The 144,179-nt window shown below is 37.5% G+C and overlaps 1 long non-coding RNA gene and 1 pseudogene across 1 annotated transcript; both read left to right on the top strand.

Moving 5' to 3' along the window:
• Positions 1 to 1,492: 1,492 nt before the first annotated feature.
• LOC743947 (suppressor of cytokine signaling 5-like) lies at positions 1,493 to 3,402 on the top strand (annotated as a pseudogene).
• A 2,378-nt stretch (positions 3,403 to 5,780) lies between these two features.
• On the top strand, positions 5,781 to 98,525 carry LOC134810351 (uncharacterized). The gene is made up of 4 exons (XR_010158144.1): positions 5,781 to 5,915; positions 8,128 to 8,163; positions 82,427 to 82,539; positions 98,085 to 98,525. It is a non-coding gene; the product is annotated as an uncharacterized LOC134810351 (long non-coding RNA).
• Positions 98,526 to 144,179: the final 45,654 nt, after the last annotated feature.

Below are 144,179 nucleotides of genomic sequence, written 5' to 3' on the forward strand. Positions count from 1 at the left end.
ATAAAATATATTCCTGCTACACAAAAGAAACTTGTTGACCTTAGGAAAAACAATTTTATGAAATTTCAAGTAAACTAAATTTCCATGACCATAGTACAAAATCTAGCCACAACTTCTAAATAAAATTACAAATAAAAGTCTTCATAGGAAATAGACACACGTGCACACACACACACCACATCAGTTTTATTTTATCTTTTAATGAAATTAATAAAAGATGTTGTTACTGTATTTATTCTTTCCAGCACCTCTAATCTTGAGTAATCTACAATGGCACAGAAAGTATTTTGGGACAGATATGAATGTAATCATGGTGTACAATGGTTATGTACCACAGTTGTTACTGTCTGTAAGATGCAAAGCAGATCGAAAGCACCTGAGGTTTGTGGAAATTGTTAAGTAGGAATCAGATGATTATCTGACAGGAGGCAAGTCCAGCTTGAGGAGCCATGGAAACCATCCATAGTCACTTTAAAAAAATTTTTAAAAACTCAGTCCTTGAGTCTTAATTTTCATAATGCCAACATAATTTAGTTCAATTCACCGGAGAGAATTCTTCTTCTAAACTCTTAAATTCTGCTATATTCCTTTCAAAATTTCTATAACAGAAATAGCTCATCTTGTATTAACTGAAGGAAATCATCTTCAAAACAGAACTTCCTTTGGTAAGTTCATTTTCCAATTTTTCCAAAATTTGGATGCCATTTGCAGTTAATCAAAACCTTTGCATCTTGTTCCTTTATTAGCATGTTCAGAAAAATAAATGCTATAGGCAGACGTTATGACTCAGTGATGCTGTCTAAATGCTAAGTTCTCAAAGGCATTCTGCATTGCAACCACTGTTGCTCTCCCTCAGCAAAGCCCCAGAATCAGGGAAAACAGCCCATGAAACCTGTGAATAGCTATCTTTGACTTTTGGCAAAATCAGCGTTAAAAGACTAATAAATAAATAGAAACAGTCTAAACATTCCCTTGTTTGAATAGTTACACATGTAAATGTTGTTAGTCTTTGGTGAAATTGCCAAATCAAACTTTGCTTTATCAACTAATTTAGGGGTTTTTATCCAAAATGACTCCTCTGGGGAGTATAAAAGATAATTTTCCATTCAGCAGATAGCCTGTAATCTGGTACAAGTCGGGAGGAGAGGAGACGTGACCTGATAAACTGTCCTTACAGTCAGTTTGCAGAAATTACTGTTAGCAGGGGAGGGGAAAGGGGAAGCAAGTGAAGAGCAGGAAGAGGTGGGGGAAGTGGGTGGGGCCTGGCGGGGGTATCCTGCGGAGCTGGAGTCCCCGGGCTCCGGCCAGAGGAAGTGAGGCTGGTGAGGCTGGTGAGGCTGGTGAAGCTGCGCTCGCTGGGCAGTCAGAGGGGACGGGAAGCACCAGAGGGGAAGCCGACTCGACCTGCTGGTGACTGCGCCATCCGGGACCGTCTTGCCTGGCCGCAGGTGCCCTGGATGAGGCCGCCTGCGCGCCCCCGAACGATTTTATAATCGATGGATAAAGTGGGAAAAATGTGGAATAACTTCAAATACAGGTTTCAGAATCTCTTTGGTCATGAGGGAGGAAGCCGTAGTGAAAATGTGGACATGAACTCCAATAGATGTTTGTCTGTCAAAGAGACGAACATCAGCGTAGGAGACTCAACTCCTCAGCAACAAAGCAGTCCCTTAAGAGAAAATGTTGCCTTACAACCGGGATTAAGCCCTTCAGAGAATTCTTCAGGGAGAAATCAAAATCGTGCCACCGAAATCCCTCAAACTGTTGAAATAAGCATTGAAAAGGATAATGAGTCCGGTGTTACCCCAGGAAAAAGGCTTGCACGAAGAGATTCCTACTCTCGACATGCTCCATGGGGTGGGAAGAAAAAACATTCCTGTTCTACAAAGACCCAGAGTTCATTGGATACTGATAAAAAGTTTGGTGGAACTCGAAGTGGACTTCAAAGGAGAGAGTGGCGCTACGGCGTAAGTTCTGTACACGACATGGACAGTGCTTCCAGCAGAACTGTAGGAAGTCGCTCTCTGAGACAGAGGTTGTGGGCTTGTGTTTTCCCATGAGAGCTTACCGCAAGCACTCAAAGCCTCTCCTTTCCAATGAAACAAAAATTCAGGCCGGGCACGGTGGTTCACGCCTGTAATCCCAGGCTTGATCACTTGAAGCGGGTGGATCACTTGAGGTCAGTAGTTCGAGACCAGACTGGCCAACATGGTGAAACCCCGTCTCTGTGGTGAAACCCCTGTCTCTATTAAAAATAGAAAAATTAGCTGGGCGTGGTGGCGCATGCCTGTAATCCCAGCTACTCGGCAGGCTGAGGCAGGAAAATGGCTTAAACCCAGGAGGCGGAGGTTGCAGTGGGCCGAGATCACGCCATTGCACTCCAGCCTGGGCAACAAGAGTGAAATTCGTCTCAAAAAAGAAAAAAAATTTCATCTTTTTGAATTAATGCTTGAGAAATGCCCCTTTCCTGCTGGCTCAGATTTAGCCCCAAAATGGCATTTGATTAAACAGCATACAGTTCCTATATTCAACATTTTTTGATACATTTGATCCATCTTTAGTTTCTAGAAGATGAAGATAGGCTTAGAGAGAGAAGGCGGCTTAGTACTGAAGAAGGGGTTGATCCCCTCGCAATGCGCAAATACATACGTTTGAAGCTACTGCACAGGTTAATCCATTATGTAAACTGAGACCAAAGTTAGCTCCTGGAATGACTGAAATAACTGGGGACAGTTCTGCAATTCCACAAGCTAAATATGACTCGGAAGAGGATACAACCACCCTGTGTTTGCAGTCACGGAAGCAGAAGAATCGTTAGGTATCTCGAGACAGCCATGCTCGTGTTAGCAGACAGAGAGCTTGGAAAGTCCACACACAGACTGATTACATACACTGTCTAGCGCCTGATTTGCTTCAAATTACAGGGAATCCCTATTATTGGGGAGTGATGGACCGTTATGAAGCAGAAGGCCTTCTTGAAGTGAAACCTGAGGCCTGAAAGCGCGTTTTTGCTCAGGGACGCTGCGCAAGAGGACTACCTCTTCTCTGTGAGCTTAGCGAGGCAACAGATCCCTGCATGCCCGAATTGAGCAGTGAAATCACAACTTTAGTTTTGATGCCCATGATTCGTGTGTATTTCACTCCTCCACTGTAAGAGGACTTTTAGAATATTATAAAGATCTCAGTTAGTGCATGTTTTTTGAACCATTGCTTACTATATCACTCAATGGGACTTTTAGCCTGAAGTATATCGGTGGCGCGGAAATCTACAGGTGCACTAAGTATGATGTGATTGATGGGCTCCCTTTACCCTCCATGTTACAGGATTTTTTAAAAGAGTATCATTATATACAAAAAGTTAGAGTTCGCTGGTTAGAATGAGAACCATTCAAGGCAAAGTAAACATAAACTCTCCTGTCCCAAAGGGTGTTAACTAGGTCCGCTTTCATGTGCATCAGACGATACACCTATAGCAAGCACACACAGCAGTGCTAGGCTTTTTCATACAGTATGTTAGCATAGTGTTAGCATCTGTCAGATGCGACCTGCTGTTACTTATTCAGATAAACATGGTGCCTACTGGAACAACAGAGGATAGAGCTACAGGTGTTCAGTAAGATTGCAAGAACATTTTGCTGATTTAGCTAACAGTTTGGTTTTTAATGGCTGCAGTATTTGAGTGAGGCAATTCTGAGGCATTTGCTATGAAGAACAAATTATTAATATTGGATGAGTATTTCAACAGTGTGACTAATGTTTGAAATTATTTTTTCTAAGAGTTTTTCTATAAACTTCCAAAAGTAATGATGTTTGTAGTTACTATAAATCAAGCTTTGAAAGAGTCTAAAAAAAAAAAAAAAGAGTGTCTTCTTTTTATAAAAAAAATGCAATTTTCTGGCCACAAGGGCATAGCACAGTTCACTTAGGTGTTAATGTAGCTTATAATCAGGCTCCTCTTCTCTTCTGCAAAAGGTACTGTTAGGTAATACAGATTTTCTAAGTCATTCATAAATTTCAGACTTAGCAACTTAGTAGTAGAATTTTATTGAAAGGCCCTAGGTATTAATTTTTTTAATGAGTGCTTTAACTTAAAACAGGTATTTGGAATAACTGCTGCAATGTAGTCTTGCATGTGATTATTTTTAAAAGTTGATGTGCAGTCTAATTGTTGTTACATGAAAGTTGGATCTTTTCCTATGCCCAGAAAGATTTTGTGAACCATAAAGTATATGAGATTAGAAGATGCCCAAACAAGTCAGATAATAGTAACTACAGTGGTTGCTGATGTGGAGATTATTGTTGAACTGTAATTAATAATTCAGATGGCAATATTTATCTCTTTTTTATAAATGCTTATAGCTGAATTGCTTAAGTAAAATATATAGAATTTCAGTGCAGTTAATTCTTAATGGAAAATCTGAAACCTAAATTGCAGATTTAAAAGGTACTGTACAACCATTATATCTGTAAATAACTTTACTTAGCACCTTTTTATCACTTAAAATAATATGTACTATTACTTGAGTGAGCTCTTCTGGAAGTCATATCAAGTTCTAGTGTTCACTTCTTAGTAACTGAACTGAATTTACAGTTCTGTTCTAGACATTTTGCACTAAAGTAGCTGAATTCATTCTTGTGTCTTTTTGTTAAGGTGCTCCGTACCACTGGTGAGTGCTCCATAGTTTCCTTACCTACTGCTACAGAATGTTATTTTACATCCTATGGCTATTGCCAAGGCTACAAAAAAGAAAACCTATATTTTTATGGAACACTAATCCTTTGACTGCTTATATATGTTTCTACTTGTTGCATCTTGTTATGGCTGCTTTTTTGTTCTAATAAAGTATGTTTTGTGCTCTCCTTGTACATCTGCTGTTTTATACATTTGCAACACTTTGTCTTGTAAATGGAATGGTTTGGGGTTTTTAAATAAGCATTAACTTACAACCTTTCTATAGTTAATGCAGCTGTACAGTCTAATATTGACTTATCAGAATAAGCTAACTCTAAATTTAATGCTCTATATCTTATCAATCAATCACATACACTGTGGAACAATGTCTACAGTTACTGCAAATTACTGTACAGTTTAGGTTATAACAGAAAACTGACAGAGAAATAATAAATCTGTTGATTTCTCTGCTTATAAGTGAAAGATTGAAACTATCCAATGACATATTATAGTAAGTGAGTATCTGTAACCTCCCACTACAACAGAGGTAGAGTAAATGAGTATCTGTAACCTCCCTCTACATCAGAGGTAGAGTAAATGAAGTCTTGTAAACTAGTAATATATCAGTACCATTAATTGGTTTGGGGACCATCTTAACCAAAAATAAATGCCCAAAATGTAGAACTTTAACCAAGGACTTGTCCATTTTAAAGCAATAATTTCTATTGTTTCTAATTAAAGTCCCTGAAGATCATATACCAAAGTATTTGAGAACTTCATCCAAACAGACTTTAAAACATTATGTGCAATTAAGTTATTATGACATAATTACATTGTTGAGTCTGTTTTCTTGAGCTTATAATGTATCTGGAAAATAAACCTCTTGAGAAAAACAAAAGAAATTACTGTTAACAGCTAGTTTGAAACAAATATTATATTGACCTAAACATTCAAGATAAGATGGCCAACTTACATGGGCTCTGCTAAGTCAGTTCTTAGAATTGTGCTGAGGGTGAGAATCAATAAAATATATATATATATTTCTAATGAAAAGGACTTCTATGAGGTGTTGACAAGATTTCCCAGGACACAGACATTTGACCTTATAGAAGCTGCAACCAAAATTTTCTTTCAAGATTACCATTGAGAGGAGGAGCCAAGATGGCCGAATAGGAACAGCTCCGGTCTACAGCTCCCAGCGTAGAAGACGCAGAAGACGGTGATTTCTGCATTTCCATCTGAGGTACGGGGTTCATCTCACTAGGGAGTGCCAGACAGTGGGCGCAGGTCAGTGGGTGCGCGCACCCTGCGCGAGCTGAAGCAGGGCGAGGCATTGCCTCACTTGGGAAGCGCAAGGGGTCAGGGAGTTCCCTTTCTGAGTCAAAGAAAGAGGTGACGGACGGCACCTGGAAAACCGGGTCACTCCCACCCGAATACGGCGCTTTTCCGACGGGCTTAAGAAACGGCCCACCGCGAGATTATATCCCACACCTGGCTCTGAGGGTCCTACGCCCACGGAGTCTCGCTGATTGCTAGCACAGCAGTCTGAGATCAAACTGCAAGGCGGCAGCAAGGCTGGGGGAGGGGCGCCCGCCATTGCCCAGGCTTGCTTAGGTAAACAAAGCAGCCGGGAAGCTCGAACTGGGTGGAGCCCACCACAGCTCAAGGAGGCCTGCCTGCCTCTGTAGGCTCCACCTCTGGGGGCAGGGCACAGACAAACAAAAAGACAGCAGTAACCTCTGCAGACTTAAATATCCCTGTCTGACAGCTTTGAAGAGAGCAGTGGTTCTCCCAGCATGCAGCTGGAGATTTGAGAATGGGCAGACTGCCTCCTCAAGTGGGTCCCTGACCCCTGACCCCCGAGCAGCCTAACTGGGAGGCACCCCCCAGCAGGGGCACACTGACACCTCACAGGGCAGGGTATTCCAACAGACCTGCAGCTGAGGGTCCTCTCTGTTAGAAGGAAAACTAACAAACAGAAAGGACATCCACACCAAAAACCCATCTGTGCATCACCATCATCAAAGACCAAAAGTAGATAAAACCACAAAGATGGGGAAAAAACAGAACAGAAAAACTGGAAACTCTAAAAAGCAGAGCTCCTCCCCTCCTCCAAAGGAACGCAGTTCCTCACCAGCAACGGAACAAAGCTGGATGGAAAATGACTTTGACGAGCTGAGAGAAGGCTTCAGACGATCAAATTATTCTAAGCTACGGCAGGACATTCAAACCAAAGGCAAAGAAGTTGAAAACTTTGAAAAAAATTTAGAAGAATGTATAACTAGAATAACCAATACAGAGAAGTGCTTAAAGGAGCTGATGGAGCTGAAAACCAAGGCTCGAGAACTACGTGAAGAATGCAGAAGCCTCAGGAGCCGATGTGATCAACTGGAAGAAAGGGTATCAGCAATGGAAGATGAAATGAATGAAAGGAAGCAAGAAGGGAAGTTTAGAGAAAAAAGAATAAAAAGAAATGAGCAAAGCCTCCAAGAAATATGGGACTATGTGAAAAGACCAAATCTACGTCTGAGTGATGGGGAGAATGGAACCAAGTTGGAAAACACTCTGCAGGATATTATCCAGGAGAACTTCCCCAATCTAGCAAGGCAGGCCAACGTTCAGATTCAGGAAATACAGAGAACGCCACAAAGATACAGTTGTAGTTTTGCCATCTCCTAATTATTTTTACTATCAAAACAAAGTATATATGCAAGAAATTTATGGTTAAACGTGTGGCTATTAAATCAGTATTTTTAGTCTTGATCTATTTCCTGGTATTTAAAAACATGGTTTCCAATTTTTTTAATGATTTGTATGATCCATTGATAAACTAAGAAATTCCCTTGTTTTCCTTTTGACTTTGTATTAGTGTTAATTATACACCATCATTTTTTTTTTTCATCCAGGATTAAAACTTTGGTCATGGTCTTTTTGGTCTCAGAGCATTTGTTCAGGCTGTGATGTGTCTATAGAATGTCCTTCCACTTTAATGCACCTATCAAAATTCCACCATCTTTCAAGTCTCAATCCCTTCTGTCACATGTGACCTCATTTTCCTTGGAATCTCCATCATAGTTGCTTATCCCTCTCTTACAGCAGCATAGATCAGAAGTTATGAGAATGAATTCCAGAGGGGAAATACTGCTTGGGTTTATATTCTGGCTCTACCACTTACTAATCCGTGTGACATTGAGCAAGTTAATTTATCTTTGAGTCTAATTTCTCATACATAAAAAGGGAAACCTATAGTATGTATTTCATGGGAAAATTTGGATAGCTAAATTAATGAAGGTAATCCTTATAAAGTTTTTAGTACATACTAAGTGCTCCATAAAAGGTTTTATTATTCTTATTAGATTAACATTGTCATCACCATCCTTGAAACTGTGATATGGCTTATCATATGCCATTCAAAGTTCCTAGCCCACCTAAGAACATTTCCTTTTCATTTTCAGCAATCAGTTTCATGACAGAATTGCATTTGATGTTGGGTAAGTAGATATGACTGATCAGCCATAACAGAGTAAGTAACCCTAACAGTAGATATGAAAGTCAAATTATCTTTAGATATTCCCTGAATAATGTTAGCTTCCAGGAACAGTAATACAAAATATATTTTTCACAGACATGGCTATCTAATTCCTTCGTCATCCTTGTATTACCTTGCACAGTCTTTGGTATGTAGTTGGTCTCAACATATTGAATATGTTGTATACTCAATGCAACATGAGTAAGCATAGCAAAGTATGTCAGAAACATGACATAGTGTCATCCCAAAAGCCATAGCATGGAATACATTTTGGTTCATGACCTAAGTCTATATTACCTTTCTACTTGTCCCTGGGTCTATTAATGCAAGAAACTATTAAACTCCTCTAATTTTTCATTTTCATTTTTATTCTTTTGCTCCCTCATTTAACTAGTATATATTGAGCATGGGCTGTGTATTAGAGGTTGTTTCCTTAGGACCCTAAAAATATAGATGAAGTCATTGTCTGGAGCCTTTCCACCCAAAGTTTATCTACAGCATGAGTAACACCTGGGAGTCTGTTAAAAATGCAGACTTTCAGGCCCTAACCAAGGCCCTGAGCCAGGCCTCTCAAATCAGAGACTGTATTTTTACAAGATCACCAGGTGTTTCATGTACACATTCAATGAAGCACTGGGCGGCACATAAGAATCACTTGTGTTTATAAAGATACGAACACCTACAATCAAGGTGGAGGGCCAAGTATATTGAGAGCTTAGCCAATTAAACAATTGCCTGATAATTCAAGAAGGTTTTTTAAATATATAGATGAACTTTTGTGGAAGTATCTTTTAACTTTGCTACACAATAAATTTTAATAATTTGAAAACTATAATTCCATATCACACCCTGCTGTGATAAACAAAGGTACTTAGATTATATGCAGTTGTTTGCTTTGGGCCCACTGTTAATATATTCTGGGGAGGTTATATCAACAAATGCTGTTTTGTTTTAAAATAAATTTCCATGAATTTTAATGGTGATAAATTCTAGATGAAAGGAAAAAAAGATTTTTGCCAGAACCAAATATATTAAATCTCCCTCCATCTCAAATGATTAAATCAGTGTTGTACTTCCATCAGGAGACAGACATTTCTGTCACTTGGAAGAAAGTAGCAGGAAGCAGAAAGGATTGTTTTTGTTTTTGAGACAGGGTCTTGCTCTGTTACCCAGGCTGGAGTGCAGTGGCACTATTTCAGCTCACTGCAACCTCTGCCTTCCAGGCTCAAGCGATCCTCCCACTTCAGCCTCCCAAGTAGCTGGGACCTCAGGGGCATGCCACCACACCCAGCTAATTTTTGTATTTTTTTGTAGAGATGGGGTTTTGCCATGTTGCCCAAGCTGGTCTTGAACTCCTGGGCTCAGGTGATCCACCTGCCTCGGCCTCCCAAAGCACTGGGATTACAGGCATGAGCCACCACAGTTGACCCAGTAGAGAGTTTTATACAAAGGTGCAGCCAAGAGCCCCAGCTCACCAGGTAAGCCACGCTGGGACCAAAAGCAGGTAACCTGGAATCTATAGATTCAAAATGAAAGCCAAGGAGTTAAGAGGGAAGTTGAATCATGACTAGGCCTGCGTTCAGTAAGAAACCAAGAGGCACCCACCTAAAAGGAACCTCTAAGTGGAAATGAACCTTAGTCAGGGTGCCCAAAGACAGAAACAGAACAGGTTGAAACAGTACCAAGTGTCAAAGACACCAGAGGCAATTTGACCTTCGTGTGCTAACCAAAAAGTCCATCTGAGGAAGGAACCTGGGACATCCCATCTGGTCCTATGGAACCAGCATTTGCTTCTAATACAGCTAAGGAATTGCTGCGGCACATTATATTAATGACAAGTATATTATAATGTGTTCCAATCAAATCTTGTTCTGATTGTTGTAATCAGTACCGTTGAAGGAAAATGTTTTCTCCTATGCCTTCTCAAGGTTTAATGATGCTCCATGACCTGCCCTGGAACAAGCTTTCCAAGGCACTTCGGTGCCCAGAGATGACCATATTTTTGTGTACTTAAAATTTATGATAGGAAAGTTTCCTCAGTGTGTTTCTTATGTGGCATTTCCTGGATTAAGGGTCATGAAATAAAATCACCAATAAATTAGGGAAAACATAAAACACCATTGGGTACTGTGAAAATGGCCTGGGTCCAAGAACAGCATGCTAAAAAGCAAGCACTTTGCACTCCTTAAACCCTCCTAAGTTTTCAACACTTTTTTTTCTGTACTTCTTTAAGGTGAACCTTTAGATATACATCATGGCAAAAACTTTCTGTCCCCTTGGGTCGCTTGATTTCCTTATTTATATACAGATTTAAGAGCTGGCCGAAATGGGCTGACTACATGACAGGTAGAGCGCCTTTTCAACAAACTTAACAAGGACCAACACTCCTACATTATACCCACATTACATTCAGATCGAAGCCTGTTACCCATGTGAACAGATGAGGTGTAAATGGCTTATAAAAATCTTTTTACAGACTTCATTTTTGTGAAAGAACAAGTGTGGAATTGTGTATCAGCATTCCGTGTTAAGAAGATAAACATTGCTATTCCTAGATTTACACCTTCAGCTGAAACAGTTTAGCCAGTCTATTCTTTGTGCCCCAGACATGCTTTTCTCTACCGCTTTGGCTTTTTTATGGCTTTCTCTCCATATCCAAATTGTAACTATTTGTCAAGGTCAAAGGCAAGTCCCTCTTCCTTGGGGAAGCCTTCCCAGACCACTCCCTCAATTGGAATCAATCTCTTTCTCTTTCAACATAGATAGCCTCATATACCTCATAAAGACATCAAGAGAAGTTTACCTATTATATTTACATCCATCATATTTTGTGTGGTAAATGGGATTTATAACCAGTCCCACCTAGCCCTGATAAAGTGCCTGCTCTGTGAGATAAGTTACATAGCTCTACCTATCAGAATTCAATAGAGAACATGCCCATTCCCTCTTCCTTTACCCCATCCTGCCACTACTCATGGTCACACTTAGCACTAAATAGGTATTTAATTAATACTAGAAAAATAATGAAATGGGTCAACTAATGAATTGTAAATAATATATAAGTATACTGTATCAAAAGAAAAATTTCTAAATAAAGACATGGAAAAATGTGGTTAGTAGAAGTCCATGTTCAGAAGGAACCTTTCATTATGAGATTATCTCTACACTAGCGCTCTTGGTTCTCTCCCTAAATAATCTACAGGAGCAGAGATGCTCCAAACCAGTGCAAGTGAGGATCATGGAGGCTGGGTTGGGTGGGGGGCAGGGATGGTTAAAAGTGCGTTTGGGTCCCAGACCACAGTCTTGTTATATTAGAATATCCAGGGGTATAGGGGGAAATTGGGAGGGTCGGAGTGAGTATTTTATCATGGACCTAAATTATATCACCAGGATCCATATATAGGTTCTGCTTCCTCTTGGGTGATTGCAAATAGCTCCTGGCTCTCTCTTTGTGGCTGTGGCTGCACCAACAAGCCTCTCATCCTTATAGCATTAATCCTAGCACAAAGAATCTACTTTCGACATTCAGAGTATGTCTGAGATTCACTCTGATTAGCCTTGATATGGTTACCAAATCCTTTCTCCTAAAACCAAACTTTAGACCTGTGATAAACCTAAGCCAATTATAAAAATTAATGGGGGCATTAATTTCACTCAAACCCATTCACTGGGAAATTCAGAACCATGTTATGAAAGGACAAGGAGAAATGAATGCTGGGGAGACAATTAGGAGATATCCACTTGACATGATTGTTATTTTCCTACCAGAAGGTAGGGCAGTGATGTGTTACAATCATCCATCTAAGTGGTGACTTAGGGTTCTTTATTTATAAAATGATGATACAAGGATACTTATAAAGATGATTTAAAAATCAGCCCAGCCTCTTTACAATCATAATAACTTAAAATTAGTTAGACTATTCTATTGACTTTGGAAAAAAATGTAAAGCTATTTACGTGCCTTATCACAGTTGCTTCTCACTATCTATTAGGAAATGAAAAAATTATTTGCCTCATTTGGTAATGAGGAAACTGAGGTCTAAAAAGGTTAAATATTTGCCTAAGTTTACACCTGTGTTTGAGCCAGGATTACAATCCCAGTCTTCTAACTCCTACTCTAGCGAACTCCTACTTCCCGCCTTATTTTTTTGACTGTTCACATTAGAAAAAAAAATAAAACCTTTCAATCATACAATGGTATTTTTATATAAAACTGGTTTCTGTAATGGCTAAGGCAAAGTAGAATATTATCTAGTGTCTACATTTCCGAGAGCTTTGTGTAGCTTGAATTAATCCTTCTGCTTGTATCTGAAGTGAATAGCCAGTTTAGAAAGTAAAATTTAAAAGACGGTAACTGGTCTGAATCCACACTCTAGTTTTTAATCTCCATGTCTCTGTTGACATGTTAAAGCTATGCCAGAGAATCATATGGTGCCTTTTAGATGTCAGACAGAACCAGAGCATCATGATTCACAGCTGGCCAAGGGAAAGCTAGTAGAGGCAACAAGCTAATCATTCAGTAAAATTTGTCTTCTCTTTCCCACCTGACCCTTTCCTCTTATCTCTGACCCAGTATCCAGACTTTGTATTCCTACAGTATTGGCAATAACTTCTGCTGCTCTCTGAGGAAAGCTGGTACTGACCCTGCTCCTTATTCTTTATTCTTCCCTCCCCGATGCCATGTAGTTTTACCTCTCCTCCAGGGCCTTGGAAACAACCTAACTCCTGGCCTCACATTCCTATTACCGACCTGTCATGGCTGCCCCCTAGATTTGGTATCTGACTAGCCCTCTTGTGCCAGTGCCTGGCAAAAGCTATTATTGACTGAGTTTTAATTTGGAAAATGCATATATGCCTCATGTTCGTTTGTTTGAGACAACAGGAAACCTGCGCAGAACTCCTGAGACAAAGAAGAAAATCTAATTTTCATGCCAAGGCACTTGCAAATATCTAGAGATACCTTTCTTGATGCTGTCTTCATAGCTTGTAAACCTCTAGTGGCAATACTTGCTCAGAAACAATAATGCATACACTCAAAGGCCTCACACTGTAGAAGCTTCTGTGCTCATTCCAGCAGAGCTTTGTTATTTCATCTATGATCCAGGATATTATGAAGCAGCTGCATGGGAGCTGTGCTTTTCATACAATAATAATACAAAAACACTAAAAAATAAAAATAATAAAAAAAACATTTACAGCCACTACATTTGCAGAGAGCTAAACTAGTGTCAGTGCTCAGACCAGCAATCATTCCCCTGCTGTGGCTTGTACCATCATCACAAGCATCTTGGTGCTATACTCCCAATGCTGTCAGAGGACGGTGGAGGCCTTACTGCATGGGTTTTAGTTGTTTCCTTCAACCAAGTCCTATGTGTTTCCAAATGTGAGATTGGAGTTATTCTCTTTTCAGTGTCCGGTCAACCACTAGACAGCAAAGTTACAGTCAGTGAGTGAGAGAGAGTCAAAGTTAGAATGAGACAAAAAGTTAGGGAGAGAGAGAAGAAGGAAAGAGAGAATGAAGGTCAAGAGGAGGGGTGTAGAGAATGCATTGATTTCTTGTGTTTTACAAAATAGTCTGTCTTAAGCCTCCTTCAAACCACAATCTAAAAGATGGCAGCTTATCCAATTGAAATCACAAAATGACTGTGAGGAAGAGGAAATTTGCAGGACTAGATGAGGAACTTGTTCCTTCCATGTTGTACTATGTCTATTACTGCTTGTTCCACTATAGAATCTATTAAGAGAAATTTGCCATCTGGAGGATTTAACTATATTTTTGGAAGGTCAGGAGTCTTATTGCCAGAATAGATCAGTTTTAAATTTTATGAAATCTGATGACTGTCATTAACAGTTTTATTCCTTCTTTGAAATATGCTAAAGTTAAGTCAAGGCTAAGAGGTACTCCTCTGTGGGGATTGATTTTCATTCCTTTTTGGGAGGACTAGCTTCATTCTAGGATTGAATAAGGAAGACTGTTCAGGCCTCCTGTGGCATCAAATGCTTGGTACCCAGCAAGCAGAGAAGCCCTATCCTGGGACATAAATATAGGAAGTGAAGTACCCTGACCAATGGGCTCTGACCCCTTCTCTTCACACTGGCTACTTGTTTTCAAACCTTGTTGCATTTTAAAATTATATGGGAGCTCATTAAAAAATATATATGCCAGGTTGCCTCCCAGGAGTGAGCCTGACTGAATAAGCCTGAGAAGGTCTTAGCATCTATATTTTAACAAGCTCACCGATAATTCTGATACACGCTAAAGTTAGAGCCACTGCTCTAGGCTCACACTTCTCCCAATTCCGTTAAGTGGGTATGCTATACAATGTCCCTTCATCAGATTGCTTTTCTCTGTAAATTGGTGTTTACTTGAAATAATCATGAGAAACTGATTGAAGATGAACAAGCCTTCAAATAAAGCTGTTTATGAGATACGAATTCTGTTCCAGGTGAACTCTGTTCCAGGTAAACTCAGCCTTTAATCATTGCAGCAGCTAACAACTGCAAGAACACAAAGGGGGACAAAATACTAAATAGAACTCTGAAAACCCAACACAAATACTGAATTACATTGGCCACATCTCTCAAACCCTTAGTCCGAAACAAAAATGTCATTTATTGAGGCTGTTTTTGTATTTTCCCATTGACCATAGAAATATCACGTAAGCCTATTGCAACATTTGCCCTAGCAGGGGAGAAAAGTCTATTTTCTTCATTTTTGTCACTCTGAAGGGTATTTATATGCAACCAAAATTGTTGCTACTGAATAGCTTTAGAGTAGTTGCTGCTTTTAAACTGCTGTTGTCAAAATTTCCCACAAAGAAATCTATTTTAGTTGATTTTTATGGTAACACTATGCTTTTTTGTCTTTAACCTGTGACATTATAAGTATCTTTCTAGGGTGAAGCACGTGTTTTTTGTAATCAGGGGAGTGAACTTTTGTTTCCATAGCTTTGTGTTTTAAGTATTAAATTGTCCTGTATTGGGTGATATAAAGTGTTAGTTTCAGTTTAACCAATAGTTAGCCCTGTGCTGATGAAATACATTTGTCTGGGTTCTTTGGTATGTAAACTAGGATATAAGTTTCTAGAATACCTCCAGTGCAATAGGATAGTTCCTAGATGACATGTGACCTTTTGAGTGGGAGGAAGTTTCCAGGGAATTAAAAATATATCGTACCAACTGCTTTTGAATATCTTATGATCTACTTTAACATTGCTAGGTTAACTTGATAAAATTAAACTTACTTGACAGTTGGCCTCTGAGTAAAATATGGCTTTATCGGCTCTGGGCAAACCAAATCATCACATAATAATCTCTGCCAAAATGCATGCCCTTATTTGTAATCAAATGGCTTATCAACTGATAAATGTCTTTCAGATGACATGTATATTGCTTATTTTTCTGGGCAAAAGTAACATGTCTGTTCATATTGTATTGTTTACTATGGCTCATGAATGCTGTCACTGTAAGACAGTTAAAATCAAGCATTATTGGTAATACCTGAAATGGTAAAGATTATTTTATTTGATGCTGTGTTCCCCTCCAGTTTCTTCAAACCTTTTTCTTTCTATGACAAAGTAATGGGAATTGACCTTCTTTCTTTGAAGACCAATATAACTCTCTTATTTTCCTTAATTATATTTTCAATTATAATTTCCTCACTCCCTCCTGGAAGCCTTAGTCTGTGGATGCTTCTTTTGACTCCTGGTATTGCCTTGGTGTCACTACCATTGTCCTTTATATTCCAAGATCATAAATAACTGCCTCCTGTTGGATTTTTTTAAAAAGGAAACTTGCTGTTACTTCCCAAATTATTTTTCCTGGAATAAACACTAATGTTCTATAATGCTTTTCACATCAAATTAAGTAGTGATTATTCGAAGGCGAGAGTTATTTATTGCTGCATATCAAATTATTCTAAAACAGAGCAGTTTAAAACAAGATACGCTTATTACCTCATTCAGTTTTTGTGGGGCTGCAATCTGACAGCAGCTTATCTGAGTGATTCTGGATCAGAGTCTCATGATGTCACAGTCAAGATGTCAACTGGAGCTGCATTACCTAATGGCTTGATGGGAACTGGAGGACTTACTTCCTGCATGGTTCACTCATGTGGCTGGCAGGTTAATACTGGCTATGGGCAGGAGGCCTCAGTTCCTTACTACATGAACTTCCCTATACAGCTACTTGAGCAGCCTCATCATGCAGTGACTGGCTTCACTTAGAACAAGTGTTATAAGACAGAGTAAGGTGGAAGCCACATGTCTTTTATAACCTAGCTTGGAAGTCACACATCATATATCTTTATTTCTGCAATATCTTATTTGTTATACAAGTCAGCTCTTCTTAATATGAAAAATGAGTAAAGAAAGGTATGAATACCAAGAAGTGAGATTCACTGGATTCATTGAAACAGTAAAATTCATTGTTCATCTTGGAAGCTAGCTACTATAAGACTTCCTAACTCAATTTGTTTTTTCTTCCTTTAAGAACCTGAGAAAGATACTTTCGAGTTTTGAGGATGAGAGAATGTTTGAATGGCACAAAATTGTATTTTCAAGCAATTAAGGTGTTACTTAGGAAGAAACACAAGTTTATGAAAGCTTTTCTTTAGTAGGTTTACCTTCATGTTCACCCAGAGCACAAAACAGGAGGCTAGATACTCACTTGCTGCTGCTACCTACAACCTAGTGCTCTTTCCCTGAATCTGCTGAACTGTTTCCCTTTGAAATAAAGGTATTGGGATTTGGGTAAGATGGCTAACTAGATGCAGCCAGGTGAAACAGCCGCCACAGAGGGACCAGGATGACTGGCGAACTCCTAACTGATCTTCAGAGGGAAGGCACTGAGAGTGGACAGAGGGAAGACACAGAAGCTGGGCTGAAGTGGGAAGAACCAGAGAACCCTGCACATTGCTACAATAGACTGGGATTCATTCCTGGCCCCCAGTGACGCCAGGGAAATGGTTAAGTTTAGCTGGCAAAGAGCAAACCACTCTCACCATGGGCCTCTGGAATCCCAGCAGGAGGAGACCCCTTGACCAGCATGGGCACTGGAGTTGTCAAGGAGAACTGCTTAGAGAAGTGCTAGGGGCAGTGCACCAGACAAAGCAGAGCCCATAGGGTTTGGAGCTGAAGGGTCTGTAGCAAAGCATGGTCAGGGATGCCCATCTCCCCAGGTTTGACTTCCTCCCATAGGAGACTTCAACCCTAGAGAAACTCAGACCTGAACTCTGCAGGGAAGTATGGCCCATCTGACAAGACTGGTCTAACCTGAGCGCCCCTTGGTCTTCCAGCCTCTCCAGGGGCCCCAGCCTGGCCATGCCTGCTTGCAGCGCAGTCTCGGGTGCCCTGGGGGCCTGCATCATAGCTCCTGCACTTGTGGACTATGCCTGACCAATGGAGAGCTCCAGGGGGGCAGCCCCCATGACCACACACCAGCCAGCCTGCTGTCTCCCCAAACTGCTGCTTCCTCTGGGCCCACAGCCACCCCCAACATTGATTTGCCAGTGCATGTGTGCATAGGAGATCTTGCCTTCCCTGCTCTGCCAGTGTGTGTGTGTATGTGCATCCTGCCCTGCCTCTGCGGTCCAGGGGAGTGCACTTTGCCTCCCCTTCTCTGTGATACCATCATTGTAGTCAGAGCCTTGGGGGGCACCAGAGCCTGTAAGCATTGCCCTTGCCAGTGCCCCACCCCTGTGCCAACACTGCTGCCAGAGTGAAACTAGGCAGAGAGAATAGTGGACCCTCCCCCACCCTGAGCAGCCACAGGGCACACACAGACTTGAGCCTGCCAGCATCTTGCCCCCATGCTAATACCACCACCAGCGCGACTGTGTGCACAGTCGCCAGTGGGCCCCCACCCCAAGTTGTGCTTCCTCCACTGCTGCTGTGAATGCATGGAGGCAGGCACCCGACACCTGCTGCAGCCAATGAGCATGCACCCCACCATGATGTTGCTGCAGTTGGCACATGTGAACAAGGATAGGTCCTACTGCCACTGCCCTAGGAAACATTTTGGCTAACACCACCTATCAAAGTGTAGTTATCAGTGGTCAGGGAGCACCTCAGTCCCACCAGCACCAGTGGGTTCTTAACCTCAAGGAGCCAGAGAACAAAGTTGGTCCTGATACAAGTCCCCCAGAGTTACAGCATGCAATCTAGGAGTTGGGAGCTGAGCCTTAGCTCCCTAAAATCTTCCAGAAACAAAACCAGTTGACTGAATCCATCTTATACCACAATCAAACCCTCAAGGTCATCAAATAGGATAAAAGAAAAAAAAAAAACACCCAAAGGACGGCAACTTCAAAGATTGAGGAACACCAGCCTACCAAGATGAGAAAGAACTAGTTAAGAACTCTGACAACTCAAAAAGCCAGAGTGCCTTCTTTCCTCCAAATGAGCACACTACCTCTCCAGCAAGGTTTCTGAACAACGTTGAGATGGCTGAAATGTCAGAAATAGAATTCAGAATATGGATAGGAATGAAGATCATTGAGATGAAGGAGTATATTGAAACCCAATTCAAGGAAGGTAAGAATCAAAATAAATTGATACAGGAGGTGACAGACAAAATAGCCAGTATAGAAAAGAATATAATCAACTTGATAGAGGTGAAAAACACTCTACAAGAATTTCATAATGCAATCACAAGTATTAATAGCAGACTAGACCAAGTTAAGGAGAAAATCTCAGAGTTTAAAGACTGGCTTTCTGAAATAAGACAGTCAGACAAGAATAGAGAAAAAATAACGAAAAGGAATAAACAAGACCTCTGAGAAATATGGAATTATGTAAAGAGATCAAATCTATGACTCATTGGTGTCCCTGAAAGAGATGGAGAGAATGGAAGCAACTTGGAAAATGTATTTCAGGATATCATCTATGAGAACTTCTCCAACTTAGCTAGAGAGGCCAACATTCAAATTCAGGAAACACAGAGAACTCCAGTAAGATACTTCACAAGAAGATTATCCCCAAGACACATAATCATCAATTCTCCAAGGTCAAAATGAAAAAAAAAAAAAGTTAAAGGCAGCTAGAAATGTCAAGTCACCCACAAAGGGAAGCCCATCAGACCAACAGTGCACCTCTCAGAAGAAACCCTACAAGACAAAAGAGGTTGGAGTCCAATATTCAGTATTCTTGAGGAAAAGAAATTCCAACCAAAAGTTTCATATCTGGCCAAACTAAACTCTATAAGCGAAGGAGAAAAACAAGCAAATGCTGAAGGAATTTGTTACCACCAGACCTGCCTTACAAGGGCTCCTGGAGGAAGCACTAAATACATAAAGGAAGATCATTACTAGCCACTACAAAACACAATGAAGTACACAGGCCAGTGACACTATAAAGCAATAACACAAACATCTGCACAATAACCAGCTAACATCTGCAAAATAACCAGCTAACATCATGATGACAGAATCAGACCCACACGTATCAATATTAACCTTGAATGTAACTGGACTAAATGCCCCCAATTAAAAGATATAGAGTGGCAAGCTGAATAATGAACCAAGACCAAATGGTATGGTGTCTTCAAGACACCCATCTCACACGTAATGACACTCGTAGGCTCAAAATAAAGGGATAGAGGAAAATCTATCAAGCAAATAAAAAAACAAAAAAAGTCAGGGATTACAATCCTAATTTCAGATAAAACAGATTTAAAACCAGCAAACATCAAAAAAGACAAAGAAGGGTCTTACATAATAGTAAAGGTTTCAATTCAACAAGAAGACTTAACTATCCTAAGTATATATGCACCCAACACATAGAGACCTACAAAGAGACATAGACTCCACATAATAACAGTGAAAGACTTTAACACCACACTGACAGTATGAGACAGGTCAACAAGGCAGAAAATTAACACAGATATTTGGGACCCAAACTGCACAATGGACCAAATGGACCTGATAGACCTTTACAGAACTCTCTACATAAAAACACAGAATATGCATTCTTCCCATTGCCACATGGCACATACTCTAAAATCCACCACACAATCAGACATTAAACAGTCCTCAGCAAATGCAAAAGAACTGAAATGATAACAGTCAGTCTCTCAAACCACAGTGCAGTAAAAGTATAAATAAAGACTAACAAAATTGCTCAAAGCCAAACAAGTACATGGAAATTGAATAACCTGCTCCTGAATAACTTTTGGGTAAATATTGAAATTAAGGGAGAAAATAAAAGTTCTTTGAAACTAATGAGACCAAAGACACAACATGTCATAATCTCTGTGACATAGCCAAGTCAATGTTAAGAGGGAAATTTATAGCACTAAATGCTCACACAAAGAAAGTTAGAAAGATCTCAATTTAACAAACTAACATCACAGCTGAAATGAATAGAGAAGCAAGAGCAAACCAACCCCAAAGCTAGCAAAAGACAAGAAACAAGCAAAATCAGAGCAGAACTAAAGGAGATTGAGACATGGAAAACCATTCAAAAAATCAATGAATCTAAGAGTTTGTTTTTTAAGAAAATTAATAATATACGCCACTAGCTAGATTAATAAAGAAGAAAAGAGAAAAATTCCAAATAAACACAGTTAGAAATGACAAAGAAGATATTACCACTGACCCCACAGAAATACGAATAACCATCAGAGAATATTATAAAAATAAGCTAGAAACTCTAGAAGAAAGAGATAAATTATTGGACATTATACACTCTTCCCAGGGCTGAACCTGGAAGAAACTGAATGCCTGAACAGACTAATAACAAGCTTCAAAATTGAATCAACGAAAAGAAGCCCAGGACTATATGGAGCCACAGCCTATTCTACCAGATGTACAAAGAAAAGCTGGAACCACTCCTACTGAAACTATTCCAAAAAATTGAGGAGGAGGGACACCTCCATAACTGATTCTATGAGGCCAGAATCATTCTGACACCAAAACCTTGGAAAGACACAACAACAACAAAAAGAAAACTTCAGGCCAATATCCTTGATGAACACTGATGCAAAAATCCTCAACAAAATATTTGCAAACTGAACCCAGCAGCACATTGAAAAGCTAATCCACCATGATCAAGTAGGCTTTATCCTTGGGATGCAAGGTCAGTTCAACATACACAAATCAATAAGTGTGAATCATCACATCAACAGAATCAATACACAAACTCCATTATCTCAATAGATTCAGAAAAGGCTTCCAATAAAATTTAACATTCCTTCATGTTAAAAACTTTCAATAAATACTAGACATTGAAGGAACATACCTCAAAATAATAAGAGCAGTATATGACAAACCTACAGCCAACATAATACTGAATGGGCAAAAGCTGGAAGCATTCTTCCTAAAAACCAGCACAAGAGAAGGATGCCCTCTCTTACCACTTCTTTTCAACATAGTATTGGAAGTCCCGGACAGAGTAATCAGGCAAAAGAAAGAAATAAAGGGCATCCACATAGGAAGAGAAAAGTCAAACTATCCCTGTTTACAAACATGATTCTGTATCTAGAAAACCATATAGTCACAGCCCAAAAGCTCCTTAAGATAATAAACAACTTCATTGCAGCCTCAGGATACAAAATGAATGTACAAAAATCACTAGCATTTCTAGACACCAACAACCATCAAGCTGAGAACCATATCAGGAATGCAATCCCCTTCACAACTGCCACAAAAACAATAAAATACCTAGGAATAGAGCTAACCAGGGAGTTGAAAGATCTCTACAATAAGAACTACAAAACAACACACAAATAAATCACAGATGACACAAAAAAATGGACAAACATTCCATGCTCATGGATAGAAAGAATCAATATTATTAAAATGGCCAACTGCCCCAAGCAATTTATAGATTCAATGCTATTTCTATCAAACTACCAGTAACATTCTTCATGGGACTAGAAAAAGATATTTTTAAAATTTATATGAAACCAGAAAGAACCTAAATAGCCAAGGCAAACCTAAGAAAAATAACAAAGCTGGAAGCATCATGCTACCTGACTTCAAACTATACTACAGAGATACAGTAAACAAAATAGCATGGTACTGGTACAAAAACAGACACATAGACCAATGGAACAGATTAGAGAGCCTTTAAATAAGGCCACACTCCTGCAACTGTCTGATCTTTGACAAAGCTGACAAAAACAAGCAATGGGGAAAGGCCTTCCTATTCAATAGATGATGCTGGGATAACTGGCTAGCCATGTGCAAAAGATTGAAACTCGACTGCTTCCTATACCATGTACAAAAATGAACTCAAGATAGACTTAAGGCTTAAATGTAAAACCCAAAACTATAAAAACCCTGGAAGATAACTTTGGCAATACCATTCTGGACATATGAATGGGCAAAGATTTCTTGACAAAGATGCCAAAAATAATTGCAACAAAAGCAAAAATTGACAAATGAGATCTAATTAAACCAAAGAGCTTCTGCACACCAAAAGAAATTATCAACAGAGTAAACAGATGATCTACAGAATGGGAGAAAATTTTTGCAAACTATGCATCTGGCAAAGATCTTATATCCAGCGTCTATAAGGAATTTAAACAAATTTACAAACAACCCCATTAAAAAGTGGACAAAAGATATGGACACACGCTTTTCAAAAGAAGACATACATGCAGCCAACAAACATACGAAAGAAAGCTCAACATCACTGATTATTAGAGAAATGCAAATCAAAACCGTAATGAGATACTATCATGTTTCACATCAGTCAGAATGGCTATTACTAAAACATCAGAAAATAACAGATACTGGTGAGGTTATGAAGAACAAGGAATGTATATACACTGTTGGTGGGAGTGTAAATTAATTAGACTATTGTGGAACACAGTATGGCAATTCCTCAAAGACCTAAACACAGAACTACCATTTGACCCAGCAATTCCATTACTGGGCATATACCCAAAGGAATATACATTTTTAATGTAAATTATTCTATCATAAAGATGCATGCCCATGTATGTTTATTGCAGCACTATTCACACTAACAAAGACATGGAATCAACCTAAGTGCCCATCAATGGTAGACTGGGTAAAGAAAATGCGGTATGTATATACCATGAAATACTATGCAGCCATGAAAAAGAACAAGATCATGTCTTTTGAAGGAACATGGATAAAGCTGAAGGCCATTATTCTCAGCAAACTAATGCAGGAACAGGAAACCATGTAACACATGTTCTTATTTATAAGTGTGAGCCAAATGATGAGAACACATGGACACATAATGGGAAACAACAGATGCTGGGGCCTACTGGAGGTTGAAGGGTGGGAGGAAGGAGAGGATTCGAAAAATATAACTTTTGATACTAGGCTTAATACCTGGGTGACAAAATAATCTGTACAACACACCCCCATGACACAAGTTTACCTGTAAAACAAACTTGCACATGTACCCCTGAACTTAAAATTTTTTTTAAGATAGAAAGGCATTGAGTCCTATTCAAAACACAAGTTGGCTGGGCACAGTGACTTATTTCCTGTAATCCCAACACTTTGAGATGCTGTGGCAGGAGGATTGCTTAAGTCAAGAAGGTTGACAATGCAGTAAGCCATGATTATGCCACTGCACTCCAGCCTGGATGACACAGCAAGACTCTGTTTCAGAAAAATAAATAAACAACAACAATAAAAAAAAAACAGAAGTCCTAGCAATCTACCCTACTTTCCATGAATATTCAGATCTGAACCCATCTGTTAGTCTCTTTCTGTTGAAAAAGATAAAGTTGTTTATATTATCACTAACATTCCTTAACTCTTGAAACATCAGAGTAACTTAAATGTGTGTCAGTCAAATAGGTGAATAAGAATTACAGTGAAATGCTATGGGTATTCAGGTAACATACGGTTTGGGTATTGGACCATGGCTCAGTTTGTGTCCCTGTGGACAAAGAAAGGAAAAAAAGATTAAGGACAGTCAAAGGATATCAATGGTGAAATACTAAAAGCAATTCCATTTTAGTTTGGGTACAGGAAAAGAATATCTGCTATTGTCGCTTCTGTTCAAATTGTACTGGGGAAACTAGCCAGTCCAATAAGGCAAGACAAAGAAAGAAAAAATGTAAGATTGGAAAGCAAAGAAAGAAATTGTTCAATATTTGCATGAAACAATACTACACAGCTACAAAACCAAAGAATTTATAGACCATTAGTGTTAATGAGCTGGATACAAGGCTATATAAAAAATAATTAAGTATACCTCTATATATTAGAAACAAAACATAGAATATGCAATTTAAAAGTAACACAATTTATAATATAATTAAAGTCACCAACAATCTATAAATGCAATGAAATCCCAATAAAATCATGGCAGTTGTATTTGTGTAAATTGACAAATGCAAAGGGCCAAGAATGGCCACCAAGTAATCTTGAAGGAAAAGAACAAGGCTGGAAGATTTACACTCCCAGATTAAAAGTCTGTTATAAAGCTGTAGTAATTGAAACAGGGTAACATTAGTACAAGAATAAACAATTGATCTCGGAAAAGAAAAAAAGAGTCCGGAAACAGACCCATATATATATATGGTCACCTTAGTTTTGATAAGAGCAGCTTTCCAGTGCAGTGGGAAAAGAATGATTCTTTTAATAAATGAGAAAAATATCTGGATCCCTACCTCAGACCTTATACAAAAATCAATTTTGGGGTATTCTAGATATAAAAGCAAAATAGCAAAGCTTTTAAATGATCTTGAAGGAAAAATTTCTTTACTATAACACACAAAGCAGTACCTGTACATAAAACAATAAAATTTGGACTATGCTAAAATATAAAACTTTTGTATTTCAAAAGACACCATTAAGGGAATGAAAAAGCAACCCCCAAATTTTCTAAAGATAACTGCAAGAGGTATATCCAACTACAACACAAAGAAACACTCTATTCACAATATGTTTAAAAAATTAGTTTTTAAAAAAACCACTACAAATCAATAAGAAATGAAAGAAAGCCCAACAGAAATAAAAGACAATATACTTCACATAAAGAGTATCAAATGTGCAATAACCATATGAAAAGAAATATCCCTGCTGGTCATCAAGGAAATTAAAATTCAAATCAAAATGTGATACCACTACACACACCAAAATGACTAGAATGAAAAATTTAGAAAACACCAAGTTTTGGCAAGTATTTGAAGTAACCAGAGTCCCATACCTGCTGGAGGGAATATAAAACAGAAAAACTAATTTGGAAAATTCTTTGGCAGACTGTACTAAAACTGAGCATGTGTATACCAATGACTCTGAATACCATTTCTAGGGATATGTCCAACTCAGACACCTGCATAGGTTTACCAAAAGACATGTAGTGAATATTAATGACAGCACCATTCATAAAAGCCAGAAATTGAAAATTACTCATACACCCATCAACAGTATAAAAGATATATAATTTGTGGTACATTCACATAATGAAACACTGTACATAACTGAGAATAAACATGCAACTACCCTCACCAATATAATTTAATAGCATGCCAGAGCTGACTTACCCCCACTAGCAAGAACTGTTAGCATCTCTTCCTAATCTGCGTTCAATGATGTCAAGTTGGCATCTTGAAATCAGCCATGGTGGGTGTATTTGTGCCACAGAAACCAGCAAATGCTACAAAGTAGGCGTTTTCTTCCCCCAAAGAGCTGGTTTACCAGCATACCACTGGTGCATTTCACAAGCATAATGAGAGTTAAAGAGGCTATTCACCAACAAAGCACATACTATGAAATTCAAAATAGAATTATAAAGTATTGATAGAAATCAATGTTAGAAATCAGGACAGTGGGTATCCTTGGGGAGAGTAGTAACTGGAAGGTAGCACAAAAAGTCTTCTAGAGCGTTGGCAGTGACCTGGTTTTTATTGTAACCTGGGGATCTAGTTAAACAGGTATGTAAAATTCAATCATTTTGTTTATGATATGTGCACTCTTATGTATATATATTACACTTCAATAAAAATATGGCATTGTTCAATCAATGGAATACCTGCCGATTTCAAAACTGTTGACCATTAGTCAACAAACTTTTTCTCTAAGTGATCAAATAGTGAATATTTTAGGCTTTGTGGGAGATGCAGTTACAGTCACAGCTACTCAATACTGCTATTGTAGCAAAAGCAGCCACAACCAATATGTAAACTAATGAGCGTTACTGTGTTCCAATAAAACTTTATTTAGATTTTACTTGCAGGCCTTAGTTAGCCAATCCTTGTGCTAGTTGATATCTAATTAAATTTGGCATACCCAGTTAGAAAACGTCCTCACAATGATCTAATTCAACCTCTTTAATTTATGGAAAAAGGCAACAGATCCTCAGAGAGCACAAGTGAGCTGCCTACATCACAGCTACCTGGGTGAGACTTCTGACTTCTCAGACAACAGCTTCTCCAGATTTCCAGACCTTTCATTTGCACTTTTCTAATAGTCTATATTTTATACATCAAGGATCAATAAACCTTTTATATTTGTAGGGAAAATTTTAAAGTGGTTCTAAGTATTTTCCTGTTTGTCTGGCACCAGGTAAAATATGAATTACAAAATTGCATATGCTAAACTTAGGTATTTTGTCCCTGTGCCAATGTTGTGAAAGAATAGGTATGTTTTACAAGAACAAGGAAAAGAAGCATCATTCCCAGAGATACTGTTTTCATAGCCACCCACTACCTAGAAGTTATTCATGTCCAAAATTAGGAAGAGAAAATTAAAGTCCTTTCCTTTAATCCTTTTTGGCTGACACCAAAAAGAAATGGTGAGAACTATTGGGTTCCAGCTGTCCTAACTGACCAGAACGTTGTGACCATCAAAGGGTCCCCACAGGTAGGTAGAGCAAATGGTCATTGCAGTAGATTTCAGCAAGTTGGGAAAGAGAGGAGGCATCGACGATTACAGACCTTGTGGTCATACCATCTAAAGGGGCTTTCTTGAGTAGACTTCCAGGAAAAGTTAAGATGCAAAGAGCAGCACAAGATGAAAGCCCAGTAGTTTAGTGTCACTTAAGAAAACCGATCCTAGCAAAGATTAATGCAGAGTTCTAAGTGAATGCATGAAAGATTTTTACGGGTATATGGAGAGGAATGTCTCCCATTCAGAAGCCTAATGCAAAGCACAAGAGTGCAAATGTGGAGAGACAAAGAGATGAAATTCAAATGAATTTCAGAAAGAGTAAAAGCAGATGCTGTTCTTAAGTTATGCAGCTTAATACACTGGGAACTAGACTTCAGGAAGTGCAAAGGCATCCGGAGGCCTGGAACCATTAAGTTTAAATGAACTATTGTAGTAGAAGATGCCTTGTTTGTTCATTCATTGCATTGAGCACCACTGCATACTAGGCATGTGAAAAAAAAAAGTATGATCTGCATGGAAAGGACCACATTAACAAAATGAGAACTTGGTTCAGCACTGCCCCTGCTTCTAGTCACAAACAGTAGAAAAATACACCTATCACTTGTTAAAAGTGGAGAACAAATAAGAATTTCATCTGTGTGTCCCACATTTTTGCCATGTTATTTAAGTGCCCATGCTCAATGTGTGGGGAAAACACCACAGATTTACTTCATCATAATGCCAAGGGCAAGGGAAATGTTTATTTATTTTGTCTATTACTGCTCTGATTTTCCTTAGGCATTCCCACTGTCTAGGAGGCAGGGGATAAGATAACAAACGTCCAACTAGTTTATAAACTAGAGTGATAAAATTAAACAGTCCCTTTAGGTCATGATTAGTTTGGAGGAATACTGCTCAGTCTCTTAGTTCTGTACTCTTCTCTTTAAGATGGAGTTAGGGATATGTAAGGAAGGGGTTGGTGTGATCCTGTGGGTAGAGGGAAGACTCAGCTGATTCATGCAGCATCACCTGGGTTTTGGATGGCTCTGGCTGCAGTGTTTGGTCTGTATCCCTGAGTGTGCATTCTGCACCTCTGTGGGTAATGTCTACTTCCTTTCGTCTGGGATCTACTCTTTCTCAGCTCAATGGCCTCACTCCGTGGGCTCAGTCTCCCCTTCCTGCTGAGTCTCTGCTGTATGTGCCAGTTGGCCTGGTTGCTCTCAAGCCAACTTCTGAAGCAGAGGGTCACCTTGCTCTTGCTCCAGCAGAGCCCGTGGTGGGTTTTCTGGCTCTCAACATAATGCCCTGTGTGACTGGCACGTCGGACACACTGGTCTCACAGGAGGTTAATTCATGGGAAGAAACTTGATGCTCTTTATTAAAGGTTGAATTTTCTTTCTTCCTCCAGTTTGGGCCTATGGCAATTGGCTGGACTCCTGAGGAGAATGATATGGTTTGGCTGTGTCCCCATCCAAATCTCATCTTGAATTGTAGCTTCTATAATTCCCACATGTTGTGGGAGGGACCCGGTGGGAAATAATTGAATCATGGAGGCAGTTTGCCCCATACTGGTCTCATGGTAGTGAATAAATCTCACAAGATCTAATGGTTTTATAAGGGGAAGCCACTTTCACTTGGTTCTCTGTCTTTCTTGTCTGCCACCATGTAAGACATGACTTTCACCTGTGGCCATGATTATGAGGCCTCTCCAGCCACATGGAACTGTGATTCCTTTTAACCTCTTTTTCTTTATAAATTACTCAGTCTCAGGTATGTCTATCAGCACCATGAAAACAGACTAATACAGAGAGAAGCAGTGTGTGATTGGTTGCCTCCTTTATTCCCTCTCTTAGGCTTCTTCTTCTTCCTTCCATCCACTGGGCTGTGGAATAAAGAAGAGGAAGAAAAGGAAGGGCAGATGCATCTTTTTTGGCTGGCACTGATGTCATCTGGCACTAGTTTTCTCTGGCCGCAGCAGATGTTTTAGCCTCTTATGGGCACTTCTGTCCTCCTAATTCTTCAGCTGGTCCCTATGAGTGCAGCCCTTCCACTCAGGTAGGGCCCCTGCCTTGCTGCTTCCTTGGCTTCTTATACATCAGCACATCTTTAGTTCTTCCTGCCACAGATGTCTTGCCCCATGGAAGAGGCCCTCCTGAGCTTTATCCCTTTTAAAATAGCCCCTGGCCAATGTTTCTACTGCAAGACCCACATCTGGTTTTAACGAATCAGAGCCCTTGATCATCTCTCAGTGAGGGTACAGTTGGCTCCCCAGAGCAGCCCTATCTACTTATTGGCCTCTTCAGGCAGCTGCTTAGCATTTTTCAAGCTTGAAACAGAAGTCTACTGTGTCCCCCAAACTCTCTGGGGAAAGTTTAAACTGAATTTAGCCACTTTATTGTTGACATTATCATTTTTTATTTTGAAACTATGTAAAACCAAACCAGCTCTAACTGAGCCTCAATGTTTCCTTCCCTTGAAGCATCCCACCGGATACTCAGCTGAGGGAAGCCTCCTTCCTGGATGTGGTGGCTGAGAGATAGTTCCCCCAGCTGGAGTATGTTTGTTGGTTCTTTGATACTCGTGTTGTAGCCCTCATCATGTTATATAATTGTCTATGTGTGTGTCTGTCTACCCCACTAAACTCTCAGTACCCAGAGGACACAGACTTCATCAGCAGATGAAATGATTCACCATCATTTCCAGAAAATAGCATATGTATCCTCAATGGAGGTAATATCACCTCCAAAGGGGGTAAAGAAACTTTGACAATACAACAGCTTATAACCTTCCAAAAGATCCAAATCTATATACAGATACACAGTATATCTGTGGTCCTAAAATTTCATGGGAAAGGAGAACAATCAGGAAGATAATGTTGATAATGAAAAAAGGTTGACGAACACTGACCTATCACAATATAGACAACAATAAATACGCGTTTTTAAGTGCATAAATGAATGAATGAACCTAGCCCTGATCACAGTAATTTTTCCTTTTAGTGCTTTCTGGTGGTTTTTCATGGGTCCAATGGTTCATTCTCTAAAGCTATCTCCTACTCCTGTACACAACCACGAATTTGGTGTGTATTACTGCAAAAGCATCAAGCCAAGATGAAACAGCCTTTTGATTTATTAGTCTAGGTGGAGCCCATGACATCTCTTTTATGAATACCTCCTATTTAGTGTCTTTGTTCTCAAGAGTGTAAAGGCATCCAACCATGTTGGCTTATAGTTATAATGTAGTTTGCTATAACCTGTGCCACCCTCTGAAAAGTTTCACTAGTAGCATTGACAATTCAGATATGAGTGTGATTTTTTTCTTTTAATTTTTCAGTATTGCCAAATTAATTCTTTTCAAAAGGGAAAGTGTTTGAGCAATGTCTATGTATGTGAATATATGTTTTATATGCATAGGCACTTGTAAACATTTATGTATATAAACTCTAGGTAAACTTTGACCTAATATTACCCATAGACATATACAATCATTAAAAATAAATAACAGTCACAAAGTAGTACATTGATAATATTATAATTCTTATAAATAATAAATATTTAGAAAACAAAATGATCAATAATTTCCTGAGATGATATTATGTAGAGATCAGTAGATCATATATTAGAAGACAAATTGGAACCAAGTTTAATATCAGTTAAGAAATTATTGAACACATTTTATTTCAGAAACAAAGAAAAAAGAGTAATGATACTTAAACTATGAATGACTTTGTTCAGTTTGAGACACCACAGCTATTGTATAAAAATGATATTAGCCTAGTTTTATAAGTTGATAAATTAAGGTTCTGAAAAAATTAAGTGATTTTCCTAAGGTCCCAGTATGAGGGAATAGCAAAAAAGTAGATTAAAATTTAGGGACCTGTGCTTTTCTGTCTCAGAAGTGAATTTTCCAATCTTTTATGTAGATTTATTCCAAACTAAAACTTAAGGAAAGTGCAGTTATTGTAACAATCTGGAGGAATTACATTAAAATTTGTAACTGAGATTGACCTTGATTCATTCACATATGTCCACTCCACATTCAGGTAGCAGCATTCATTGTCTGAAGAAAGGAGTGATGCAGCAGAATATGGAAACCAAATCTTGACTTAAAAATTTTAAAATAATTTAGTGCATAGAAAAAGTTTTAATGAATGAAGAATATGAGCAATCTCATTTCTGGGTATATATCCAAAAGAAAATAAATTGTTTACCAAAAAGACACTTGCACTTTTGTATGTTCATTGCAGCAATATTCACAATAGCAGACATGGAATCAACCCAGATACCTATCCATGGTGGACTGGATAAATAAATAAATAAATAAATAATAAAACCTGTTACATATGCTGCATGGAATATTATGCAGCCATAAACAAGAATAAAATGATGTTCTTTGCAGGAAAATGGATGGAGCTAGAGGCCATTGTCCTTAGTGAATTAACACAGGAACAGAAAAATCAAATACCACATGTTCTCACTTATAAGTGGGAGCTAAACATTGGGTATTCATGGGCATGGGCATAAAGATGGCAACAATAAACACTGGAAATTACCAGAGAGGGTAGGAAGGGAAGGGGGCATGGGCTTGAAAAACTAACTATTGGGTACCATGTTCAATATCTGGGTGACGAGATCATTCATACCAAAACCTCAGCATCACACAATATACCCATGTAACAAACCTGTACATCCACCTCCTGAACCAAAATTAAAGTCAAAATTACGAAAAAAAATGTAAAAAGTAAAATAAAGACTGAAGAATGTTAATTAGAAAATATTTTTCTTCCTATCAACCTTTCCCCGCCCCAGATTATATAGATTCTAGAGTCATACTATCCAATATCGTAGCCATTAGCCACTAGTAGTTATTTGAATTTAAATTAATTAAAACATATAAAACACACAATTCAGTTCTTCAGCCTCACTAGTGACATTTCAAGTGCTCAATAGCCACCTGTGGCTAGTGGCTACCATGTTGGATTGCACAAATATAGAACATTTCCATCATCACAATCCTACTGGACAACACCTCTCTAGCAACTGAAGTGAAGTTGAGGAAGAGGGAAGAGGATTAGAAATTAAATGATGGGTGAGGCATTAGTTTGTGTCCCTGAGAAAATGTTGAGTCATTTCACCCACGCATCAACATAGGAGTAGATGTTTGAACTGACATCTGAGGGTCCCATATTTGACACAGGTAGTGTCTAAGAAAACAGCAAAATTCCAGAATTCTCCATGCCCCAGTGCTGAGACCAGTTCAGTCATCAAGACCCTAACCCAGTGGCGCTAGTGGAATTAAAGACACACACACAGAAATATAGAGTGTGGAGTGGGAAATCAGGGGTCTCACAGCCTACAGAGCTGAGAGCCTCAAACAGAGATTTATACACATATTTATTGAGAGTAAGCAAGTGATAAGCCTTGTTTCTGTAGATTATAGATTAACTAAAAGTATTCCTTAAGGGAAACAAAGGGATGGGCCGAAATAAAGGGATGGGCTTTGGGTAGTTATCTGCAACAGGAGCATGTTCTTAAGGCACAGATTGCTCATGCTATTGTTTGTGGTTTAAGAATGCCTTTAAGCAGTTTTCCACCCTGTGTGGGCCAGGTTTTCCTCACCCTCATTCCGGTAAACCCACAACCTTCTAGCATGGGCATCATGGCCATCACGAACATGTCACAGTGTTGCAGAGATTTTGTTTATGGCCAGTTTTGGGGCCAGTTTATGGCCAGATTTGGGGGGCCTACTCCTAACATATCCCCCTTCTTCGATCTGCAAAACGATAAAAGCAAATACAGCTTTGTCACAGTGAGCTACTTCTTGCAGGAGTCAAGTTCCACATCTGCAGACTATACAAAGACAAACAACACAGATTAAAAGTACAATCATCATTGAAGTCACAGAGCTTCCAAGTGTTTTTATCCACTTTAATGGGTCACTAGCTGCTAATCTGTCTGCACCTCCTTCAAGCACTCCAGTTTCTGGCATTAAGGTCAGGTGTGCCTGAGATGCTTTAAATATTTGTTCTCAAATTTTGATCTTATTAAGAGTCATTAATAGTTTTCACAAATCCTTACGTTTAGCTCCTACAACAGGCTATATCATTTGAGGTTGAGGTGCCACTATACCGCCATGGTTCCAAATAATAGGAACTCTTGCCATACTTCCTACCATTTCTACCATCTGACCATTTTGTTCAGACCAGCTGAACATAGTACGACCATGGCACTCCGACTAAGAGGTGCAATTCAAGCTAAACATCCCCTTAGGGGACCAATCAATAATGATTCCACAGGAGTTGTTGTGCAGCACCTCTGCCTGTTCTGCAATGCAATCTTCCTAAAGAAGTACGTTCATTTTTTCTGGCCAAGTTCAATTTTGTTTATAAACAGGTTTTTGAGGGTGGTATGCCTCAATTATAGGAGCAGATTTATTATGGTAAATACTGAGATCAGAAAGCATGTGTAACTGTGTCATACAGTGATTACATCCAGGCATTATTGCCAGCCAAGATTGATAAATATGCCCAATAAGTATAACTGTTCTCTGTGTCAGCCCTTGTTGAAGGAATACTCATGGCAATGGTGATCACCACTATCATATCTATCATTAAATTACTCACTGTGACTGGTTGTCCTGCTTTCCTCAGGTTTTCTTCCACCATCTGTGACAGCTTCTTGATCTGTCCGCACATGGGTGGCTGTGTTTGACTGGTGTTGCTCATGACAGTTGGGGTCCTCCTCAGCATCAGTCTCGACATGGCTGCAATCAGGGGGTCCTCAGGATCCTCCTGGAATCTCTTCCTCAACATCTGGCTCATGATAAGGTTTCAGGTGTCTTGATGGTATCCAAATTGGCTGTTGATTCGGTCCTGGAGAAACACAAGCATAACCTCTACCCTAAGTTATTATTTTACCTATTTCCCAACTTGTTGTTATCCAAAGTGGGAAAAGGTGACCACACACACATAACAATAAGCTAGTCTCCCAAATGAGGCAACATGTGTGACATCCATTTGCCAAAGAGAATTAGGTTCCAATCCTCAAGGATTAACTCCTCCTGTAAAAGATGAGGAATGTACCATTTGGCAAGCTGGGCATCGCTGGATAATAGCTTTAGTTTCTTTCCAGGTAATCCTGTATCTGCATTTGAGACCAGAGGCATTAACATGGGTTAAATTGTGAAAATGTCTAGCCTTAGATATTGCATTAGCAACTAGGTGATCAGCCATTTGATTCCCCTCAGTCAAGGGTCCTGGAAGAGGTGTATGAGCCCTAATGTGAGTGATGTAAAAAGGGTGCATTCAGGCCAGGTGCGCTGGCTCATGCCTGTAATCCCAGCACTTTGGGAGGCCGAGGCGGGTGGATCACAAGCTCGGGAGATCGAGACCAACCTGACTAACACAGTGAAACCCAGTCTCTACTAAAAATACAAAAAAAAAAAAAAAAATTAGCCAGGCATAGTGGTGGGCACCTGTGGTCCCAGCTACTTGGGAGGCTGAGGCAGGAGAATGGTGTGAACCCGGGAGGCGGAGCTTGCAGTGAGCTGAGATTGCACCAGTGCACTCCAGCCTGGGCCACTGAGCAAGACTCTGTCAAAAAAACAAAAAGGGTGCATTCTACTCCTAACTGCTGTTTGCAATTGGGTAAATAAAGTCATCAGTTGTTCATCTGTATGAAATCATAACAGCATTTTCAATTAACTGTGTGGAATGAATCACATATGAAGAATCAGAAATCATATTAATAGGCATATCAAAAGCGGTCAATACCTAAATTACAGCTACAAGCTCTGCTTTTTGAGCTGAAGTATAGGGCATCTGAAAAACTTTACCTTTTGATCCAGAATAAGAAACTTTACCATTACTAGACCCATCTGTAAAACAATGAAAATGCTTAGCAGGCTGCAGGTTGTTCGCTGCAGGAATTGTAAATGTAAACTGTTCACAGTCTTGCTCAGCTAAGGGGCTAGTAAAGAAACAGCCTTTTAAATCTATGACTATTAAAAGCCAATTTTTTGTAATTATAGCAGGAGGAGGCAATCTCGGCTGTAATGCTCCCATAGGTTGTAAAACTGAATTGTTGGCTCTTAAGTCAGTTAACATTCTCCATTTACCTGATTTTTTCTTAATTTCAAAAACTGAAGAATTCCAAGGGGAAAATGTTGGAGCTATGTGCCCATTATCTAATTGTTCAGTAACTAATTCCTCTAAAGCCTCCAGTTTCTCTTTACTTAGTGGCCATTGTTCAATCCAAATTGGCTTATCTGTTAACCATTTTAAAGGTATAGGTTTTGGAGGCTTAAAAACGGCCACCATCAAAAATGATATCCTAAACGTTGGTGGGAACTTTGTCTTTCCTCTTGAAGCCGTTCTTTCAAACCTTGCAAATTTTTTCCTAGTACCATACCAGGGACATACCCCATTTCATGCATCATATGTTGACTTTGAAGGCTATATAATTGTTCCAGAATTAGAAGTTGTGCTCCCTATTGCTGTAATAAATCTCTCCCCTATAAATTTATAGGTACAGAAGTTATAAGTGGTTGAATAGTCCCAGGTTGTCCATCGGGCCCTTCACAATGCAAAATATAACCACTTTGATATACTTTGGGGGCGTTACCAACTCCAACTATGTTATATTGAGTGGGTTGAATTGGCCACGTTGATGGCCAGTGCTGTAGAGAAATGATTGAAATGTCTGCTCCTGTATTTACCAAGCCTTTAAATTTCTTTCCCTGAATAGTTATTTCACAGGTAGGACATTTATCAGTAATTTGATTCACCCAATAAGCTGCTTTGCCTTGTTTATTCATGCTTCCAAATCCTCCTGTTCATTTAATTTCACTTTTCCCCCTTTCCACATATGGCACAATCAGGAGCTGTGCTATGCGCTCTCCTGGCTCTGCTTTCCAGGGAACAAAAGTAGATATAACAATTTGAATTTCCATATTGTAATCTGAATCAATGACTCCTGTTTGTACTTGTACCCCTTTTAAATTTAAACTAGACTTTCCTAAAAGTAATTTTATCATCCCCACTGGCAAGTGTCCATGGACCACTGTTGGGACCTTTTGCAGGGATTCCCCAGGCAGAAGGCTCACAGCTTTTGTGCAGCATAAATCTACTGCGGCACTACTGGCTGTGGTCGGGGACAAACCTTGTACAGGGGTGAGGGAATGGCCTGAGCCGAAAATGGCCCATTTTGGAACAAGGCCAGGGATGGGCCCCTCATGGCGTTTCCCAAATTTAAAAGGAAAAGGCTCAAATGTAGCTATAATATTTCCCTGTTGATCTGGGGGGTGTATTCTAACAGGGAACTGCCAAGCCTCTAAATCACCCTCTCATCTAGCTTGCTGAATTCCTGCCTGAATAGAACGCAGAGCGGTCACTCAAGGTGCTGCTCAAATAGTCACTGGGGCAAATACTTATCACCCAGTGTCCTCTGGGAAAGAAAGATCTGGAGGGTCAGGCCACTCTTTTTCTTCAAAATAATAATGAGGGGGTGAAGAAGGGTAGGGATGAACCTCTCCCTCCTTTACCACTTTAGCTTTAGCTGCAAACAAACCTACTCTATAACCTCTTCTGTTACTTTGTTATACTCCCCTTCCTCCACATGATCAGTGTGAAAAGGTTCCAAGGTGGAACGAACCAGAGCCCAAACTTGTCCCATTGTTACCCTGATGCTTCCAAGCTCCCCTTGTTACTCGCCATGGGGATTGCTTTAAGAGTACTCAGGTGTCCTCCACCTTAGTTCCACATTCTCCAACGATTGCTCCAGCGACCCTTCAACCAGGGTTCGAGCCCCACGTTCAGTGCCACTTGCTGAGACTAGCTCCGTTATTGAGACCCTAACCCAGCAGTGATAGAGGAATTAAAGACACACACACAGAAATATAGAGTGTGGAGTGGGAAATCAGGGGTTTCACAGCATTCAAAGTTGAGAGCCTCAAACAGAGATTTACCCACATATTTATTGACAGTGAGCAAGTGATAAGCATTGTTTCTATAAATTATAGATTAACTAAAAGTATTCCTTATGAGAAACAAAGGGATGGGCTGAAATAAAGGGATGGGCTCTGGCTATTTATCTGCAGCAGGAGCATGTCCTTAAGGCACAGATTGCTCATGCTATTGTTTCTGGTTTAAGACCACCTTTAAGCAGTTTTCCACCCCGGGTGGGCCAGGTGTTCCTTGCCGTCATTCCGGTAAACCCACAACCTTCCAGTGTGGGCATCATGGCCATCATGAACATGTCACAGTGCTGAAGAGATTTTGTTTATGGTCAGTTTTGGGGGCAGTTTATGGCCAGATTTGGGGCCATACCCCAGCTCAGCACAGAAGCAGGATTAGTGATGGAAGAGGTTATCTTGGCAGATGGCCTTGGGATGATCCCATGGAGTTCCCATGTATATTTGTATGGCCCAGGGCACAGTCAAACATTATTTCTTCTAGGTTCAAAAGGAGAACAGATATACAGGCATACAACATTTTATTGCATTTATTTTTATTGTTCTTTGCAGCTATTATGTTTTTCACAAATTGAAGGTTTGTAGCATCTTTGCCTCCAAGAAGTCTATCAGCACTCTTTTTCTAACAGCATGCACTTACTTTGCATCTCTGTGTCATACTTTGGTAATTCCTGCAATATTTCAAACTTTTTCATTATTATTATATCTCTTATGGTGATCCATGATCAGTAATCTTTTATGTTATTATGTAATTGTTTGAGAGGTCCACAAACCATGCCCATATAAGACAGTGAACTTTATTTTAAAAATGTGTGTGTTCTGCCTGCTGCACCAATTGACTGTTCCCCCTTCTTTGTCCCTCTCTTCAGGTCACCTTATTCCCTGAGACACAAAAATATTGATATTAAACCAGTTACTAACCCCACAATTGCCCCTAAATATTCATGTGAAAGGAATAATTACACGTCTCACTTCAAATCAAAAACTTGAAATAAATGATTAGGTTTAGTGAGGAAAGCATGTCAAAAGAAGAAATAGGCTGAAAACTAGGCTTCTTGCTCCAATTTTTTAGTCAAGTTGTGAATGCAAAGGAAAAATTTTTGAAGAAAATTTAAAGTTCTCCACTGAGCACACAAATGATAAGAAAGCAAAACAGACATTGCTGATATAAAAAAAAAAAAGTTTTAGTGGACTCCATAGAAGATACAAACAGCCAAACATTTCCTTAAGCCACAAACCTTAATTTGGAGAAAGGTCCTAACTTTCTTTAATTCTATGAATGTTGAATGAGGAAGCTGCAGAAGAAAAGCTGAAGCTAGCAGAATTGGCTCATGAGGTTTAAGGAAAGAATCCCTCTTTATAACTTAAAAGTGCAAGGTGAAGCACCAAGTGCTGATGTGGAAGCTGCAGCAAGTTATCCAGAAGATCTAGCCAACATCACTAATGAAGGTGGTAACACTAAACATATTGTCAATGTAGACAACACAGCCTTCTATTGGAAGAAGATGTCATCTAGGACTTTAAGAACTAGAGAGAATTCAATGCCTGGCTTCAAAACTTCAAAGGACAGGCTGACTGTTTTCTTAGGGGCTAACTGAGCTGGTGAGTTTAAATTAGAGCTTATGCTCATTTATCATTCTGAACATCCCAAGGCTTTTAAGAATTATGCTAAATCTACTCTGCCTGTGCTCTACAAATGGAAACACAAAACTTGGATGGTAGCACATCTGTTTACAGCATGGCTGACTGAATATTTTAAGGCCACTGTTGAGACCTACTGCTTGGGAAGAAAATATCCCTTTCAAAAAATTACCGTTTAATAATAATGCACCTGGTCAACTAAGAACTCTGATGGAGATACACAAGGAGATTAATGATGTTTTCATGCCTGCTGACACAATATTCCTTCTGCAGCCCATACATCAGGCATAATTTTAATTTTCAAGTCTCATTATTTAAGACAAGCTTGTCCAATCCATGGCCTGTGGGCCACATGCAGCACAGGACAGCTTTGAATGCAGCCTAACACAAATCTGTAAACTTTCTTAAAACATTATGAGATTTTTAAAAATTTTTTTTAGCTCATCAGCTATCATTAGTATTAGTATTTTATGTGTGACCTAAGAAAATTCTTCTTCTTCCAATGTTTCCCAGGGAAGTCAAAAGATTGGACAACATTGATTTAAGAAATACATTTTGTAAGGTTCTAGCTACCATAGATAGTGATTCCCCTGATGGATCTGGGCAAAGTAAACTGAAAGCCTTCTGGAAAGGATTTACCATTCTAGATGTCATTAAAAACATTTGTGATTTACAAAAGGTTGTCAAGATACCAACATTAACAGGAGTTTAGAAGAAATTAATTTCAACCCTCAAGGATGACTTTGAGGGGTTTAGGACTTCAGTGGAGGAAATCACTGCAGATGTGATGGAAATAGCAAGAGAACTAAAACTGGAAATGGAGCCTGAAGATGTGACTGAATTGCTACAATCTTGTGATCAAACTTGAACAAATGAAGAGTTACTTCTTATGGATGAGCAAAGTAAGTGTTCCTGAGATGGAATCTACTCCTTGTGAAGATGCTGTGAACATTATTGTAATGACAACAAACAATTTAGACTATTACATAAACTTAGTCGATAAAGCAATGGCAGGGTTTGAGATAACTGACTCCACTTTTGAAAGAAGTTCTAAAGTGGGTAAAATGTTATCAAACACCATTATATGCTACAGATAAATCTACCATGTAAGGAAGAGAGAGCCATTTTGGGGTACTTGGTGATGACTCCAAACTTTCTCTTTTCCTTCTTCTCGTTTTCTTTCTTTGATCTGTTTTGTTTTCTCTCCTCTTTATCATGCTATAGACGTGTTCATGTATACATATGTATAGATGTGTTCACGTGTACATATGTAAATGTTTGCATCATTTACAAGCTTAAAAACAACACCCAATGTCATGTAGATCACACATCTAAATGATTGACAAAAGTCTCACTTTACATTAAAAATGTTTTAAAGTACTATAGATAGAAATAATGTTCAGAAAAGATACTTCAATGGACTGTAACATAGCTCAGAGTGCAGCAAAACAAACTTTACTCATTAAAGGAGACCACCAAAGGAGAGAGTCCATTTCTGCTGGAAATTTACTATGAACCAATACAGGTAAAATTTCTGCCTTGAGGACCCATGAGTTACACTTATTCTACTGCTTCTCAGTCTCTAATCTGGAGGAAATAAATTCAAAATTAACCACTCTGCAAGTGCTTTGCAATTATCATCTTCTTTGCATGTGTTTCCCGTAAGTGTTCTAGCAAAGCAGAGTTGCTGCTGCAATAGTAGAGATTCACATTAGGTGTTTTTTGAAACATGCTGAATATTGGCTCTAGATGCCTTTTCCAAATGAATTTGTGTTGTTACAGGAAGATTTTTTTTTTGTATAAAATGTTGTAAACTCTTCCAAGGCATGCCAGACCTTGAACTCTAGGGAAATGTGGTCTGGAAGTTTGAGAAGGCACATTACTTCCTCAACTTTACTTTTTGTTCCAGATGGAAGTACTTAAATGAAGTCATAGCCTTGTGTGCATGGAGCAGAGGCCAAGAAAAAGAAATACAAACAGCTGTTCCCATATATGTATGTCTTGATACACATATATATGTATATGTGTGTATATATACACACACACATATATATATACACATATACATGCACATATGCATTTCTCCCCAAGTAAGTAGTGAACTAGTTTCATTAATACTTAAAAATTTGTTTCTTATATAATTATCATGGTTTTCAAAACACTCATACACACAGATATAAACATACATATATGATCATCCTAGATATTTTATAAAGTAACTAAGACATATTAATTATTATCCCCATTTTGTAAATACAATATAACAAAGAAAACAATTTGCTTAGGATCACAATTGACTGGTGACAGAGTTAGAATTGAAATCCAAAATTCTAGGTTCTTATTTCAGTGCTCTGAGCTCTGTACTTTAGAAGAATTTGCTGCTCCAAGAGGGAATATAGTTCTTCTTTAATGTGACAGCATGTTGATTGCCAAAGGATGGCATATAAAACAAGAAGCTTTCTACATAGATCACTTCCACCTATCCTTTGGAAGTAAAGATAATTATCAATGTCCAGCCCAGTTTGGTGAATTGCTCTATCTGGGAATTCGATTTTCCAACAGGGCTTCTCAAAGGAGGTTGTTAACAAAATAACTAAATCAATTGTCCAGGCCTTCCTTTGACATAAAGGCAAACCAGAAATTTGAATTTCTTGTTTTATCATGAGAAATATGGAATGTGTGAAAATAAATGGCAGAATCATAAGCCAAATAAATCTCCTTTATAAATAAATTACCCAGCCTCAGATATTCCTTAAATCTTGCTATCTTCTTTCAGGCCATATTCTGTGAGACATGGGTCCCATTGCCAACTGGATACCCCAAATCCTTTGTGAGTAATAACACTGGTTTCACTTTAAATCTGAATCGCAGAAAATCATCCTTCAAGGGTAAAAATCGGCAACATATTATTGATTTAGACTTACCCATTATTATCTTTCTTTTACGATCTTTAAGGAAATCTATTTATAAGATGTCATTGAAATAGTAAATATTGCTGTATTTAATTCTTAAGTGATAATACTGTTGGTTGCTTCTTTTATCTGTTATCAATATAGTGAGTTATTTCCACTACATTGTTTGGATGAAAAAATGATAATGTAAACATCCATAAAGTTTGAGTATTCCAAGCCTGGTAGCTTCAACTGATTCAAACTATTGGCAGAAGAGAGACAAATACCAAGTTTGGCCTGTGATGTGGACAAATGAACTAAAAAAATCCATATTAATTTATTCCTCCCACCATGTAATTTTTCATTACCCTTATCACAGGTATTCAGCATGTTTCATTTTTCTTCCTCCACTTTCTCTCTAAAGTGTGCCCTTCACCCACAATCCATAATGAAAAGACTGGTGCATCCCAGGTTATCTTTTGCCTGAATTATCTCATCTTTCTCACTGAACTCATTTCTTCTTCTTCTTCCTCCTCCTCCTCTTCCTCTTCTTCTTCTTCTTCTCCTTCTTCTTCTCTTTTCTTCTTGTTCTTCTTCTTCTCCTTCCTCTTCCTCTTCTTCTTCTTCCTGTCTAATCAATCAAAATTGCTACAACAAAATAATAATTTCTGTTCAAAAACTGTATTTTAACCATCATCTCTCACGAGGAATAGAAGCATTTCAAAAGAAGAGCTATAGAAAAATTAATAAATTATTTAATTGAAAGAAGTGTATGTATTAGCCAACTTTGCATTGCTATGAAGGAATACCTGAGGCTGGGTCATTTATTTTAGAAAGAGATTCATTTGGCTTATGATTCTGCAGGCCATATAAGAAACATGGCACCAACATCTGCTTTAGTGAGGGCCTCAGGAATCTTTCTATCATAGTGAAAGGTGAAGGGGAAACATGGATGTCACATGGCAAAAGAGAGAGCAAGAGAGAGAAGAAAGGCACCAGACTCTTTTTAACAATCAGATCTCCAGAACTAGTAGAACAAGAACTCGCTCATTACCATGGGGTGGGGAAGGCACCAAGGTATTCATAAGGGATCTGCCCCCATGCCCTAAACACCTTCCATTAGACTCCACCTCCAACACTGAGGATCACATTTCAACATGAGATTTGGAGGGGACAAATATCCAAACTATACCAGTGCAATTAAATATACTGTGTATATGAAGAATCTTCTCTGCCACTTCTCAGTGCTTTTCTAGTCTCAGTATTTGCCAGTATAGAATTATGCATCAGCTGAATATATGCATATAAACTAATAGGAAAAAAAGCAAATTTAAACAAATAGCCTGAGATTTAAAGACAATTACAATTGAATTTAATTTGTATTTGTTTCTTTTGTGTCAAAATACATGATTACTTCAGAGAATCTGCCAGCTATACCATCTTTTACCCCATCCTATTTCAGACAGTCTGCATAAGGATTTATTTACTAGATATTGATAACACACACGTTTATGAATAAATACTAGCCTACTCCAGAAAAACAAAGTGTTCTTGAGTCCAGTTAGGGAGGTTTACAGTTTTAGTGAAGGAGAGAAGCTGAGTATTCTACCCAAGGTTGGTGAATGTCTAGTGAAGACTATGAAGTCCTTGGCATTATGATCTTTACCACTTTCTGTTATTTATAATGCCCTATTTTTTGCTAAAGTACTTGTGAGAGAAGATAAAGAACATTCAGAGTGATGAGAGGTTATGGTCTTGCAGATTAGTTACTCAGAAGTCTTTTTCTACTCCTGAAACTAGCTGTCAAGTGATATACATATAAGGTGGCTCAAGAATTTTACTTACTTTGTGAAAAATATATTTTATTAATATTTTTATAAAGTGACAAAGTCTACTGAATGTAAACCATGTTACATTCAGTATAAAGAGCTGGCATCTAGTACTATTGAGTATTTTAATATCATACATTAAGGGTTAAACAACATTTAAACAGTATTGTAGTAGGTTGAATAACACCCACCCAAAGACATCCAGTCCTCATCATCCCTGAAACTTGCAAATGTTACCTTATTTTGAAAAATGGTCTTTGGAAATGTAATTAAATTATGGATGTTGAGATGAGAGTAGACTAGATTAACCATGTAAGTCCAAAATGTCATCACAAATGCCATGAATTCACAAGGAAAAAGTCAATGTAAAGATAGAAACAGAGACTGGAGTGATATAGCCACAAACCAAGGAACTCCAAGGATTCCTAGCAGCTGCTAAAAGCTAGGAGAGAGGCATGGAATGGATTCTTCCCAATAATGTCCAGAAAAAAACAAATAAGAACTCTGCCAACACCTTGATTTTGAACTTCTAGCCTCCAGAACTATGAGAGAAGAAATTGCTGTTGTTTTAGGTCAACAAGTCTGTGGTAATTTGTTATGGCGGCCCTTGAAAACTAATAGAGATATTTATAGCACATGATATGAATTCTTAAGACAGTCATTCTTCTCATAAATATATGAATTCTTGCAACTAGAATACTATATCTATAGTATTTACTACCCAATATTACAAAGAAAATAAACCAAAATGGGAAAATTAAGTCCTGAAATCAGGAAATTAGAAACTTCCAGAATACAAAATATGAAGATATGGGATGAAAAACAAATGTAAAAATGAATTAAGGTATTTTACACATGGCTTTTAATGAAAGTAGAAATTAGTTGTTATGTTATTTTTCTCCAGTCTTCTCTGAGGCTGCCTTTTGAATCTATTTACCTGATCCACCATGAGAGAAGGTTTAATTTAGTTTTGCTTTTTACAGATGGATAACATGCTTTTATTTAAAGTCAAATTTTTGTAGGCTCTAGATTGGAAAAATAAATTATACTTGGACTTCATTCAAGTATTGGTATTTTTAGAAGTTAATTCTTGTTCTTATTTAGAAAAAAAAGAGCAGAGAGAAAGTGACAGCAAAGGAAAGAAGGAAGGAAGGAAGGAGGGGAAGGAGGAAGAGGGAAGGAGGGAGGGAGGAAGAAAGAATAACTATAATGTGTTAATATTCAGGCTTCAAGAAACTCATTTTCTAATCAGACATCTTCTCTGGGCTAGCCTTAGACAAAATGTGGAATTAGATCAAATTTTTAACTGGTGTTTCTCCTTACTTTTGTTTCTACCTCACCTACTGAAATAAAATAATGTGTTTTTAAAAACTTATTTGGACCAAAACATTGAAGAATTAATATGTCAAATATGTGTAGTAGATACTTCTAGTTTAGCCCAATACCCATTCTCCTCTCAATAACAAAATTCCTAGTTTTTAACTGCAGTCAAAATAAAGAGTATGTTTTCCAGTATCCTTTATAGCTAGATGTGGCTACATGAGGAAGGCGGAAGTGTTCTTAAAGGGGGAAAAATGTATTCCCTTATTTAGTTGCTATTGTGAACAAGGATGTTGTAATTGAATTCTGAGTTGCTATCTTAGACCCAAAATGGAAGCTGCATAAGGCAGAATAAAAAAATGGAAGGAGCCTTGATTTCTGATGCCATGAGGTACCACAACATTCAAGCCAACCACTTAGCATACCACCTGGCCCAAAATAAGCACTCATTAGGTATTTTCTATTTCTATTAATTTTGTAACAGTATTATTTGTTAATTGACCACAATATACTAGACACATTATGCATATCTTACTTAGTCTTCACAATAATCCAGTAAGTTAGGTACTATCATCTTCACTGTTTATAAAGAAACAAAAATCCCAAAAGATAAGTTTCCCAAAGTCATGAAGCTAGTAATTGATATATGGGGCTATCCCACCAGTATGTCTGATTCCCTACTGAGTCTTCTGTCCACTACATTTTTCTGTCTTATCATAACATTATTGGTTTTCTGTTTCCGATTATCCCACAGTTCCTCTAAGGTTTTAATTACTTTTGTGTAGCAAGTATACTGAGTATAAAAGAAATGTATTCACTCCTTACTCAGCAGATAAGATATTGATTTTTAAAAAGAAAAAGAAAAATAATAAGTGGAACAAAAAGAAATCTGTAGGGAAACGAATATTTTGGATGAGATTTCTGGTATTTCCTGCTACTAGTCATGCAGGAAATGTCTTTTTTATTCTTTTCCCAACCCTTACACTCAGGATTTTACCACTTCTATTTCAGACTAAACACAATGGTTAGCGGCCTTGGGAGGAAAGCAAATGTATGGATTTAAAATGAAAAAAAAAAAAATGAAAGCTTCCACACTGCACTTAGAAATGCAACAACCATCAATATAAAAAGAAAATTTGAAGAAATTTTTCTACCGCCAATAGTTTATCTCTTTTTATTTTCAGTATATGAAACAATTTGACTACCTTTCTCAGAAATATTTTAACCTTTTAATAAAGACAGTTTATTTACAGATATTTTAAACATTCTGAACAAAAATAAAACCGTGACATTTAAAAAGGGAGCATGACCTTCCAAACTAATCAGAGGTATAAATACATTAAAATGACAATGTAACTCTCTTATTCCAATGCAATTTTTCCTTTGCAAATTATGGGCTGCATGTAGAGTATTTAGTAGCTGGCTGAACAAAGAGGTTTGGCCAATGTCAACATTAGAATTATGTCTCAGATTTCCTTATTTGTTCACAATCTATTCAATAATTTGGCCACAGGAACACATCAAAATTGTGAGTGATGTCCAAAAGAATAGCTACTATGTGATATGTTGTATAAATTAGCTTTTGCTGTACAAAAAATACTCCTAAACTTTGTGGCATACAACAACAGGCATATATTAGCTCATAGTTTTATAGATCAATGTTTTGGGTTGGGTTTTTCTGGGCAATTCTACTGACCTGGCCTGGGCTTAACATATCTTGACTGAGGCTCCCCTAGGTGTCTACAGTGAACCATGGGTTGGTTTGAGCTGACTGACTGTGGGATGAGGTGCCCCAGTATTCCACATGATGTTTTATCCTCCAGCAGGCTAGCATGGGCTTATCCTGCACTTTCATGGTTCCAAGAGCAGCTAAAAACTTGTACTGCAATCACTTCTCTAGTCTCTGCTGTGTTAAATTTACTCTTGTTCCGTCGGCAAAAGTGAGTCACATGGCCAAGCCCAGAGTCAGTATGAGAGAGACTAGAAAAGTTTAGGGGTAGAGTATAAAATAATTGGAAGCCAGTATTACAACAATTTAACACAGATGATTATAAAAGTTTTTTTAAACGGCAAGAATGGTGGACCAAAAGTACAAGGAGAAATCTCATAGGGATAAATAGATAATGTAGCACTGGCATTCAGAACACCCTTTAGCAGGTAGAGGATCAAGGAGACCTGATTTAACTTCAGTCCCCTGAGAAAGTCTTAGGAACTTTGGTTGGTAACAAGCTCAATATAAATCGGCAATGTGAACTGACATCCAAAAGAGAAAGAACTAATGTAATCTTAGGTCACCTTATTGAAAGTAGAGAAGTCAAACCAATGGAACCAATAGTCCTGGGATTTTTCAGGGGTCATACCATACCTGTTCTGGGTACAGTAAATGACAAGGGAAAATGGAACATAAGGGATGTCCAGAGGAGTGCAACCTGAGCGACAGGAAGCTGGAAATACATTGCACACAAATTCTTTAAAGGACACGAGGACGTTCACTCTGCAAAAGAGAAGATTTAAGATTTGAAGATAGTACCATAATAGCACACTTCAAATACTTCAAAAGCATTGTAAAAAAGTAGGATTAGATGTGCTCCCTATGGCTTTGGAAGGAGAAGGGAACAATTAAGTAGAAGCTACAAGAAGACAAATTTAGGGATAATGGTAGGGGGAAAAAACTCACAATTATTAGAAGTGTCCATAAATGGAGTGGTTATTGCCAGGGAGTGGGCTTTCTTTCACCAGAAGTGTGCAAGCAGAGAAGATGACTACAACCAGTGAGAAGCTAGGCAACAGTGGCTCTCAAACCTGGCTGCAACTCAGAATCCAGAGCTTTGGAAAATACAGACAACATGGCAACCTCTGGAACAAAATCTGCACAATTGTACTTTAAACTTCCTTATAGGAGATTATGACACATGACCAGGTTTTGGAACCATTGTTTCAACAGGTCAGCAAACTGTGGCTTGCCACTGGTGTTGTGTAGCCCCAGAGCTAAGAAAGGCTTTTACCTTAATACTTAGTGACACTTAAAAAATCATATGAAAATCAAATGTTGGTTTTCAGAAATAAAGTCTTTTCAGAACACAGCTATGCTTATTCTTTATGTATTGCCTACAGCTTGCTACCACAGTGGAGCTGAATAATTGTCACAGAGACCATGTGGCCCACAACCCTAAAATATGTGTTATCTGGCCCCTTACAGAATAGAATCTGCCAACTCTTGCTCTAAGATTTTGCTGTGAAAAGTGTCTCCGGCCCTACCCAGCATCCACTGAATGAGAAACGATATATTAAATGAACTCCAGGTGATCAGTGTATGCACATTAGAATCTGAGAAGCTCTACTCCTGGTGTTGATCAATTCTAATTTATATAATTTTTATAAATTTAAACTTCATGTTGTATTGTTTGCATCAATCGTATAAGAATAAAAATGTGACTAAAACAGGTTGATATTGGATACATTTATTATTCAGTGGAAATAATGGGATATTGCTAGTCTGGCACTCTCCTTTAAGTGCCATATTCAAAGCATTTTTAAATGACCGTGGAAATCCACCGGTGAAACAGAATTGTATAGTCATTTCAGTCACATGGAGAAAATTAGTATTACAAAAATTGGAGCAGTCTTCTCAGTACCCAGATCTTAGTTTTTGATAACATTCTCTAATAAAAGGAACCAGAGCTTCTTGGAGAAATGGCTACTTCTAGGACTGGAGCAGGTAATATACAAGATGAAATAAAAACAGAAACAAACAATAGGGACATAGATATGCCAAAGGGGCATGGGGGAGGGGGGCAACTGAAAGAGCTTTGGATGCTCAAAGCTGGAACAATTTAAGCAACAAAATAAAAAATGTAGTACTCGATTTTAACCCAAAGTATAAAATAAATAATCAGGAATTCATACTGAAATAAATCAATAACTAAACAAATAAATAAGTACGAGAGAAGAGACAAATCTCCTGTGCAGAAAAATTCCAAATAAAATGTAGGTACTCTGTCCTCAAGGAGGTGGAGCAGAACTCCCTATTCCTTACGTGTGGGCTGTACATAGTCACCTCTTAGAAAAGAGTACAGTGTGGAAGTACTTCTTCCAACAATTACAGTATGGACTAACTTTGCAGTACAGAAACCTGAAAAACATTGCCTGAGCCAGGTGATCAAGGGTAAAGTCAACCATGATAAGTCATGAGGATAACATGTACCCTTGATATGATGTGGTTAAAGTTGCACTTTATCTCTGTAGTCTTCTTCCCCAGACCCATAACCCTGTCCAAGAAAAAAAGAAAAAAAAATCAGATCCCAACTGGGAGAGAGTCTACAAAATACCCAACCAATATTCCTCAAAACTGTCAAGACCATCAAAAATAATAAAAGTCTAGTAACTGTCATAGTCTAAAGCAGCAATCCCCAACCTTTTTGGCACCAGGGACTGGTTTCTCAGTTTTGTGGAAGGCAATTTTTCCACAAGTGCCGGGGGATGGTTTGGGAGTGAAACTGTTCCACCTCTGATCATCAGGCATTCGTTAGAGTCTCTTAAAGAGCATGCAACCTAGATTCCTCACATGTGTAGTTTCCAATAGTTTGCCCTCTTATAAGAATCTAATGCTGCTGCTGATCTGACAGGAGGCAGAGCTCAGGAGGTAATGCTTACTTGTCCACAGCTCACCTCCTGCTGTGCAACCCAGTACCTAACAGGCCACAGATTGCTACCAGTCTGCAGCCTGGAGGTTGGGGACCCCTGGTCTAGAGGAGCTAAGCTGACATGACAAGTAAATGCAACATGGTATTCTGCATAAAATCCTGGAACAGAAAAAGGGTGTTAGATAACAATAAAGGAATCTGAATAAAGTATAGATTTTAGTTAATAGTAAGGTTCACTAATTGTAACAAATGTACCATACTAGTAGAAGATGCTAATAATAAGGGAAACTGAGTACAAGATATATGGGAACTCTGTACTCTCCATAATTTTTCTGTCAATCCAAATTAGTCCACAATTTCTTTAAATTTAAAATAATTGGGGCCATTTTGAGATTTTCCCTTTCATTTATATATTCACTTTCATTTCCTTAAGTTTACTTAACATAATTTGTCTAGAATCCCTTTTGAGTTAGGTTGATCACAAATCACAAATCACAAATCACAAATTAAGTTAAATAATTAAGTCATGCTCAGATTCACATCCTGGTACATTGTTGGTTTAGTTCTTCTGGTCACAAATACTTTTAATTTGGTTGAATGGCTGAAGATTTAGTATTCATTGCTTTACCAACATGGCTGTTCTAACCAGAGAGTGCATTCTTGCTGGGTTTCTGTTTCAGAAGCAAGAATGGAGACCCATGTGGTCTGAATGTAAGTAGAAGTCATGAAGTGATTCTGACACATGGAGATGCAGAATTTTGACCTTCCTGCTTTTTGGAAATGTGAGTGACTGCTGAGAGCTGCAGGGGAGACTCAGCAGGACTGAGGAATGTTAATGAAGTCTGCCTTTTATAAGCAGTTGTTGTTATAGAAAGAAACCACAGTTATTAATGATGAAATATTGTAGATAATTTTTTGTAATGTAAGCTGTTCTTGCTCTTACAAATATCCCTCTTACAATTCTTGGAAACAGCCACTAGTGCTAAGGAAAGCATTATGAGAAAACAAACAAACAAACAACATTTAAAAAACATTTTTAGAGCATCTGTGGTCTCATGAGAAAACTAAGTTGCTGAGAAATGAAGGCAGAGGGGTTGCCCTTGTGGCACATTCTCAACCTACCATAACCTTAGTAGATGGTGGCATCTCCCTGGGTAAACAGATCATATGCATACCACCAAAATTTTTAAGTCAGTCTGTCACATTCTTAAAATTCCACCAATTTATCTCATTATGAAATGTAAATATATTTGGCATCTTTGTGAATCTCTTTCACTATTCACATGGATTAATTCCATAGAGGATTCCTGCCTGGTTAATACCTAATTGAGGATGGGGAGCAGTTCTTTGGCATGTGCAGGAAACATCAGGAAAACCATGTAGCAAAACTATTAACAATGCAGTTCCAAATAAATTTTTGAAACAGTTTGTCAATTTCTTTAAAAAAAAAAAGTCTGCTGGAGTTTTGATTGTAATCATATTAATTCTATAGATGAGTTTAGGGAAAATTAACATCTCAACATTGAGTCCTCTTAAGTGATCAATATGTTATATCTTTTCATTTATTTAGGTTTTCATTAATTTCTCTCAGTAATGTTTTGTAGTTTTCAGTGTACAGGTTTGTCCCCCACTTTATTAAACTAATCACTAAATATCTCATGTTTTTGATGTTATTAATAATGAAATATTTTAAAATTTATTTTTCAGTGGTTCAATGCAAATATTTATGAGTTCAATTGATTTTTATGTTTGGTTTATTGACCTTGTATTCTAAGATTTTGCTAAATTCCCTTACTAATTTCAGCAGGTTTTTTGTAGGTTCCTTAGGATTTTGTTTATATGTGGCCATGTTGTCTGTTAGTACAGAAAATGTTACTCTTTCCTTTCCAATCGGTATGTCTTTTATTTTACTTATCTTGTTGTTCTGGCTAGGAAAGCAAGCAACGTGTTATATGGAAGTGGTAAGGCCAGATATCCTTTTACTTGGTCCCAATTTAGGGGGAGAAAGCATTCAAGCTTTCATCATTATGTATGTTAGCTGACATTTTTAAAGCACCCTTTATCAGGGTGAGAAAACTACATTTTATTCCTAACTTGTTCATAAATTTTTATCGTGAATGAGTATTGAATGTTGTCAGATGTCCTTTTCTGCATCTATAAAGATAATCATGGTTTTCCCCTTTACTTTGTTAATTGATTAATTACTGAGTGATTTTTAAATGCTAAACCAACCTTATAATCTAGGGATTAACTAGACTTTGTCACAATTTATTATTTTTAAATGTTGCTGGATTTGTTACTATCAAAGACTTTCTCTGCATTCCTGAGGAATATTAATTTGTTGCTTGCTTTCTTATAATGTGCAGGTCTGACCTTGGTATAAGAGAAATGCTAGCCTCAGATAAAGAGTTAGGAAGTATTATCCTTCTATTTAAAAAAATATATAGAATTTCAGTTGTTCAGTTGTTTTTTCCTTTAATATTAGATAAAATTCAGCAGTAAGATTATCTGTTCCTGGGATGTTCTTCGGGAAAGATTTTTAAAACGAAATTGAAAATGTTTAGTTGGTAAACACCATTCAGTTTTCTATTTTTAAATAACTTTTGTAATTTTGTGTCTTTAAAGGCATTTGTTAATTTCACATAAGCTGTCAAACTTATCAGCATAAAGTTATTCATAGTATTTATCATTCTTTAAATATATGGAAAATTAATATGTATGTCCCTTCTTTCATACCTGATCTTGGTAATTTATATATCCCCTCTCTCTGTCTCTCTGAGTTGAGCTAGATATTTGTCAACATTACTGATCTTTCAGACATTTATGTGGCCAACAAACATATGAAAAAAACTCAACATCACTAATCATTAGAGAAATGAAAATCAAAACCACAATGAAATATCATCTCATGCCAGTCAGAATGGTGATTATTAGAGGTCAAGTAACAACAGATGTTGTGAGGGTGTGGAGAAATAGGAAAGCTTTTACACTGTTGGTGAGAATGTAAATTAGTTCAACCATTGTGGAAGACAGTATGGAGATTCCTCAAGGATGTGGAATCAGAAATACCATTTGACCCAGCAATCCCATTACTGGGTATATACCCAAAGGAATATAAATCATTCTGCTGTAAAGACACATGCACACATATGTTTAGTGAAGCACCATTTACAATAGCAAAGTCATGGAACCAACCCAAATGTCCATCAGTGATAGACTGGAAAATGTGGTATATATACACAATGAGATACTACACAGCCATAAAAAGGAAAGAGATCATGTCCTTTGCAGGGACACGGATGAAGCTGGAAGCCATCATTCTCAGCAAACTAACACAGAAACAGAAAACCTAACACTGCATGTTCTCACTCATAAATGGGAGTTGAACAATGAGAACACATGGATACAGGGAGGGGAACAACACACACAAGGGCCTGTTGGGGGATGGAGGGTGACGGGAGGGAACTTAGAGAATGGGTCAATAGGTGCAGCAAACCACCGTGGCACACATGTACCTATGTAACAAACCTGCACATTCGGCACATGTATCCCAGAACTTAAGGTAAAAACAACAACAACAACAAACATTATTGATCTTTCAAAGTAACTAGATGTTGGTTGTATTTTTATTATTCATTATTTGTTTACTTTCTATTTTACTAATTTCTGCTCTTATCCTTTTATTTATTTTTAAAAATTAAATTTGGGTTTAATTTGTTCTTCTTCTAGTTTCTTGAAGTGGAAACTTAGGTCACTGATTTTTGGATCTATCTTCTTTTCCAACATGAGCATGACAAGTATCTAAATCTATAAAATTCAAGGATTGCTTTAGGTTTCCCCCACATACTTTGATGTCTTATGTTTTCTCTCTTATTAATTTTAAAATCTTTTAATTTTCCATCTTATTTTCTTTTTCACCTACGGGTTATTTAGAACAGTGTTTCTTAACTTCTGTTGATTTATAAAGACAGTATACTTTTTCCTTTCCAATCTATATGCCTGTTAGATATTTCCAATTTAATTCCACTATGATTAGAGAACATGCCTTATGTTATCAGACATTTTGAATTTATTGAGACTTGTTTTATGTTTCAAGACATCAGCTACTTTGGTAAATTTTCCCTGAGCACTAGAAAAGAACGTGTACCATACTGTTTGGCATTCTAGAAAGGTCAATTAGGTCAAGTTGGTTAATAGTATTTTTCACAATATTCTTACTGATTTTCAGTGTTGTATTTTATCATTTTTTGAGAGAGAATGTGAAAATCTTTAATTTATTATTAAATAATAAAATAATTTAATTTATCATTAAAGAACAATAATAAATTTATTCATTCTTTTAACTTTGTCAGTTTTGCCACATGAATTTTGAAGATCTGTAATTAGGTGAATACATATTTAGGGTTGCTATGTTTTTTGGCAGTTAACTTTTGTCATTAAGAATTTCTTTCATTATTGAACATATTCCTTGTTTTGAAGTCTCTTTTGTCTGATATTAGTATAATCACTTCCCACCTTTCTTTTAATCAGTGTTTGCATGGTGTACCTTTTCCCATTCTTTTATTTTTAACTTATCTATAGCTTTATATTTAAAGTAGATTTCTTATAGACAGCATATAAGTGGATTGTATTTTATATTCAGTTTGATAAACGATGCCTTTTAATTTGAATAGTTAAACCATTTACATTTGATGTAATCATTAATATGTTTGGATAAATCCACCATCTTGCCAGATGTTTGTTATCTGCTTTATCTCTTCTTTTCCCTTTCCTGACTTCTTTTGACTAAGCATTTTTTGTATTTCATTTTTCCTCCAGTAATTAGAATATTTTTAATTGATTGGTTAATTTGTAATTGCTGTTGGGTTTATAATATGCAACTTCAACTTTCACAGCCTGCCTTCATATTGCATTTTGATACTGCACATATAAGAATCTTACATGCTTTCTATTTATTGCTAGTGTTGTCATGTTATTCTTCTAACTCTACTTTAAAAGTTTAAGTCCCTTGTTACTATTTGCTTTAAACACTCAATTATCCCTTAAAATATTTTTCAGTGAGGAAAAATATTTTATAATAATTCATGTGTTAACCATTTTTAGCAACTCTTCACTCTTCATTCTTCTGTGTAAATTCAAGTTTTCATTTGATGTAATTTCTTCCATCTGAATCATTTATTTTCTTGTAGTACAGGTCTCCTAGTGACAAATTCTCATAATTTTCGTTTGTTTAAATATGTCCTTTTTTTCACTTTAAAAGATAGTTTTGCTGGCTATAGATTTCTAGGCTAATTTTTTTCCCTACAACTTTGAAGATTGTTCCACTGTCTTCTGGCTGACAGTGTTTCTTCTCAAATGTCACACTATTTCATTCAAGGTTTCTTAGAAGACATTATCTTTCACCCCCTGTCCTGTGCCGTTTGTCTCTGGCTGCTTTTGAAGTTTTCTCTTTATTGCTGGTTTTCAGCAACTTCATTATTATATACTTTGGTCTGTTTTCTTTGTGTTTATCATGCTTCGGCTCCATTGAGCTGCTTTGATCTGTGGTTTATAATTTTCGTTGAATTTGAAAATTTTTGATATTTCTTCAAACGTATTTTTGCTCTCTCCTGGAAAGATTGCAACAACACAGTTTTTAGATGATTTAATACTGTCACCTTGATCACTGAAGCAATTTTATTAGATTTTTTAAATTGTGTATGTTTTATTTCTATACCTTAAATTCACCAATAATTTTTTTTCTGTAGTGTCTAATGTGCTATGTAGTTCATCCATGAATTTTTATTTTCTGATGTTCTATTTTTCAGCCTTACAGGATCCATTTATTTCTACTTTCTATTTCCTATTTTGCCTCATTATTTTGAGTTTTCTCTAAATCACTGAGCATTTTTCCAATAACCATTTCAAAGTTCTTATTTAATAATTGTATCATATCTGACATTCCTAGCTTCTGTTTCTATTGACTAATTTTTCTCTTGATTATGAGTCACCTTTTTGCTCTTTTATGTGTCTAGTAATCATTCACTGTAATTATTAATTGGATGTTTATCGTTGTGAATTACGTTGCTGAGTGTCTAGATTCAGTTATATTCCCTTAAAGAATGTTGAATTTTGTTTGGGCTGGTGTTAATACACTTTAGCATCAAAGTGATCCTTTTGAGGTTTGTTTCTAAGCATTGTTAGGGAGGGTCCAGAATAGTCTTTACATGAGGGCTAGTTTAGCCCTATTCTGAATACATGGCTTTTGGGGTCTTTACTTAGTATATGCTGTTTGGTGAGTTCTCTCAACTCTGGCTGGTAAAAATTTAAACATATCCCAGCCCTGTAAGAACTCTGAGAAATGTTCCATTTACAGCTCCCAGGTACTTTTTTGCCTTACCTCATAGATCTCTAGTGTTTACCCTTTAGCAAAATATTCAAAGGAGTCTTTAGGAAGACAACTGTATTAGTCCATTCTCACACTGCTATAAAGAACTACCTGAGACTGGATAATTTATACAGAAAAGAGGTTTAATTGACTCACAGTTCTGCAGGCTGTACAGGAAGCATGACTGGGGAGGCCTCAGGAAACTTACAATCATGGCAGAAGGCTGAATGGGAAGCAATCATGTCTTCACGTGGTGACAGGAGAGAGAAAGCTAAGGGGGGAATTGCTACATACTTTTAAACAAACACAGCTTGTGAGAACTCACTCACTATCACGAGAACAGCAAGGGGGAAATCTGCCCACATGATCCAATCACCTCCCACCAAGTCCCCATCAATTCCCAACTGTTATTGGGAATTACCGTTCAACATGAGATTTAGGTGGGGACACAGAGCCAAACCATACCAGTTACTGTAGCTCTTTTTCTATGTAGTCTTTTTATTTCCAGTACTCTTTCTTTTAAATACCAGCTCCATCAGCCTCCCTTTCCTATGATCTCTATCTCTTCAACTCAGAGACTACCGTGCTAAGTTTGAGTTCCCCCAATTTGAGCGCAGTATGAAAAGTTCCTTCACATAGAAAGCCAGGACCATCACAGAACTGACTTCATTACTTTCTCTTCTCTCTTGATTATGGCAGTCCTGGGAGCCTGTTGTTTGAAAACAGTAGTTTCAGTTTTGCCTTATTTTCTAATTGCTTGCAGGGGTGAGGCAACTTTTACACTGTTATTCAAGCATGCCACAAGTGGAATTCCCCATTCATCGAAGTTTTGAAAATGTTGAATCCTGTGAATTGATAAATAAGATACAGTATATTAATACAGTAAAATGCTATTCAGCAATGTAAAGAACAAAGTACTGACACTTGTTACAACATAGATGAACTTTAAAAACATTAAGTTAACTGTAAGAAACCAGAGGCATACAAACATAAATTGTATTACTCCATTTATACAAAATGTCCAGAAAATAAAAATATAGAGAGACAAAAAGTAGATTAGCATTTGCTTAGAGCTGGGAGTGTGAATGGGGGATATCTATAAATATGCAGGAAGTGTCTTCTTTAGGATAATGAAAATGTTCTAAAACTGTGATGATGATTGTACAACGCTGTAAACGTTCTAAAATTCATTGAATTGCATACTTAAGATGGATGAATTTTATGGCATATAAATTATATCTCAATTAAGTATTTTTTTTAAAAGTTACATCCTGTAGTTAATCATGCTTTAGAAAATTAAGGAAGAACTTGTGCCTGCATTTGGGGTAAAGCATTATGGGATGGACCAGTTGCTACCTGAATAACCCTCTTGGAAGACAACAAAATATGACTTCAAAACTTTGCAATAGAAGTAGTACGGACATTTTAGCTGGTGGGATGAGAATAGCACCAGTATTTATTTGTAGAACATGTTAACATTGCTGGGGATTTTTGAAGGGAGAGAATATGGTTTGGTGTTATTGGGTCATGAAATGAAATTCCTATTGCTGATGACTGGAGTAGGCAGGAATTGAACATTATACAATTATATAAAGTTTTTAAATATGAGAAAGAAGCAAGAGCTAGCTATAGCAAAAGCTATAGCTCTCATAGCTATAAGATACAGTTGCTCTGTTTAAGAAAAGACTCTTAGAAACCACAATTTAGCTAATTTTGGAGACCTTCTGAAGAATCTAATTTTATTAAATGAATACCAAGGTACTACTGAAATAAATCTTTTCTTTGCATATATTTCTGTTACTATTTCAAACTCTTGTTTCATATAACATCAAGAAATTACTAAACTACTCTGCATTCACAGTCAGCTTGTGGGGTTTTTTTAAAGAAAATTGAATATTTCTATTTTTTCACCACTACAAAACTGCACTGTTGGTGGTACTACGCTGTATCAGGAAATTCCCTACCATCAAAATTCACACCCACATCTTGCAATAATATTTAAAGCTTACATGCATTTTACTTAAAGGGAGTATTATCTTGAACAGTTCTTTGGATAAGAGGAATAAATGTGCTTTTTAAAAAACACAATTGAGTCTATATGGACAAGAAGGTTAAACAGTTGGAATGGGTTTTATATATTCAACCATATTGATATTTTAGAATTCAACTAAAACTGAGTTTGAATAAGGATAATTTCATGGTTTATAGCCAAAATACACTAGAATTGAAAACAAATAATTGATTCTGTGGATAGACTTATGATGTTAGATCATCTTTTAAGAGAAAAAATTGTGGCTTAATAAGTCAAGAATGTGTTTTGTTCTCTATTTCAGTTTTTCCACTCGGTGTAACATACTGTGTTGCCTGCTGTTGTTCGCAACCTTTTTACAGTTGGCATAAGTACATACATTAAATGTATTCTGATTATTATGGACGCCCCACTGTGCAGCTCCCATTACAATGGTATCCGTTAAGCAGTGTTTTTACTTCCTAAGTTACCATGCTTTCGTAATGTGTGTTATTAAGTGCTACCTCTTTCCAGTACTTTGAGGCTCTATAATTACCCAAGAAGGCAACTGTATGGTGTTTGTAAATTTGCACAGAAGCGTGAACAAGAACACAGGCTGCTAGATGGCAATAACAGAATTTGTGCCTGGGGATTCTGCTGAAAATGGTAATTTCAGTTTAACATTTTTGATTTTCAGGGAACCATTTGAATCTAGACCTCTGGGTAACCGCCACCACATTAATCAGAAATAGATAGGATTGCAACACTGATAAATGCAACAATGAGAAATACAACAAAATATTCTCAGAGCATTCTTTCCTAGAATATTCCTCTTCATGGAGCATTTTGCTGCTTAATGAACTCAGGGCACATTTATTTTTTATTTTGATTTTTTGATTTAGTAACTTATTTTTACAACTGAAGACAATTCCCCCTCCCATCCAATGTTATTCCGCCTCCAATCCAGTTAAAAGTGTAAATAAAAAATAAAAGAGGTAGGCATTCTTATCCTTCTCTCTTTATAAGCTCCTTCCCACTTAATATGGTTTGGCACCGTGTCCCTACCCAAATCTTACCTTGAATTGTCATAATCCCTACATGTCAAGGGCGGGACCAGGCGGAGATAATTGAATCATAGGGGCAGTTTCACCTATACTTTTCTCATGATAGTGAGTGAGTTCTCATGAGATCTGATGATTTTATAGAGATTTCTTCCTTCACTTGATTCTCATTCTCTCTCCTGCTACCCATGAGGAGGTGCCTTCTGCCATGATTGTAAGTTTCCTGAGTCCTCCCCAGCCATATGGAACTGAGTAAATTAAACCTCTTCTCTTTATAAATTACCCAGTCTCACTTACGTCTTTATTAGCAGCGTGAGAACAGACTAATACACCACTCAAGAATATCTTTCTTGATATTCCAGCTTGTTTTGCTTACACACCATAAGCTAGTTATTCTTACTCAAATTCATTTTTGTTGAACGAAGTAAAAGATTCAAGGTTCTAGAGGCAGAAAGAAAATATCTAAGGATATGGCTAGCCAAGGAGGAAAATTATTTGGGTCATGGTGAACCAAACATAGCATTATGGAGCATAGTATATGGAGGTCAACACACAGGGTTCCAAACTCAACCTGTGCAAACCATCCTGCTAGACAAGCCAAATTTGCCCAGTGCTATTTTAAGTACACATGCATATCATCGTCATAGAAATGAAGTAGCTGAAAGTTTACAAAATTACTTGAGAAACTACATTTAAGATCAAGGAACCTTTTGAGTACTGCAAGGCCACATTTAATCCAGTGGTAAATCATGAAGCACAAAAGGGGTAAGAGTGATCAGTATGGGATGAAACAATTTTTAAAAGTTAGATGACACATACAGGGTAAATGAATTGAGAAAAAAAGTTGCAGGAACTGGAGAAGGGGAGAATTGGTAAGGCTATTTCAGGAAGTAGAAAATAAAAGCACGAAAGAATAATATTGTTGAATCATATGACAAATGTTTGCTGCTCTACTGGTTAGATGCAGACAATAATAAAAATGAGTTTTATGTAGCACCTTACAATTCACAGGATACTTGTCTCATATTGACTCATCTAACAACTTTGTGACATGAGGCCAGGAAGTGTCTTTAATTTTCAGAAAAAACTAATACTAATTAAAAAGCTTAGTGGTAAATATACAGCAAAGAAAATATTGGAACTTCAGCTTTCTAAATCCTAATCCAATGCCTTTTACTGTTCCATACATTAATATAATTTTTTTTCAAAAGATAGGAGTATCTGAAATGACATTTTAGATGCCTTTAGAAGAGAAGTATCTCAGTGGCTTTTTGAGCCCTTTCAAGTATTTCCAGCATCCTCTGCTTCCATGCTGAAACTTTGCAGCTAAGGGGAGACTAGAGAGGCCAGGACGGGTGTCCAGGAGTGGGGGAAGCTGAAGAAGGACCAGTGGTATTCCTTGTCTTCAGAGCTTCAGGCTACAATCTGGCCAGTTTACCTTGAATTTTATAACACTCGATTGTAAAAAAATAATGACCTTTTCATCTAATAAGAAAGGCCTCCTTTAAGGGTATCCTCATTCCAGTTGCATATGTTCTATTGATACCATTACTAAGGAGTACAGTTTTTAAATATATATATGTTTATATATATTTATATATGTTTATATATTTATATATTTTTAATATATAATATATATTAAAAATATGTTTATATTTTTAATATATATATGTATATATAAATATACATATATATATATAATGCTTCTTATATTTAAAACCAAGAAGTGAAGAGTAGAATGCATTTTCTGTTTTCACTCTTTGCCCAGACATTAAGTTGACAATCTTATGGTTGTCAGTGATATGCATCAGCTCATAAGTGACCCTTTGGTATGTGAACATGGGGAATTTTTTAATACTTGGCTCTTCAATATGGATTTGTGTGACAGTCATGTTATCATCTCACGCCTTCCAAGATTTCAAAGGATCTGATGGCTGTAATTGCAAAGAATAAATGAGTAATCTTTAGTCTATTTCAGAAATAGAAGGCCAGATGATTCCCTTTCATAAAGGACTAAGGTTTCATCCGATGCCAACTCTGGTAAGGCCTTAGTCATTTTTGTGGTTGAAATCTGATCAAATGCAAGCAATGTTATTTTCATTTCTGAAAATTATCTATGTCCAGTGCATCAATCACCCAGTAGGTCCACACTCCAATAAAAAGATATGAAATGGAAGAATTGCTTCTTTCCTTTAGTTCCTCTCTTAATTCTGTCTTAAAGTGCATCTTGAATCTGAATGAGCTCCAGACAAACCTTACATACAACAGACAGGAGAATTCAAACCAATGCATTTATTATGCTCAGAAATCACAGCTGACTCCCAGCGCTGCCAAATCCAGCAGGGTTTACACAAACTGCTCGTGGTTTTCATAAGCATTGATTGCAGCCAAAATGCTGTTTTGTGAGCTGAATTTTTATCCGATTGCCAAGTGACCAATGTTAATTTTGCATCAATATAAGGGTTTATTAACCTTATTTTATGACTTTTGCTTACAAATTTATTTAGTTCTGCAAAAAAATGTAACGAACATGAAAATTTCCTTCCAAGTTACTGTCAATAAAGACAATGTTTTGTTTTGTTTCATTTTGTATTGTTTTCACAAATCCTGAGCATTTGAACTATAATCACATACCAAAAAACAAATAATACAAATCAATCTTCCTGGAAATTTGGGAATATGAAAAGATATTTTATATATAAAGAGAATTGTGTCCCTGAATCTTTATCTATAAAACCACTCAAGTAATTACTAGCAGCAGGAGCCTGTAAAAAAAGAAATAAAATAATGAGTTTTCCATATACCATATTGTAGAATAGATAAAAATAGAGTCTTAGGCCCAGTGGAATTTGGGATCATAAAATTCTGCATGTAGATGGGTGGAAACAATGCAGAAAGAACTTAAGCAAAGGAATGGAATTTAACTCTAACTTAGGATGCTCCCTAAGGAGCTTGTTACTCCAAGATCGATCTAAAGGGTTTCTAAAAACCATTTGAGTGTCAGTCATCTGGCTGGGATTCTACAGCAAAAATGTTTCCCTGAAATTCAGTCTGATTGATATCTATTCATATTTTTTAATGGGAAAGGGAAGATTAGGGAAAAAAATAAAATTAATGGTTTGAATGAGCCTCTCTCTTTTGAGATCTGAATCTATTTAGAGTAGAAATGGTATCCCTGTGATTGGCTTCCTTCTTATTGTCAGTCTCTGCTAAAAGAGTGAGAAGAGATGAGGAAGAAAATGGGAAGCAGAATCTCCTCTTTTGGGTTCTGGTTCTAGAAGAAAGAGCTCCCCTTGGGAAGGATGATTACAGACATTCATGCTGTCAGGATTTTTGAAATATGGAGGCCCATAAAGCAAAGATTTCAGTAGGCAATTACCAAAGACTGACTTAGAAAACAGAAGAAAAATCATTACGCTGACTAAAAACTGAAACCACAGACTTGTTCAAATTGCTGAGTACTTGACAAGGCAGCCACTATGCAGTATCACAAAGGCAAAGGCAAAATAAATAAGCATTTCTGTTAGTCATCAATCAATAAATATGTATCTCATAGAGATCTGCTCAATTCCAATGGGATTTTTATTTTTATTTTTTACTAATATAATACCAATGTTGTTGCTCTGGAATTCTTAGAATTTGTGTTTCCATGTGGAAACTATCAGCACACAAGGCTATTGGGCCAGTCCCACCCACTTTTAAAATCTCAAACAGTACACTGTAAAACACTATAAGCTTTCATATCTTCCAAATTTATTATATCATCATTCTGAAGAGTACTGGTATTCTATAATACACTACGTAATCAGATATAAAGATTCAATTTTACAGGGTCATTTTATTCAAACTAATCATAGGATCTAAACTCCAGAAAATTTTATTAGTAAGTATAAATGATGCTAATATGGTATTTAATAATACTTCTTAATGAGGTAGATTTAACACCTTAGGCTTATCTAACAAATGAAAAATATGTAACAAAACTATTGTCATAATTTTGTCTCAGTGAATATAGACATATTTATAACTTTCATATGTTGAACAAAGAAGACCAAAAAATGTTGACAATGTAATATATCTTAATAAACATCCTGAGTTCTGGGTAAGGAGATTTTATTTATTTGACCATGACTACAGCTTCTAGAAAAAAATAGTTCCAATTTACTTATTCATTTGTTAAATATATGTTGCATACCAATGTATCGCAAACTCTGTGCTAGTACCTAAGAATAAAAGATGAACAAGAACTATGTCATAACATTCTGCTTCTGAAGACAGCCATATAAGTAAAGAATCATGATAAAACTGAACCAGGAAGAAATTGAATCTCTGAATAGACCAACAGCAAGCCCTGAAATTGAGGCGGTAATAAATAACCTACCAACCCAAAAAAAAAAAAAAAATGCCCAAGACCAGACAGATTCACAGCTGAATTCTACCAGATGTACAAAGAAGAGCTGGTACCATTTCTACTACAACTATTGCAAAAAAAATCAGGAAGAAGTACTCCTCTCTAATTCATTCTATGAGGCCAGTATAATCCTGATACCAAAACCTGGCAGATATAAGAAAGAAAAAGAAAACTTTAGGCCAATATCCTTGATGAACACTGATGCAAAAATTCTCAACAAACTACTGGCAAACCAACTCCAGCAGCACATCAAAAAGTTCATCCACCATAATCAAGTAAGTGTTATCCCTGAGAGGCAAGGTTAATTCAACATATGCAAATCAATAAATGTGATTCATCACATAAACAGAACTAAAGACAAAACCACATGATTATCTCAATAGATTCAGAAAAAGCTTTAGATAAAATTCAACATCCATTCATGTTAAAAAGTCTCTATAAGGAATTGAGGCATTGAAGAAATATACGTAAAAATAATAAGAGCCATCTATGCAAACCCATAACCAACATCATACTAAACGGGCAAAAGCTGGAAGCATTCCCCCTTGAAAACCAGCACAAGACAAGGGTACCCTCTCTCACCATTCCTATTCAACATAGTATTGGAAGTTCTGGTCAGGGCAACCAGGCAAGAGAAAGAAATAAATGGCATCCAAATAGGAAGAGAGAAAGTCAAACTATAGGACATTATCTTATATCTAGGAAACCCCATAGTCTCAGCCCAAAAGCTTCTTAAGCTAATTAACAACTTCAGCTAAGTCTCAGAATACAAAATCAATGGGCAAAAATCACTAGCATTCCTATACACTAACAACAGTCAAGCTGAGAGGCAAATCAAGAACAAACTCCCATTCACAATTGCCACTTAAGGAATAAAATCCCCAGGAATACAGCTAACCAGGGATGTGAAAGAACTCTGCAAGGTCAACTACAAACCGCTGTTCAAAGAAATCAGAGATGACAAAAAACAAATGAAAAAACATTCCATGATCATGGTTAGGAAGAATCAACATCATCAAAATGGCCAAACCTCCCAAAGCGATTTATAGATTCAATGTTATTTCTATCAAATAACCAATGGCACTCTTCAGAGAACTAGAAAAAAAGCTTTTTTAAAAGTCATATGAAACTTAACAAGAATCCAAACATCTAGGGAAAACCTAAGTAAAAAGAACAAAGCTGGAGGCATCATGTTACCCAACTTCAAACTATATTACAGGGATACAGTAACCAAAACCTCATGGTACTGGCACAAAAACGGACACATAGATCAATGGAACAGAACAGAGAACCCAGAAATCAGACCAGACACCTACAACGAACTGATCTTCAACAAAGTTGACAAAAACAAGCAATGGGGAAAGGACATCTTATTCAATAAATGATGCTGGCATAACTGGCTAGCCATACACAGAAGATTCAAACTGGACCTCTTCCTTACACCATATACAAAAACCAACTCAAGATAGATTAAAGATTTAAATGTAAAACCCAAAACTATAAAAACCCTGGAAGACAACCCAGGAAATACCATTCAGGACCTAGGCACAGATAAAGATTTCATGACAAAGACCCCAAAAGCAATTGCAACAAAATCAAAAATGGACAAATGGGATCTAATTAAACTAAAGATCTTCTGCACAGCAAAAGAAACTATCAACAGGGTAAACAGACAACTTACAGAATGGTAGATAATTTTTGCAAACTGTGCATCTGACAAAGGTCTAATATTCAGCATCTATAAGGAGCTAAAACAAATTTACAAGAAATAAACAATCTCATTTAAAAGTGGGTAAAGGACATGAACAAACATTTCAAAAGAAGACATACATGCAGTCAACAATCATATGAAGAAAAGTTCAACATCACTGATTATTAGAAAAATGCAAATCAAAACCACAATGAGATATCATCTCACACTGGTCCCAATGGCTATAATTAAAAAGTGAAAAAAAATAAAAGATGCTAGCAAGATTGTGGAGAAAAAGGAATGCTCATACACTGTTAGTGGGTGTGTAAATTAGTTCAACCATTGAGGAAGACAGTGTGGCAATTGCTCAAAGACCTGAAGACAGAAATACTATTTGACCCAGCAATCGTATTACTGAATATATACCCAAACGAATAGAAATAGTTCTATTATAAAGACACATACAGGCAAATGTTCATTGCAGCACTATTCACAATAGCAAACACATGGAATCAACATAAATTCCCATCAACAATAGACTGGATAAAGAAAATGTAGTACATATACCTCATGGAATACTATATGGCCATAAAAAAAGAATGAGATCATATCCTTTGTTGGGACATGGATGGAGCTGGAGGCCATTATCCTTAGCAAACTATGGAGGAATAGAAAACCAAATACCACATATTCTAACATTTAAGCGGGAGCTAAATGATGAGGACACATGGACACATAGAGGGGAACAACACACACTGGAGCCTATCAGAGGGTGGAGGGTGGGAGGAAGGAGATCAGGAAAAATAACTATTGAGTACTAGGCTTAATTCCTGGGTGATGAAATATTCTGTACAACATACCCCCATTACACAAGTTTACCTATGTAACAAACCTGCACATGTACCCCTAAACTTAAAATAAAAGTTATTTAAAAGAAAAAAAAATCATGACATAATCTAAAAAAACACCATAATCCTTTTATACAGCAAACTCATCAAGTTCATTCCTGCCTTGCATTGTACCTGGGCTAGTCTTTCCACCTGTAAGCTTCTCCCAGCTTTTACCCTATTATTCAATTCCACACATCATGCAGCCTCTGCTCACATTTTCCCTTCACAGGGAAATGCTTTATTCCCTTCATAGCACTTGTCACTATCTAGGGCTCCATCTCTTCTTATGTATTTCCTATCTTCTCCCATTAGACATGCACCCAATGTGGGCAGAAATTTTGTCTTGTTCATTTTCATATTCCGAGCGCTGAGGATTGCTTGGCACATGTTAAGGATTTAACAAATAGTTGAATTAATCAATAAATGTAGAAACTATAATCATGGCAGAAAAAGGAGTTTTACTTTTTTAAAACTATCATTTCTGTGTCAAATCATTATCATCGAACAAGTCAGGATAGCAAGGCAGCCCTAGGAATGAAGGAAAATAAAAACATTGAGGGTATGTTGAATAGATCATTCAAGAAGGCAGGGAAAGGCCTTTTCCAACACACTTATTTCCTTTCTTTATTAATCCCAGGGTCCCCCATGGTCCCTCCCTAAGGAACCTAAGGGCTCAGGTGCTGCTGTTTAGTTTTCTACCAGTAGCTACTTCACTGGACTCTCTTGTGATGTGGAGAGTCCTTTGCCTGGCTCCCCAGCTTCTGAAATAAGTGTGGTTCTTATTAATTTTGACTATGTTACAAAGAGATTAATTCAATATACCACCAAAAAAATCACTGGGTTTTTCCTTTTAGTACGGGACTTTTTAAATGATTACATTTATACCTTTACAGATGAGTCTTCTCCATCCCTCATCTTTATCTTCAAAAGTCAAGTCGCATTCACAGGAGGAGAATGTTTCCTAGTTTGGTGATCATGATTAAGCAGAGGGCACATTGCACATGGGTAGGATCCTGCCTTTCCAAGTCGTACTGCTGGGACGTGACCTTGGGTACGTTACTTTTCCTCACTGTGTCTCAATTTTATCAGGGGTAAAGTTAAAGCAACAATGCTACTCAATAGTGTTATAGTGAGCATTAGACATGAAAATTCATGAACAACACTGAGCAGAGAGGTTAGCCCTTAGAGTGTAGTTTCATTGTCAGTCTTACAGGTCAGTACTATCAACCTTCTTTCTCTTCGTTCTAATGTAAAATTCTAGAAACTCTGTATCATTAGCCATTTATATTTTGTACGTTGAAAGGCAGTGCTGCAAGAGATGGTTACCTTTCCAGCACTCACAAGCTCTGCTCTGAACCCGATAGGGTGTGGGGGCAGGGGCTCAATAGACTGGAGAGTAATGATAACAGTCATATTTCTCCCATTATTGTTGCTTTATTTCCTGAAAAAAATTATGATATGTCCTGATCTAATTCAGTCTCATAGAATTTTATGAAGTAGATCATCCTGTGTGAATATTCTTTCTTTTCTTTTTTCTTTTTTTGAAACAGAGTCTTGCTCTATCACCCAGGCCGGAGTGCAGTGGCACAATCTTGGCTGACTGCAACCTCCACATCCCGGGTTCAAGTGATTCTCCTGTCTTAGCTTCCCCAGTAGCTGGGACTACAGGCACGTGCCACCACATGCGGCTAATCTTTTGTATTTTTAGTAGAGACGGGTTTCACCATGTTGGCCAGGTTCATCTCAAACTCCTGACCTCAGGTGATCCACCCACCTTGGCCTTCCAAAGTGCTGGGATTACAGGCGTCAGCCATTGCGTCCGGCGCAGCGTGAATATTTTTTTTTTCCAATAGGCACTTTTAACAAACTGAAATTGTTTTGTATGCAAATAGCAAAGTTGACTAACAAGAGATAATGTTACATATGGTGATTAAGAGCAGCCTGAGATTTAGAATCAGACAAACATGAGTGCAAAGCTCTACAACCTGTATGACTCTGGTCATCTTATTCAACTTCCCTGTGTTTCCTTATCTGTAAAACTGAGTTAACAATACTAACTACCTCATTAGGCTATTGTGAGCAGCAAATTACAACACATGTGCAAAGGTGCCTGGCACATGGTCAGTGTCCAATATGTCTTAGTTCTTATCACTGTTATTACCAGGTAGCATTCTGTATTCTCTCCAGTTGTAATGCTAACACAACCCGGACTTAGAAAATTTAGCCTTTTCCTGGCACCATATAATCAATCATAACCTTAGTCATAAAAAAGTTGAAATTGAGTTCATGTGCACACACACACACACACACACACAGGCACACACACACAATTACAGCTTAAGAATTGGGATTTAGATATTCTAGATATTAGTACATATGACTTTATAATCCATCATTTTTCGTCAGTGCCAAATTGGTTAAAATTATAGCATGTCATTGCTTAGTATGGGGAACAGCGCCATACCTCCTTGGTAGACTAGACCGAGATTTATTTACACTGTCCCTTGTGTGAGTGGCCAGGGATATGTTCTCTCTGACTTCATCTTTCAAGACAAGGTTGGATTTCTTTTTCCATGGTTAATGGGTGCTATATATCTCTGCCTTCCCAGTCACCCCCAAATCATACTTTATTGTCCCCTTCTCAGGTATTAGTAGACATGGAGTGATCTCTTTGCCTGTACTTCAAACTAGAAAGGCATTCCCCAAGGCTCCAATGCAGAATGAAAGTTTTCCTTCTGTGCATCTGCCAACTAGGCTTTGAGCCAATTGTAATTCACTGGAGGATTTCAGTCTAGAGGGTTCTAAATGGATTTTAAATTTAATCCTAGGACAATTATCACCATGTAATATATTTTTTAATTTCTGTGATTTGGCAACACCAGTGAAAATGTGTCATTTATTAGCCCTTTCACTTTCAGCATAGGCCAGGACTAGCTCCATACTACTTGTGTGATTGGTGAAATTTGTTTAAAAGTCTCCCTCTTTACCTCCATTCTAGCACATATTTCTGTAGTGAATAACAAGCTCTTCCTCTAGATCCTAAACATCTCCTTCATCTGCAACAGTGAGACTCAGAGAATATATGCCCAAATCAACCTATCACCAATTTCTTTCAGAATGGTCCTCAAATTTTAATACTCTTTCTATAGTTCACAATGTTTTACATGTTTTAAACTTTATATAAATAGGTTTGCATTGTACCTGTTTTCTTCCAACTTGCTTTTTCTATTAGCACTAGGTTTTTAAGATTTAAACATACTGATGCTTGTAGATGTGGTTTATCCTCTGTATGAATGTAACACAACTTATTTATGTACTATGCAGCAAAAGAATAACTCAGCAAGTCTGGGTTACCATTCCAAAGAAAGATTTGGCCCTTACCTAGCTCCTGGGAGGTAACCTTGAAGTCCTTGTAGTTTCTTCCCTAATAAGAGTGCTCTTGTTTCCCTGGGGACATTGGGTGATGCCAAGTCTTCTATGCTAACAATGGTGGACGACTTGGGCCATGCAGTATCAGCTTAGATACTAAGGCTCAGGTAAGCTTCCTTAGGTGACAATATAAGTTGAGTATCTTTTATCTGAAATGCTTGCGACCAGAAGTGTTTCAAATTTCACATTTTTTCCAGATTTTGGAATATTTGCATTATATTTATTGAGTGAGCATCCCTAAGCCAAAGATCCAAAATGCAAAATGTCTCAATGAGCATTTCCTTTAAGCACCATGTTGTAGCTAAAAAAAACTTTGGATTTTGGAACATTTTAAATTTCTGATTTTCAGATTAGGGATACTCAACCTGTACTTCATGTGTATTTTCATGCATTACTGTTAAGAGAAATAAATAAATACAACTCCACAGAGAGAAGACAACTGAAAGTTCATGCTTGGTGAATCTAGGATTTTCTTTATGCCTACGTATAGCATCAGCAGATGGTGACAACTTTATTTCGCATTTCCTTTTCTTCTTCACATTAACTTAAATATGATTCTGGGATCTCATCCTGATGGACTGGTGGCAAATGCTACCGCAGTTATTATAAGTCATTGCTCACTCACACCCATAAACCCAAGGTTATGTCCATGGGCCCAGGGTCTTATACATCACCAATAAGTCAGGAGGGGCTACATGGGTCAACCGTTACAGAAGCATGTGGTTGTCGCTGATACAAGACTTTTCATGTTTAAAACCACAGAACTCTCTCAGGTGTGATGGCTTTGCTGCTTTTGTACCATGCTGGAGGCATAAAAATCTTTACCAAAGCTGGGAGCCCCAGGCCCAGCCTCCATATGCCGCATATGCAGCCATCTCCTCTGAGATTTGGCTCCCTCTCCAGTTGCAGTCACAACTCCATGTGAACAAATAGAACGGGAGTTTTCACCAATCCCTCCACTCCCTGTTAGTCCTTTAAAAACAGTCAACGTGTCTGTCTACCTGAGTGTAACTAGATACACAAATTAAAATCATAATAAGCTACCCACCCCTGTGCTACAATCCCCTTTATACAGGTTGTTTTTTCTGCCAAGTTTCTATGTAGTTGCCAATGGCTGGGTATTTATCTCTTGGCACCCAATTTTCCTGCCACTGCCTTTCCCCATAAGCACACATAACCTAGTAATCTGCTTATTTGGCTCTAGCCTCATCCGCCTGCACATCTAATCTTCACCTTCCTAAAACCTCTTCTGACACTAGCTTCTCTGATTTGCATTCTGACTCTCATTACCTCATTTAGTCAGCAAATAAACTTGTTTAGGAATTGTGAATAATAAATAATTTTCCCCTTCAAATATTTTTTTTCTGCATTAGGGAGGTCATTTACCATATAGTCAGCAGATATCAACCTGGAAGAACATGCAGAATTTTGCAGGGTGCTGGCCCATTTGTGTGAGTCAAGGAAGGATCACAGAGAGGAAAGCCCAAGCCAAATGTAGACATTTTGCCAGGATGAGCAAACTGAGGCAAAGGGGCATTTGTAGCTGAATGATTCATCTGTGCAAAGAGATAGAGTTTTGAGAGAATATAGTCCACATTTTTTAAATGTAAAAGAATAAAGTATTCTTTTCAGCAGAATCAAAGAGAAAGGGGTAGGAACTTTGGTTACAGAATTCAGGTCAGACAACTAAAGGTTTTAAAATTCATATTAATGGTACACATACACCAAGAAATACTACACAGCCATAAAAAAGAATTAGATCATGTATTTTGCAGCAATGTGAATGGAGCTGAGGCCATAATCCTAAGCGAACTAACACAGGAACAGAAAACCAAATACCACGTGTTCTCACTTATGAGGGGGAGCTAGACATTAATACACATGGGCAGAAAGAAGGGAGTAACAGACACTGAGGCCTACTTGAGGGTGAAGAGTGGGAGAAAGGAGGGGAACAAAAAATTACCCTTCGAGTACTATGTTTATTACCTGGGTAATGAAATAATCTGTATATCAAGCCCCCATGACATAGAATTTACCTATATAACAAACCTGCACATGTACCCCTGAACCTAAAAAAAGAATTTTTTAAAAACTAGTTCACAAAAAATAAATAAATAAAAAAATTTATATTTAAAAATTAATATCTTCTTATAGATGATGGGATTCATTGAAAACATTTGAGTAGGGAAGAGAGGGAAAGACATAATATTTGGCTCCTTAATTGACAATGTGATGTTAATGCTTAATATCAGCTTATTACATCATCTTTTCTATAACTTTTGCATTTTAAAAGAATATGTTATGTAACTAGGGAACTGCAAAGTTAAAACAACAAAGAGATTCCACTACATATTTAGTAGAATGGCTAAAATCTTAAAAACTTACAATGCCAAATGCTGGCAAAAATGTGAAGCAACAGGAAGTCTCATTATTTGTCAGTGAGAGTGCAAAATCATACAGCCACTTTAGAAGACAGGCAGTTTCTTACCATTTAACATATCATGCAATTCAGCAATCATACTTTCCCACATGGGATAAAAAACTTACATATAGACAAAAACCTTCATATGGGTAGTTATAGCATCTTTATTCATAATTGCAAAAAACCGGAAGTAACTAAGAAGTCCTTCAATAGGTGAAATGGGCAAACAAACTGTAGTACATCCATAAAAGGGATATTATTTAGAAATAAGAAGAAATGAGCTGTCAAGCCACAAAAAGACCTGGAAAATCTTTAAATGCATATTGCTAAATAAAACCAGTCTGTTTGAAACACAAGTGAAAGAAGTCCGTTTGAAACACCTATATATGATATAATTTGAATTTTATGGTACACTGGAAAAAGCAAAACTATAGAGTCATTAAAAAATATCCATGGTTGCCAGGGGGATGAAGCAAAGGAGATTTTTAGAGCAGTGAAACAATTCTGTATAATGCTGTAATTATAGATATATCAAAGTATGCATTTATCAAAACCCATAGAATAGTACATCACAAAGAGTGAATCCTAGTGTAAACTATAAACTTTAGTTAGTGATAATTGGTAATAATATACTGGTTCATTAATTATAACAAGTGCAATGCAAGATGTTAATAGTAGGGGAAATTATGTGTGGGTGAGTAGAGATGGAAAAGAGATATATGAGAACCCTTCTGTCCTATCTGTGCAATTTATCTGCAAATTTAAAACTGTTCTAAAAAATAAGGCATATTTTTAAAAACATAAACAATAGGAATAGTATGTTAAGAGAAGTAATTAGCTGCATCCAAATCAGTGAACATTTCCAATCAATTATCTATATGCACATTGCATTATTTTACATACACCACACACACACACACACACACACACACAGCGTTCCAGACACCATAAAAAGTCTTGAGAGAAATGCTTCATGAGGTCAAAAATCTCTGCCATTGGGAGTTTTGTTACTGATGTATCTCTAGTGCCTACTAAGATAGGCCCTTTGTAATTAATTAGTAATATAATTTCTAAGTTAATGAATAAATTAATACAAATATGCAATAGAAAAGGAGACTTCAATAGTGATTAGAAAGAATCCCCAGTGAGTCTAGAAATGATTTTGCAGTGAAGCAACAGTTTTAGTATTAATTTTAAAAAGGAGAGAAAAAACAAGACAAACCTGGAAGCCCCCATTGGTAAGCTGGTTACCTGTGGTCTGTGGAAATGGTTATCATGACTGGGACTTTTGGAAAAGATCCAGAGAGGACACTATCTATTTAGTTAGCCAAATGAGGGCCAGAACGAAAACCAATTTGGCCTTCCTTTGTCACCAAAGATCATTCAAATTTCAAATGAATTTACTGTGTTCATGCTCAAGATGGGCATATCCCATAAATATGAACTTTCTATTGAAAAATTCCTGTGGTAAGGGTTTCTGTTCCATATTTTGTATATGGGAGAGTGCCAAAAAGGGGGTGGGGTAATGCTGGGGACAATTAAACTAGGAATATTTCAGGGAATTTGTCTGACTGTACTGACATTGGTTTGCCCAAATATGAATAAGTTCCTGTCTTAAGATGCTCAAAACTCAGATGGATTGAATTATAAGCAAAGGAATGTTACTATAAGAATACTAAAAAAATGAGAATTTTTAAATAAATAAAGGACAGAAACCATAAAGGAAAAACAACAACCAGCTAGCCATACAAAACTGTAAATGTTTATTTGACTAAAGATGACATAAAAATGTTAATCCACAGTCACAAAAATGTTTTCCATTTTAAATATTGAAGTAAGAGTCTCTAGTCAAATGATAACCAAACCATGTGAAGAGAATAAATACATAATTCACAATAGAAGATTAAAGAATCAAATGTTAACTAAAAATTTTTATTACTCCAGTAGTAAAACAATGCTAATAGGATCAATATTTTCATCTATTAGACAGAAAATAATTTAAAATATTGATATTATCCAACTATAAAGTGTTCTCAAGGGTATAGGTAAATAGCTTCTCATGAATGTTCTTTATAAATAATAAATTGATTCAACTTTTTTTGAGGTCAAGTGGGCATTTTTAATCAATAAGAATGATGATAAGTATTTATTACGCATTATATATGGCATAAGTATTTATGCCTTAAATACTTTATGTTTATTAACATTTGGTTTTTACAAGGACTCTGTGAGGTAGATATTGTTATTATTCTTCCCTACTTTGCAGAGGAGAAAACTGAGTCATGGAGAGGTCCAATAGCTTACCTAGTTAAAAAAGAAAAAAATTATACAACTAGGAAGCAGAGACAGTGGAATTTGAACCCATATACTCTGGCACCAAAGTTTGTGGCCTTAACTTTTCTGTAATACAACCCTATAGTGTTTCATATATTGTTTTTAAATGTGCCCAAGATTTTATTTTTATTCGAGGATGGTGAGGCTAACAGATCAAGAAACAGGGTTATCAAAAAGACAGTTTGTTGCTCACAGTTCCCAAGAGAAGGGACATGCTAAACCACAGAGGGCCACCTGGGCAGCACCCAGGTCAGGCAGGTGGGAGAAGAAGCAAGAGGAAAGCATGGGACACAGCCTTTGTTATAGTCTTCACAGGAAGGAATGGACAAGGCAAGGGAAGCAAGCTGTGCAGTCTTAGGACTGGGTAGTTTGAATAATTTCAGTGGGCTCTGAGATACAGGGGTTATCTCTAGTTGCCTGATACCCAGCCCTGGGATAATTTGGACAGATGAATATTGCCTCCTGGAGTGTAAGAACCAGACAGAATAGGTGGTTGAGAGTATGGACTTGGGATTGGTTGATTTGTATATCAAAAGCACACTTTTAGGCCAAAAAAATAAAAGTGTGCTTTTGCTATACAAACCAACCAATGGTTGCTTTTTTGCTATGTCTAGGAATAATCTAACCTTGGAAGGGGCAATCTGTCCAGGGACAGAAACACTCCAGATGCCAGAGCATCAAGAATAGAGAAAATAAGAAAATATGCTAATGCATGTATGTATTTTCTTTGACTCACTAATTTACTATCTAGGGATTTATACTATAGAAATCCATGCGTAAGCAGAGATGTGTAACACAAATGCTCAATGCAACACTGCTTGCGACTGCTAAAACTTGGAAACAATATATATATTTATCAAGAGCAGGCAGTGGGATTGATTTTGCTATAAACAGAATGGGTTGTGCAAATCTTAACAAGAGGAGAGATGACTATGTGCATTGACATGGTAGGCTGTATGTACAGTTATATTTACATGAGAAAGGCTGAGAAAGATGAAAATACTTTCTGCTTCATACACTACTGTATTGTTTGAGTTTTCATAAAGAGCCTATTCTACTTTTCATACTTTTGATAAGGATTATTTTCTGTTTTATATCCTAATTACAGAAGAATATATAAGTTAATTTGAGTGATAAGGAACTAACTGCAAATAAAAGATCAACTGTGGTGTCACTTTTGAAGAAAATGCAATGATCCTGGTGTTTGTAGAAGCTGTGCCTACAGAGAAGGAAGTCAGGCTCTAGCAAATCACTGTTAGAGGTAGGGATGTTTCTGAAGAATTCTAACCACTGGCCACAAGACAACAACAGTTCTATAAAGTTAGTGGGCATCAGAACCATGTGAAGGGCTTATTACAACAAGATTGAGATTCCTGCTCCTCACCTCCAAAATTCATGATGCAGAGGGTCTGTGGTGGGCCCCAAAATGTGCATTTCTAACAAGTTGCAGGTGGTGCTGATGCTGCTCATCCGGGGACCACACTTTGAGAACCACTACTCAAGAGAATGAGCTATTGAATGAGGACACTAATTCAGAGGAGACTTTTTAACAACTTTGAGTAGAGGCTGGCTCAACTGACCTTGACAAAGGAGCAACCAGCCATACCTGTGAGACTGGGTGAACGAAGCCTGCCAGCAGAGGGCAGTGCAAGAAATAATAGGCACCCCACGTGTGAACAGAGCTATTGTTCTAATTTCACCTGACTTAACTGCATGACGAGAATCCGAAATGATTCACTGTTTAAGTAAGGTTAAGTAGTGATTCTTTAACATAGCTGTTTTGAGTGATCAACTGCAAGGTAAATATTTTGGGGTCGATCCTCAGGCCTGGAATACTCACATGGCCAAGTCATATATTGGTTATGGAGGATCCCAAAGGAGGCAGTGAAAAATCTTACAGCTTAAAAGCCCAGTTGTCAGGGATATTATTTGGCAAAAATATGTTTCAACTTCTCTATGTGAGTCTCTTCCATTTCCATTCATATACTCCCTTGTCGAACTTGACTCTGTGAAGGGCAACACTAAATTTTACCTCCTTTGCTAAGATATTGATATGAGAGTGGTGTGGAAAATATGTCACTTTCTCATGAAAAAAATAATAGGAAACCCTGAAACTTTGCTCTAAACTTTAGCCAAATTGACTCACGAAGTTTAATTTCGGTTATCATTTCATGTTCAAAATTCAGGACAAAATGGTGAAAGAAAATACTAGATAGTAGTTTTGTTACATTTGTTTTATTATCTCAAATCGGGTTTCTGTTACAAAATATGTTTAGAGCTACTATCAAAAATAGTGTCATCATATTGATCTGAATTACAGAATGGTAAGGTACTGAGCATTTGGTTCAATTTTGTCACTTAAAGGTAGCATTGGTCATGCCAGTTGATGACAAGGGCATCAAAAGGAGCAATAGCGACAAAGGGAGTACTATTAACATATGCTGTTTTATAAATAAAGTCCAAGATTTGAACCAAAGTAATCCAAGCTGAAACACTGGCATTTTACATAGAGTCAAATATTATCACCAATGTGAAATGCATTACAAGGTAGAAAAATACATTTCCTATTGTTTTCAAAAGATAATATCTATATTTTATGTTTGATGTTTATTTATTTATTTATTTATTATACTTTAAGTTTTAGGGTACATGTGCACAACCTGCAGGTTTGTTGCATATGTATACATGTGCCATGTTGGTGTGCTGCACCCATATATGAGTTAATGGGTATGTTCGATGTTTAAATCAGAAAGTTGTTCCGCCAAAATCTGAGAAATTAAGAACTTTTTATGTAACTCTATCACTTCTTTCTGAAGTATGACATGCCATATTATGTGATCATAGCAATAATCTAATTGCAATGACTAGTTCTTACACCACAGATTTTCAGACTCACTGTGGGATGGATAGTAAAGGATGGCAATGGTTGGTTAAATAGGGAAAAAGAATACGGACCAATGAATATGCAGGATGAATGAACAGCATTTACTGATGAACAACACAATTCCCCTCTATTAATACCAAGGACTGAATTACAACTGACATCCTTGCTCTTCACAGACTAGCAAAGACCTTTGGCAGCAGAGGGCTGAGTCATTTTTATCTGCCGTGTTGCCATGGGATTCTACTGCCCTGGAGATCCTTCTACTGGCACCTGTAGCACCAGCAATGTGCATCACTCGCACTGGGAACTCTCTCAGGGAAGAAGCAGAGACAACCCACCTGCGAACTTTTCAAAATCAGAAAGTGTCATTTTTGCAGTGATTGAGTTATCTCTTTTCCATGAATGAGCATAGCTTGATCATTTTTGCTTTTAACCTGATGTCACTAAGAGCTGTATGTGTGTGTGTCTGTGTGTGTGTTTAAGTATAACTGACTTCTAATGTATCAATATGACAAATGAATTACTGGATTGACTCATTTTTTCTCTGAGCACAGAGTATCAAAATGCATATCATTAAGCTCTGCTATTCTGTCTTGCTCAGAAAAAACTGAAAAAAATAAAAAACTTAAAATATTCAACATAATTAATCACCAATTAATACTGAAAGCATATGTTATATTTTAAATGCCTGAAATATATATATTTTACATTTTAGGGTAAGAATGAGTCTATCTAGTTAGGCAAAATTTCCATGAGATAGCATTCATCCATTTATATTTTATGATTTCTCAGAGCCCTGGCTGAAATTTAGGTTTTACTTCCAATAAAGAACATTTTTCTTAGATTAATAATATCATAAGACCAAAGAGGAATGTTTGAACTTATTAAAAATAGATAACTCTTCAAATATGCTAGAACAATTTAGAAAAATTGATTTACATTTAAATAACTTATGTATTTATATGATTATTATCTGTCTGATAAAATTTTATCTGTTGCTCTCTAAGAAGATTATTCTACAATAATTCATTAACATAATTTGAAAAATTCTCGGCACTTAAAACTCATTCAACATTTCTTTAGAATTTATGTTCTACATGAATTTGTGAACAGAGAAGAGTAATAGAACTCAGAGCTCAATATTTTGTTTCTTTACAATTCTATGAGAAATGCATAATTTTACGAAAATTTAAATTTTTTGATTCAACTGATATTTATGGAATGTTTACTATGTGCCAAAAGGCATTAGTTGCTATGACAAAGACTGAAAGATGTCTATCCCATGTTCAATCTTTACAGAAAACAAAGCAGAACTCTGTTTTCTGTTGGGTGTGGGAATGGCAGTGTATCTAACTGAGAAACCGCATTTCCCAGCTTTCTTTTCAGATAAAGAGGCCACATGACGAAGATCTGGCCAGTAAGTTGTAGCAGAAGGTGTACAGTGAGCTGATTTGGCCAGATGTCAGCCCTTCCATCTTTCTTCAGCTTGTTGCTTGGAACAAAAAATTGAGGGCTGGAGTTCCATGATAAAAACCAGCATTCAAAAGAGAGGGAGAGAGAGAGAATGAGGGAGAGAGGGAGGGAAGGAGAAGGGGAGAGGAGGGAACAAAAGGGGAGGGGAAGGAAGGGAGAATAAAGAGAGAGAGAGAGAGAGAGAGAGAGAAGGAGATTTACTATAAACAATTGTCTCATGAGGGTATGAGGGCTGACAAGTCCCAAGATGGGCAATCAACAAGCTGGGGGTCCAGGAGAGCCAATTGTGTAGTTCCAGTCTGAAGTCCAGTAGGCTCAAGTCCCAGGAAGAACTGATGTTTCAGTTTAAGTGGAAAGAGAGGAGAAGACTGATGTCCCTGTTTGGAGGCAATCAGGCAGCAGGAATTTCTCTCTTATTTAGCCTTTTGGTTCTATTCAGACCTTCAACTGATTGATTAAGGCCCAGAAACTTTAGGGAGGACAATCTGCTTTACTCAGTCTACCAATTTAAATGTTAATCTCATCACAAACACCCTCATAGCACACCCAGAATAATGTTTGACCAAATATCGAGGCCATCCATGACCTAGTCAAGTGGACACATAAAACTAACCATTATAGTGATATGACACAGCAGCCCTGAACAGTGTGCTTCTACATTTCCTCTGTGTGAAAGAGGAATAAATCTCTACATTGTTTAACCCACGGTTTTACAGACCTCTTGCAGCCAAATGCAATTTCTAACTGATATAGTGACTACAGCCACATAGGATTATCTGAATTTCCCACAAATATTTTAGAATTTCAAACATCATTTCACATAAGAAATGCTCAGCAAATACATTCTAATGTTGATATCTAAGATCAGGACAAAATCTTTACTAAACTAATTTATATGACTATAATCCATAAATTAAACCATATTATAAGTTATAAAAATTCTTTCTTACTTAAAAAATCCCAGTTTTCTTTCTTTTATGTTACTTTCCATTCATCTCACCTGGTTAATTCACATTCATCTTTCAGAATTATGTGTCAACCCTTCCAGGGAGTTTTCCAGACATGAGGTATTTCTCCCAAGTTCTCCATTAGCACGCTGCACTTGCTACCTTCTGTTATTTTGAATACTTAGTCATCTGATGAGTTCTCAGAGAACGGATGTTTTATTGAGGCTTCTTTTCTTCTAAATATTTGGGGCCTCATGTGAGGAGGGCTAAGTTAATTTTACTTCTGAGTTCATTGCATATTATCTCACTTTGTTCTCACAAAACCATCCAACACCTAGTACTAATTTGTTTACTCACTTACTTAAACCCTTTTATCTCTATATACACTCCAATTTCTCTCTGTTATCCCATAGGCAACCTGAGTAATGTGTTCATGTGCACCGTCATATTCATACATGTCCTTGTAAATTGTTTTGTTTCACATGCAGGTATTTAACTTTTTTATTAAAGGTATTATGCATAGTCTGTGTTTTAATTTGTTAACTAAACATATTCTGTATTTTGATTTGCTTATTCAATACTATATTTTTAAGATCCCTTCATGGTACCATGTATATATTTAATCAATTGCATCTAGCTGGAGCATAATGTTCTCTTTAATACAGCTGCCACAATTTTCCTATTTATTCTCACAAGGACATTTTAGTGGTTCCAAATTCCCATCACCACATAACTAAATAACAAGCATTCATTTACAATTCCCTTTAGATTGTGAGAATTTGTGTGTGTGTACAATATTTATATATATTATAAATACATACACATATGTGTATAATGTATGTTTTTATGTATACATATATGTACATACATGTGTGTATAAGTGTGTATAAATATAACTATCTCTTAAAAGCTGTATTGCTGGGTCACAGGAAACTCACATGTTTAATTTGACTAAGCAGTGCAAAAATACTCTCCAAAATAGCTGAACCTATCTCCTCTCCTACCATAAGCATATGAGAATATCAATATGCCAATGTCCTTACCAACACTTGGCATTACTTACCTTCCAAATTTTTAGCTGTCTAGCCATGTAAAATGGTATTTTGTTTTTTATTTTGCATTTCTCTGATTACTGATATATTTAAGAATCACTTTACATACTTCTCAGGCTTTTGGGGGTTCTTCTTTTCTGTATCACTGTGCATTCTTATTGGATTGCTGTTTTTTGTTAATGTTGATGATTTTCAGGAGTTCCTTGTGTTCCTTATACATGAAGAAGTTTCCAGAGTTAGACATTTGAAATATATTCTCCCATTTTGCCACATGTCCATTACCTAATCCATTAAATCCCTTATTGAACAGAAATACTTATTTTGATGTAAAACAATCAAGTTTACCTTATAGTTTGTACTTTTTGAAGCTTTGTTTACAAAGTTCTTCCCCACCTCATCTCTTAATCAAAAAGATATTCTCTTATATTTTTATTTTACCAACTTCCAGATTTGTCTTTCATGTTTTGGTATTTAATTCATCTGGACTCTACCATTGTATGTGGCAATAGGTAGGAATCCAGTTTTATTTTTTCTCCATATAGTGAATCAATTTTCCCAAGGTCATTTTCTAAACGACTAGTTTTTTCCCATTATTTATGGTTTCGTGTTTATTATAAGTACATACACAAACCTGTGCGAGCTTTTTATTGTATCTTATTATGTGTGTGTGTGTGTCTTAACTGTTATTATTCATCATGTCAATCTCTATATCCTGGGAATCTGATAGAATGCCTAGAATTATTGTGTAGAATAAATGACAATGACCTATTTATACTAAAGCCTTTTTAACCAGTGTTCACTTAACATAATTGTCAAATCAAACAGAGCTCTCTTCCCACTTTAAACATAGCCTGATGCTCATAGTCTCTAAACACTCACAGCTGAAATCTCACTTGCTCTTGCATTTTTGTATCCACCAGCCAAATTGTATTTTCTTTCTCTCTTTTCTTTCTTTCTTTCTTTCTTTCTTTCTTTCTTTCTTTCTTGCTTTCTTGCTTTCTTGCTTTCTTGCTTTCTTGCTTTCTTTCTTTCTTTTTTCTTTCTTTTTTTTTTCTGAGAAGGAGTCTCGCTCTGTCACCAGGCTGGAGTGCAGTGGCACGATCTCTGCTAACTGCAACCTCTGCCTCTCAGGTTCATGCGATTCTCCTGCCTCAGCCTCCTGAGTAGTTGGGACTACAGGCATGCGCCACCATGCCCAGCTAATTTTTGTATTTTTAGTAGAGACTTGGTTTCACCATGTTGACCAGGATGGTCTCAATCTTTTGACCTCATGATCCACCCGCCTCAGCCTCCCAAGTGCTGGGATTACAGGTGTGAGCCACCGTGCCTGGCCCAAACTGTATTCTTATAAGCATTAGGTATCTTAGTTCCCAAAGTGTTTATGCCCACTGTACTTACTGTAACTATACAGTTTAAATATTACATAAACAAATGAAATGGGAGTGAAAAGAGGGGGTTGTTTCAATAAAAACTGTTTTTGAAGTATTGCAAAAAGGAGAATTGTTAAATGATTATTGCAGAAGAGGTGTGGACTAGGCAACTGTGAATGATTGGGACAAAAGGATGTAAATAATAAAGATGCAGAAGAATTCTCCACTCAGATGGCTTTACATTCTTGTCCAATTGAGAGTAACCAAAACTGGAAAACACAGACTATGTCTCAACGGACATGTTCTATGTAATTCAGGTGAATTACAATTATAAACAAGGTATCTGCATCCCAAAATAATGGCCTCTAATCAAAAGATTGACACAAGAATATATATATATACACACACACACACATACATATACACATATATACACAAACACATTGAAAGAACATGTATGTATGTATCATTATTATAATCATTTTTATGATATTTATGATTCCTTGTTTTAATCAACTTTTGCAATTTACTAATTAATTATGAGATTGGATAAGAGACCATCTATAAGGCAACTGCATAAAGGGAGTCACAGGTTCTAAATAAGCACACATTTGAAATTTGGGAATACATTTAGAAAACTATTCTCCAAGAATTTATTTAAATCATTTAACTTTTTTCCCCTTTGATTATTAAAATTAGAGGTACTAGGGTAAAGATTATATTAACATGAGGACAGAGCACATACATCCATCTTTCCTACTACCTAATTTATTTTTATTTTCTTTTTTGAGACAGGGTCCTGCTCTGTTGGTCAGGCTAGAGTGCCGTGGTGCTATCAGGGCACATCTTCAACCTACTGGGCTTGAGTGATCCTCCTACCTCAGCCTCCCGAGTAGCTGGAACTACAGGTGTGTGCAACCATGCTCAGTTAATTTTCGTACTTTTTTTTGTAGAGTTGGGGTTTTGTCATGTTGTCCAGGCTGGTCTCAAACTGCTGGGCTCCAGAGATCCTCCTGCCTTGGCCTCCCAAAGTGCTGAGATTACAGGCATGAGCCACCACACCCAGTCTACTACTTAAATTTTTTAGAGGAACAAATCCAGAACAGCAGTTACAAACAGAAAGAATACCACCAGCTCCTGGGAAATTTTGAGGAATTCCTGAAAGATAGGAAGCAGATGGAGTCAGAATGTCAGAGAAACAAAAGCAGAGAAAACAACAGCCAAAACACACAGATGAGAAAATTACTTTTAAAAGCAATTTCACTTATAATCAAAACTCGGAATCAAAAATCAAGAGGAGCTTAGGAAATAGTCAGGGTAACTGAAGTACCACATTTTGATTAACCAGGCCAATTTCACCCCTCTTGTGCCCACTTATGTTAAACAACAGGCAGTAGCTATGAGTCTCCCAAATATTCTTTTTTAAAACTATCTCCAAAGAAAACCCAGGTCTTTAATAACGTGAGTGATCTTCAAAGATAAGGTTCTTCACACTACTGATGGGAGTAGTGTGAGAAAAACAGAGTAAGGCCTAAAAAAACCTTCACCCTCCATAAGGAAACTGGAGAAAGAAAGAGAGAGACAGAGAGGGAGAGAAAAGGGAAGAAGAAGAAGAAGAAGAAGAAGAAGAGGAGGAGGAGGAGGAGGGGAGAAAGAAAGAAGGAAAGAAAGAAAGAAAGAGAAAAAAGAAAGAGAGAGAAAGAGGGGCAATGGACTTCAGCTTGCGCATGCTAAAGCCATAACTACGTTACTTCCTGAAATGTGTATTTTTGCCATAAAAGGCTCCCACAATAAATATTAGGCTTTGAAAAGTAGGAAAGTACCCCAACTAATTTAAGACTATTGAATTAGCAGAGAGCTCCCACACTCTGAAAGAATCTTCAAAAGCTGGCAAACCACATTCTTGTCCTTCCATACAATTTTCAGAGAAGGCTACTTTAATCAGAACATACGTTCACAAACAATTAAACATTGATTATCATATGCAAATATGAACCATCAACAATCACTGAGGATTTGAGTAAAAGCACCAGAAAAAAGAGGCCCCACATTCACCAAATAACAGAATGCCCAATGCAGTGGAGTGAGAAGAACAAACAGAAGACAACTAACATACAGGTACAATTTCTATCTCAGAGAGGTTTTAGGTGACAGCGCATTTATAAGACAAGAAAAGGATTTCATGAAAAAGAAGCAGAGATCTTGGAAAAACATGCTCACAGAAGTTAAAAATAAAAGCAATTCAATAAATGTGCTGAGTGGTACATTGGGAATAGCAGAAGATAGAATGAATAAGCTGGAATATCTCCCTTAGGGATATTGTTGGAATGCATGAGCAAAGGACAAAGAAATGAAACACATGTAAGAAAAGCTGAGAGATCTTTACACTATGTATATGCATCTATATATCTATTTTCACTTGATCATTATAGCCACCTCCTAAGGTGGATTAAATTACTTATGTTCACTTGGCAGATGGGGGAAACAGTGTTGCAGTGTCACGCAGTATCCTAGAGCAAGTCAATAGTACTGCTCAGTCTAGGATTTGAGTCTCTTAAGCCCCAGGCCAAGTTCTTTCTGTCTTTGACAGTATGTGAATGACTATTGAGCTCAGATAACCAGTAAATTCCTGTTTTTTACATTATAGTACTAGGACATCCAAAAGGAGAGCATCAAGATGCTGTATCTCGGGCAAAGTTAAGGAGGCTGAAGCCCAGAGAAGGCTGTTGGATTTGGCAACTGACAAACTTTCAGAAAGGTTTCATCAGGGCTGTGGTTCTCATAAGTCAGTAGCTTTATTGGGAACTTATGAACCTGGTGAATTCTGGGCCTAATCTTCAGAAATTATGATTCAGGTAGTGTACATGGCTTCAGAATCTCCAATTTAATAGATACCCCAGATAATTCAGAAGCAAGTTCAGAATTGAAAGCACAGAGTGGAGGATTTGGAGAGGTCAAGGTGGCTAGAATTCCCAGGATAGAGGGCCAGAAAGGAGAGAGAGTTCTGAAGACATAGAGTTTTCCTTAAGTCTTCAGCTAAAACCTGTCAGCACATGATTGTGAGCAAATGACTGCAGTCTTAGGGAAAAAAACGCTGAAGCAATTGGAACAATTTCTGGAGATTACCCAAGACCAGAAGTAGTTCATGTCACACTTGCCAGAGTGAAATATTTTTGTAATACAAAGGGCACTAATAGAGTACTCAGAAACGTATTGCCTCACTAATGAAGCCAAATTAGCCCTAACTCAAAGAGCGGTCATGTACATCTAACAAAGCAAAAAACCAAGCCTTGGAAGGATCAAAATCTTTCCGAGTAATTTAACTACATCCTAAAGCAGAACTCAAGGATATTTAAAGAAATATTCCTTATTCACAAAATACTGTAATGAGAAAAATTAACTAGTAGAAACAGATCCAGAAATTACACGTGATAAAATTAGTAGATAAGGACATAAAAACAGTTATAATTATAGTCCATATACTCAAAAAGGTAGAGGAAAGCATGAACATGTTAAAAGAGATGTGGAAGTATTAAAAAGACAAATAGGACATCTAGAGCTAAAAACAATATCTAAAGAATGAGATTAACAATGGGTTAAACACTAGAAAAAAATATTAGTGAATTTAAAGTCCTAGCAATGTAAATGATCAAAAAGTAAAATATAGAGAGAAAAGAGAGTAAAAAAAATATGAATACACCATCAGCAAACTGCAACCCAACTTTGAGCATGTATGTGGTTTGTAGTCCCTGGGTTGAAAAAAGAGGAAAGAAATATAATTGAAGAATTATGAATAAAAAATTTCTAAATTAAATGAAAATGATCCAAAAAGCTCAATGAACTCAAAAACAAAGAACTTGAAGACATTTACATGGAAGGCCTAACATAAATTAAATTGCCTATAGACGGTAATAAAGAGAAAAATTTTTAATGCAGCCAGAGGAAAAAAGACATATTACTTGCCAATATATAAATATAAGGATGGCATTAGAGCTCTCATTAGAAATAATACAAATTAGAAAATAGTGGGGCAGCATCTTTAAAGTACTGTAGTAAAAATAATGAGAAGGATAAGGCCTTCCCTATCTTTGTGTCAGAGCCCAGAATAAATGTCCAGAAAATAGTCTGAATATAATAGTTCTTGATAAATAAGTGAATATGTAGGCCTTTTTTTCTCCAATCAATGGTTAGTTTAAGGGGTAGAGTTGTGTTTTTACAAATACAACAATCAAAATTCAGAATAAAATTGTAAATGTGAATACCATGTATCACTGTACACTTCTGCAATGGTATTTTGATATATGAGAAATCTTTAAAAACCATTAAATTTATTATCTATAGGGAGAAAAGTAGAAATGATGGATTAAAGCAAGAAAAAATAACATTTTTTAAGTTATTCTCCTAAACAAAGGGTGGTTAATATCAAGTGAAAGTCCCCATATACACTCTGGCATTCAGCTAAATCCAGTCATGCTCTACCTAGAGCTGGATGCATTTTCTTTCATTTTCTCCCTTCTCTTCATTTTCCTCGCTGGATCTATCCTCTCATAAAAGTCACCAGAAAGCAGATGAATATCCATAGAAGCAAATTCCCAGAGGGTTCTAAGGTCCCGATAGCTGTTGTTAACCTCGCTCAGAGTGCAGATGGCTGGGGGCAAACTCTCACATGAAACCCAAGGCCCAGCAGTAGAGTTCAAGCTCTTATGAATAAATCATGCTCCTCCACTCAATATTCTGGCCTTGGGTGCTGGGTAGCATTTGTCATTCACCTGAGTCCAAACATGTCATTACAGAATTGAAGAAATTTTTGATTATATATTCTTTATGAACCACCTACATACAACACTTGGGACTTCTTGGGCACAGGCACATCTGTGCAAAGAATTCTAAACTTGCTCTTGATATAATGGCCTTGACAGTGACAGAGTCTCCCACCTGCCCCTCAATGAAAGGATGCATTTGACTCAATAATAATTAGCATCCATTATGGGAGAGCTCTTTTTGAGGACTGAGTATGGTCCTCCCAGGCTGCAGGTGCAGAATTATCCCCGTGACCTTTTGCTCCAGGATCAGTCATCGAGGAAAGGAGCGGGAGCCGTCAGGAGGGAATCACAGGCTGTTTATCTTCTCTAAGAATCATTGTCTGGCCTCTGCTATTCATGTCAGCGGCAGCATTTTCCTCTCGGGAAACCTACAGGAGAGGCTGAGATGCCTCATCTGTGTGCTTGCTTGCTGGAGCCTTGCGAAGAGGCACCTGGTTTTATTTTCTGTGTATCTTTATGCTCATTCTCAAAGAAAGAAAATCTACTTTATTACAAGGAACAAAAACATAATAGAAAGAACACAGGTGGCTGACTGCTGACTGACAGGCAAGCACATAAGGAATAAGATGCCAGACAAGGCCTCTGTGTTTCCAAATGGCAGCTTCTGGCTGCCAGCGTAAGTGTGGAGCCTGCTGTGTTTGGAGGAACGCTAACCAAAAGTAGCCAAAACCCTGACCCTTCTTCACTCACAAGCTTCAAATAATGCAGGTATTACAAGATGCTACATGGAAACTTGTCTTTTCTCTCATTTGCTTTGGGTTTTTGCTTCATGTCACAGGAACAGAAAGAAAAAAATCAAAAGGCAGCTGTGAACAGCTTGTTTTCTGAAGAACTGTTTTGAGAATTCTATAGATTGAATGCTTTTCTGGCTCTTTGCCATTCTTGGTGATAAACAGAACTCCTGTTTAAGCACTTCTCAGTTCCCGCTGATCCGTCATGGTGCTTTACAAATCATTTTTTAGCGTCGATTACAATGATCTGTGTCCTTCCTTCCTCCCCAGCCCCAGAAGCTCCTCAGGAGAGAGTCTGCATCTGACTCATGTTTGCTTTGCCCGCCACCCTTCCTGGTGTTCCTGAGAGTGGGTGGCAGCTGGGGGAGGAAAGACCCCAGGGGCCAGGAGAACTGGGACCAGTCAATTGGAGCATTTAAGCTTCAGATTTCTATCATGAAAACTGGAGCCATAAGATCAACCCATTTACTGTAGGTCTTTATTTGAAAATCATTTTCTCCATGAACTTCACCATCAAATTTCAACACCCCTAATATTTTATATTGCCCTCCCCTACTTTAGATTTTTTTCTTTTGTACTTATCACAGTCTGAAATACTATTTAGTTTGCTCAGTTTTCTTGTACATTGTCCATTCACTCCATTATATGATGGCAGGGACTTCTGCCTATTCTGTTTCCTACTTTATTCAGAGTGGTTAAACAGTGCCTGGTATGTAGTAGGCTCTTGATAAATATCTGCTTAGCTAATTAATTAAAGAACAGAAGCATGTAAATTCTTTGCATATTGTCGTTGCTTAAAAATTGTTTGCTTAAAAGTGACTTGGCCGAATGAATAAACCAAATTAAATTCAACAAAAATGTTCATGTATATGTGGAAGTTCTTTGATAAGTTACATGTTTAGTAACATTATGTCTGCTAGAGTTTTCGTACCTATATGTTTAAAAAGAAGTATTATTGGCCAGGTGTGGTGGCTCACGCCTGTAATCCCAGCACTTTTGGAGGCTTAGGCAGGCAGATCACGAGTTCAGGAGGTCGAGACCAACCCAGCTAACACAGTGAAACCCCATCTCTACTAAAAATACAAAAAAAATTTATCCAGGCATGGTGGCACGTGCCTGTAGTCCCAGCTACTATGGAGGCTGAGACAGGAGAATTGCTTGAACTGGGGAGGCAGAGTTTGTAGTCAGCCAAGATCGCACCACTGCCCTCCAGCCTGGGCAACAGAGCGAGAATCCGTCTCAAAAAAAAAAAAAAAAAGAAAAAGAAAAAGAAGTATTATTAACTTTTCTTTTCCTACTTCAGAAATTCTCAATGTGGCATCTATATCACTAATGGCATTAGCTGAAAGGAAAACAAAGACTCAAATTAATGTGCAAATTATAAATCTTGCTTATTGATTTGGTTGCAAACAGCCATAGTAAATACAGAGGTGAATACAAGAATTGAGCAAGTGTTTAAACACAATTTGATTGTCCATGGGTTCACAGCTTCCAATAACATTTAGGTTGGATTATTTTGAACTCTCAGCTTTGACCTGTTTTAATTGCATTTACTGTTTTTAGAGTAATACTTCATATTACCAAGCCTGAAATATATTGTTGAAGCAATTGTGGCAAAGTTCTTTATGATTTCAAACACCTGTGGTAGGTGGAGAAATGCCCCCCTCAACCCCCTGCAAAGACATCCATCTTCTAATTCTTGAAATTAGATTACAAGAATTCACAATTCTTGAAATTGTGAATGTCACCTTACATGGAAAAAAGGGAGTTTGTGGATATGATTAAGGATTTTGAGATGGGAGGATTATCCTGGATTATCCTGGATTTTCCAGGTAGGCTCAGTCTAATCACATGAAAAGTGAAGACCTTTCCTTGTTCTGATCAGAGGGAAATGCAACAATGAAAGAGTGGTGATATGGTTTGGCTGTGTCCCTACCCAAATCTCACCTTGAATTGTAATAATCCCCACATGTCAAGGGTGGGGCTAGGTGGAGAAAATTGAATCATGGGGGCAGTTTCCCCCATACTGTTCTCATGATGGTGAATAAGTCTCACGAAATCTGATGGTTTTATAAATGAGAGTTCTCCTGCACAAGCTCTCTTGACTGCCTCCATTTAAAATGTGACTTTGCTCTTCATTTGCCTTCTGCCATGATTGTGAGGCCTACCCAGCCATGCTGAACTGTGAATCCATTAAACCTCTTTCCTTTATAAATTACCCAGTTTTGGGTATGCTTTATTAGCAGTGTGAGAACAGACTAATACAAGTGGTCAGAGAGATTTGAAGGTGGAAGAAGGGAAAGGGGGCCTCAAGAAGCTACAAAAGACAGGGAAATGGCTCTCCCTCCAGGTTCCAGAAGGAAGCACAGCCCTGCTGGCACCTTGATATTAGCTCAATAAGACCAATATCACATTTCTGACCTACAGAACTGTAAGATAACAAATTTTTGTTGTTTCATGGCACTCAGTTTGTCGTTGTTTGTTACAGCAGCAATAGAAAAACTAATATTCTACCTGTTCTGATCTCACTTCCCACTATGTCCCTCTCTGCATTTTATTCTAATAGCTATATTTGTCCGCCAAAAACATGGAACATTGAATCAAGACAGAGACTTCCATACCTTTACTCTTACTGTTCCCTCCACTGGCACCATGTCCCCACCTTTAAAGCGATCACCCATTATTCACAGTCCAGATTGAATCATCTCTGGGTCCCAAGTCAAATATAATCACTCCTTTTTCATTTCTTTTTCGTTGAGTTCTTGCACACTTAAGTAGCATTTTTTTTTACTTTGTCTTGCAGTATGTTTACTTTGGTCTCCTCCACCATGGTTCCCAAAGGACAGAGCCCTGTGCTTTTCATCTTTGTATCCTTTACAGCACCTAGCTTAGAATCATACATGCAACGCCCATTTGATATATTTTTGCTAATTAAATGACTGCAGAATGGCAGATTGTCTGTTTATTTTCCTAATCTGTGGAAAGAGTTGTAGGAAACGGTATTGCTCAGTTGTGCTCTGAGTTTGGTAGAGAAACAGTCTTGGATGCACATTAAAGAATGGATAGTAAATATCTATTACCAGGTGTCAGGAAGTTAATTCATGTGAGATCTCATAAGTGGGTGGAAATGCGTATAGAAAACAGCCTGAATGACTCGGAACCACTAAATAAAAACACTATATAATGTAATCAAAGACAAAAAAACTGAATAAGTAATAAAACAGGTGGTTGTGTGACACAACTCAAAGAGAAAGGGGCTATTCCCTAAGAATAAAAATTAAAGGACAAAGTTTCAAGAGGTTTGCTTAAAATGAGAATGATCAAAAAAATACACTATAAAGAAAAACATATCCAAGAAGAAAGGATGAGAACACAGCTCAGTCATAAAAATGGCAAGCATCTTAATTCCTCTCCATGCTCAGAAAACTCACTGGCAAATAGAACATTTAACCTATTTTTTCTTTCATTCGACAAATATTATTTCTGTACCAAATATCTGTAATATATTTTGATAATTTCTGGGGATATGGAATTAAATGAATATACTTCTTGCTATAAAGTTGCTCACAACATAGTAAGGGCAGAAGGTGGTTTATATGGAGTAGGTTTGAAAATGGAAAAGGGAATCCACAGTTATAATTCAGTGGAATAAGTGCCAGAGTATTTCTATTACTCTTTCCTATGTACATTAGTTAGGATTTTTTTGGCTATAAAAAACCTAACTCAAAATAGATTATGGAAAGTGGAAATGTATTGACCTCTATAACTAACAAGCTCATGGGTGGAGCTAAATTCATTCATAGCTGGATTTGGGGCTCAAGTAATATCAAAAGAGCCAGATCTTTTCATCTCTGGGATCTTCTGTCTTTCATTGGTTGGTCTTGTTTTCAGGTTCCAGATGGAGGCAAGATGAATTCAGTTTTTCTCTGTTTTATTTCCAGTGTAACTGAAAGTTTACTCTTCGTGAACTTCCAATAAAATGTTATTACTTTTCATTAGTTCTGATTGGGCCATTTGCTCATCTTTAACAAATTGCCATGGTGAGGGGAATGCGATGCTCTAATTGACCAAACATAGCCATGTTTGGACTCTGATTCAGGGGAGCAACCAACTCTGCTTAGAGCACCGCGACTGGGAAAGAGGGAAAAGATGGTACCCAGATGAAATTCAAGGTACAGTTACAGCCAGAAGGGGAAAAAACTGCTGAGAGGCATAATAAAAGATGAATGTCCACTACACGATTGAAACAGAGACAAAGAATAACTGAGGGAAGTAGGAAATACAATGTCAAGAAAAATTTTATTGATAAAATAATTACTGAGCTGAATTTTGGAGGACAAGGAAGAGTAAGCTAGATGAATGTGCTCCTGTCCTTACCCCAGAGGTGAAAGGTAGGTGCAAACCACCAGGTGAGGTCACCAAGATTAAAGTCATTTGGTTCTGTTTCAATATGGGTTTTCCTTTAACTGCGGATCAAAGACTGTCAGCATCTATATTATGGAAGATAATTATTTTAAAATACAACTTTATCAGGCCTCACTTCATACCACCTAAATTTTGGATCCTTGGGGCTGGGGCCTAGAATCTGTACTTTAACAAAACTAAATTAGCCTAGAAGGTTTTTATATGTATTAAAGTTTAAGAACCACAGTTCTATATCTAAATAATTTATCCAATTTCTTAGGAGACCTTGGGTACAGTATTCATCCATCCAATGAACATATATTTGTCTAGCACCTTATACATGCCAGGCAGTCTTCCAGGCACTGGGAATATGTCAGTGAAATACAGTTACTGTTAAAAGGACATTTCTACATTATCTGTGAGGTCCAGTGCAAAACAAAAATGTGAGGACCTCTTGTTCAGATACTAAGAATTGTAAGACAGAGACAGAAGAGCATTAAACCAAGTGTGACTTCACAGGTCCCATGGCCATGAAACTGGCCCTGCCTGCCAGTATAACATCTATAATCCAGTTGAGCTAAAGACCCTCAGAAACAAGAAGACTGTAAGCTCTTAAAATAAAAAACTTGGAGGTTATCAAAAACACACCCCTTCCTTATTATTTTTTTGGCTCTGTTCCTCTTATCAAAGTAGATATTATCAAAATTAACTCTGACTCTTATTTCCTCGAGTTACTGATGTTTTGAAGAGCAAAAGTGTCTTTGAATTTGGCATAGATCAATAGGATTAGTCTTTCCACTTTATCGTACCAGTGGTTCTCAAAATCTGATCCTCGTAACAGCAACATTAGCAACACCTGAGAACTTCTTAGACCTGCTCCGGTCCTACTGAATCAGAAACTCTAGCGGTGGGGCCCAGCAATCTGTGTTTTAACATGCCCCCAGATGATTCCAATGCATGATAAGGCTTTAGAAGCACTGTATCACACATACAACATCTGGGGCAGAGAAGTGAGGCATTTTGGTGTATATTTCCATTAAAAACAAATTGTACTTATAATTGACTTATTATTTATTTGTTAGTAGAATCAAGAAGGTGTGTCCATTTAAGTAATTAGAAAGAAATATACCTAAAACAAAGTGATTTAGAAAGGTGAAAAACAAAAGAATAGACAAACTTTGACAACTGAGAACTAAAGATGCAAGGATTAAAATCTTAATAGTAGAATGTAAGCCAAAAAAGAATGAACAAGGTAAATAATGGCACTTTATAATGCTGAAGAGTATAATTTAAGGTGGAGATATGACATTCCACCAAGTAATATATCATCAATATTCATGAAACAAATTACGGGAAAAAATAGAGAATAGATTTTTAAAAACTAATAGAAGAGGTCTTTAGTTCACCTGCTTTTAAGTCTCTAGCAATCACCTTAACAAAATATAAGAATATTTATAGAAAATCTAAATTGCATAATTGAAGTAGTTTATCTTATTGATAAAATTCAAACACCATCCTGAAAATGGAGAATGTTTTTTTAAGAGTCCATGAAACAATTACAAAATGAATAAAAATCAGAACATATGAAAACATCAATAATTTATAAGAGGATAAATAGTATAGACAATATTCCTCAATTACAATGCACACAAAAAGACACAAATAACAAAAACTGAAAACCAAAAGGCCCTTTCACCTGGACATTGAAAAAATTTTTCTCAGAAAAAATATAAACCAAAATCTCAGTATTTTTAGGAAACATGATAAGTAAAACACTACATAGCAGAACTATGGGAAACAATAAAGAAACACTCAAAGGGAAACTTGTGGACCTAGATATTACCTCAAAAAAAGAGAAATAACTAAAACAAAGTCAAGCCAATAGAACAGAATAGAGAGCCCAGGAATAAGGCTGCCATCTACAACCATCTCATCTTTGACAAAGCTGACAAAAACAAGCAATGGGGAAAAGACTCCCTATTCAATAAATGGTGCTGGGATAACTGGCTAGTCATATGCAGATGATTGAAGCTGGACCCCTTCCTTATACCATATACAAAAATAAATTCAAGATGGATTAAAGACTTAAATGTAAAACCCAAAACTATAAAAACTCTGGAAGACAACCTAGGTAATACTATCCTGGACATAGGCATGGGCAAAGATTTCATGAAAAAGACCCCAAAAGCAATCGTAAGAAAAGCAAAAATTAACAAGTGGGATTTTAACTCATAATTAAACTTATGAGCTTCTGCATCTGCACAGCAAAAGAAACTATCAACATAGTAAACAGACAACCTACAGAATGGGAAAAAAAGTATCTCAAACTATGCATCTGACAAAGGTCTAATATCCAGCATCTATGAAGAACTTAAACAAATTTACAAGAGAAAAGAAAACAACCCCATTAAAAAGTGGGCAAAGGACATGAACAGACGCTTCTTAAAAGAAGACATACATGTGGCCAAGCATATGAAAAAAGCTCAGTATCACTGATCATTACAGAAATGCAAATCAAAACCACGAGATATCATCTCATACCAATCCCAATGGCTACTATAAAAAGTCAAAAGTAACAGATGCTAGCGAGGTTGCAGAGAAAAGGGAAAACTTATACACTGTTGGTGGGAGTGTAAATTAGTTTAACCATTGTGGAAAGCAGTATGGCAATTCTTTTTTTTTTTTTTTTTGCTAGATTTTTTTTTTTCTTCTTCTTCTTTTTTTATTATACTTTAAGTTTTAGGGTACATGTGCACATTGTGCTGGTTAGTTACATATGTATACATGTGCCATGCTGGTGCGCTGCACCCACTAACTCGTCATCTAGCATTAGGTATATCTCCCAATGCTATCCCTCCCTCCTCCCCCAACCCCACCCCAGTCCCCAGAGTGTGATATTCCCCTTCCTGTGTCCATGTGATCTCATTGTTCAATTCCCACCTATGAGTGAGAATATGCGGTGTTTGGTTTTTTGTTCTTGCGATAGTTTACTGAGAATGATGATTTCCAATAAGAGTTAAAAGCAGAACTACCATTCTACCCAGCAATCCCAGTACTGGGTATACACCCCCAGAGGAATATAAAGGATTCTATCATAAAGATGCATACATGCTAATGTTCATTGCAGCACTAGTCACAATAGCAAAGACACGGAATCAACCTAAATGCCCATCAATGATAGACTGGATAAAGAAAATGTGGTACATATCCACCATGGAATGTTATGCAGCCATAAAAAAGAACAAGATCATGTCTTTTGCAGGAACATGGATGGAGCTGGAGGCTATCATCCTTAGCAAACTACCATAGGAAAAGAAAACCAAACACCATATATTCTCACCTATAAGTGGGAGCTAAGTGAGGAGAACTTATAAACACAAAGGAAACAACAAACACTGGGATCTACTTGAGGGTGGGCTTCGTACTTGGGTGATGAAATAATATGTACAACACTCTCCTGTGACACATTGTTTACCTATGTAACAAACCTTCACATGTATCCCCACACCTAAAATAAAAATTAAAAAATAAAATAATAAAAAGTCAAGAAAAATTCAATCTATAAAGGTTGAAAAAAATGAAAAGAAAGCAGAGAAGGGACTAAGTTATGAAAGATAAAGGAAGCAACAAAAAAACAGAAAATATAAAAATCATGGAACTAACAAGTAAATCTCAAGCAGGCTTATTGGAAAATCAACCAAAAATGGAGGAAAACAACAAAAACTCCCAGATAACTTAAGTCATTTTGAAAAATTCTATTTTTGTAAATACCCTAAATATTTTTAAAATACTCATTACTATGATACATCAAGTAAGTGTGTGTTTATTTACAACCCACTCTGGCAATTTCTTGTTGTTAAGTTCCCTTCTCCTGCCCTTCCCCACTTACATCATAGAGCACCTTGCAAAAGGCTTTGTACATTTGAAAGATAGTATCAATAGTAGTGATATCAATTGTAATGATTGCTAAAAGTTATAAAGTACCTGCTATTTTTAACATTTAAATTTTGAAGGTGTAAACTTGATTTAATCTTCAAAACAATCTTCTTATGAGTTAAGTGACAGAAGAATGGGAAGATAAGGACATTAATAGAAGTGGAGGAACTTCCACCCCAGAGCCTGTGCCCTTCATCCCCCTCCCCCTTTCTCTCCACCTCTTGGAAGCACTCAATCAACACTTGTTGAATGACTAAATAAATAAATAAGTATTTGCATTTCAAGGGAACAAAATTGAGATGGTGTCACTTAACAGGGCTCACAGTCCTGAGGAGCCATAAAAATACAAACAATTATTAAGATGCTACCTTTCCTTCAGTTGGAGATCTTCTGTTTGAAAATAAACTGACTTAAGAGCAAAGGGGATATGGATTCACATTATCTGAAAAGCTCCAGGGGATACATTAGTCATGGCTAGATCCAAGGTCACAAAGGATATAATCCTGACTTGATCTCTCTCACTGTCCTCCCCGCATCACCACCACCACATGCCGTCAGTAGTTCACATTCTCTTTCTTTCCATGTCTCAACTCTGCTTTTCTCTAGGTTGAGTTCATTCTCAGTCTTACTTAACTGTACCTAAGGATCACAAGCCACTTTCTAAAATCTAACTTTTCTTTCCTCTCTTCACTGTTTGGAAGTGAATTCGACTTTCTTGTGACTTCATTTTACATTTTATCTTTCTATTTCAGTGCCACGTGTTTGCAGAGGGAGAATAACATGTCAGTGAATTTCTACAGAGCAGTACCAGGGAAGGACAATAAAACAACAGCAAAACCTTAAGTTCCATATAAGAAACAGAATATTAAGAGTAATGCAATTTTCATTTTGTTTTGTTTTGAGGTGGAGTCTTGCTCTGTCACCCAGGCTGGAGTGCAGTGCTGCAATCTCAGCTCACTACAACTTCTGCCCCCCCAGGTTCAAGCAATTCTACTGGTTTAGTCTCCCAAATAGCTGGGATTATAGGTGCCCACCACCATGTCCAGCTAATTTTTGTATTTTTAGTAGAGACGGGGTTTCGCCATGTTGGCTAGGCTGGTCTTGAACTCCTGACCTCAGATGATCCACCTGCCTCAGCCTCCCAAAGTGCTAGGATTACAGGTGTGAGCCACCGCACCCGGCCACAAATGTTTACTAAAAAGGGAAGAAGAGGTCATTTTAAAAGCAAAGCACGTTTTTCTTAAGCAAACTTGCCAAAATCATAACTTTTAAATGTCACACCAGCAGTTTCACCTTTTCACCTCATCTGATTAGGGTACTAAAAAAGAAAATTGCAGCAAGCTAGCTGTCATCAAAAGGTAAATGGAGACTTTGGATGGTATGAGTTTGGGCTGCCAGGTCAAAAGTTCCTCTCTTTGTGTTGTTATTTGTTTTGCTCGCTATGCCAAATTAATTTGAAATTTAAAATTAATTTAAAATCAAGTGAGCAAATATTTAGGTATAAAGACCTGATTGTGAAAATGGAATACTTCCACCACTGAGACTGAGATTTATGGTGAATTTTCTCTTCCAAGATGAAACCTTCATTTTCCCAAACATACTTATCAGAAATTCATTTGGATGGTCTGTTTTCTTTTTCTTGTAGACGCCTGAATACTACATTATAGTGTCTCTTTCCCATTCATAGAACAGGGAATAGAACCTGAGATAAAAATACAAAGTCAGTTACAAGAAACCAAAACTGTGTTCAAGGAAGAATACTGAGTGTGACCAACTCATTGTGGTTTATCTAGAATTTTCCTGGTTTTAGCTTTGAAAGTACTGAGTTCCAGGAACCCTCTTAGTTCCTGGAAAATCATTCTCTATCTTTTAACTGTACTTGGTGTGAGATTTGAGACAAAAATCAGAAATGGATCACATAAACCCTGTATTAATATTTGATGATGTTTTAGCTACTCTGGAGGAGTGGCTGTTTAAAACCACACATTAATTTATAATGCCAAATTTTACACTGGGCCTTGGGAATTCTAAAAAGACAATGTCCAAGAGCCCATTAAAATGAGTAAATGTTAGATACTCTCATACAATGTATTTTTAATATTTTATTATATTTTAAAATATAATATTTTTAATATTTTTACATAAAGATTAATTTAATCTTTATGTAAAAGAAATTTACACAAAATACACAAAGAAGACAGTTAAGCTTTAGTAAATGGCATGGTTTATTGACTGATATATAAAAATACCATGACAAATTTCTCTAATGTTCTTTTATAGTTCTCTGATTTTAATGCTAAGGAGCAAACATAATGAAAAATCTGACAGCCTTCTTTTTAGAGAACGCTCTGCAAGCGAAGCAGCTCAACGATGCTGACTATTCTCTGTCAACTTTATTTCAAATTGTATTGTCTAAATCTTGCCATTAGGAAAAAGAATAGATATATTCTTAATGAGTCACGCTTCATTTCTTCTGCTGTGTTTGGCAGAGAGAAATCTACTTTGACTAGAGAGTAAAGTAAGAGTGGATGGAATAAAAGAAAGCTTTGTATCCTACAGGAACACAGAAGAGACCGTCCCTGGCACCAATTGTCCATGTGCTTCCTGACATTTCCCAGTCTCCCTTGCAGTTAGATGCGCAGTTAGCTGAAGCTCAATGATAAGAATGTGAATGGGAGTCTGATCTGAAGCAGCTAAGAACAGATGCAAATTCTCCACTGACGCCTTGGCTGGAAGTGAAGAACTCTGAAATGGAGTCATTGGAAAACTGAAGCAGCTGGATTCCTGAGACATCACTGGAGAACCACCAAACCACTAATACCTGACCTGCATCAGATTATGATGTGAGCAAGTAGAAAATCTTGTTCACTCAGTGTTGTTATATTAAGCTACTGAGATTCTGGGGTTTGTGTTTCTGACCTAGGAAATTGCTTTCTGGAAATTATAAAATCTAAGATTTTCCATTTAAGCCCCTCTAAACTTTCTACTTTGAAAGATATATTAGAAAAAATATATATTATATATATTATATACACACATATATACTTTGACTTTGACTCTGTATTACCAAGTAACAGGTAAGCATTCCATAGCATTATCAACTCTAGAATAGGTACTATAATGAACCACAAGTCAACCAAATGAGGAAATGGACTTACAGTGTTCAAAGGACAAGAGCATGAGACTGACAAAGATTCTCTGCTTGGCCAAACTCCTGAACCTTTCCTAGGCTCATCTATGTACTTCTTTGTAAAATTCAGTATGAGCAAAGAACCCTGTCAGTTTTGAAAGAATCCTTCCCCCAACCTCAATATCTGATCATCCTCAGTGTTTAATCAGCCTTCTTATCCTCTGTCATCCTCCAGGTGATGTCTATTCACCTTGACTTGTCTTCAACAAGAATCCTGTTAGTTTAGTTTAACCGGAATTATTCTTACCCCTGATGTTTCCTCTTTGTAATTTTCCATCACTAACCCCTACCCTACTCCTTGGCTATAAATTCCTACTTTGCCCAAGCTGTAATCAGATTCTAGTCCAATCTCTCTCCCCAACTGCAAAATCCCATTGCAGTGGTCTCGATATCTACCATGAAAGTCCTGAATGAAATCTGCCTTACTATGCTAAAAAAAGAAATAAAAGCATCATCAGCTCTTTTTGTTCTTAATAAAATTCTTAGTGGGAGAACTGTGTGTTCAGAATGTTGCAACTGGATCACCCAGTTTGTGGTACGAGGACATTACAAATATTTTCCTTGCATGAGACAACTAGTCTAAACGGCCACTTGTTTTTTCCCTTTCCCCCTCAGCTCCTCTTATCCTCTTCTCTAGCCTTCATTTTTCTATTCAACATTATAGACTGTCATGTTGCATTCAAATGGATATGTTGATTATTTACTCAAATGAATATAGTGGTAGTAAAACAGGCATAGAAGCAGCAGAGCCTTAGTAAAATGTTTTCCTTTGACTATAATCCTGTCCTGGACTGTTCACACAATAAGTCACTGCAGCTGTGGTGTTAAGTACAGATTCACACAATGTGGAGTCAAGCCTGTGCTCCACTACTTACTAGCTCTGTGACCTTAGAAGAGTTACTGAACTACTTTAAATCCTAGTTTTTAATCTGTAAAATAAAAACAATCAGATCTACCTCTAAGCTATTTTAAGAGATATAAACAAGATAATGCTTGTGGAAGTGTGTCCAGCAATACCTGGCACGCAGTGAGTGCTAAGTAAATATGTGTTGAATGTTCATGAATTCATACAAAGAGAAACTATAAAACAATCAAAGTATGCACATTATTTATAAGAGCTATGCACAGTGGTGTGCTGGTAAATATGAACAATTTGCTCTCCTGGGGTGGAGGACAATTTCAAGCAACAAGGGAAAGCCATTAAATATGGAGTTGCATATCATTATATGGTTTTTCCACCCAAAAGACATTAATAACCTCAAGAACACAAATAATGGTAACATGGAGAAAAATAATGGGGGACTTGTAAGTTTTGAATTTTATTGCCTTTTAAAAATATAATTTATTAAATTTTAAGTTTATAGAATTTAATTTTTATTAATGTCTATGTATAACAACTGGCACTTGAAAATTTAACTATCAGCTCTTCTGAGCTGGTACAAGCCCCTATTGTGTGTGTCTACTTACATTTGCTTAAATTAACTGTTTGCGCACTGCACATAATTTATTCCATTATGTGACTCAGTCTTGGCATGGTGGGAGGTCATATGCTCCAGTATGGACAATGAGCTGAATCCCAGCTCTGAGACATGTTAGCTCTGGGACCTTAGACAAGTGACAACATTTCCAAAGCTCATTTTCTTTATTGTTAGAGTTGAAGATTAGGGCTAAAAATAATACTCAACCCATAAAATTTTTATACATTGAAAGAATTCATGTAAAAAACCTGACATGATGCTTTACATGACGTCAATTCAGTAATGTTAGTACCATCCTCCATTTCTCCCAATCTTTTTTTGACTTCACAATGTCTAGAGGTAAAACAAACAAACCAAGGAACCAAATAACAATACCCCTTTGGGCCAGATTTTTTTAAAAGTCCTTGAACCAAGTAACCCCACCTAGATTGTGCCTTTGTGTGTTTTTGTATCTTTGTTCTCCAGTCAAAAGCAAGTAACTAGAATTATCTGGAATTGGTGCCACACAGAAGTAATTACCATTTACATGAAGCAGTGCTTACATCGATGTGCAGATAAGAAACAACCTTCCCTGGCTCTTTTGAAAGAACTGGGTCCTGAATTTGGGTCAAGTGAGATGTTACGTCTGGGTTGTGGATGTGTACAAAAAACAAACAAACAAACAAACAAAAGCCTTGAAAATGCTAATGGCAAAAGAGAATTCAGGACCCAAACTGAAAACATCTTTTATACATTCATTCCTGACTTTTACTAATTTCAAGCATATGAGATTGAAATTTAACATATATTTCTAAATTTTACAAAAATGTGAATTTATGCTGTGTGGAAAAAATCACTATTAATTGAATATTACACCCTTTTTCATATTTTAATAAAGGGCTAATTTTAAACCTCAAAAATAACATAAAATCATGAGGGTTGTGCATTGACATCTACTGTACCAGCTGCTCAAATATTATGAAGAATTTCTATTTAAAGAAAACCTCCAGTGCATTCATTTTAGCCTTACCGATAGGAATGTTTTCAAAGAATGAAAATACCCTTTTCAGATGACAATTTTACCTTTGTGTTTTGTTTTCACTCTCGCTGGATGTACCCAACTAAATATCATCAACATGTTCCATCACCAAACTACATGGAAGCAAGTTGCAAGTTACTTAATCCTATTTCTTTTTTAAAATATACTACCGGATACTGCCAGATCCCAAACCCAATTTCTAAAAATATCATTAACTATAATTAAATAGTACAAATAGTTGGGTACAGAAATAACTAAAATTTATAAATATATGTGATATTTTTCAGTGACCCCCCTTTTCTTCTTCCCCTAGTTGACTTGGTTATTTTACTGTGCATTGGTCAGCACCAAACTTTGAACCTGGGAAATTGGAAAAGTTAAAATTCCAAAAAGTCAATATTTCAATTTATTAATAACTCTTTTCTAAAAATTTGATTAAAACTCTAGTTTACAATATTCTCTAAAACTGGGTATTGGAGAGCTTAATAGTTTCTTTCTAGCCAGAGTTATGAAAAGATTGCTCAAGGTGGGTTTAGTTTTTACCAAGTTACCCCCCTCTATGCCTGTGCACCTGCATCTGTGTATCTGCGCCTGTCCTTGTGCCTGTCCTTGTGTAGGTGTTACAGCATGTGAGTGTGTCTGGGCTCCTGACTCTGAGAATGGAGGATGTGTTTTGGATTCAAGGATGAAGAGTAAACCCAATAGACCATGACTCATTTTGAATCTCACAGGTCAGAAATAGTGATGTCAACTCAAAAGATACATTTGCGGAGTTCCTATTATACTCTAGTCCGACTTCTGGGTCCTGAATCCTGGGTCACAAAGACGAATAAAACATAAAATCTGCTCTGATGAGGTTTATAACCTATTGAAAACAAATATGCATATGTATGTATTTTTAGTACAATCTGCTCTTCTCAGAAAGAAATTGACACACTTTTGTTTTGGTGACACGTACTAAGGCGATTAGGGGGCCCTTTTATTTTTAAAGGACACTAGTCTGCTGAATAAGTGAACAATTCTTCTCTAAACTGATTCATTAAAGAAAAGAAATAATTTGTTTTGCTAGTATTAACAGAGCAGAAGGGGGCATAGAAAGGATCAGAAGATGAATTTCCTAGTGCATCAGAAGTTGAATACCAATGTTCTTCAACACACACACACACACGGGCACAAAGGATGTGGAAGGGAGAGAGGAAGATCAAGCCTGTAGAGCCTCTCAGAGGAGTTTCCATTTGTCATAAAAGTAAAGTAAGAGCTCAACAAGCAAAGAGGGGAAAAGAGGGTAAAGAACTTCCCAGACAGAGGGACAAAGCCCCAAGGAAAAGTGAAGAAAGTACAGAGTCCTTAGGAGACAGAGAGTGGCCTGCAACACTGGAAACAAGGTGTGCATGGGGAAACTGGAAGGAGAAGGCTGGAAAAATGATTGCACACACTTGGTTGCTTCTCTGAACACAGGGCCAGGGGTTAGATTTGATTCCTGAAATCTGTGGGAGGTTTGAGAAATGGCACAGTCAGGTCTGTGCTCCTGTGTTGCATGGACAGCAGTGCGGAGAATGGGTGGACGGGCAAGAGGCTGCGGTGAGGGAAGTGGGGTAGGAAGTCCTTTGGAATCTGAAGTGAGGTGGTAACCATGGGATTATCGAAAAGCAGTCTTTTGAGAAAATATGTGTCAAAACTGACAGAAGTTGGAGATCTTTTGGATGTGGGTGTGTGAACAAAACCCAAGATGGGAACAAAGCCAAGATGCTGCAGGGGGCTCTGGCTCAAATGGACGCTGCTAGCCTTAGTCCAGATGGGGAGGTAGGAGAAGCAGGTGTATGAGGAGAAGGCTGGGTTTGGTTTTGATGATAAAGCAGTTTAAACACAGCAGCATCCATGAGATGGAAAAATAGATGTAAAGTCATGCTGTGCAAGTCGGCAGCCACTAGCACACTGAGCATTGAAATATGCCTACTGTGTGCTGAGATGTTGTAAGATTAAAATATACAACAGATTGTAAGGCTTGATATAGATTAAAAGAATGTACAATACTTCTTTTATCATTTTCATGGTGATTACATATGGAAATGATAACATTTTGGATGTAATAGGCTAAATCATATATGTTAATCAAATTAAATTCACCTTTTATTTTTACTTGTTTAATGTGGCTACCAGAAACTATTAAATTTGCACATATATCTCATATTTCTATTGGACAGTGCTGATGCAAGTGGTACTACTAAGACTAGAATCCATCTTGGCCATGCTATAAAACCTATGCTTTTTTATTTTGTTTATTAAAACATATTTTTTTTTTTGAGACAGAGTCTCGCTCTGTCACCCAGGCTGGAGTGCAGTGGCTCGATCTCGGCTCACTGCAACCTCCGCCTCCCGGGTTCACGCCATTCTCTTGCCTCAGCCTCCCCAGTAACTGGGACTGCAGACGCCTGCCACCACGCCTGGTTAATTTTTTTGTATTTTTAGTACAGACGGGGTTTCACCGTGTTAGCCAGGATGTTCTCGATCTCCTGACCTCGTGATCCTCCCGCCTAGGCCTCCCAAAGTGCTGGGATTACAGGCGTGAGCCGCCACCCCGGCCAAACCATAGAGGACTTTCGATGCTAGACTAAAAGAAATAGAACTTAAACTCTAGGTTATCAACTCTCCCCACCCCCAACCCCCACACCCAGAAAGCATTTGGCAATCTCTGGAGATATTTTTGCTTGTCACAACTAGATGAGAGGGGTTTGCTTGTGGCACTTAGGGTTAGAGACCAAAGACGCTGCTAAATAAACAGCCTACAGAGCCCCCTAAAGCAAAAAAAAAATTTCTGGCCCAGAGTGCCAATAGTGCTATGGTTGAGAAACCTGGCTCTAGGTAATGAGGAGTGATTCCAGATTGATGATCCACAAGCAGACTGCATTTCTTTGCATTCCCAGCTATGTGTAATATATGTGCACTTTAATCAAGAGAGCTGAACAATTTATACTGTGTTCTCCATTCTTGCATAGTCCATGGCTACAAATATGCCTATTTCCTTTTTTTGGGGGGGGAGGGGTTCTGTCCATTTGTTGTTTTTTTTTTTGTTTTTTTATTTTATTTTAGTTTAGTTTAGTTTAGTTTAAGTTCTGGGATACATGTGCAGAATGTGCAGGTTTGTTACATAGGTACATGTGCCTATTTGATACATGTGCCATGGTGGTTTGCTGTATCTATCAACCCATCATCTAGGTTTCAAGCCCCACATACATTAGGTATTTGTCCTAATGCTCTCCCTCCCCTTTCCCTCAACCCACCAACAGGCCCCAGTATGTGACGTTCCCCTCCCTGTGTCCATGTGTTCTCACTGTTCTACTCCCACTTATGAATGAGAACATGCAGTGTTTGGTTTTCTGTTCCTGTGCTAGTTTGCTGAGAATGATGGTTTCCACCTTCATCCATGTCCCTGCAAAGGACATGAACTCATTCTTTTTTATGGCTGCATGGTATTCCACGATTTATATGTGCCACATTTTATTTATCCAGTCTATCATTGATGGGCATTTGGGTTGATTCCAAGTCTTTGCTATTGTAAATAGTGCTGCAATAAACATACATGTGCATGTGTCTTTATAGTAGAATGATTTATAATCCTTTGGGTATATACCCAGTAATGGGATTGCTGAGTCAAATGGTATTTCTGGTTCTAGATCCTTGAGGAATCGCCACACTGTCTTCCACAATGGCAGTGTAAAAGTGTTCTTATTTCTCCACAGCTTCACCAGCATCTGTTGTTTCCTGACTTTTTAATAATCACCATTCTGTCATAAGATGGTATCTCATTGTGGTTTTAATTTGCATTTCTCTAATGACCAGTGATGATGAGCTTTTTTTGCATGGCTGTTATTCTTCAGGTTGATGCTTCATGGAATTTTATTGAGCCTTGGAAAGAGAACACCGATCAGTGGAATGAACCAACCTGTTCCAATAAATAGAACACTGATTTAGAAGTGACCTAAAAGTGAACTCATGAAAGTCAGGAATGTGTTTGCACTAATTTGGAATTTTATTTTCAATTTTTCTCTGATATAAGAGATGTTGAAATAGCAAGAGACAGAAACTGTCCTTATTGAATTTCCATCTGGAAGTAAAAAAATAATAGAAATACTAGAGTAACTCCCTCCCAATTTTGCAAATTCAAAAACAGAGCCCTGGAATGAACTATTGTTTGTAAAATCACTGGCACATAGTAGGTATTTAATAAATGTAATTTATTCTCTTTTCTTTACCCATTCCAAGAAAAATGTGCCTGGGTAAAATGATTCTGACTTCTAGAAGCAGACACACATTTTACAGGATTTTTGCTATTCAAAACTAGGCCCAGGATATCATTTTTAACTAACAAAATTCCCCATTTCCTAATTACTTCAAGCTAAAAGTAGGATCAGGACAAGGAATCAAAATGCTATCAAGAAATATGCAAAAAGCATATGCCCTGCAACCTAAAACTCTATCTAGCAAAAACAGTCCAGCAAATAAAGAAGCCACCTGAGCAGTAACTGACAGATGCGGTAGAGAAAAAAAAAAAAAAAAATGTTCTCTTGATTATTTTGTTCTATCTAATGGCATTAAACCTCACCTGTATGTTGGTAACTATGAAATTTTTATCTCCAGCCTAGACCCCACCCCTGAATTCTGAGCTCATATAGTCCCCTGCCTTGTTGGCATGTCTAGTTCAATGGCCACATGATGTCTCAAACCTTCTACGTACAAACCAAACTGCTAATTTCCAACCCCAAACATGCTTCTCTAGTGGCCACCCCATTTCAATTGATGGAAATTCCAAACTTCTAGCTCTTTAAGCCATAATCCTTCACTGCATTAACTTCAAAAGTATATCCAGGGAACTAATCCTTATTGTTATCACCTCATTTTCATCCTTACTACTCTATGATGATCTCTCTCCTCTGCATCACTGTAATCACTACCTAAATCAGAAGTGTCCAATCTTTTGGATTCCCTGGGCCACATTGGAAGAAAAAGATTTGCCTTAGGCCACACATAAAATACACTAACATTAACAATAGCTGATGAGCTAAAAAAAAAAAAAAATCACAAAAAAAATCTCATATTTTAAGAAAGTTTATGAATTTGTGTTGGGCCACATTCAAAACTGTCCTGAGCTTCCACTCTTGCTCCTGAGTCCATTCTCATCACAGCCACCAGGATAATGCTTCTAAAACATAAGTTAGGGTAAGTTACTCCCATCATTGTCATTACATTTCACTCAGCATAAAAGTTAAAGTCCTTGAAACAGCCTTCGATGGCCAACATCAGGAACCTCAAATTTGTTTGTAAAGGGCCAGAGAGTAAATATATTAGGCTTTGTGGATCAGATGGTCTGTGTTTCAACTATTTAACTTAAAGCAGCTAATGAAAAAAGTGTAAATGAATGGTTGAGGCTATGTTCCAATAAAGCTTTATTTACAAAACCAGGCAGCAGGCCAGATGTGGCCTGACTCCTGCTTAATATTCTCATTTCCTGCTTTATTTTTCTTCATTACACTTAATATTACCTGGCATACTGCTTATTTACTTGTTTATGTCTTTTCTAATTAGAATATAAGCTACAGGAAAGAAGACGCATCATCTCTTTACGCAGTATCTTCAGTACGTAAAACAATGCCTGGCACATAGTAGGCATTCAATAAATATTTGTTAAATGAATGAGTGAAGATGAAGATGCAGCCATGCAGAAAATCACTGGTCTTCTGGCTAGTATATCACTGTACATGCAATTAAAATGTACAGTCCACTGAAAATACCACCGTGCATCTATGTCTTTACATTAGGGAAATATTTTCCGACACCATCATCTAGATTTCTTGATCGTAAGGGTACAAAAGGAAAACTGTAAATTAGAATAACGGAGAAGAATTTCTTATGTTCCTATAAGAAACATGTTTGAAAATCACTTTCAATATCTATCATCTCATTTCACCTTGATTATATATATATATATATATATTTGTTGTTGTTGTTTATATATATATAAAGCCCTTTATCCACATTTACTAATTAAAGAGAAAACAAAGAGGTTAAAAAGCTTTCTGAGAGTCAAAGAATTAGTTACACCTTCATAGAGCCAAGCCTAGAGTTTATGTCTAAGGTTGTTTCCACTGTGCAATTACTTTGCCATGAGTTATTTTTCTCTTATGGTACATTTGATTCTCGGTAGTTAAGGTTTTATGTTGTACAATAAAAGAGGAATATATTCAGGGGGAAAAATGAGAAGAACTTTGTACCCTGAACTACTTTGCAAAGTTGTGGGAGAGAGCAAGGCAGTTAAATTTACCCATCCTTGAAAATAATAACTCTCTCTCTAGGCTTTAATAAGAGAATTATTGGGTGCTAAATGACAGTTTGCTAGTGAGAATGAAGAATGAAGGCAATATTTACTGGGAAGGTAGTAAAAACTTTAAAAAATAACCAAACCTTTAAACTTCTATGACCTCTGTTTCTCTAGAGACTTTTCCATTGGGTTTTGGCAAGGGCACTCATGGTCTTGAAAACTCTTCTGAGAGTTCTTCCAGCTTCTTTCTTCATCATGGGTTTGGGGAGCCAGTATCTGTTTTCCTAATGGCAAAGAGGCAGGCAGTGAGATTTCTGAATTCCTGTGTCTGAGGTCAGTCATATCCTAAGGGAGAAATAGAAATGTGAAACAGTCCTTTTTCAGTATGACATTCTGATTTATGACATTTGGTGTGTTATGGCATTGCTTCTTTTGGAGATAAAATGAATATAAATTTAATGCAAATATGCCTTATGTTTTCCAAACTAACAGCTGAAACATGTAACCTCTCAACACCTGAAATGCAACTTACATATAAAAGGACATTTCAACATTTTCTGGCTTCCACATTGGGGATCCTCCCTTCTATCAGTCATCTACAACTATACGATCAGAAAAATCTGTATTATCAACAATTCACAAGTCAAAAATTTATAATGGTATCCTAGAGAATAAACTCCTGATTTGAAATGACTCCTTGAGCAATGGATTGAGAGAGAACTGGAGCTGCCTCTTGGCTCAGCAGGAATAGAGAGGTGGTATGGTTGTGGAAGGGGGAGGTAGAGACACAGTGCCATAGGTTTGTCTTTCCAGAAGCTCTGTCTTACAATCTTAACCTTTTCTCTCAACATCCCCTTTCAGCTCAGGCTCCCTCCTGCTGCCAAGCCATTCTGTGGTCATGCTTCTCCTGGTTTAAAAGGCTGCTCATTCTGATCTTTTCCTAAAATGCCGTCCCTCCAGTGCTCTAGAACCATGCCCAAGTTCTACCCTCTCCCTAATTACTCTAACCTCTCCCACCTTCAGACCCCAGTGCCCATTTTGGTCTTTGCCATTCAATTTAGTGCTTCTTGTTACTTCCTAATACTTAAATATTTCATATATGATCATCTTCCCTCTTTTAACTTCAGACCAAGTCTGAATATTTGAATTTATTTAAATCCTTCAATAGTGGATTCCACATAGTGAAGGTGCATAAAACAAATGACTTTTAACTTTCTTGTATATGTTAATTTCCCTTGCATTTTTTGGGTTTGTAGTTGCTGTGAAATGAAATCCAAATTTTTTTAGCATGACATGCAAAGTCCTTTCTGGTCTGCAGCTAGCCTACCCCTCCAGGCTCATTTTGCACTGTTCTCAAGGCTGCCACCTCCCCTCCCTACATTACCATCCCACAACACACACACACACACATATATCTTGTAGATTAGAGCAGTGCTGAACTACTTGGCACTCCTCAAGTTTGCCTTGTTTTGATATATATATATATATATATATATATATATATATATATATCATACATATATATATATATCATACTTTAATAATAAAATTTACTTGTCTGTAAGTCTTTTTCTCCCAAAAAAAGCTTCTTTTTAAGAATGAGGTTCTTAATGTCTGTCTCTTCTTCATCATCGGTTAGAAGCATTTAATAAATATGGATCACTGTTTAAAATTTCAAAGGGCATTTTTTAAACTTAAAAATGTAGAAGCAAGGGTTTCCCCTCAGAGAGTCCAGGAGGTCGAGGCTGCAGTGAGTTGTGTTCGTGTCACTGCACTCTAGCCTGGGTGACAGAGTGAGATCCTGTCGCAAAAAAAAAAAAAAAAAAAAAAAATTAAATTTGACTAGTAAAATGTGGTTAACAATTTAAAAAGACTCAAAGAGAACTCTAAGCAGCCAAGAATATGCAGCTGCAAAAAAATCAGCTACTACCTCCAGGCTTAAGGAAGGTACATAATAAAGAGACCAGAGACTTAGGAAAGGGTTTCCCCAAGACTGAGATTCAGATCTCTTTAAAGAGGGTGCAGTCTAAGGGCTCAACCAAAGCTGCCACAGACCCTAGAGCTTCTCAGAAGCTGCCCGTGATTGGGGAAAACCTGACCTGAAAATGCGGCGGAAGTTGATTTAAAAAATAGGAAACCAGAACCAGTCTTCTATTGACGAAGCCAAATGTCATGCCCACTGGCAAAGGAGAACAGTTTACAGGGTCCAGTTCCATTTTCATAAAGCAGAACAGGAAAGCACGTATTTGGAGCTGAAAGACGGTACATTTAAAACTGACACAAGCTTCGGTGTAAAATTAAGATATATATATATATATAAAATATACATATGTAAAAATAAATAGGATTGATATGGGCAAAGTTAATCTATCATATTTCATCCCTGAAAGAAAATTATAAATGCTTTTGGATATTTTTATAAGTTAACAAAAATTTTAATACATAACAATGCAAAAGTAATACTGCCTGGGTTAAATTGGTTACAGGTTTTTAAATCCCAGGAGTTGAACCTAATTTTTTAAAGTTATAGAATCAAAAATTTTATAGAAAGGTAGATTTATGTAACTTGAAATGATGAGTTTGAAGTAACTGAAATACTGTCAGGATTCTCCCAGACTATCTTAGCCAGAACCTGCAATAGAAACTGTTTTTCATAGAAGAAAGTTATATCTTTCTTCTGCTTTGGAGAAGATGGAAGGCTAAAAACAATAATGGAAAATAAAAACATATCAATTTATTTATTTTTTGACAGCTAAGCAATGATAATTTTATTTAATAGAATGAATAAAACAAATTTTGTTCATAAAAAGAGATAAATCAAACTTATCTATTAGATACTGTCTACAGGATAGAGTACTAGGAGACCATAGAATCACAGCTTAGGTTTATTCCCTTGAAATATATATAGAATAAACTATGTCTATTCAGTATCTGTTGTGTTTTCCCTAAATTGTTCCATTACCCATGGATTTAGATTTTGTGAGTGCAGTTCGGCATATTGTGTGTGTCATTTTCAGGATGTGTAATCTAGAAACGTAAAATCAATTATGACGACAAACATTGCATTACTGAATTCAGAAGACCTAAAGAATGCTAAGAAATTTGTGGAATTGACAACTTGAGAAAACTTTCTTAATGCAACTCATATTGAAAACCAAAGTTTCTTAAATATAAATGAAAATATTGTCAGACTAATACTTGTTTCCATTAGAAATGAAAGAGCTTGAGACCTGACAGGCTATGGATATTAGAGCACTGGCATGAGGGACATTAACTGTTGGTTGTATTTTTCCCATAGAGGCATTTATAGCAAGGGCTATAACTGACTGTGACAGGCTTAGCTTGGTTAGGTTTCTCTTCAGTTTAAAATCAACACCATGCATCTTCACTGTGTTCTTTCTTCTTTATCTCCCCAACATCAGAAAATTTCTTTCTTTCATTTGCCTTGAATGACCTCCAGACACAGGCCACTGGTTTTTACTAAGGGATAGGACAGAACCCATTAGAAATGCTTATTTGTTTTTCTGGCCAAAATGGCACCCATGATGCTTTGCTGCTTCTCAGAGAGCTAACTAACCGCTGCACATATGCCATAGGACTCATCTTGAAAGGGCAGGTTGTCCTTGTTGAAAGAAAGTTGTCCTTTCCCTTTGGAGAACATCTGGGAGTAATATTCCCATGTATCAACTCTGTTAGCTCCTGTCTCACCCACACCAAGACACCTGGCTGTCAGATACACACACTGGCTTGTCAGAATCCATCAATTCATCGGTAGCACAGAGAGTCTTTGGATTCGGGTGGCCCAAGGGTGTAATGCTTACCGGAGAAAATATCACATTTTATCTTTTCTCACTGAACAATAATTATCAGAGAAAGTTGATCAGCCACCCGTTGTTATTTTTGTGTCTGGTAAACACTCATCTGACCCCCTTATCCACTTTGCTGAGCATCTATTGCAAAAGTGAACTCAGATCAAATTTCTGAAGTACTTATCAGACTTTCATGAGCATCCAGATGTGTTTTTCTCAAGGTAAGTATAGTCAGCCTTTATTCATCTCTGAGCATGAATATTCTTGCTGTTTTTGATAAGATTCATTATATAACTTAAGAAGGATTGTCGGTATGCTTAGATAGGGTGCTGAAGATTTTTAATGATGCTCAGGTACTTCAGCTGTTTCCAAAGAATTCACTATGATTTAAATTCAAACCAGACTGAACTCATCAACACATTTCTTTGATGAATGATTATTTATGTGAGCTGACAAAGCAGTGTGATTTTTCTATCAGTCATCAAATCTGCCCCTTCACAGTTGGCAATAAATCTTTATTCTTTTCAGTAAGAATGCTCTTAATATGCTTGCAACCTGCTGTTTGTTGTGATTTTTGAGGTGGATAATGTTAATCCATTTTTTAAAAAATCTGATTCCAACATTATCTAGCTCTTCATCGGGTTCAAAACTAGAAAAGGCACCTTTCTGCAAATTTACTTGTAAGATAAATGCTCACCAAGGACTTAATAATGTTGGATTGCTTTATTTTAACAGTTACTCAAGGCTCAAACACACTATGAAGGAAATTAAAGAAGATAAGAAAATAGAGTATCTTTGCCAATGATGGAAACAAGATGTAATAGATCACCTCTCAATGAACATGACTGTACAGGATTCCTGTCAAATAATCAGGCAAATGTGTCAAATATTTGCTCTCTAGTGACAAGACATTGCTGTTTTCTGATAAAGTAGAAACTTAGGGATTATATCTTTTTATCTATTTGTACCTTATTGATCCATCACTATATACTTCTTAATGAACAGCTTTGTAGTTTGCCGCATTTTAGGACTAGTGAAAAGTATAAAGATTTCAAGATTGCAAATTTGTCATCTAAACTGGATAAATCTAAAGATAGGTTTCTCAACCTTGGCACTGTTGACATTTTGGGTCGCATAATTCTTTGTTGTGTGAAATTATCCTGTTCATTGGAGTATGTTTAGCAGCATTCCTGCTCTCTACCCACTAAATGCAAGTAGTACCTTGTCTCCCCTGGTTGTGACAAATAAAAATGTTTCCAGAAATTTCCAAATGTCCCTTAGGACATTTTCTTTCCCCTGGGCAGAAAAATCATTCTAGAACATCTGATTCAGAGTAAGATCTCCATTATACATCAAATGGAGAAAAAAAAAAAATTGAAGCATGAAACATTCGCAAGTAGGCATTCCTCCAGAAGCAGACGCTGAGACAGGGATGGGAGTGCAAATAGTTTATTTGAGAGATGATTTCAGGAAGTGTCAATAAGGGAATGGAGATGATACGGTGATGGGAAGAAAGCCAATAAAAAAATGTGTTGTCAAGTTGGGTACCTCAAGGGTAATTAGGGCTCATTATTGCTTAGAATACAGTGCTAAACACTTCTTGAAATTATTCAAACTATGGGGAAGGGAACAAGAGTATTTTTATCCTAGGTCTGTCTCCAAGAGTCATTAACTCTTCCACCTTTCTAGCCTTCCCTGCAATGGGCTGCAGAGATTCTGGCAACTACAGAAAGCCTCAGGCACAGAATTTCAGAGCTTACATTTGGAAATTGTAGGGATTGCTTGCCCGGAAATGGTGAGAGCCTAAGGGAAAGTCACCTGCATCTATCTTGATTACTCTTAACTCTCTGACTTCTCTGCACTCTCATCTGTCTCTGACCTCATGCATTCCCATGGAGGCAATATCCCCTCAAGGGAGCAAAACTTACCTTTTTTACACTGTTGCTTTCATCTAAGAAAGTCCTTACTTTTTCTTTCCTCTTCCACTCCTCTCTCAAAATTTTATAATCTATCAAGGTCTGGCTCAAATGCCACTTACTTCCTCAAGGTTCCCTATGCTCTTACTCTAACAGGGCACCTCCTGGCCCCACCTTTGAACTTCTAACCAACCTCTACTGCTTACCCTCATTCTACCTGGAATTAAAGTTACTTTTGGGCCCCTTCACATTCACTAGTTAAGTTCCTGGAGAAAAAAGATTGAGTCTTATACAATGCCATACTTCCCAGGTGGTCTAACATAGTGCTTTGAACATAGTAAGTGCTCAAAGTTATGAATTGGAAGAAAAAATATTTTTATCCTTCAACTCTTTTTTTCTTTAGAAGAAAATTTACTTTTTGCCACAGCTCAATTCCTGGGTCAATGTGGGGCATAGTGGGAGCACTTCGTGAACTCTGGCTTCCTCAGAAGTGGTGAAGATCACAAACTATCAGTCTGGGGAAACTCCACAATCCCTCTATAGGCATTGCTCCAGAAAGATTCCTCGTACTTTTTTAATCAATGCTAATTATTCATTATATTATTATGGGTATGCAAAATAATATACAGATGGCCCTGTCTGAAGAATTACAAAGGATTGCCTAGGCCCTTTTGGTTATCCAGGTGTTTTCTATTTTTTTCCACTGCCAGGGTGGCTTGTGTTAAATCTGGAAAGACAGATGCCTTACCAAATGCAGATCAAATCCTGAATGCATTGATGATGACAGTATGGTAATGATTTCTTAACTTCCTTTGCTTAGTGATACTTTCCTGAATAGTTTCAGTAAAGGAGCTAGCATACCAGGGGAGTTTTTCTGCAGCAGATAAACACCGAGTATATTCTACATTCTGAATCAGTGTTAGTGTTGTTGGTCAGTGATTCAGGGGGAAGAAATAATTCTCCCTTCTGCTATCTAAAAAATCTAAAATTTGGAGGAATAGAGATAGCATTTTTTTAAGCCTGGTCAAAATTGCACAACTTGTAAGTGGCAGAGTTGGAATGCGAATCCATGCCCATCTGATTTTAGAAATGGACAATTGTTGGCCATGCTGCCCACACATAACCCTCTCCTACCAGCGTCTTCACCATTCTACCACTCCTTTTTTCCAACAGGCAGCCCTTGTTGGTCACAGGTAAAAGTATGCATTTTGCCACCAGGGAAAACACAAAGGGCATGGATGGGTCCTAAGCTTCTAAGGACAGTCATCAGCCCTGAAAAATCCTCTAAATTACTATATTGACTACTCCTAACCATGAGAAAAGAAATAAATGTAATATTTTTCATTGATATTATTGTTTCATTAATCGAAGCTGTCAAATTATAGAATGATTTTTCCAGGAGAGTGAGTCCAGCGTTATCTGCAGTTACTGGACCAGTGTTCGTGGGTCCTCAGTGGTCCGAATGGATTAAGAAAAGAGCATCAAGATGGAGACCTTTTGCCATCATGTTTTGTCATTCATGTTTAATTGTATTCATTTTATTTTCAAATGGCTGATTACACCTATAATTATTTCCAAAGTTATTTGCATCCTCAATATAATTTAGTTAACTTGTAATTTATTTTTTACATCCATAAAACTAGTTCCAAAATTATCTTTATTGGAATATATAATTAACATGACACAAACTTGTTAATCCACTTCACCCATTGTACATGTTTGTATCTTGATTGTAGTCTTTCAGGAAAAGAAAATTTTTTAACTTTGTAGGAGATGGCATATGTAAATCCCCAAAAAACTGCCTTTGTTCTTCACTGCTGGAACATGATTCCCTCCCCAGTTTCCTGTGATAGGAAAACAAAATGGGATCAAACATGTGGTGTTTTGTTTTTGTTAATAGTATTAGGTCATCAGCTCTTCCCTGTTTCACAGATTGATACTTGGAAAAGGATGTAATGAATTATCTATTCCTAATGCTTTCTTCAAGAAGCTTCTAGAAACAGAGACTTAAGACTCTTAGAAAAATGGAAGCAGCAAGAGGAAGTTAACGTTTATATGCATGGGCCATAAAAAATGTATCCTTCTTTATTTCAAATTGGCAACAAAACAAGGAGAATAAGAATTTATATATATGTAGATCACATACTGTTTTATTTAATTTACACAGAACATAGCATATCATATGCATCTCTGCTTAATATTTTAAACCTCTAATTATTTAGAATTGAAACCAGAATGTAAATGTCCAAAGGATTAGTTTTCTCCCAGCTCTCACCAATGATTCATTATCTGGAACAACTGCAAAATCTGTGTAGATCTCAGCCTAAGATCTATTTATACTATGCACACACACACACACCTCTACATATATTATATATTATATACATTATGCATGTTACATGTAATATATATGATTTATACCTAATATTAGTGACAACTCAGTTAAAATATTTAGTTAACCATACTACTCCATTTACTAAGCATTCTAGAGAATAGAGTTTGGCTTCTAATAATGTTCTTCAAATTTAAATTATATTTTACTATAAGATTTATGGTATCTCTCACTTGACCAGCAGAAAACTTGAATAAGTGGGTACTTCTGTTTTTACCCAACAGACCATTAAAAACTCCTATATATGAAAGAGAGGGATTGGGAAAATGTCTGGTTTGTTTGCTTGTTTGTCTGAATCTTGGATTCTTTGCCTCACCTCTGTCCAGAGAGGATTTGAGAAGACTGAACAATTATAACAAAAAAGGTAAAAGGCTAAATAAAATTATAGTCCTAGAAATATATCTAAGAATAGATATTTAAGGCCACATTGGGATAAATTTCACAAATATGGGAGCTCTAAATGTCTATGTAGTTTAATGGTCAAATTTTAATTCCTTGCAGCATTCTCGTTGTATTTTGTTTTTGTTTTTGTTTTTGTTTTGGCAGCGGAAGCAAAAAGAGATGAAATGTTACATCACCTTTTTTATAATAAGGAAAATACTGATGTGTACTTTCCAACCCTCCAATCTTGAAAGAATTTTGCTCCCTGAGTTTTAAATTGGTAAAATCCATAACAGTGTGATCTGTCAGTTGTGACAGAAATAATACATATATATGATATATATATATATATATATGCCATTGAAGCTGGCAGTTTTATCCCGCACTGTCCTGGGAAGAAAAAGAAAAATTTGTTTTTGAATGAAAAAGAAATGCATGTTTCTGGCTGGAATAATGTACTAGGTCCTAGGTTCTATAAGAAATTTCTCTTTAAATTATTCATCCCTCTTGGCTCTGCTTCTTATGTTTCCTCAGCAAATCTAAATACGGCAGGAAAAGCAGACCCCAGATGGAGGACATTGGCATTCCGGCTTACGAGTCAGACTCTGAGGAGCTTGATAAGAGTGAGTCAGCCTCCCTGAGTCTGATCAACTTGGGAATGCTGACGACCCTGTGATAATTTTAGTAGAAAGACATATTGCCTGCCCCTGGAGACATCCAACCCCATCCTCACCATCCACAAGTATTCTTATCATTAGAGAAAAAGAAACAAATCACTTCAAGCAAGATTGTCTTTTGTAGTGCAAATTCTGTAAGAAATTTATCAGGTAAGATTTTGCATCGGATATTCTGGCCTAAGTAGTTGATGACACCTGGAAACACAGGCAGAGGGCTGGTGGTTTTAATAGTATCCTTTGATAAGAACTGAGGGCTGCCATTAGAGCCTGAAGAAAAATACTTCTAAATAAGGCCAAGATAATGTGTTCCAAGTGGTACCATGTTTTCAGCGATCTGGACTAATGCATAAATGAAACTTTGAGTGCCTAGGGAATTGCCTTCCAAAAATCCTCCAGATGGTCACTTCCCCAGGAAGAGAGCCTAGAGGCAACCCAGGATTACATTCTCTATGAAGAGTCTGGAATCTATAAGGAGAATTTAGTCTAGAGGAAGGGCCTGAGATCCTTTTCCTGAGTTTGTTGGTTGAGGGAGCATCCTACACTTTGGGATTTGGGAAAGCGGAAACTTACTCAATTTCATATCCTTGTTTGGAAATACAGAATCCTAACCAAGACCCTGGCCTCAAAGGAGAACTGCTCAGCTTCTACAGAGAGTGACTAAACAGATAAACTGATGGAAAAATAAAAATTTTTCTCAAACAGTTGTATTTATTCTCTTGTAGCAAATAAGCAAATGGCTGACTCAGCCTCTGAAGATCACCACTATGATGAGTTTTACCTGTGAGGCTTCTAAAGCAGAAGTTGCCATGAGCATCTGGTCACTGTGCCTATGGAGACACAGCCAGGAAACATATTAAAGGATATTAATTTAGATGATTAAATGTATTTAGTTGAATAAATATTATAATTTTATATTGAAATTACTTTTATATGATTGTGTTTTATGCACTGATTTCATCAAGCAATCTCACTACTATGAACAAGCCGCATTTTATTATAATGGCAGTGGACATTATAAGTTAATATAAAATTCTTCCAATTCTCTTACAGCCTTTGATGATGCCCTTTGTTCAGCAGAAATGTGGTTGCTCCTGAGGGAGTTAACAACATGATAACTAATTTCTTAGAAAGGTGAAAGCAATTTAAAATTATTTTATTATATAGTTCGGTATGTTTATTATAACTATGATAAAATGGTGACAAAAATAAAATGTCAAATCACCCATAATCACAACACCCAAAGATAATATTTTGGTATGCAACTTTATCCTCCAGTTTACAAAAAGTATATTTTGTAAAATATATCAAGAAAGAGAAAGAGATTTCCAGGAGTAATGAAGAGCAACGCAACCCCCAAAGCTGGCTGGCTGATACTGACCAGCTAAGTGAACTGGCACACATTGTTCAACTTCTCTATGCCTTCATTGTCTCATCTCTAAAACACATGCTTATTGTCTGATAGAAATGGTGTCTATCCCCAGATCCCATTTCACCAGACCAAGTATTAAGTAACTGATAAAAGGAATAAAATGCTAGTATCTCTCTAATGCCTATTTTCTTCTTATTTATCCTACCTGTATTATTTCTTACTTCCTTCCATTCCTCCTTCTCTCCTGGATTTGTAAAATATAAATCAATTAACTAAACTTACTTTCTTGACAATAATCAGCCTTAAAACTTTGTGTAGCCCAAACCCTTTTTGAATTTAATTGTAAGTTTTAACTCTCTTTTCAGGAAAAAAAAAATAGCATATGGGATAATACAAGCAGGTACCTGAATAATATTTCAGGCCCTTCATAGCCCATACTCAACTCCCTAAAGAAGCTAGAACCCCTATTCCAGCTTTCCTCCTTTCCTCTGCTCTCTAGTTGGATTTTCTTATCTGACATTACTCTCAATAACACAATAGAACCTTTCCTTTTCAGGGGCCAAGGGAGAGCTTTCCCCTTGGTCCTCTCAAGTTTCTATGAAAAATCAACTTGCAAAAGGTAGATTAATTGGGGAAAAGGTTTACAAATTTATTTAATGTGCATACGCAGGAGCCTTCAGAATAGAAACCCAAAGATACAGAAGAAATTGTTCATTTTATGCTTAGGTTAAATGAAGTATGGATGATTGTGTAGAAATATGACTGGACAAGAAGGGTATGATCTCATGCTAATAGATCGAGTGAGGAAAGCCAGCAAGGCCTGTCTGTCTGTTTTCTTCTTGGCCCCTTTGAGCATGTATTCCTTCCTTCTAGGTATGAGGCAGGACCATCTCTGGAATGGTGGTCTTATGACCTACAGTCAAACAAGGTATATCAGATAAATTATGGCCAGTTTTTACACAGAAAGATGTCAGGAGGGAGTTAAAGTAATATTTTTAGGTTTTTATGGTTGGCTTTGGGGAAAAGCGGTTCTGGCTTCTATGACTTGCCTTGCAGAAAAGAGATTCTAGTTTCTATGATAGTCCTCCAGGTAGAGTGGGACTATGAAACAGGAGGACAGGAGAAGGTCAGAGAAAATCTTTTGCTTCTGAGGCTGCTTCTGAAGCCTTCATTTGGGTTATTGTTTTCTGAGTCCCAACACCCCTCAATCCACTGGTAGAACAGACTTTCCATTTGCTTCTGCAGCTTATAGTCAGCAGTTATAGGGCTAGTGGGCAGGGATGGGGGTGTGGTGTTTGATATGGGAGAGAAAGGGGAATATACATCACCCAGTTTCTTCTCACAACCTGCTGGACCTGCAGATGACCAGTTTAGTCACCTATGTACAGTCAGTGATAAATGTGACAAAAATACTTGTGATTCCCAAACATGTGGGGAAATAAAGGGAAAAAGATATAGTCTAAAAGACCAAGAGAACAGCCTCAAAACTAGCAGAAGGTTCTGCATAATATAGGAAAGTCTTTGTGGGCTCTGGCTACCAGATGCTTGCTATTCAAAGATTTCATTACGGTGCAATTCATAGGCATCTAAAATACCAGGAAATATACTAATAGCATTTGCAGTCCATCCCAAACCAGGAAGATTTCAAAAGTGCTCCATGTGAGCTCAGCCTTTTGCTTTGTTCACAAAGCAACCTGATCACTTGCTTAAGAGAGAAAATAGACTGTTTTTTAACCTTGCCTTTAAATTGTGAAATTCCTGTGATAAAAATAAGAAATAGTATATGAAGCCTTGGGGTCAGATCACCCACTGGTTTTCAGGAGTTCTCAATAGAGTTACTAGGCTTTGAAGCAACAAGGTGAAGGGAGATTATGGTTTCATACTAGTATTTGAATTTCCTGAGATTTATTTGCTTGAGAAAGACCCTTATCATCGTTGAAATGTTTAAAGAATTGAAAGAGCTGTTTTCTTGTTTGCAAATCCACTTTTTGCAATAGAAACCTCTAGGATGGAATGGAACAGCCACTGAACTTAAAACTGCATTTTATATGTTTTTTTCTTACCCGATAAAAATACCAATCCCAGGATTCAATTTGTATAATTCTTCTTTCATACTCCAGTAACATCCTTAAATATTGGAAAATCTTTACTTTGTGGGGGAGGGGAAAGAAAACGATAACAGATCCTCTACCACATGATAAACCATGATATTTTCCTCAGTTGTTAGTCACATTGTACTTTTGGCCATGCCCCAGAAACCACAACCCTCAATTACATTTGCTTTCAGACATGTGGAAGAAACACATGCTAAAGTAATTAGCAAAACTATGACATTTACATTTTTCCCCTGTCAGTCCCTGTGATTCTTCAGCATATGATTCTATGTGAACCAAAACAATCATACATCAAGCTGACCACATTTATCCTTATCTAGTGCTTTGAAAATGTCAAAAAGTAAAACAGAAGAAAACAGTTTTTTCATAGACTTAGCACACTCTACTCCCTGTTTGGCAACAAGAACCACATGTGACAATGGCAGGAAGGTAAAGCATCACGTCTTATCCCAAAGTCATTGCACTCTGCAGACAGCCAACTGAGTTTGATGACTAGTGGCTCTGAGCTGTCTCATTTGCCCTGCATTTGCTGTTCCTCCTTCTCTGTTGATAGATTCTAGTGCTCATTAAATGAAACGTGTAGTACAACCTGAAAATAATGACCTTTAAGTAGAAAATGAAAATAGAACATCAAATTTTCATAGTATCAGGAGATTTGTTGCAGCAATGGTAAGTGTATCTTCTAACTCCATCAGCCAATATGTAATAGAACATCTTAGAGAGCAGTAAGAGTGTTGTGCATTTGCTTATGCCCCTATTACCCAATTTACTTATAGGACTTTGATAATTGTTCACCATTGACTTCATATCTTCATAATCCCACAAGCATTCATTAATCGTCTACTGTGGGCCAAGCACATAGACACTGCATGTATAAAGATGAATAAGGCATGACCCTTGCTCTCAGAAAGCTCACAAAATAGCGGGAATGACAGACATATATGTCAATGATATTGCATAGTGGGATAGAGTTATAACGAAGCTAACTGAAACACTCTATGAAGCACAGATAAAGAGACTTCATCTGTGAGTCACAACGGAAGCTGTGACCCTGACCACAGCCAAGAAATATGTCTTTAGTAATCATGCTACCTATCTTTTTGTTTGCCTTTCTAGATCTCCTCCCTACCTTTCTCCACCCTGTTCTTGCCCCATGAAGCTGACCTCTGACGACTGGACAAACAGGCTCTTTTGCCCTCTTGGCAAGAGATAAGAGGATTAAAGGAAGAGATTAGGCTATTTGTTTCCCTCTACTTTCCTGCCTAGTTTCCATGGACTGGTGGCATCTTTCTACCAAAGGCTATAGCTCCTGTCAGAGCCCTTTCCACACAACTCCCCTCTCCAGATTCCCAGTCCCACTCTCCCCTTCCCCTTTTCAGCCTAGGAGAAATAACGATCCCTTGTTGGCTTCCTACACTCTGCCCACACCTAAATAAAAAAATAACCCTTTATTAAACTCTCTTCAGATACCCAGTTTGAAAATTTTGTCTGCTTCTTGCCAGGACTCTGACTAATGCAGTAACCCTCTAGGAATTTAAGGGATTCAATAATTTCAGTGTTACTCATAGAGAATCCAGCTTGGCAGCACACAACTAGGGTCTCACCAGTCACTGAGCAAACCCATCACAAATGTCCTCAAAAGATACCCCTCCTAATAATTCCAGTTCTTACCCAGGAGAGCCACTTACTCTAGAACAGGCCCTACCTCATCAATCCTGCCATAGGCAAACTGAAATAACAACAGAGTTCAGGACATGCTACACAAAAATATGGCACCCTAGCATGTGAGGAAACAGCAGAAGTAGGATATAGAAAGAATTCCACTTGTACCTTTGCCCCCGAAGCAGGCCATAAGACCTCCCCTGAAAATAGGTCATAAACCTCTCATTCCAGAGGAGTCCTCTGTATTCCTGGAAAAAGGAATGTCACAGAGATATTAAGAAGCATTGGGACAAAGCGGCCTTCTTAAGTCTCCCCAGTTTATTACCATTAGATCATACTCTTTTGTTCTCTAATCATACCTCTCTGCGTGACTGTCCATAAAAATATAGTTTTCCCTGTTTCTTTGGGTCTTTATTTCTGAAGGCTACCATGTCACATAAAATTTGTATTAAATAAATGTATATGTTTTTCTTTTGTTAATCTGTCTTTTGTTATAGGGGTCTCAGCCATAAACCTTGTGATGCATGAGGAAAAACTATTACCTTTTTTTTTTTCTACACTAACACCCACCATTTTGCAGTGAGGTCAGGGGGTAGACAGAATTCTAAGAGACCTCCAAGCTTCCCAGCCCCTGACACACACACATTTTTCCCAGTAATTTAATCGAATGCTGATCTAGTTGCTGCTATGAAAGAATTTTGGAGATGTGACTAGGATCCCAAATAAGCTGTCCTTAAATTACAGCTATTATCTGGTGAGCCTGATCTAATCCCATGAGCATTTCAAAGCCAGAGAGTTTTCTCCAGCTGATCGAAGGAGTGCATGTCAGAGGTATATGCTCTGGCTGACTTGGAAGACAGCAGGCATCCATACTATGAACTGCCTATGGAGGCCATGTAGTAAGGAACTGAGGGTGGGCTCTGGGAGCTGAGAGAGGTCCTTGGCCAACAACCAGCAAGAAAATAGGGCCTCAGTCCTGCAACTACATGGAAATGGATATGTCCAACAATTACTGAACTTAGCAGAGGACTCCAGGACTCAAATGAGAACCACAGCCCGAGCTGACACCTTCATTCAGCCTGCTGAGACCCTGAGCAGAGAATTTGGCTATGTCATGCCAAGATTCTGTCCAACAGAAACTACGAGATAATAAGTTTGTGATATTTTATAGCTACTAAGCTTGCAATAAATTGTCAGGCAGCAATAGGGAACTAATACAGGCAACATGGTAGCTTTGCTCTGCCTTTGGGAAATGAATTAACTTAAACACAAGTTTCTTCAAAAAAATAAAACATATTCCTTTCAATGCAAACACTTTGATATATTAATATATTATCCATTTATTTGCCTTATTATGTAGTACTTAGTGTACTGCCTGATATTGAAAACATCTAATAAATAGGTGCTGAATGAAATATACAGGAATCATTTGACATTTTCTTCATTACTCAGATTACTAAATTCTAAAAGCATCCATTATTTACTAGACTCTGTGAAAGATTGGATTACTCATTACCAATATCCACTGTCTTTCATTAGGAGAGGGTTATGCTTTCCTGTATCTTTGAAGTAAGGCTTGGCGTGTAATTTACAGCAGCTAATAGTAAGCAGAAGCAATATGATCACCACCATGCAGAAGCCTTAAGAGTCCTTTTGTGCTTCGCCCTGCATTTTCCCTGCTCTCATCACTAGCGTGTTTCCAGGTAGGGGATGCTCTACCTGAGGTTTTGGGCCACAGTGATGCAGAGCAGAGCCCCAGTCAATCCACAACTGCCATGCAGTGTGACCAAGAAATAAACCTTTGCTGTTCCAAGGCATTGAGACATTGGGATATTTTGGCACTATGACATAATCTAGCCCATGTTAACTGATACAGATTCCAATAATACTGATGCCTTCAAGAGTTATTAAGAAGTATATGATCTCAGGCCGGGCGTGGTGGCTTACGCTTGTAATCCCAGCACTTTGGAAGGCTGAGGCATGTGGATCAAGAGGTCAGGAGTTTGAGATCAGGCTGTCCAACATGGTGAAACCCCATCTCTACTAAAAATACAAAAATTAGCTGGGCATGGTGGCGGGCGCCTATAATCCTCGCTACTCGGGAGGCTGAGGCAGGAGAATCGCTTGAACCTGGGAGGTGGAGGTTGCAGTGAGCCGAGATCATGCCACTGCATTCCCGCCTAGGTGACAGAGCTAGACTGTGTCTCAAAAAAAAAAAAAAAAGTATATGATGTCACTTATATGCAGAATCTAAAAAAGTCCAATACATAGAAGCAGAGAGTAGGACAGTGGTTACCATGGGCAAGGAGGTGAGAAAAAAGGAGAAATGCTGATCAAAGGGTACAAAGTTGCAGTTACATAGGATGAATATGTCCAGAAGTATGAGGATAATAATAATACTGTGTTTTATACTGAAAATCTGCTCAAAGATTAGATCTCAGATGTTCTTACCACATACACAAACAGGAAAGTCAACTCTGTGAGAAGATGGATATTCCAATTTGCTTTTCTGTAGTAATTACTATTATTATTATTATTATTATTATTATTATTATTATTATTAGAGATAGAGTCTTGCTCTGTCGCCAGGCTGGAGTGCAGTGGCACGACCTCGGCTCACTGCAAACTCTGCCTCCCGGGTTCAAGAGATTCTCCTGCCTCAGCCTCCCAAGTAGCTGGGACTACAGGGGCACACCACCATGTCCAGCTAATTTTTGTATTTTTAATAGAGACAGGGTTTCACTATGTTGGCCAGGATGGTCTCGATCTCTTGACCTGGTGATCCACCTGCCTCAGCCTCCCAAAGTGCTGGGATTACAGGCATGAGCCACTGCCCCTGGCCTTCTGTAGTAACTATTTTACTATGTATATATATGTATGTCAAAATATTATGTTGTACACCTTAAATATATTCAATTTCTATGAGAACAAAAGTGGATACTCATTTTCCCTTAGCACTAACTACCTCTTTGCCTGGTATAATTTTTGCTTCCTTCCTGTGGCATCATCTCTAGACATATCCTTTTAATGTATATGCTTCTTTTAACTGATTTCATTTCATATACAGTGTCAGGCTTAGGATCCTGAAAAAGGCTCTATCCAAAACAAAAACATGCATACGTTTTGTGAGAATGTTTTCTCACTTACAGATTATTCTCATTTGCTTTCAGAAGCATGGCCATATTTCAGGGTTTAAATGGAAGGGTGCTTTCCATGTGGGTGAGTCATTAATTATAACAATTATAATTTGTATATTTTTAAACTACGTGCAAAATAAAAAAGTTTTGGCTCTAAAATGGCTTAATCTCAGGAACTCATCATAGAGTAACTGTCTCTTCTCAGGAGGCATTAAATGCCTGTGAGCACCACAATCTAGTATGACTTCAGGCACTTAGACTCTTACCTCCACACCTCACTTTGTTTGCTTCCTCAACTGCTAATGTTGACTAGCTATTGGGTATCCATCACACTCTCCCTGTTGATGGGGAGGTCTATGCATACTTGGTTAACCATTAACATGCAAGATGGTGTAGGAATTCAAAGAAAATGTAGTCTTTGCCCTTCATAAATTTGTAGTTTTGTAAGCTTCAATTTTTCAGCTTGAAAACTTCTGGAGTATAAGGAAAGGCAGAAAAAAACTTTGCCTAATGAGATAAACAGCCATTAAGAATTCACTTTTCCTCACTACTCTCCGTTCCAGTGTCTACTGTCTAAAATGATCCACAGTGTTGAGGAACACAGAAGCAATATTAGGCAGCTCTCCATGAATAGTTTTGAAACACTGTCTTCCTTATATTCCTCAAACATCTATTTCTCCATATGTCCCGACTTTCCTTTTTCCTCCTAGAAAATAAAAAAAAAATTATATCACTCTACCATTTCATTTTGCCATAATGCTTTCCTTCTCAGAACCCCCTAAAGACTTCCAATGTCCTTCCAAATCAGAGAGAAATTGGCCAGCAGCTGTTACAAGATTATTCGTCAAATGACCACAATGCTCTCTTGTTCAAGCAGATGAGATTTCTAGTTCAATTCATGGTCCCAGAAGAACTACTCAGCCTCCATGAGGGACCAAGAGTAGGATTCTAGCACTTGTAGGGTTCAGGGGACGGGTTCTTGGACCTCTGAAGATTCACTGAAAAATCAACTCAGGTAGATTAATTGGAGAAAAGGCGTACAAATTTATTTAACATGTATACATGGAAGCCTTCAGAATGAAGAGCCAAAAATACAAGAAAAATTGTCAATTTTATGCCTAGGTTAAACAAAGTATGAACAGCAGTGTAGAAATATAATTGGACAAAAAGTTATGATTGAATGTTAATTAGATCATTTTCTCTTGTGGGAAAACGCAGAAGGGCCTGTTTGTTTAGATTCTTCTTGATCTCTCTTGAGTGTACATTCCTTCCTTCTCAGAGGTGGGGCAGGACTCTCTCTGGAATGAATGTCTTATGACCTAAACAAGATCGATAAAATAATTTCTTTATGGCCAGTTTTTACACAGAAAGGTGGAGGAAGGTTAAGTAATATTTTTAGGTTTTATGGCTGTCTTGGGGGGGATAAAGGGATTCTGGTTTCTGTAACCTGCCTGGGGACAACGGGGTTGCTAGTTTCTATGGCTAGCCTTGGAGGAGAATGGGACTGAGACAGTGGGCAGAAGAAGGCCAGAGAAAAACTTTTGCTTCTGAGGCCTTCATTTTGGGGTATTGTTTTGTGGGCATTAACACCCTGTAGTACTAGGTCAGGAGACTGATCTTATTTTATGAAATATGGCCCAATTGACATCTTAACATCAAAGACCTCATAATCTTGCTTTTCTCATTCAGTCTTTTTTAATAAAATTCAATACAGACACCCTGGTTTCTTTACGTTGCCCTCAAAACTCCCATCTGAGTTCATTTATTTAATTTGTTTCTCTCACCTGGAATACATTTCATCTTTCTCCTTCATTTTTTCAAAGCCTTTTTCCCAACCTCAAGTCCCTTGCATGTAACCCCCAGAGACTTTCTCTGCTCTGAATGCTCTGTGGTTGAATTGACAACTGCAGTCATAAAGCACAGAGTTATCTGTGTCTACAATGTGCCAAGAGCTAGGGCTTGAAAGAACAGCAGGACAATCCTTGCAAGGCTTCCCATGCTATCAGGGAGAATGAGATGGATATTTAAGAAGATAAATATCAATATATTCTATTAGCATATGCCACTTTGTATCTATCCACAAAGCACTGTGATATGACAGACTGTTCTGTGTCACTCATTTGACACTTAGTATTTTTAAAACTACATACATGATGTCTTCCAACAAACACTGAGGTGTTAGTTGAGATGTGGTGATATAAAAAAGCCTCCCTTCAATAATATACAAGCTTTGTGAGGTCACACCGCTCTGTGACCCTTCTCGTTCCAAGATCAATACAACACACATGGCCCCATGTCATAAAGAAGAGTGCAGACTCTGGGGGCAGAAGTCCTCCGTCTGAATATAGCTGAGCCACTTACTATGTGTGTGTTCTCGAGCAAGTTTCTCTGTGCCTGAGTTTTCTTATCTGTAAAATGGGGCAATAAATTTACCTGCCTCATAGAGGATTTGAGAAAATCGAATGAGATAATGTAAGTAAAGCACTTTGCACACTGTTTGGCACATGGCAAGTCAATAAATGTTAGGTATTTTTGTGTTATCTCAACATATCTAATGCAAGTGACTGGCAGTCCAATGATACAGTTTCACTGCCTCTAAGGAGTTAGGGGTGCAGCTGTAAGTAACACTTTCTGCATGATGGATCCTCTCTGAGTTACATAAAATGAAATAGGATTTCATGCCTAAAATCTCGTCTTAAATATAATATTTTTTAAAGCTTCATTCCCTGTTGCCCGAGGGACCTATAGCAGTATTCGGGTATAAGCCGTCCCCACCCTGACCAGTGGGCTAGAAACTTTCTACTGGGCACTCACCTTCAGTCTTGGCTCTGCTGGCATGAGCAGGGCAGGGTTAGGGACAGGACAAGCACACATCCTAGTTCGCCTAAGACCCTTACAGGTTAGGCTTGTTGTCCCAGTGTTTTTATTAACAGCACTTCCACTTGTTCCTTAGACATGTCTTGGTTTGGACAATAAATTACTCAGCCACCCTAGTTATAGAGTCTGCTATTCTGTCCCCCATTAAAGAGCAGAGTGTAAAAGGGAAACATGGGCTGAGTTTAAACCCAGCTTTGATGCTGCTGCTTGTTAGCCACAGGTCCTCAGGCAATTGCTGAATTTGGCTGATTGGTAAATATCTTAGTCGATTCAGGCTGCCCTAAAAAAACACCATAGACCGAGTGGCTTACAAAAAACAGAAATTTATTTCTGATAGTTTTGGAGACTGAGAAGCCCAAAATCAAAATGCCAGCAGATTCAGGGATGGTGAGGGTCCACTTTCTTGTTTACAGATGGCATCTTCCAGCCATGTCCTCACATGGTGGAAGAGGAAAGGCCTTCTGGAGCCTCTTTCATCAGGGCACTAATCCCATTCATGGGACCTCTGCCCTAATGACGTAATCACCTCCCAAAGGTCCCACTGCCTAATACCTTAACATTGGTGATTAGGTTTCAACATATGAATTTTGGGAAGGCACAAAAATTCAGACCATAGCAGTAAATTTTGCTCATTAGTAAAATGAAAATAATCATACCTACTTACCTACCTCACATGGCTATGAAAATCACATGAATACACAAGTAGATGTCCAAATATGTGAATTCTTTTGCCTTTCCTTTCTACCCTGCATGCATGCACAGAAAACAGTCCCAACCTTTTGAGGTTAGGCTGCATCTGCAGGGTGCCTGCTTTTGAGGTTAGGCTGCATCTGCAGAGAGTCAGCATGGCCTGTGCACGGCATGTGTGTTTCCCAGGCAGTGGGGAGGGACAAGGCCCTCCTGGGTCTGTGTCCGAGATCACTTAGGGGAAAGAGAGAGACCCTATGGCTACTGATTACAGGCTTTAGCTGTAATCATTCAATTACATCCTTTTATGTTCTATTTTACTGCATCTGAAAGAGGCAAGGATATCTGGATATCTAATAGCTACATTTACTGGGAGGTGAGCTACTAAAAATAGTCCCACAATCTGTGGGCAGTTTTCCAGGAAATGCTGGACTTGTTAGAGCAGAACTGCAGAGTCTGTTAATCAAGCCCTTCATTTGAATCACTTGCCCATGCTGCTCGCCCAGGGCTGAAGGCTTAGCTCTTGCTCATAGCAAGTGAGATAGTATAGCAGAATCTTAAAGGAATATAGGCAATTAAAGGGGAGTTGACGATTAATACTGAAACATGTATGGGGATTGTACAGGAGTGACTTTAAGCCAATTTAAAGTATCACAACGCTAAAACTACCAGGACCAAATGTAATTCATTATTTTAATTCCCTCTGGATAAGATTGTCTCTAGAATTCCAAGTCTTTAATGGTGATAATGTGTTTTCATTTGTGGATCCTCTCATACCTCAAGCTGGAGAGGCAGAGGGCCCATGCCCTTTTTAAAAATCAAAAGTAAATATGATGAAGCCTTTAACTTCACAGATGGATGCTACTGGAGATATTTCAGAATATTAACATAGAAGATATTCCAGTTTTCTTGCAGTTCTTACAAAGGGCAGAGACAAAGCCTGATTAGAATGAGTTTGCATTGTCAGAATTTTTTAGTCTGGCATTTTCCTTGAGTTTAAATGCTATATTAATAAATTCTGAATATAGTTTAATGCCACTACTTTTTCTAACTTGAAGTCAATTATTAAAAGGTCAAAAATTATTAATGTGTTTTAAGGAAGAATACCGTGGAAATGAAATACAACACACACAGTAAGCACCTTTAAAAAAAAAAGTTAGTACTTAGCATTAAAAAATAAATGATAAAAATACAAAATTGAATTACTAATTTATTTTGAACTTTAATAAAATAAATTAAAATACAATACCATTTGAAATTAAGGGTAACTAATCATCTGCAAGAAACAAAAAATTAAGGTTTTTTAAAAAATTAATTGGACCATTAATTCAGGATGCACTTTAAGACATTTTGTAAAGAATTTTTCATGCTCCATCTTTGACAAAACAAATGGTGGATTTAGGTAAAGGGATACAAATGGCAGTAAATCCATAACAAATGTTTTGTCAGGAGGAAATAAACACCTTTACATGTAGTAGACAACACTATTTTGAAGTGGGAATTGATTTCACCTTATACTTCAGTTTTGTTTCAAATTGTTTATTTCTGTTAAGAGATAGGGGGGAGTTCCCGACGAAAATCTTTCAATCGGCTGTTAATGAGTCACTTGTGGTCAGGTTCACAGACAAAAGCCTTTTTATTGACTGAGCTGGGTCAGATTTCCAGATTTTTCCTACCCTTTTTCATACCATGGAGACAAAACAAGTCAGAGGAGGAGTGTTGTGGGGACGCCCATCATCTCAAGTTTTTGAAATAGGGGCAGCCATCAAGAAAGTTGCTTCAAGGATGGGATCTTTTTCTGGGTTTGCTGTGAACACTGAGACATTCTGGTTCAATCTTTGTATGTTCAGGGCACAACATTCTCCTTCTGCAAGTGATGTCATATTTGGGGGCATAGCTGTAAGTCAACAGGGCTAAGCCCGGGCTGTTCTGTCTTTGTTCTAGTTCTGCCCTCAGTAGCCATGCAGCATTAGCCATGTCTTTCAACCTTGATATCTGTCAAATGATTGGCGATCAGGCCTCTTCTCAGGTCCCTTCCTACTAATTACTAATTCTATCTATATTTCCTGTTGTTTATAATCAATATATAATATGCGTGTGTGTGTGTGTGTGTGTATAGTTTAGGTTAGATAACTACTCATATATTGGTAAAAATAAAGAACTATTTTGTTTATAATAATGAGGTTTCAAAATTCAAAACAAACTTTTTACTTGATTCTTGGTCTTGTGATAGTTTAAAAAATCACCTTTTACCACCTTTTTTGAGGCTCCAGTCTTAATTTTAATCACAAAGGAAGTGGTAATTTGTTAGGCCAAATAACAGAAAATAATAAAAATAGTTAAAAAAAAATGTGAGGAGAAACAAAAGGCAGACCAGGTTCAAGAAAGTCATTTCTTTTCTTCAGCAACATCATGATATGTGGTAAATTAGGAAGTGTGTTGATACACACTGTGTATTTGTGCATATGTAGAAGAGGAGGTGGTATGTTGCTAAAGGAGAGTCCAAGAGATGATTAAAGGTCAAATGTCAACCATTTGGCTGTGGTTTTTATGTGCCTTTTACATTTATTGCTCCCCCATAAAAGTAGAATGTGACTAGTTAAATAAGTGTTGCTAAAACAGGATATTGAAGTTGTAATAATGGGAAAGCATTGCAAAGAACCCTTAGAGAAATTCAAGTCATTTCACATATTAATTTCTTAAAATTGATTTTTTTCTTTCGTGTTTTTAAGAAAAAATTCACTTAGAAATAATAAAGACTTCTACATTTAGCGCCTGTACATATAGTGGCTTAAAAAAAAAACAGTTTGAAATAGAAAACTGTCCTCAGATCCTTTGGTATGCAAAAGCATCGCATTGAAAGGGAAATCTGCGGCTGAGCATGCTGTGATTTTAATTTTATGTTTTAAGTTATTGGAATAAAATACCAGACACTGATAGTCACACAGTTTTAAAAAATCAACCTAAGACCTTTATCTGTCATACCTCCTCTCCTGGGGAAAGACAACGTGGCAGGGCTTTGCTTCAAGAGCCCAGAGAACTGGCTTCTTGTTCCCAGTCTACCACTTACTGAGCTGCTGCAAATTTGATTCCTTCTCAGTCTTCCTGGTTTCTAATTACCATGTCTGTAAAACAGGAATAAACAAACTTCAATAAAAACAGGGGACCTGATCAAATGTCACTTGACTTCACTTCCAGCTTTAAGATCCAGTGAATGTGTCAACTCATGACTAAAAATGCACTGAAAAGGGGGGCGGGGGGAAGAAAAGAAAACCACTCCTGGCATTCGCTGAAATAGTCAGCAGAGATTCCACTCTCTCACTCTCACTTTCCACCACACTCTGCTCCCTCGTTCTCCCCCATTCTCCCACTATCACTGCGTAGCTTACTGGTCCAGGGGCTTATCAGCTAACACCAATGGTCTACTGGCTGTGTCCTCCTGCCCCTCAACTCCCTCTCCCACACAGCACTCCTTCTTCCTGAAAACAGTTGAGATCATCATGTCCCTATCTCAAATCTTATGTTAGAAAATTCAGATTTGGTCTGCCACTGAAAGCCCTCCATAGTCCAGCTACAATTATCCTTTTTAGATCTACAGCTCTTCATTCCTTGACCCACAGAAATTCTTGGCTTCAAACAAATGATATTATTAATTTGGCCCGGAATTAAAGTGATCATATCCTGTTGCATAAATTTTTCCCAAACCATTCTCTCTGTCCCTCACATGCAATGAATTGGAGGGATTATCTTAGTTGGAGAGAACTTCTCCAGCTTCTCCAACTAAGATCATCTCAGCTATGCTTCACTTTCAGATTCAAATCCTGCCACTGCTAAAAGGTTCTCTTTCTCTCTTTCCTCTGAACTTCATTAATTAATCATATCTTTATTATTCATCTGGCTTTTTGCACTTACTCTTTTTGTTAATAGTTTTACTGCCCATAGACCCATGTTTCTTTCCCGAACTGGGCTATCAAGTCCTTGAAGGATGGACCCTAGGCTTGTCTTTCTCTGTCTCCTGCACAAGTCTGCTATAGGACTTCCTGAGTAATATAAAAACAATGATAAAAATGTGTCTATGTTACGCTTACATTTAAAATCAAGTTGTCCATTTCTGTGAGATTTCCTTATTCCTTGACTAGAACTGTCATCACATGAACTATATACTCACTTGGCAAAGTATGAAATATATAGAAAACTAAACCTGCTTGCATTATTTATTCTTAAATGTCAACGGCCTTTCAAGTTATTATGTTTAGAAAGATCAGTGGCAAATGATATGCAAAATTATTAAAGTGTTTTTTCAATTTCTTTTAAATATATCAAATAGAATTCTAATATTTGGTCATAGCATTTATTACAATTACTTTCAGTACCAAAAATTGAACACCTTCCCCTTGTCTTATGTTCTCTTGGAACCAGTGTTCTTAAATTAAAAAAAAAAAAAAAAAAGATAATGATTGTATCATAGCCAAAATATGCTTCCCGGTGATTCAGAATTAAAATGTACTACTTGCAATCTTTTATATCACTGACATCTGGAAAAGCATAAGACAAAGCCTAAGTGGTTTTAAGAATGACATTATTCAGATATGATTATTGTTGGAAATGGTCACAACTTGAGCTAATTGAAAACTTTAAGGGCTGGTTTTTATATTACCTTAATTTTCCCCATAATAAAGTGAAAGGCCTATTTCAAAGAAGTCTAAAGGTCTCTTATATTATAGGAATTAGTTACATACCTAGATCATGCTTTGCTATAATTCACCTTGTTTTTACATTATGTTTTATGACCTTCAAGGGGAAAAAATAGAAAACTATAATGAGAAACCAGAGAGGTTGAAAATGTAGGTGATTTTCCTGGCTTGTTCTCCAGTGAATTTCTAGTTGTGTACCCAAGGCCTTTAAAACTATCTAATGGGGAACATTGTCTTTATCTGAGGCTTCTTGCTAAAGGGACCACGGAGAGGGTTCCTCAGCCTCCCTCAGTGTCCCTAGCTGGAATTATCACTCTTTCTTTAAACCCAGCAGTGTTTATGCCTCTCAAAATCCCATCCTTAGAGATGGGCAATGAAGATGCCTGTGGAATTCTCCCTCCTGTATTAGTTTAAAAAGCACGTTGGCGAGATTTTCTTTAGGCTTCTTAATCATCATTGCTTTTGCATTAAAATTTCTTAATGAACTTCCACTTCATTTGTCTTTTGACACCATCAAGTTCTGCTCCTTTGAGGCCTAAAGTTGTGCTTGGAAATTTCCCAGCAGGTGAATCTTGAGCCCAGGCTGGCAGACAGCACCTGTGGAAAAGTCTTTCGAGCCAAGCGTCAAGAGGAACTTAGAAATTCCACATCTCAGCCCTGAAGGTATATGCGCCAGCATGGAGTGCTGGAAATGTCAGGGGCTCTCATGAAGAAAGACTGACTTCTATGTAGAGAGATAATTCCTAAATACAGCTACCTAACATCATGCTAATTCTTCTCTTCTGATGTCACTGTCTGGAAATATCCTCAAGCCATCTTCTATGTTCCCTAAATCTCTTAAGGAGGAGGCAGGAAGTTCTTCAGACCAATTATATAAGTTTTGGTTTAAAAGCTTGATTTTCTAGGGAGCTGTTATGAACACAAAACAAGTATTTCATATTTAAGAGGCATTTGTTCTAGATAAGTTTTTGGAAACCATTTAATTTAGACCAAAATCACTTTTAGACTTTGCCATGAAGGGTCCCATTGGTGTTTGTTTAGTGATTTCCATGTGTAAATGTGGCTCTTCTGTTACTTGTCTTCATCCTGTAATCTGCCTGGATGAGTCACTCTTAATAAGTGGCTCTCCAATGAGCTGGTCCACAGTTTTCACAGTGGTTTCAGTGGCTCTAAAAATGACCCCATAGGAAAAGAAGACTGTGTATGAGCTACCTGCCCCGACTGTGGAATTCACAGAACCTGTTAGTTTAGTAAAGTCTTCAGAATTCCAGCAGTGCAGAAATGTGATTGGCTTTGTGTAACAGTGCTTCCAAACTTATTTGGCCATGAAACTGAAAATGTGGATTCTGGTTTCATCCAGAAAAATTGGTATTTCTCAGAACACACTTTAGTAAACACTGGGTTAAGCATCTTGCCTTACCAAAAAAAAAAAAAAAAAAGAAAAAAGAAAGAAAGACATGATTTTTTTTTCAACACAAAATATAACAAATAAACAACTATTCCATTTTTATCCTACAATCATTTTCCATTGTCTAACCACAGGCTTCTCACTATTGTTTCAGATAGTGTGATCTCAGGTACTCTAAGTACACACTGCTCATTTTAGTCCAGTTTTGAGGAATGTGTGTTTAAAATGTGACTTTAAAAATGTGTCTGGGAGCTGGGCGCGGTGGTTTACACCTATAATCCCAGCACTTAGGGAGGCCGAGGCGAGCAGATCATGAGGTCAGGAGATCGAGACCATCCTGGCTAACATGGTGAAACCCCATCTCTACTAAAAATACAAAACAATTAGCCGGGCATGGTGGTGGGCTCCTGTAGTCCCAGGGAGGCGGAGCTTGCAGTGAGCCAAGATAGCACCACTGCACTCCAGCCTGGGTGACAGAGCAAGACTCCATGTCAAAAAAAAGAAAAAAAAGTGTCTAGGGATTCCATATGCTGTCTGGAACTGAGAAGGGTGGCAAACAGCTTGGGCTTCCACACACACGCACATACTCTGTCCCATTTCAACTTTTTTGTTACATTGATAGTGGGGCAACAGGACAGATAGCCTGGGTAAGTTTCTTAAACATCAATGGAATTTCTAATGAGATGATTGAAACTACACTCTATTAAATATTTAAGGCCTAAAACATGATTAGAAAATAGGATCATCTACACAAAAACTGTGAAGGTGGAATTTCTAATTTAAAAAAAGACAATCAAAAGGAAGAACTCTAGGCCCAGTGGTACTTTCTTCATTAATGGACTCTGGAATAATAATAACTTCTAGTTATATAAGGCATAGGACAGAAAGCACACAATGCTAATGATCTGAGTGCCTTAAAAACACTAAATGAGAGGTGGAAACTCTCCTCTGAAGGGACTGCAGAAGACAGAGGAGAAGAAGGAGCTGAGTGGTCCCAAGACCCATGATCTTGTAATTTCACCAGTGTCAACCTATAGCCAGAAAATGATGAGTCGTTCCTCTGCAATGTAGCAACGACCCTAAAATCCCCTGGTCCACTTGAATTCTCAATAAACTTGTCTCTTTTATAGCCAGTAATTTTTTCAACACTAAGGTTTTATTTTCAGAAGGTTAACTGTGGAGGAGTCAGAGGAAAACCACAGGATACATTTTTTTTTAAATCATAGTTTACACGCTACCTTATCCCAAAACTGTATTGTCCCTCTGGTTGCCCACGAGCCTACTATGAACCTGTACCAAAGCATGGGTTCCCGAAATCAGGCCTTATTTATTTGCTTTGCAAGGAGAAATAATGGTGAAGTTTGGCCTGTGAATTTCATTTCCTTCTTCCCTCCTTGCACTTACTTACATTTTTCTAGATGGACATCCCTGACACCCAGATTGCTTTCTCAGGCTATCACAATCCAACCATTAGCCTAATTGCCATGCCAAGATAGTGTCTGATACTCCACGGAGTGCAGCAACAGAAAGAAGTGCAGGGCAAAAGGGAGCAGAACCGAAATACAGAGAAAGAGCATCTGGGGAGTCTTGGGCAAGAAAGCCTAGAAACTGCTGATTTGATTTGGGTCAGGCCCATGGTATACAAAAATGAGGGAATACATTTTAAATAATACAAACAAATCTCATACCTTAAAAAAAGAGAAAGGCCATGAATCAGATAGACTTTTCTTTGAGCCATATTTCATATGAACTTAAGAAATAGAAAGGATGAAGCCACATGGAAAGGGATCCCCCACATAAGTGGGTGGAGAATTGTACCCTTCAGTGCTTATCATGAGTGCCTGAGGAAGCAGGAAAGTGGCTTGCTTGGAACTGCAGAAAGTCAGATTCTTCCATAAACATGAGAGACAGGTCTGGGGTCTCAAGTCTGCAAGGTAGCAATGTGGGTTAAAATACAAAGCAAAAGTCTGGATTTATGCAGAGTAGTAAAATGTAATAATTAAAATGGTCAATATTTATTTGGTGCTTTACATTTTAAAAATATCCTCCACCTTCATTGCCTCATTTGATCCTCAGAACTCCACCACGAGGGAGGTTCTGTACTAAATTCATTCAAAATTGTCTAGCGGAATCTTTGCTTTAAATATCCTAAACCATTTCTATTAGATTCACTTGAACTGTAGCCCCAAGTCAAGCATCGTAAGACCCAATCTCTAGGAGCTAGTTTGAGTCTCATACCTGAAACTCCCATAGGAAACCTTGGTCAGACTCTATGTCCCAATTTTGCATTCATAAAATATTTTCTCATTTCACAGTTGAGAGTACTAGAGCCCAGAGACATCAGATTTTTTGCCCAAAATAACATGTCCTGAAATACAAACAGAGGTCTTTTGATTCTGGAACTATCTTCTGTCCCTTGCACCAGGCTTTCTCTTATGGCACGCTTGCAGATTCTATTTGGCTACAGTGGAAGTTCCTGGTACAAGTCCTTACTCTCTGAAAGCAACCACAGAATATGTGCTGAATTAGTTAAAATGAAGGAAAGCTTTCGGCAGTCTCTCAGGGTCCTACTTGAGTCATCTGTAAGGTCAGAAATGAGGCACTCCTGCATGGCCTGAGTCTATGGGCCCGAAATGGGGTTCAGCAGGCACTTAAAACATCACCGCGTAAGAAAAGTAACAATTTCCATTAATTCTGACCCAACTGTTTCCCTGGCTTATGGTATCAAGATGCAGACATGGTTAGGCTAACAATTAAAATAATAACCGAAATTTGCCCTCCCCACACACATCCCAGTGAAGCCCCTGTAAAGTCCCCCCAGGACATTTCTGGGAGTGTGAGGAGCTGTCTTAGGTGTGTCTCTTCGATGGCTGTGAGCTCTAGGGCTTTCCTTCTTCACCAACACACCACTCTGCCGCCAATGCTCATAGAGCCTTCAGTGCCACCTGAAACAGACCTTGACACACCAACACTACCAGCCACAGTACTAGGGAACGCTGTCCTCCCCACAGAGGCAAAGAGATCATTCTGCTCCACACTGTGTCACACTGAGTTACTGCAGATCCCTTTACCCCTGCCTCTCATGATCTCATAGAGACCTTCCAGCTTTTCCTATCTCACCCCAATGCCTTAGTCCATGTATCCTAGAAAACAGGGAGGCTAAGGAAACACATCACCACATGAAAACTCCAATGTGAAAATCTCTACCCTCCCGTTAAGCAAGCCTGGTGGCCCACCAACTTCTCAACCTCATTAGACAAGCCCAGATATGTCTCAGTGTCCTCTAGGCCCAGCCTGGACCCTCCCTCCTGCATCCTCAAACAGTTACAAATGCAATGGCTGAGGCTAAAGTTCTCTCACTCCCTGGGCCACAGATTGCTAACTGGGATATCCGTTCCCTTGTTGCTCCACTTTAAGCCTGACCTTGATATTCATCTTACCCACAGTTCTCTGAAAATTTTGGAGCACTGTGCTATAAGTTGTTCTCTGCCCCAGGTAGGAACTTCCTCCAGAGATGGACCTGCCTTTGATTAGAGGGTTCTAAACTGCTCCGGGCCCCACTCTCAACCAGGACTTCCATAATTTGAAGTGCATTCAGAGAGACGTTGAAGGATCATTAAATATTTAAAGCACTGAGAATATTGGAGGAAAACAAAAGGCTCTGGGGTCACTGGCAGCATCCTGCAAGAGAATGAACATGAGTTTTATAATCAGAGAGTCCTACATTTAAATCCCAGATTTATCTTAACAGTAGTGTGACCATGAGCATTTACTTTGCTTTTCTAAGTTCCAGTTTTCTCACATCTGAGATGAAAATTAAATGTACTTTTTTGATTCCCCATGTTGCCTAATATCTAATGAGAGATATTAGAAACAATGGGAATTGTTTACGTGTGTATAATAGAAGCCCATTTATTCTTGCTCACAATTAAAGGAATGTTGACTTTAGAAGTTTGGAAAATAGGGGAACTAAAATTCTTGTTTTATAGAAATGATAGAGAAAATGCTCTGCCCTCCACCCAAACATAGGCCTATCACTATGTGGGAACACCTGAACTTAAGGATTTCTCAGAGTCTTGAAATACAGAAATGTTAAGATTTGTCAAATCAACTGTCCTACACCAAATAGTTCCTCCCCTCCACCTTCTAGTAGCTTCAAGATGTGAATCTATGTGAAAATATATAATGATCTTGCATTTTAGGATAATGTTTAACAATTTTAAGATTAGCAAATAAATTCAATTTCAGATTAGCAAACAAAGTTTTAAATTAAGCATAGGCTGAGTGCAGTGGCTCATGCCTGTAATCCCAGCACTTTGGAAGACTGAGGCGGGCGGATCACGAGGTTAAGGAGTTCAGGACCAGCCTGACCAACATAGCGAAACCCTGTCTCTACTAAAAAAAAAAAAAAAAATCAGCCGGGCATGGTGGCGAACTCCTGTAATCCCAGCTACTGGGGAGGCAGAGGCAGGAGAATCACTAGAACCCGGGAAGTGGAGGTTGCAATGAACTGAGATCACGCCACTGCACTCCAGCCTGGGTGACAGAGCAAGACTCCATCTCAAACAAATAAAATAAAATAAAAATAAAAATTAACAAGCATTCCTTTCTGTATTCTGAATTTAAGTCTATCTTATTTTTACCACTGTAGGACAGAGGAAAAAAGACTATACATGTGTATGTATGTGTGTATGTATGTTATGCATGTGTGTATGTATATATACACATACATGCAGGTGTATATACACATACACAGATACATATGTAATACACATACGTATGTGTGTGTACATAGGTGTGTGTCCTGGTAGTCACAATTTATATTAAGATAGAAAGAAAATCCCATTATAGTTGATCAGTACTTTTCTTGAGGTTTCCTTTGAAGTAAATGGCTTTGTTGTACAAACTTACTTTTTGATTTATTTGCAAGGTACACTTTGTATGTGAAAGACCATATAAAATAAAAGAAACTCTCATAAAGATGAAACAATATTCTTGCTATAGGAATAAAATTTTGCTTGAATTATTTTTATATTATTTTATAATTATATATAAAACGAATAAAATATAAATTAAATATTTTGTATTTGCTTGAATTATTATATTATTATAAGTAAATAAATATAGCAAATTATATTATAGGGAATGAATAATATTGGAAACTGGCAAATTGTCCTGAGTTGTGATAAGTTAATAAGATGCATATTGGTGGTCATCTTAAGATCCTGCCTGCTGTTAGAATAAATGAGTTAGACATCCCGCAGGGACCTCCAGTACTTCTCCACCCTTTACCCTGGGAGGATCAGCTGAAGCGATGTACCAGGAGAAATACACACTAGATGTGTTCCGAAGTTCCCCCTGTACACTAACCACTTTACTATTTGGGGGTCATAGAGCTCTTTAAGCTAGGATAAATATGCCAGGTATAAATAAATATGATTTAAGATATACATGGCATTGATTCTCCTCCAAACTCATAAATTTTATAGTTTTTTTTTCTCTCCATAAAGGAGAGGATAACCAGTTTCAGACATAGGTTTTAAGGAAGAAGTGAGGTTTTCTTTTCTAAAGGTCTTCAACACTATTGTGGTTATGATATAAATTTTAAACTGAAAATTGAAAGAATTCATAATCCATAAAACACCCATGGCATTTCCGGGAACACTTTTAAATTGCTACAGTATGAGTTGAATATGTATTTATGCATTTAACAAGGGACTATTCTCCCTTGTTAACTAGACTGAGAAAAGGCAATAAAGTATTCAGCTGCCTAGTGAAGTCTTTCTGATAAAGAATTCAGCTATAACAGCTACTCGACCAACAAATGTCTTATTCAGGGACAACTTTAGAAATTCTCAGCTCACAAATTATTGATAAAAATTTATCTACTAAAGAATTGGAAATGAATGAAAATGGAAACATCTCAAATTTGTCTAAATAATCAAAGACCAGGGTTTCATTGTCTTTTTCAGTAGAGAAGCTTTTATTAACCAACTCCATTTGTTCAGCATTTACTTTGCGTTCTCTCAAGTCACAAGATTTCTCTTTTGGAAATTTTATTAGTTTAGACCAAAAGAGTCCGATAGTGCTGCTTGAAGATTTCATAACCATCTGAAAGAGCCCATGTAGCTTTGAAAGGCAGCTCTTAGAAGAGGGCTGGGCATTTTACTAAAGAGCTGTGAAGAAAGGCCCACAGTACCTTCCAAAAAGTTGCCTGATAAACTGCAGTAAATCAGGACTCAATGCACAATTATGTTGATCTCAGGTGATACAAGAGCACAAATACTGAAAATCACCAGATAGTCTCAAAATATTGCTTGGATAATTGGTTTTGAGTTTCTGTCTTTCCAAGACTTTTTTTTTTTAGAGCTGCTAAACACTCTAATAAAATAAAAGTAAAATAATAAAATAATCTAAGTGGTTAAGTTGAGCTTCTCTTCATGTCTGAATTACTAAAAGGAAAAAGAGGACAACATATGTGAAAAGGAGAATAAAGGAACGAGATAATCTGTATCTGAAATCAAGCTATGAATAATTTGAAAAATACGAAGGTAAAACTGAACATAGGACTGGGAATGATTTTTTTTCTTATACAAATCTTAATATTCAATGATGTAAAAACACTGTATCCTATAGCTCATTATTTTAAAATTTAAAGCCTATGTTAGTTATGTTAATTGTTGCTAATTGAATGGAGGTCAACTTTTGATCTCACAATACTTTGCCAAACAATAAATAAATAAATATTTAGTTCCAGTATATTCAGAAAACCATTTTTTTCCAGCCTCACTACAACTCCAGTGGTTTTACATATTTTGGTAAATGTGAGTGAACACTTCCCTAATCGCTTTTACTCACAGTCATCCCTCTGTGCTTCTGAAGTCATCAGTTCTGAAGTTATCCTTTATTTGACACTTTGCACACATTGTTACTTTGTAATTTTTCTTATGAATTGTTTCTGTCAGGGCACAGTGGCTCACGCCTGTAATCCCAACACCTTGGGAGGCCAAGGCAGGCAGATCACTTGAGGTCAGGAGTTCAAGGCCATCCTGGCCAACATGATGAAACTCTGTCTCTACTAAAAATACAAATATCAGCCAGGTATGGTGGCACATGCTTGTAATCCCAACAACCTGAGAGGCTGAGGCAAGAGAATCTCCGGAATTCGGGAGATGGAGGTTGCAGTGAGCCTCTGAGTTCTCACCACTGCACTCCACCCTGGCCGACAGGGTGAGACCCCATCTCAAAAAAAAAAAAAAAAAAACCATAAACATTGTTTCATTTTCCTTGTATATATATCATGCCTTCCTAAATATCATTCAAGCTTTTCAAGATCAAAAGCAGAGTCTTGTTATATCCCAAGCACATAGACCTAAGTGTCCTCCAAAGGCTAGGGTTCCATATGTGTGGAACAGAGAAACTCAAGGTCATTTCTCAAGGGGATCCCATTTCAGAGCCCCTGAAACAACATTGACCTACCAAGATGCTCTCAGGTGAGCCCAAGTAAGAGAGCGCAGTAGACTCTGAATGTTGACCTTAAATTTCCTGTTTTGTTTTCTACTTCTAATGCATTACTTCTAATATCATTTCCCAGGCCACAGTACCTAGGAAAGTCCAATAAGAAAGTGGGCTCAGACGTCCCTGCATCATCTTCTTGGCCACTTCCCACATGCTCTGGTGTCTGGTGGTGCATGGATTAGACAGGTGTTTTATGCTTTTCTTTTCTTCTCTCACCCCATTATCAATTTTCATATTAACAAGGTCATCATGTGCTTCTCACTAAAGGAAGAGTTCAGGAATGGAACTGGAAATGCACAAGTGAATTCATTTCTTCAGTTTTCAATGAATTGTGGAGTCCTCCTATGTATTAGTTAGAGTTCCAGGCATTAGGATTGCAATAAGGAACATAGTAAACAAGGTTCCTGCTCCCATGAATCTTCCATTCTAGCAGGGAGTGGCTGACATGGCAGAAAACAAAAAATAAGCGAGCACAAAAAAGGAACAAGAGATAGTGCTTAATAACCATATATGTTCCAAATAAAATAAAACAGAATGATGTAGTAAAAATGAGTGTTGGTGTGTGTGCTAATTTAGGCAAAGAGGCCTGGTAAGAACTTGCTGAGAAATAAACATTTAGATGGACGTCAGACTGATGTGAAGGAGCCAGCCCCAGGGGTTCATGGAGCAGAGAATACGCTGCTGAAGAAAGGGAAAGTGTCTGACTGAGCTTTGGATGTAAAGAACAGAGAGAAAGCCCATGTAGCTGTAACATGCTGAGTAATGGGTAGAGTGTATGAGATGAAGCCAAAGAAGACAAGCCAGGGGATGCAGGGCCTCATTCCCTCGGAAATAACTTGGGATTTTATCCTAACTATGGTAGAAATCCAGTGGAGGGTACAGAACAGATGTGACATACATAGATTTAACTTTTTAAAAACTTTTTTAAAGATCACTCTGGCTGCTATGTGGAAATGATCTGGGTTGAGACAGGGACCAGTGTGGACACTGGGATATGCCATCCCAACAGTCAACCTGGCTTGAACTAAAGTGAACATCGAGATAAAGAAGAGTTGGTGATTTCAGAATACGTTTTGCCGGTGATGCTGGAGAATGGAAGACAGAGTAAATGGCAAAAAGAATCAAGGATAGCTTTTGAGGTTTGCACTGAGAAACTGATATTTAAATGGGAAAGAAACAGACTTGGGAGAGGTAGAGGTAGAAAGCTGTGTGGCTGTGCCAAGTTTCAGGTGATTGTTACATTTCTGAGCAAAAATTTCAAGTCCAGAGAGTCAGTTCAGAGACTGATAAAAAGATTTCAATGATCAGCATTTTCATCTTTGGGACAATAGTCATGGAGGGGGCAGAAATAAACTATGTTCCCTTCCTTGAGGAGCCAACAGAACGTTGGCGAGACAGACATGACCATAGCTAAATGTTATAGTTAATATTTTCTGGCAATTGCTCTAACAGGTCCCAAGGAAAGCACTTTGGGAACATTAGAAGGAAGTTACTTACTTGATTCATGTTGCCTTTAACATCCCACTGCAGGCCGGGCGCGGTGGCTCACGCCTGTAATCCCAGCACTTTGGGAGGCCGAGGCGGGCGGATCACGAGGTCAGGAGATCGAGACCATCCTGGCTAACACGGTGAAACCCCGTCTCTACTAAAAATACAAAAAATTAGCCGGGCGTGGTAGCGGGCGCCTGTAGTCCCAGCTACTCGGGAGGCTGAGGCAGGAGAATGGCGTGAACCCGGGAGGCGGAGCTTGCAGTGAGCCGAGATCGCGCCACTGCACTCCAGCCTGGGCGACAGAGCGAGACTCCGTCTCAAAAAAAAAAACATCCCACTGCTAAGTTGTTCTGCTCTGCTCATCCTTAAAACATCTCTACCTTCAACTTTGGTTCTTTTGGGCCAGAGTCTGTAACTCTTCCAGGCTCATCCTTTTGAAAAGGCCACTAGAAGAAATTGAAATTATTTTTCCATGACTAATTCTTCAAGATCATCAACATTTAATGGAGTCAAAACTGTC

The sequence above is a fragment of the Pan troglodytes genome, chromosome 5 (genome assembly GCF_028858775.2).
Source record: "Pan troglodytes isolate AG18354 chromosome 5, NHGRI_mPanTro3-v2.0_pri, whole genome shotgun sequence".
In the NCBI taxonomy this organism is placed as follows: domain Eukaryota; kingdom Metazoa; phylum Chordata; class Mammalia; order Primates; family Hominidae; genus Pan; species Pan troglodytes.